The 121,896-nt window shown below is 44.8% G+C and overlaps 1 protein-coding gene across 2 annotated transcripts; it reads left to right on the top strand.

Annotated features, from left to right (window-relative positions):
* Positions 1–2,454: 2,454 nt before the first annotated feature.
* On the top strand, positions 2,455–75,999 carry CDK15 (cyclin dependent kinase 15). Of its 2 annotated transcripts, none has more exons than XM_036422097.2 (14): positions 2,455–2,625; positions 3,656–3,805; positions 4,037–4,137; positions 9,517–9,596; positions 18,896–18,990; positions 20,213–20,275; positions 28,078–28,201; positions 30,206–30,326; positions 34,400–34,493; positions 40,798–40,861; positions 56,547–56,595; positions 60,774–60,913; positions 70,561–70,701; positions 73,110–75,999. In XM_036422097.2, exons 1-13 carry the CDS (start codon positions 2,497–2,499, stop codon positions 70,668–70,670), a joined length of 1,320 nt encoding a protein of 439 aa, XP_036277990.1. In that variant the 5' UTR covers positions 2,455–2,496; the 3' UTR covers positions 70,671–70,701; positions 73,110–75,999. The 2 variants fall into 2 exon arrangements, with proteins under 2 accessions (XP_036277990.1, XP_045431403.1); XM_045575447.1 differs by having other exon boundaries at positions 2,493–2,625; positions 3,656–3,761.
* Positions 76,000–121,896: the final 45,897 nt, after the last annotated feature.

The raw sequence follows: 121,896 nt of genomic DNA, 5'->3' as shown, positions 1-121,896 counted from the left end.
TTAGTATCAAAACAGAGCATTTTAAACCTTTAAGAAAATCAAGAGAGATGAAAATCAAAATGACAATGAAGTACCATCTCACACCTATCAGAATGGTATCATCAACAAATTAACAAACAAGTGTTGGTGAGGATGCGGATAAAAAGGAACCCTCTTGCACTGCTGGTGGGAATGCAGACTGGTGCAGCCACTGGGGAGAACAGTATGGAGTTTCCTCAGAAAACTGAAAATGGAACTCCCTTTTGACCCAATAATCCCACTCCTAGGAATATATCCTAAGAAACTAGAAACACTAATCAAAAATGATATATGCACCCCTATGTTCATAGCAGCACAATTCACCATAGCTAAGATTTGGAAACAGCCTAGGTGTCTGTCAGCAGGTGATTGGATCAGAAAACTGTGGTATATCTACACAATGGAATACTATGCTGCCATAAAAAGAAGGAATTCTTATCATTTGCAGCAACCTGGATGGAATTGGAGAACATCACACTGAGTGAAATAAACCAGTCAATGAAAGAAAAACACCACATGATCTCACTCATTTATGGGTAATAAAGAACATTATAAACTGATGAACAAAAAGATAGATACAGAGACAGTAAAGCAACAGACTGTCAAATTACAGCAGGAAGGTTAGGGAGATATGGGGGAGATAAGAGATCAACTGAAGGACTTGTATGCATGCATATAAGCATAACTAATGGACTCAAAAGTCTGGGGGGTGAGGGCATATATGGGATGGGGAGGCAATGGTAAGATACATACACATATAATATTATACCTTAATAAAAAATGAAGGGGGAAAAAAACAAGCTATGCTATTTCAGCAACTTGTGACTTAGGTGAATTCATATACTAACCATTTAAAAATTAGAAAAGTTATGAGGGTGATAATGAAAAACTGTCTCAAACCTTGTCTAGGATATAACTTTTGTATGATAGCATTGACAATCTCCTTTTAGAAAGAGATCACCCATTTCTGACAAAATATAACCTAATTGTGATAAATTCTAAAGGAATTATGAAATATTCTGAGAAATTAGCTTTTCTCATTCTGGGCTGTCAATCAAGTTAAATCATCTTTAACCAAATACTATTTTATCTTTTTTTTTTTTTGTATTAATCTAAGTAGTCGCCTAAAAACAAAACAACAAAACAAAAAACTACATGTCTCTAATTTTACTGACTCCTTGAATTGGCCTGTTCTAGATATGTTCTCTTTTGGCAATATTAAAATAAAATTTTAATACATTATCATAATAAATTATCTGAAAGATTTTTTTAAACCATTGTGTGGCTCATATGTCCAATATACATAAATATTGTTGTGATAACAGACAAACCTCATTTTTCCCCTTTAATGATGATGATTGTGTGTGTGTGTCCTACATTCTGTCTCACTCAGGTTAGTACATTATAGTGGCAATAACCCACCTTAGGAGTCTGTGAAAGTAAAACGTTCTGTTCAAAGGCTACAAGCTAGCTTAAGCTAGATCCTTGATGTGGCATGCTGTTAATATAGTAAACATTAATTACATGGATGTGAAAGGAAGGCGGGGGAGAGGGAAGGACAAAGGAAAAGAAGATATTTTATGCAAACTCCTCTCTCTCTCTCTGCCAGTGGGCAGTGGTGTCTGTATCATATTATATCTGTGTCATAAGAACAACACTGGAGCCCTAACCAGTTTGGCTCAGTGGATAGAGCAGCGGCCTGCGGACTGAAGGGTCTCAGGTTCAATTCCAGTCAAGGGCATGTACCTTGGTTGCGGGCACATCCCCAATAGGGGGTGTGCAGGAAGCGGCTGATCGATTATTCTCTCTCATCGATGTTTCTAACTCTCTGTCCTTCTCCCTTCCACTCTGTAAAAAATCAATAAAATATATTTAAAAAAAAAAAAAAAGAACAACACAGGGACTCAGATAGTTTTTGAATGAATGAGTGAATGAATGACTACCCGTCTCGGGTACACTATTGCTTAAAGGTGAAGCGATGGAGTCAGTATCCGCACCTTTCCCCCGTGTTATGATTCTGTGGCTGCCTTGACTTTGAAGAACTGGCTAGGTTGCAGATCCGTTTTAAAGTCTGGAAAGCAAAATGCTCTCAGAGAAAAGGCAGGGAGAAACACACCTCTCCACGCGTCCACTTCCGTAATTCCTATCATGATTATTCACATGGACAAGCGCCGCGGATGCATCAAGACTCTGTGCACCCTCAGAGCTCACCTGGGGCTGCAGTCTGAACGTAAGGGAGCCCAGTGGCATCGCACCCAATCGCAGCCGGCCTGCTTCCCGGGGTGCACAGGGTTCCAATGGGTGCGCTCTCCCGCCAACCAGGAGGGGAAACTGCTGAAGTCATGAGGCCGCCCCAGCGGAGCCCGCATGCGAGTCATGTGAAAGCTCGGGCGGCGCGGCTGACCTCCGGCAGGAAGGCAGGGGCCGGGGACGGAGAGGCCGGGGCTCGGGGCGCGCCGGCTCCGGAGCCTGGAGACGATGGGCCAGGAGCTGTGCGCCAAGACGCTGCGGCCCGGCTGCGGCTGCCATCGCTGCGGGGAGGGGGGCGACGCGCGCGGCTGTCAGAGGAGAGCGCCCGCCAGCACCGGCGCCGAGGCTGCCATCCAGGTACTGGTCCCCACGCCGCAGCATCTCCCTGTGCCATCAGCAGGAGAGGCTGGCTCCCTTCTCTGGCGGGCAGGCAGGGTCTGCTGGCTCTGCGGTAGGTCTCAACCAATAAAAAGACGTTGCTGTTAAAGTCACAGGGGGATTTATGGCCACTGTTATCAAGTCTGGAGTTGTGCTTTGTAAACCAAAAGGGAAAAAAATATTTCCTAGGCTTTGGGCTGCCTGGAACTCCGTGGACCTTGAGGCGGAGAAAGGGGGTGTTATTCTCTTGAAACCTCTCCAGTTCCCAAGTGCAGGGCTAGGGCTGCCCCTGTGAAAAGCACGCTGCGGTGTTGCTATGCTGTGGGTTTCCATGTTCTGGAATCAGCTCGTGGTGATGAGCAATGCATACTAGAAAATTATCCCCCTGCAGGGATAACTGAAGGGCACATGGGGGGTGGGGGGTGGAGAGAGATGGAAGAGTGAGTTAAACAGAGATAAATTCCATCAAAGAAATTTAGGTCAGCCTAAGTTTTCAAAGATATTTTTAGGTGAAGAAAAAAATGTAGTGTTTCAACATAGACTGATGAACTTGAACAGACCCAGAGACAAGGAGGCATGGATCAGACTGTGGGACCTCAGAGGGTGGGTAAGGGAGGGTGTGGATAAAGGGGAGAAATCAACCAAAGGAATTGTGTGCATACATATGAGCCTAACCAGTGGTCAAGGACAACAGGGGGTGGGGGCATGTGTGGGAGGGGTGTGGGATGAGAATGGGGGGAAGAGGACAAATATGTGATACCTTAATCAATAAAGAAAATTTTTTAAAAAATGTAGTGTTTTAACAATGGATATCATTAAAAAAAATTTTTGTGTGTGTGTTTTCAAGTGATCTGACCTTCAGGAAAAGTGCCTTATGAGGGTACTGAAGCCTAGAAAATATTTGCAACGTGAAAATCAGGCAAAAAGGAAAATGAAAGAATTGTTGATGCCAGCCACTAGGTCTCAACTTTGCATACATTTTACTCCTGCACATTCATTTCTCCTCTAGCTAACGGACCTAAAGGAAGCATCATGTTCCGTGACTTCATTTCGCCCCCGGGGACGTCAGGCTGCCCATGCCCGGAAGCTCAAGAGTAAAAGGCCACGGAGTAACAGTGAGTCTTTTCAGGAAGAGGATCTGAGGCAGGGCTTTCAGTGGGTGAGTGAGCAGCTGATGCTGATCAAGAGGATTTCATGTGTGCTTGTCCAGGGAGGCTGGCCCCACTTCCAGGGCAATTACTGAGCTGACCTTCCAAGTACATTCTAGAAAATTCCTCTGGGGGGGAAAAGTCAACACTAAAAAAACAAAAGTGCTCTTTCTTTCTTTCTTTTTTTTTCTTTTTCTTTTTTCTTTCTTTCCCACCTCTCATCCCTACCTGTTCCCTTTAAGCCGACGAAGAGCCTCCTCCCTTTTGGGGCAGCCTCATCCTACTTGAACTTGGAGAAGCTGGGTGAAGGTTCCTATGCTACGGTTTACAAGGGGATTAGCAGGTGGGTGACTCATAGCTGGAGAGACTTTAGAGATGAGGGTCCTTCCCGCTGGTTTGACATTGTAAAGCCAGGTGACCCGTAGCAGAAGTTCAGGATCCGTGCAAGATACCATTGGCCAACAGGGAGAGACATGATGACTTAAGCAACCTTGCAAGAAAAGCAAATTTCTCCTGCCCCAATTAAGATCAGCCCACTAAAATGTTTTATCAGCGTTTCTTCTCTTGTATTCAATTCAAAGTAGACTTCCTCTACGACTGACCCAAAGAAGCTCAGTTGGTAAGATGTCTCTGAAGTGCTTTTCATATCCCCCCTAAAACACAGTGGAAGTTTGCAATGGCGGCCTTGGGTGTGCGCCTTCATTCTTCCACTTTGCCCTCAGAGAAGAAACTGAAGTACATTTCTACAAAGCATGGTACATGCAAAAAATGATTAATCCTGTGTTTTCTACACTTGTAAAATAAACAAAATGGCTGAAGAATAAAAATACTGCTAATCCAGATGCCAAGTGCCCATTTGGCTAACAATAAACTTTGTCAAACATATATGAAAGATCTGTGAACTCCACTGCTTTTTAGTAAAAAAAAAAAAAAAAAAAAGTTGGAGGTCTGATTTTTTTTTATGTCACTTTGATGTTAAAAAATAAAATGGTTCAACCAAGGTATGTGCCCTTGATCAGAATCGAAACGGGACACTTCAGTCTAACGGCTGACACTCTATGCTGAGCCAAACTGATAAGGGAGATGTCCAATATTTTAAGAGACAGAAAGCAAGTTAAAGATCAATATGTGCTCTGTGATCTAATTTAGAAAAAAAGCACTCAAATGTACTTACTATACATATATAAATTTGTATGTGCATAGTGGAGTCTGGAAAAATACACAAGATATTCTTAGAAGTAGATACTTCTAGTGGTTGATACTGGGATGGGGAAGAAAGATCACCAAAACTTTCCGCTTTACTCCTCAGCATGAAGGCATTCATTATATATGTAATTTAAGAGCAACTGTTAAAGTACCATAGAGATCGAAGCCAAAAAGGCATGTGATAACAATTCAACATCAACTACTAGTTTTTAAAACTCTAAGCGAAAAAGGAATGGGATGATACTTCCTCACTATTCTATCTAATAAGGAGGGGATATACAAATTAACTGCCTCACAAAGATGGCAGCACCTAAAGCCAGTAAGGAGAAAATATGCGAATTGACTGTCACACTCTCAAAGATGGCAACACCCACAGCCACAAGATGGTGGCCTGGGCGCCTGCCTCCAGAGTTCTCCAGTCCCTTCAGCCCCCCAGCCACCTAGGGCTGCCCGAGGCTCAGGTAACCAGGGCCAGCCGAGGCTTGCGCTGCCAGCAGTGGCAGCAGCAGAGGTGTGATGGAGGTATCGCCTTCCCCTGATTGCCGGGTTGCCTCCTGCCCCTGAGGGCTCCTGGACTGTGAGAAGGGGCAGGCCAGGCTGAGGGACCACCCCCTTCAGTGCGTGAATTTTCATTCACCAGGCCTCTAGTGTTATAGAATATTTTACATCAATAGCCCACACGCTTTTTGTTGTTGCTGTTGCTAATTACTAGAGAGACAGCACCATCAAGTTAGAGATAGGCAAGAATGCCATTATCTTTTATAGTTAAATAAAATTAATGTTCTAGCCAACCCAATGAGGAAAAGATGAGTGAATATAACTTTTTTGGGTTATAGAATTGTCTACCTAAAAACCCAAGAAACTATCAAAATCAGTATGATAAACAGTAAGATCAGTTAAGAAATAAAAATATCCTTATCAAAAGTTGTCTTTATGTATTAACAATAACCATTTAAGAGAAAATATAGTGGTAGAAGTTACTCTTACAGTAGCAGTAACAAAAATCATTAGCTTCAACAAGTAGGCAGGGTTTATATAAAGATTTATTAAGGGACAGTAAACACTTTAAGAGCCATAGGGCATTTATTTTTTCCCCATACAGGCACTCATTCAGTCTAATATTTTTTAAGCACCCACTGTGTGCCAAACACTACTGTAGCCACTAAGGGTTCCTCTAAGAAGGAGACAAAAACCCCTGCTCATATGGATTATACTTTCTAGTGGGGGGTGAGATAGGCAATTATTATTATTTTTAATAAATATATTTTATTGATTTTTTACAGAGAGGAAGGGAGAAGGATAGAGAGTTAGAAACATTGATGAGAGAAACATTGATCAGCTGCCTCCTGCACTCCTCTCACTGGAAATGTGCCCGCAACCAAGGTTCATACCCTTGACCAGAATTGAACCTGGGACATTTCAGTCCACAGGCTGACTCTCAGCCAAACCAGTTTCAGCTAAGATAGGCAATTATTAAACTTAGTAAAATGCTGAGTTTGTCAGAGAGTGAAAAGTGCTTTGAAAAAGGATAAAACAGGGAAGAGGGGTAACGGGTGGATTACTATTTTAAATACAGTGATTGGAGGAGGCCACACTGAGTAGGGAACACTTGAACAGACTCTGACACAGGGAGGTGTGAGCTGTGCACATTGTTAGTGGAAGAGCTTCAGGCAGAGGAACAGCTGGTGAGAAATCCCTGAGGCAGGAGCAGGCCTGGTGCTGGGAGGGTAGAGTGGAAACAGATGAAGGCAGGGAGAAGATGCAGTTGCAGTAGGACAGGTGTATAGGGTCTTGTAGATCATCCCAGGGACTGTTGTAAGGATATTTGGATTAGGACATCTAATAGTGTGAAGATGTTAATAATTCTCTAAGTTAGAGACTTACTGCATTGTAAGTGTGTTCAAAACCTACAATAATTAAAATAGTGTAGCACAAGTATAAGAAAAGACAGATCAAACAAGTATGAGTTTTAAAAGTCCAGAATACTCACAAATCCAAGTATTAGTAAGACCTCATATATAATCATGGTGGCAATTCAAATCAGCAAGGAAAAGAAGGTGGTCCAATAAATGAGCTGGGACAATTGTTAGCAACTTGGAAATACAAATTCCCAGTGGGTTAAAGAGTTAAATAATAATAATAATAATAATAATAATAATAATAAATAAATAAATAAAAATCCAGGAACTAGAAGACTAGATAAGAGAATTCTGTGTGTACATAACACTTAAGGGAAGGTTCAGAACTTGTAAGGGAAGTTTGGCAGTGTCCATGGTACCCCATCTGTCCAAGTATGTTCTACAAAGCCCCAATTATGAGATACCTTAATAAAGGTTTTATTGAAAGAGTTACTTTGGTAAAATTGACACTGGGAACCCTGGAACAAACTAAAATACTACCTTCATTGTAGGTGCACTCCACATCTTTAAAATGTTCATGTATACCAGTACTATTTAAGAAAGGCTGAGAAAAATTTTAAAGTATAAAGGATTTTCTAAGCATATTTGACCAAAAAACTTTTTTGGAGGGGTGGAGAGAATTTCACAGAGCTATGTTCTGAATAAAACATTTTGTAGTGCCCCATGCCAAAGCAAACTGTGACCTTGAACCATAGCCTGACCTCTGCTAATAGGCCCAGGCACTGAAGCAGTTACATGGTTCGGAGGTGGGGGAGCATTTTAGAAAGTGTTGAACATCATAAAGTTTTTAAAGTTAAACCTTTCAAAGACATGATAAGGCAAACAAAAGAAATTGTTGAAGAGTATATGCAAAATAGTTTAGTAAAAAGGTGGGCAAATAAGGCAAATCATAAAAGAACAGAAAAGACCAAAACATATATGAAAATTCAGTTTCACAAAAAAATAGAAATTAAAATGAGATAATCCTTTTTATCTGTAAACTAGAGGCCCAGTGCACAAAATTTGTGTATGGGTAGGGTCCGTAGCAACTGCTGGCTACTGACCAGGGCCTTGCTTCATTCTATGCTGCCCCCTGGTGGTCAGCACACATCATAGCGATCGATTGAACTCTGGGTCAGTTGAATTCCCCAGGGGACACTTTGCATATTAGGCTTTTATATATATAGATAGGCCAAAAAGATTAAGACAAAAGCATGCTTCTAAAAACAAACCCTACAAATGTGTAGCTATCCTACCCTCAAGGAGGTGGAGCACAGCTCCTCACTCCTTAAGTGTGAGACATTCCTCCCTAAATATAGTGTTGTTGGGTGTGGGTGGGAGATAACTACAGGGAAGAAATCTGACAAACGTTATCTCAGGCAGGTGATTAAAGCCAACATCAAAAACCATAATTATGATGATATGTGCCCTTACTATGGTGTGATGAAAACAGTACTCTACCTCCTCAAAACTCCTAACCCCAGTGTTATAATCATAAGAAAACTTCCAATAGAGAGGTACCCTACAAAATTCTTCACTAAAGTGCCAAGGTGCTCAAAAACAAGGAAAGTCTGGAAAATTGTCACAGCCAAGAGGAGCCTAAAGAGACACAACAACTACATGTAATCTGGTATTCTGGATGGGATCCTGGAGCAGAAAAAGGACATTAGGCAAGAACTAAAGAAATCCTGGTAATCATATTGTAATATATAAATGCATCAAATCAATACATTGTACACCTTTAACTTGCACAACATATGCCAATTATATCTCAATTTAGAAGAAGACTAAGATAAAAACTTGATTGCTTTAATAAATTTATACATCTACTGATCGACTTCAAAGAAATAAAAAGAAGTAATAGCTACTGTAAAAAAAACATTTTGAAATAAGATGAAAAAGTCATAAATGCTATAAAAAGAAAAGGTAATATATACCAGCAAATGAATGTTTAAGACTAAAGGTCATCTGTACTCTACCACTTTGGTGCACGTGTGCATTTTGTCTTCCATGTGCACACAGTTTGCAGTTGACTCTCGAACAACACGGGTCCGCTTACACACAGATTTTTTTTTCAACAAATACCGTAAATGTATTTTCTTCTCCTTAGGATTTCCTTAGTAATATTTGCTTTGCTTTTCTCTAGCTTACTTTATTGTAAGAATGCAATATACAACTCATAAAACATACAAAATATGTGTTAGTTGATTGTTTATGTACAAGCAAGGAGATTGTTAGGAGGTTAGTACAATAACTCCGATGAAAAATAAGAATGGCTGAAATAAGTATGCAAAGGATGATAAGGATGGCTGAGATAAGTGCACAAAGGAAAATAAAAGGAACAATAGACATCAAAATATTATGAGGAAGGATCTGATTGGGGATGAGGGCATTCTCTGATTTCTGCATTCACCAAATTATTTTTAGAATGAACATGGATCACTTTGGTAAAGAGAAGAAATGTTTTTGTATACATATACATGTTATATGACATTTAAGACTTTTTATTTCGAAAATTTGTGGATTCGTATGCTAGAATATATTTGGAAGGAAAACTTAATTATAATAAATTGTAATGAGCCATCTTAATGTGCACCCCCCCCCACCCATTCTTCCAGAATAAACAAACAACTAGTGGCTTTAAAAGTCATCAGCATGAATGAAGAGGAAGGAGTCCCATTTACAGCCATCCGAGAAGGTAAGAAGAGTGAAATGGACCTAACCAATATGTTTTAATTCGTTAATTTGAGGAGGAGAGGGATGAGAGGGAATGCACTGAGTCTATCTATTCAATATCTAGTTTTGATATTTCTAGAAGTAATATTATAGTTGTAATTTTGTTCTTCAGACCAGTTTTTCAAGTATATTTACACTATCATTTTGCTTCTCATTTTTGAGGAAATTAAGACTCAAAAGTATTGTATTAGTTGACCAAGACTATAAACTCAATGAGTATTTACTTACAGTATCTTCTTATGTGTTTGGTCCCATATTAAGTGTTAAGGTTATATTTGATAACTTCAGAAAAAAATCCATATAAAAGATAAAATTAATAACATAATTACATAAATTCTTAGTAAACAGTTTACATCAAAATAATAAGTGATTTAGATAGCATTTGAAAAACTCTTTGGGAAGGTATGTATGTTTAGTGTTGTGCCTGTATTGTCTCTGTACCCTGGGGAGTGGGTGAGGATGGACTTGGGTTTGAATCTTAGATCTACCAATTAGTATTGTGACTGTGGGTAGATTACCTATTTAAGACTTGGTTTATTGAAGAAAGAGGATAATAATATCACCTATTTCTTTGAGTTGTTATGAGAATAAGCATTTAGAGCACTAATTACAGGGTCCATTTTCAGAATTCAACAAATGCTGGCCATTATCATTCCATTCTTGTTTTATTTCCCTCAGTGATGACTTGTTCATCACCAAAAAACCACTATAGTGAATATAAATCTTTAAAATTTCATTTATTAACCTTTTACAGGAGCCATTTGAAATAAAATGAGAATGGGACTGCTATCCATTTCATCGAAAACCCAGAGAAATGGCTCTTCCCTGGCCTCACTCTCCCCTCGTTGAACTGCTTCCTTCTCCCTTCCCTTCTGTACGTGCACATCCTGCGTGCACCACCGCCGGGGGTGGTGATGGATGAGAAGAAAAAGCCCAATCTTTGCTCAATATCATTTTCAGATGTAACAGAGCAGATGGTTCCAGTTACAACCAGTGTTATAATGGAGGTTAAAAAAAACACACAACACACACTGAGATGAGAACCAGTTAGCATCCGTGTGGCTAATGGAGTCGGTAGATTTTGAAAGGAGCTTGAAAGGACGGGTTATGCAAACAGGCGTGGGGGAAAAAAGCAATTCAGAAAATGAGTTTATAACCGAATTTGATGCCACTTTCAAAGGTCTTTCAGAGCCCCTGGGAAATGTGTTCCTCTGAATGCAACTGGAAGGGCCAAATGGCTGTCAGGTTATCCGGGGATTCTGCCTGGAAGGATCAGGTGCATTCTGGACGAAAGCATGGCTTTAATATAATGGAAACTGCATTTACAAGTGCACTGATTGGTGGCCCCCATTAAAGAGTGATCAGATTTAGGAAGAGATGGATGTAGGTCAAGGAGAATTTCTGCATGTAACACAAGTCCCCAGGTCACCAGCAGAGGGAGGGAGGGAGGGACTGTTGGCCCAGGTTCACCCCATCCACCATGCGCTTGTCTGTTGCTTCAGACTTGTCTCACTCCAAGACTTTGCCCGCAGCCAAGCTTTTAAGGGTGATATCTGACAAATCTTTTCCCCAGGGTTGCCACCCGAGGCTTCTCGACATGGTTTGGGAAAGCTGGACCACTATTGCTCTGTAGGCGAAGCGTTCCTTTTATTGCATATTTACCAGGAGTTGGCTCCCCATCGCAGGTGCTTGCAGTTACACGTAGGCTCCCACGGTGGACTCTGTAGGCTCGCTTTATGGACTTACCTGACTGAATGCGTCACGTTACAATATTAAAAACCACACAAGGATTTGCGACACACGGCAGGTCGCCAGGCATCTAATTTCCAACGACGAGTGTTTCCTTTCCCAGCGGCGCAGGAGCCGCGGGCCCTGGTTAGAGCCGCCCTCTCCCCTCACGGAGAGAGAGGGCCTCCCTGGAAAACATTGGCACCGTCCCACTTTCCCTGTAAGAACTTGAAGGCTGCGAGGCCAGGGAGACGGGAGGTTAAATGGGAAGGGCTGGAAGGCAAAATAGGAACAGCTGGAATCCATTAGTTAAAATCCAGGGTCACCAGCTAAAAAGGCAACCGAAAGCCACGTGCAGAAAAACGGAACGAGTAATGCAGACTTCTTTAAAAAGCCTTGAAGAAGGAATTGCTTTTCCTGACCAGTTTGGCTGCACTGATGCTATAGCAGCCAAAGATTTATTGAGTATGATTTTACAGTATGTATGGTCTCTATATAAGCGGAATACCTGTGGCAGTTTAATAATCTGGCCATTCGGAATAGGTATTTGATCTTAACATGTAATATTGAAATTAGCAAAAGTATGAACAGCACTCAGGGAAGCGTATTTTAATTCCCAGGCCAGATAATTTTCCCATATTACCTCTTTTGATTCTCTGAACAGCCTTTGAAGATCACCATTCTTCTTCTTCTAATGTATAGCTGTAATTCAAACCAAATCTCTCTCATTCAAACATGTGTACCCGGTCTATGCACTCATGCTACAGTCTTATTGAGCACCTGCGATGGCCAGGTATTTTGCTGGCCACCGGATGCACAGCAGTGCACACAATGGACACAGTCTCTACCCTCATTCCTTTGCTAACTGAAAGGATTAGCTAACTTCCAGCAACTCAGAAGATCTTTCATAAGTGGCTCTAGAGTTATATTTTAAATGTCTATTTTTACCACTAGGAGTAGGCTGATATTTGAAGTTTTTATCTAAGAATATGTTCCCTGGTTTTATTAAACTGTGCACCAATATTTTGATAATGTGTATTATTTTAAATATCTTCCTAAAAAATTAGAACTTTTTGGTTTAAAGCCAGGACTTTCCCCCTGTTAGCAACATTTTTAAGGAAGCAGTCATATAACTAACCTTTTTTGATGTCTGAGCATATGTCATAATTCCCCTCTCCCCAACACACACACACACACACACACACTCACACACACACACATACTCACACACATACATTGTACTTTTTAAAAACCCTTACACCAACTCTAGTAGGTAAAGTGTGCTGTTTTTGTTGTAGAGATGAAGGAAAACGAACGCTAGAGAGGTTAGGTAAGTTGACTGAGGTCCCAGAACTAGGAATCAGAATTGTTACATAGTAGATAAAATTTATTGTATTGTGATAAATGTAGGACTTCTTAACTAGAGCATTTCTCTTTAGCAACAGTAACAGTAAAAATCTGTTTTTTATGATACATTTTGTATAAATCTTAAGCAAAATTCAGAAGAAACATTTAAAAATGTATATGTATATCTCATACTTGTCATTTTTTATTCTATCATGAACTCTACAGCACCAGTAACTGCAGTGCTTAAATTAGAAACAGTCTTAGCTAAGAATCTTTTAAGATCATTCTCTAGTTAAAAAAAATAAAAATAAAAATAAAATTACCAAGTAATTATTCCCAGTTCATATATGAGAAAAATGAGCCAAAACTAGACTAAGGTTCCCCGAAGGTCATACAGTAAGGTACAGAATACCGATTAGAACCGCTGATTCATTGATTACCACAGATAGGTTGGGCAGGTCAGGTTGACAAGAAGTTCTTCATTAAGTGCAATCAAACCGCATCGCGGACACAGCCTACTCACATGTGCATAGTTACATTTTTATAAAACAAAATGTTGCCAGAATGATGCTATGTGATCTCATTACAGTTCCAAAGAAATCAGATGATAACTACTTACTTAGCATTTGTTTTAATATTTACCTTGATGATTTATTTTCTTGGAATGCATAATTTGACTCACTGACTGGATCTGTGACACCTAGGCCAGAGGAAATACAACATCAGGAAATACAAACTCCTTTTAATTCAATACCCAGTGGGGGTTGGGGAAGGAATTGGCTCCATTATTGACTCTTACCTAAACTCATTTCAACTGACAGGTCTTCATTAATTCACAAGGCCTTATGAGCACCACGTGCCTGCCTGTGCTGAGGGCTGGAGATGCAAAGATAGGGACAGGAACAGGACATTCCTTGATGAGCTCACAGCCTAGAAAGGGATATTGGCTACCATATGTAACTGTGCCCTAGGACTTTGAGAGTAAGCCTTGTCCTTCCTGGTAATCATCTTTCCTTTAGATGATAAACTAAAGCAGAATAGCCCTAGCTGGTTTGGCTCAGTGGATAGAGTGTCGGCCTGAAGACTGAAATGTCCTGAATTCAATTCTGGTCAAGGGCACATGCCTGAATTGTGGGCTCAATCCCCATTAGGGAGCATTCAGGAGCCGATCAATGGTTCTTATCGTTGATGTTTCTCTCTCTCCCTCTCTCTTCCTCTCTGAGGTCAATAGAAATATGTTTTTAAAAAAATTAAACTAAAGCAGAACAGAGTAGAGGAACCTCAAAATTTCATGACTCATTGCACCTGCAAAGCATCAATTTTCAAAAAACTTGACTGAACCACAAACCCCAATGAAATGAACAAAACCAAGAAATTAAATATTTCATATAATTGCAAGATAAAAATAAATTTTTCCTAAATTATTAGATATCATACATATATGAGAATCCAATTAAATTCCTTGTAATGTTAAACCAATCAGTCATCCTAAACACCTTGAAGGATATTAAAAATAAAGAAAAATACTTTGCATTTTAAAAACATGCTTAATAACTTTCAGTTGTAGGTTATTTTTCTTGATTTTGGGGGTTATACTTTTTTTTTCAGGTTTTCTCTTTGGCTTTTCTGGGTGTTCTCATGATCATACCAAGTTAATATATGCAGAATTCTTACAACAATGCCTGGCATGTGGTAAATGCTCAATGAGTGTTAGCTATCATCATCATCATCATCATCATCATCATTATAAAAGTATTTTGGAAGCCCTCAAAGAAATTCCATCATGATCCCATTTGTCTGGAGCTTTAAAGACTCCCCGAATTATCTTTGTGTCTTTTCTTTGAAGAGAAACAAAAATTAGTAGACTCAGAATACGTGAATTATAAAAACAGTAATTTTACAGGAATCAGGATGCTCTGGTTTTAAGACCTCTCCTTTCCCAGTTGGCATTGCATCCCTTGGCTGCTTCACATGTAGAAGGCACCACATCCTGCTCTGAAGGTTATGAGGCAGCCTTGAAATTAGAAGGAAGGTCTTCCCTTTCTTGGTTTGAGACCCACATGTCTGAGGCTGTAGGCATTTTAGATTCCTCCAGTGGATGGACTAAACAATATCCATGAGATAAATACTTTAACCATCATCTACTCTTTCATGTAAATTCCCTATTACTAATCATTAAAAGTCACAGTTTCCCTGTAAGTATTTCAGTGTTCTTGGGTGTTAAAAAAAAAAAAAAAAAAAAAAAAAAAAAAAAAAAAAAAAAAAAAAGCAGTAGTAGACATAGCCATAACCCAACAGTCATAATCTAACGAGGAAGACAAGTAAAAGAAACAAGAAATAAAAGTACCATCAGCCAAAACACCCTATACCAACCAATTATAGGTATAGAAATGATATTAGGCAATTAGTGGCCACTGACTCAATAGTAAGTATTTATTGAATGCTTATAATATAGCAGATGTTGTTCTAGACCAGTGGTCGGCAAACTCATTAGTCAACAGAGCCAAATATCAACAGTACAACGATTGAAATTTCTCTTGAGAGCCACATTTTTTTAAACTTAAACTTCTTCTAATGCCATTTCTTCAAAATAGGCTCTCCCAGGCCGTGGTATTTTGTGGAAGAGCCACACTCCAGGGGCCAAGAGCCGCATGTGGCTCGCAGGCCCCAGTTTGCCAACCATGGTTCTAGACACTGAAGACATAGCAATAAGCAAAAGACAAAAGTGCCTGCTCTTAATGGAGTTTATATTCCTACGGGTGGAAACAGACAATAAGCAGGTATATAATATGCCAGTATAACAAGTGCTACCATATGCCAGGGGTGATCAGTTCTGTGAAGAAGGAGAAAGCAGGGCACAGGGATGGAGATCACTGGGGTGGGGGTGTCAGGGAAGCCTAGACTCTGAGCAGAGGCCTGAAGAAAGTGAGGAGGAGGCATGCAGTGAACTGAGACAAAAGGATGCAGGCAGAGACAGGGTGACTGTGAAGACCCAGGAGGAAATGTGTTGGAAATGTCCAAGGTTGGAATAGGCAGGAGGCCAATATGACGAGAGCAGAGACAGGGAGTGTGAGTTGATGAGAGCAGGAATGAAATAAAGATTTATAGTCACTGATATTCGCAGGGCGCCTCATCCTAAGTGAACATCAGACTTGGAGCTTTTTAGCAAATGATCGTTTGGAGCCATTACAATTAACCAAACACGCCATCATAATTTTAAAAATTAGCATCAGGAATTTTAGTAACATCATATTTAAGTGAGACTAAATTTTGTATTAAAAATAAATTTAAATATATTTATAATATTCTTAGTAATTCCAGCTTTACCATATCCATTTAAAATCGAATTTGGGTGCGTGTTTTGTAATGGGGGGGGGGGGGGTGGCGCATAGAGAGAGAAAAGGAACATAATTTGCAAATAAAAATACACATAAAATACCAGCAGCATGTTTAACTGATGGTTAGAAGTCATCGCAAGTGTAGAAGGTGTTGGAAACTCTAGCAGAAACAAATATAAACAACATTTTAAAAAAATTTAAATGATAATTGGATGCAATAAATACCATATTATATTCGTTTCAGGGATGCTACATCGTGATTAGACATTTACATAACTGATAAAACGATCACCCCAATAAGTTCAGCCTCCATATCTGACACCCCTACGTAGTGAAGCACAGCATTACTGACTACATTCTGTTTACCGTACTGTGCACTCCCATGGCTGCTTCCATAACTGGCAGCTTGCACGCTTTAATCCCTTCTCCTTTTCCCCCAGCCCCCCTCCCCACATCTGGCAACCATCAAAACGTCCCCTGTATCTGTGAGCTGGCATACACAAAACTTTAATTCATTAATCTGGGAGTGGGGATTCGGTGGGGCTGGAGGTGGAAGGGAGGGCCGAGTACCTGTTGGCTGGGATATTCATTCTAATTTGCAGCCGTGTGGCGACTGACAGTTGCCAGGGATCTGCGCCCGGCATCTGATGCCACCCTCCTGTCAGTCCCATGCAGTCAGCCTGGGGAAGACGCTATCTCTTTCTCGCAGGGAGTGGGCTGAGACTTGGGTGGAGCTACCACCCCGAGCCCCCTTGGGTAGGAAGTGGCAGGGCCAGGATTCATAGGAGGGCTCCACAGTCAGCTCTGCGTTAAGACACTCAATAAATATACTTGATAGATGAAGTGCTTGGTCTCGGCTGAGCGTTGTACCGGGTGGTGTGGCGGGATCTGAAAGAGAAAGCCGCTCCCGTTATTCTATAGCCTCCAGCCTGGGTCTAGGGATATGAAGCAGGTGCCTGTGAAACGGTGCACGCACACAGCCATGGGCGTGTAAGAGTGAAGTAATACCTTTCGCTCAGAAAAGGAGTCAGGGGGCGAACAGAAAAGTGATACTGTTCGTCATCAGAGCAAAGCAGGGTTAACGGACAGAGGAGGAGGGCTCCTTGGGTGGTAAAGAGGCTGCCAGCTCACACTAAGGTGAGTGAAGAAGGAAATTTGCTGGCTTGGAGATCTGGAAACTACACACTAGCAAGGAGCCGGTGATGTCACCAGGAATCCAGGCCTGGCCATCCCCAACTCTGCTTTTCTTGGTCTCAGTTTCATCCCCAGGTATGGGTGAGCGGCCGGAGCAGCTCCTGGTCGAATCCTACAAGCTCAGCTCTGGCAGTGGAGAAGAGAGTGCTGCCATCCTGAGGACACAGGCAGAGGGGGGCTCTGTGCCTGTCTCTGAACCAATCCCCGTGGCACGGGGCGCTGTGCTCTGATGGGACGGGCCTGGGGCACAAGCCCAGGCTTGGGTAGGGGTGGGTCAGTCCCCCCAGCATAGCAGGAGCTGAGCAGGGAAGGGGTTGCTTCCCCGGAGGAAAGTGGAGGGGCCCCGCTGGAAGGGGGGATGACAGCCAGGAGGCCAAACGACAGAGTTTCATTCCAATGGGAACAGGTCGCTGAAGGGAGTAAGGTGGCTCCAAAATGGGAAGGGAGCATTTGGGCTTGTTGTCCATCTCACCGAGTTCCGGAAGAAAGCTGGTGGCCCGGATTCATGATACACAGGCATCCCCTGCAGAATGTGGCTTTGAGGTTTTATTTGCGTTTTACTTTTTCCTTCCGTTTCTTCATATGGGGACACTCAGCTGAGGCCCCTCCCCTTTTTGTGCCTTTTCTGCTCTCTTCCCTTCTGTTTCGTCTCTGAAACCCCCCAAAGACACAGCTTTTAAACCCCACTGCCAGAGGAAGGGGGATGGGAGCGGGCTGGGAGAGGTTAATAACGGGGAAAGGAGGACCTATGCAATACTTTCAACAATAAAGATTTAAATAAGTAAATAAATAACCTCCCAGCCAGGCACTCACTGGCCTTTTGTGGTGACTTCCCCACTAAGGTGCCCTTACTGACCAAACAACAACCTGCAACCTGTCATTGGAGCTGCAAGAGACAGTCCTCAGGCCGCCCCCTGCCCTCAGCACCCCCCCATCCCCCTCAACATCCCCCCACCCCCGCCACACACACACACACACACACACACACACACACACACACACACACATACACACACACACACTCCCTCTAGGCTCCCAAGTTTGGCTCTGTCCCCTTTTCAAGTTTGCATTTTCTCCTTCCACAGAGTTTGCACTTCTCCCCTTAAGAAGTCCCCTCCACTGTTTATTCTGGTTTAACCATTTTTCATCCCAGGCTCTTATCCCTGCCTTCTCCCAGTCCCACCCACCAGCTCTGCTGAGCCCTGGGGGGATGTTGAAGTTTAGAAAATGGTCACGGGTTGCCAAGTCCTGCTCTAGAAGGCAGGGCACTCCGTTTCCTGCTCCCCCAATGGCCTTATCTCTCAGGCCTCCATTCCTGTGATTCTGAAGCACAGATGATAAGATCCCCAGAGGACAGCATTTGCAAAGTGCTCTGAGTGCTTTGATGAAATTGATTGGGTAAATGGAAACATATTTCTTTTCAAACTGCTCTGGCCTGTTAAGAAAGTAAGGTATGCAAGTGCAATGACTCACCATTTAACAAATAACGAAGGTACTTTGTCATTTTAAATATTATTTCATAAGAGATATTTCCAGCAATAAAAAACCAGAACTGCTTGCTTTGAAATGTTTAAAAAATAAATACTGCTTGAAATCAATAAAGCAGTGCTTTCGAGATTGTTCTTTGAATTAACGTTTTGTTGAATTTTTCTAGCTTCTCTTTTGAAGGGTCTGAAACATGCCAATATTGTGCTCCTGCACGACATAATCCACACCAAAGAGACACTCACATTCGTCTTCGAATACATGGTGAGTTGCCCCAGCATTTTACAAAGCATGAGGGGAAAGCCTGGTGCTTGTATGATGAATCTGTTAATATTTTATGGCGTGATAAAATTTTCATTACAATGTGGAAAGTGCCATGGAAATTTTTCATTATTACGATTAACAGAGCCTATTGTTCTTATGCTCATTCTTGAATCTTGTTTCTTTGCCCTTCATATTTGCTGTCTCTTTCCCCTCACCAGCAGTAATTAATAAGAATTTTGAGTTTGCCTTCTAAATAAAACATCTACACTTTCAAAAATCTATTTTTAAACACCATCTGAGCAGAGCCCAACATTTTTCATTGACAACGAAGATATAAACCACAAGGTTTTAAAACATTGTATACTAGAGGCCTGGTGCACGGATTTGTGCACCAATGGCATTCCTCAGCCAGCCTGCAGGATGGGGCAGAAACCGTCTCTCTGGCATCCTCTAAGGTAGGGGTGTCGAACTCAATCAGAGAAGGGGCCAAAATCTAAAATCCAGCCTAAATCGCGGGCCGAATGGTTTACTGAACAGTCATAAACTGTCATTGTGATGGAAACGCAGAGGAGTGCAATGATGACAGCGAGGTGCGAGCCACATTGCAAGGCCTGGCGGGACGGATTTGGCCCTCGGGCCTTGTGTTTGACACATGTGCTCTAAGGAGTCTGAGATTATGAGAGGGCTCAGGCCAGGCTGAGAGACCCCACTGGTACACCTGCAGGGCTCAGGAGAGACACGAAAGGTTGGCCAGCTGGCAGGGACTGTGTGAGTGCACCAGGGTGTTGTCTGGCCCCCCTCACTCAGCCCCAATCGGCCAGACCCCAGCAGCAAACTAACCTACAGGTCAGAGCATCTGCCCCCTGGGGGTCAGTGCATGTCATAGTGAGTGGTTGAGAGGCCTTAGCATATCATTAGCATATTATGCTTTGATTGGTTGAACGAACAACCAGATGACCGACACTTAGCATATTAGGCTTTTATTATATAGGATAAATTCACTGTAGTATTTCTGAGAGGGAAAACTGTTAAAATATTAGCAGAAAGAAATCACACTGGGTTTAACCTTAGCAATGGGGCCTCAGAAAACCTGGCCGGGCACCTTCTGCACCTTATTCTCAAACATCTGAACTTCGTACGACCTCTGACAGTCAAATGTATGGTCTGCTTCAGGGCACTGTGTACACATCACTAACAACAGTCTCTCCACCATTTCCTGCAGCACACGGACCTGGCTCAGTACATGTCTCAGCACCCTGGCGGGCTGCACCCTCACAACGTCAGGGTGAGTGCTTTGAGGGGCAGGCCTCTCTGGCTGGCCCATCACAGGAGGATTTTGAAACAGGCTGACAGTGCAAAGCAAAGTCCCAGGACACAAAATAAGAAGATGGCCATCACTGATATTCTAGAGTAGGGGTGTCGAACTCAATCAGAGAAGGGGCCAAAATCTAAAATCAGCCTAAATCGCGGGCCGAATGGTTTACTGAATAGTCATAAACTGTCATTGTGATGGAAACGCAGCGGAGTGCAGTGATGACAGCACGGTGCTGGCCACATTGCAAGGCCTGGCGGGACGGATTTGGCCCGCGGGCCTTGTGTTTGACACATGTGTTCTAGAGAAAAGTTAAAAAAAAAGGAGGGGGGGGGGAAAGAAAGTTGTCCTTTAAGATATGGAGCAATGTTTAATGGTTTTCTGGGCAGCCTAACCTTGTCAGTCTATCAGGCAAATGTGTGCCTAGAAGCATAAGCCAGTTGAAAGAATTACACTGAAAAAAACCAACAACAAAAACAAGTGAAGGTAGGCCATCTTTTATAAAATAAATACCTCTTTCATGGCAGGCTACTGTGCTCTGTGATAATATTTGTTTTGTGTTTATAGTTCTCCACTGGAATTAGCAAACAAGCCACCTATGCTGGATCCCGATCAGTTACCCTTTTGCCTGTTCTATCAAGTCCTGTTATCTGTGGAGCTAGCTTCCATTTTCCTCCCAGTAATTACAATAGAAATAATAATGAGCTCTTAATAGGTATAATTCTACATGTGTTATAAGTTGTATTTCATACTTTTCATTCTCTAAAGTTTTATTGGCATTAATTAACTTAGACACATGAAATTTGCATATGTACTCATTCATTTAGCTAATACTTTATGTATTAATTTATTCATTCAATAAATTAATTAATTTTTTGAGGTCTTAGTACATATATTAAGTTCTGAGGTTTTACTAATGAATAAGTTGTATTTCTTACTTTCAGTGTGCTTAAAGCCCAGAAAGTTAATGTGGACTTAAATGGGCAGTGAGAAGCAAAGTGATAAGGCTATGGCTGTGTTAAAAGGAATATTATAAGACTCCTAATAAGGGGCTTAATCTCCTCTTAGAGGCAAGGGGGGAAAGGCTGTGGAGAGAGGGGTTGAGGGGAATGAAGAAATCTTAATAGCTGTTGGAGAATGGGGTAGAGAACTAACTAGGGAAACCAAGAAAGTCTAATAGTGTATTAAATATTCGAGAATAAAAATCATTAAGTTATCTGCATGTTCATGGGATTTTTTTTTTTTAAATGGCAGTACTGCCATAGTCAATATTGCTCAGTGGATGGAACGTTGGCCTTGAGGACTGAAGGGTCCAGATTTTGACTCCGGTCAAGGACATATATGTCGGTTGCAGGCTGGATCCCTAGTCCTGGTCAGAGGCACATGTGGGAGGCAACCAATGGATGTGTCTCTCTCACATCAATGTTTCTCTCTCTCTTTCTCTCCCCCTTCCTTCTACTCTAAAAGTCAATGAAAAAATATCCTCGAGTGAGGATAAATAAACAAACAAATAAATAAATGGCAGTGCTTAGCCATTTGAACAAAGGAACAGAGAAAGTAGACAGTTTATTGACTCAGAGTTGGGGTTTTGCCAGATAAGTGAGAGGGAAAGACAGTTTGGCAAGAGAATGTTGAAAGGTTAAGCTGGTGGTCAGAGGCTTCTAAACAGAGGGAAGATAGGCAGGGTGCTGAAAGCTAGGTAGAAAGCAGAGAGTCAAGAAACTAGACTAGAGGTGTTGATTAAATAGAAAAATGGGTGCAGGAAAAATAACCGTGAGAAAGATTTTCAGGCTTATGTGACTCACATATAAGACACAGTGCTAACAGCTTAAAAGGAAAAAAGACATAGAAGACAGATTCCTGCCCTCAAGACACTTAATCCAAAAACAAGATAAAAGCAATATACACCAATACTATTTACATGGCATTTGTGAATAATGCCAAGTAAGAAATAAGACATAGTATTGTAGATGTGTAAAGAAGTAAAATAAATTTTCTCATTTTAAGAGGTCTCATTTAAGGCAGAACTCGAAACATACGTTCATTTTAAGAGGCTGAAATAGGGGCAGATGTTACAGAAAGGAGAAATGTTGTTCACCGAAGGTACAGAGCAGGGAAGGAGAGGATGTATTCAAGGAAGAGGGCCCCAGAATCATGGACTGTTAGGGCGAGGGGGCTGACAGTGGTTTTCAGTTTTTGGGGTCTGACCCATTAATGGGATATGAAATCAATGTGGTGATTAGCAACCAACATTTTTTTAAAAAATGAAATGAAATGGGTAAGAGGACAATAGAAAATGTCTTGTGCAACTTTTGTTCCAGTTGAAACTGTACTTATATCTGGATATGGATGTAAATACTGGGTACATATAGGTTTCTTACTGTGGCTGCAGTACAAAGAATGCTTTAAAAACACTGGGCTGATCTAACTTCCTCGTTTTGCAAAATTGGAATGGAAGATTTGAGAAGACAAACATTTGGCCTGAAGTTATAGAACCAGCCCCTGCCATAACTAAATATGATTCTTGGTTAGGATGCTTTTCTACTACTGCCATATTGCACCTCTGGTCCTGCTGGCCTGACATATAGACTGTATTCATGAAGCAGGGTACATAAGTCTGGGGAGATTGATTGGGTAGGTGGCCGAGTGCCTCACTTCCTAAGATGTGGACTCTATTCCTTAGGCATTAGAGTCATTAAATGGGGTTGGGTTGAGAGAGCATGACATGATCAGAAGGAAATTTATGTAACTGTGGTCTGTGGGATGGATTAAAGAGTGGAGACTGGAGTCAGTTAGGAGTTTATTGATGTGGTCTAGCCCAGTGCTTCTCAAACTTCAGTGAACCGATGAAGGACTTGGGGCTCTGATCCAGGCTACGGTGAGCCCGAGCTTCTGTTTCTAACATGACCCGGGAGATGTGGATGCTGCTGGTGAAGGAACAAACTTTGCATATCAAGAATCTAGGTAAGCAGTGATAAAGGCCTAAATTATGGCAGTGGAGGTGAGAATGGAAAGCAATGTGACAAATGGAAATAATGAAGAGTTCATCCAGGTCATGAAGAGGGAGAGGGTGGGGCCAGACATGAGTGATTTTGAGTTTGATTGACCAGGAGAATTATAGCTCTGTTAATAGAAAAAGGAGGAGTTGGTTTGGAGAAGAGGAGGAGCTCCTAATTGAGGTGAGGTCCCTGAAGGGAAATGAGAGCAGGCAGCTGAAGAGGACATCGGTGCCCAGGAAGGACATATGAGCTGGAGATGTACACTTGAGGGTAATCTGCACAAGGAGTTTGTAGGTGTAGACAAAAGAGTGGATAACCAAAGGGCAAAGCCACAAAGGGAAAAGGACGGCAACAGAACTTTCTCCTTTCGGGGATAGGAAGGGGAACTGGACAGCAAGGGACAAAGGGAAGCAACTTTTAGGAACACAGAGGATCCAGAAAAATATGTTTCTGTGGAAGCCCAGGGAAGAGACAATTCCAAGGAGGTTCTGGTTGAGATTGTCACAAATACCAAAAATACAGATGACAATTGTACTGGATTCCAAGGACTTTGTAACTTTGTGAGGGATATATTACAGGATTGGGAGGCAGAAAGGAAGAAGTTAGTCCAAGCAAAGCAGGTGGGAGTAGGACTAAGTTCCCCATAGAAGAATCAGCAGTGAAAAAACTGGGATGCCAGAGAAGACATGGTATATTCCAAGAACTAATGATAATTCTTAAGGCTTGAGGTTTGAAATTCACAGGGCGGGGAATAGTTTACGATGAGATGTGAGAGGTAAATGGGAGCCAGAGCTATGTCATGTTATTCCATATAAGGAGTCATTAAATGATTTTAAACAAGGAAGTGATAAATTCAGATTTTTTGTTTGTATTTATTTATTTATTTATTTTTGTAAAGCTTACTCTGATGACACTGTGGTGAATAGTTTGGGAAAAGAAAATACATTTTTGGGAAATGTTATAGTCCCCTGAACTCATTCCCTTTTTGTTTTTTTTCTACTTACACCCCATCCTCCCATTTCCTCTAATCATTCCCTAAATGCTGGTGTCTGTTGTCCCAGCCTTGACAGTGAGGTTAATCAAGACAACAGTGGTGCAGGTGCAGATAAAGATTTTGAAATCTTCAGAATACAGTTGTTAATTGAGGCAGTTAGTAGGTAAGATGACTAAGGGAGAGTATGTGGAGTGATAAGAGAAGGTCCAAGATGGAGCCCTAAGGAATTTGAATATATTAGAGATCAGTAGAGGAAGTGGATAGAACTTGAAAAAAGAGCAGTCAGAGAAGTAGGAGAAAAATTATAAGATTGTGTTACCAAGGAAAAGCTTCAGGAAGCTCAACAATTTTAAATGCTGCAAAGAGAAGGAATGAGACGTTTCCATTGGATTTCCATAGCAAAAGGCATTGGTGATTGTGATAAAACAACAACACATCATGAATGACATAATCAAAATAGATGCATATGATGGCAAGACCTATGGCAAATGTTATCATGGAGTGAGGGGCTGAAGCTGACTGGAGAAGCAGGCCATTTCGTTGAGGAGGTCAGCTTGCCATGCTCACACGGACACTGATGTCCAGGAAGCAACAGCTGTGATCCAGGAACCCAAGTCTTGAGAGAATGATGGAGGATGGTGGGTGTGTGGATGACGGTGACAAGAGGAGTAGAGGAAGATGTAGCTGGATGGCAAGAAAGTCTAAGCAATGGAAGGTTTTACTTAAGGGTATAGAAGTGATGGTTTTGAAGTGGGATTGAGGGGTCAGGAAGCAGCTGACCCCACCTCACTGCGATCAATGTGTGAGTGAGCTGTAGAAAAGCTAGCATCCGCTTAAGAATGCTATAAAGGAGCAGTGAGCTCAGGGTCCCATTGCAGGAAAGAAGCCGGAAGAAAATCCATCAGAGTTGAGTTGTAAAGAGTTTTTAATCCAAGATTGAGGAGTGAAGAGTGAGCGGTGAAAGGTTTGGGAGAGGAAGGGACCATAGATTAAATGAAGGGAAGCACAGAGCAATCTAAAGGTGAGCTTATGGGAGGAAAAAAGAGTAGTCAGAGAGCTGTTTTGAGTAGTGACCACAGAAGACATGATGGGAGTTGCCTGGGATTTAACAAAACGCAGGGATCCCTGATGAGTGGAGCACTCGGGCTTCCCTGCAGGACTTGGCTGACGGATCTGATTGTGTTTTGAGGGATTCCAGCCCAGATGGCAGTAGCCCAAAGGGATTACATTTTGTTCCCAAGAGCCTCATGGTGCTGGAAACAGAGCTAACCCCTGGGTACAGGAAGCCTCTCTGGAAAGAGTCACCCACGACCTGGCTTGATGTTGACTGAAAAAAGCACCATCTGATGGGGTCATATTATCAGTGAAGCTTCAGCAGGAGTGGGAAGAATCCAGGCTGTAAAGGATGGAGGAGCCAGTGGGTGGTGAGCTGCGTCAGCACACACTGCAGTTTCGAGAAGTGTGGCTGTGGGACACCCTACCTTACCCCTGGGAGCTTTGCTGTTGACACATGCCTGCAGACAGAGCCAAGGAGTAAAGAGACTGAGAGCAAGAAGGTGGGAGGCAGGAGTGACTAATTAGTGAGAATGGTCTCTCCTGGGGACATGAAAGGCATTTCAGCCAGGGCCCTCCGAGCAGCTCTGCGGCTGACTCAGCCGGCCCACTCCCTCTCCCTGTCATGTTTTGATTTTCTGTCTTTTCTTCGGCTTCTCCGGATGGTGGCCTGGAGTCAGGCACGTCTGAATTTGAGCTGCGGCCCTGACTCTTTCTAGACATATTTTCAAAGTTTCCCATTTTTTCTTATCTGTGAATGGAGGACAAGCATACCTTCCTCACGGGGGTGTTTTGGGGATTGATTGATAGGTTATTGAAAAGGTGACAGGCACTCAATAAACAGTATTTTCCCTTTCTTCCTTCTTCTGTCTCTCCCTCACCGATCTCCATCTTTCTGTCTCCTGTCCCTCACCTGGCTCCATCTCTCCCTTTCCTATACTGTCCCATTGAAAAACATAGACTGTGGCAACATAGCTTTCAGCTGGGATTTCAGTTGGATTTTTTATATTGCCTTCTCCATAAACATTATGACCAATTGGAAGGTTTAAATGATGGTATAAGAATTTTGTGTTTCGGTAGCTTAGTGGTTTGATGAGTGGAAAAACAAATAGTGTGTGTATATGAAGCACTAAGAAGATAAAGCTTTGAGGAAGATTCATAGGACCAGTGAACTTTTGAAGTAGGAGCTTCAAGAAGTATATATATATAATTGATTTCAGAGAGGAAAAGAGGGGGAGAGAGAGAGAGAGATAGAAATATCAACAATGAGAGGGAATTATTGATCCATTGATCGGCTGCCTCCTGCACACCCCACACTGGGGACCAAGTCCGAAACCTGGACACGTGCCCTCGACCGGAATTGAGCCTGGGACCCTTCAGTCTACAGGCCAACTATCCTCTGAGCCAAACTGGCTAGGGATCAAGATATTGTTAACATTCTTAAATGATTTATGAAACTGATGTTTCATAAATAGGGATCTGCATCGAGCCTACAAGGCCACAGAGTGCTGTGGTAGGTAATCACCGCCCCCCTGTCCCCCCCCCCCCCCCCCCCCACCTCCGACTCCTACTTCCATCAGACCAGGCTGCTCATGAACTTGGCTCCAGTGTCTCCAAGTCATTGTGAGATCGGTACAGGTCCTAGCATCTCTGCAGTTCCTAGTCTCCAAGGTGTGATGGGAAAAGAGGGTTTATCCACACAGTTGTGTCTGCTATTGTGCCCGCGTCCACAGGAAATCTGGGCTGGTCCTCTCTTCTCTAGGCTGTCAGAACGTGCTTGCAGTTGGCATGGGCCTTTGTAAACGCTAATGTTGGTATTTGAATTCACAATTGCCAGTGGTGCTGGAAAAATAGCAAAAGACACTTGGAAAATGAAGCATTCTTTTCCCCCTTAAACTTCTAGAATGGTGGGGATCTAAAAAGGTCTGGTTACTGTGCCTTATAACCATGTGCAACATCTAAAATTTGGAGCCCTGAATGTCTTTTTTCTGTTGTTTTCTTTTCCCTCTTCTTTCTTCTCTCTGCTATTTATTTCTCAGTCTCTTCTGATATATATATGTATATATATATATATATTTTTTTTTTTGAGGGGGTGTCTAATTTCTTTTGGTCTCTCTCTTCCCTCTTAATCTCTACTGTATATTTCCCTTATTTTCAACGTTCAACCTAAGATTTTAAAAATAGGTTTAGAAAGATAACGGTCCCTTTCTTCCCTTTTACTGTCTAAGGATACACTTCCCAGGCTGGTCTCCTTGTGCGGTGTTTCAAAAAGGCTTTCCTATCAGAGAGCTTGGGAAGCGCACACAGTTGTAAACCTTAGAATATCATTCCCAGGTCAACTTTGATCTTACATGCCAAGTTCTTTGGGTGGGGGGAAAATTAAATCTCTCCAATCTAAATCAATAACCAGCGTTCCAAGAGAAACTTCAAAGTTTCGCTCTACATTTTTAAGGACGGGTAATTCCGTCAATACCAAAGAAACGAGAAGCCAGGAAAAGCCAGAATCCCTTTGTTTAGGACATGGTCTACTTACTTGGTTTTCCTGGTTGTTTTCCCCTCCTCTGAATATAAAGTCTTCTCTTTTCTTTCTTTTCTTTCTTTTTTTTTTTTTTTTTTTATCTCTCAAGAGACACTTTTACTATATTCTACGGATGACTGTTTTTGATTTAGAGGAGAAATCCACACGTAGTGGCTCCAATCTGTTTAGATAAGGTGTTCATTCCTTCCAGCTTTTCATGTTCCAACTTCTGCGGGGCCTGGCGTACATCCACCACCAACACGTCCTTCACAGGGACCTGAAACCTCAGAACATTCTCATCAGTCACCTGGGAGAGCTCAAACTGGCTGACTTCGGTAAGCTGCCGCTCGAGCCTCTTTCTGGGCTTCGAACAATGACGCTTTTGTGAACACACACGTTTAAAGCATTGACGAGTCCCGGCCTTTGAAAAGCGGAGGCCCGGGGAGAGCGATGCTTTGCGAGGGTATCACACTACCATGCAGGAAGTGCGGGGCAAGACACGGAGAGACTGGCAGCTCTAGGACCATATCCAGCTCCAGTCTGGTCAGATCCTAAAACCTGGGCACCCCTGCTAGCCTACTGCCTTTTTCGATACAGAGACATCTGTAGAGTGAACTGTACTTGGTAGGTTTCCCTAAATCTAGGTGGAGATACAAATTCTATCAGAGTAGATTGAGGATATCCCAGGACCGTGATTGGCAAACTGTGGCTTGGGAGCCACATGTGGCTCTTTGGCCCCTTGAGTGTGACTCTTCCACAAAAACCACAGCCTGGGCGAGTCTATTTTGAAGAAGTGGCATTAGAAGAAGTTTAAGTTTTAAAAAATTTGGCTCTCAAGAGAAATTTCAATCGTTGTCCTGTGGATATTCGGCTCTGTTGCCTAATGAGTTTGCCGACCACTGTCCCAGGATGACAGGATCAAGCCCCAGATGTCAGACAGACTCTTCCTGCAATGAAGGCTCTTTGTATATACATAGGTGAGGCTTTTATTTCCACCGAAGTGATGCCGATTCCTCCTGAGTATTACTGTATCTTTCCATTTTACCACTTAGCACAGTTTATAATCACACACACACACACACACACACACACACACACACTCATTTGTGTGACAATTTTGACTCCTCCACTAGACTATGGGCATTATGATGGCAGCCTGGTCCGTTTCTGCTTAATGCTGTATCCCCAGTGCCTGGCACCATGGTAGGTGCTCAGCAAACATTAGTTGGCCAGCTGGTCCCATGTGAGCTGAGGAGCCACTCTTCCCTATTTGGCAGATGTCAGATAGTTGTACTGTCGCTGCAGCACTTCATTCTGAGATGGCAGCTTTCATCCGGGCAATGTAAACATTTAACCGGCATTCATTTATCCATGCCCTACCACAGTGACTCATCTATTGACTATTCTTCCGGCTGTAGATCATGCGGATCTCTGAGATCAATGGCTGGCCAACAAAGCGCTCTCATTGTACAGAGGAGCACTTGAAAATGACTCATCTAAGCTCCTACCAAACTAACCAGTTTGGATTAGCAATCCCTCCCTTTATCTAAGTGGGGATTCCTGGACTGCAGACATGGAGGACGGCTGTATGGGTTATGAATTGAGACCCAGAATTATAGAGGAGGACACATGTAGGAGCTTACTTACTCTCACATAACCATCTGAGCTGAGCAGTCAGAACGTGTAAGGTGGCACCCCAGTGCATGGTGCACCCTCCTTCTGTCTGTGGCCCCATTGTCCCCAGGGTGTTGCCCCCCCTTCCCCCAGGTGCATATTTCAAGACGATGCCGCCTCCTTCTTATTACAGCCGGGAGGAGGGAGATCTGGAAGTTCACACATCACTTCTGTTCATATTGTGCAGGAAAGATTTAGTCACTCATTACACTTAGCTGCCAGGAAGGCGACATCCAGCTGCAAAGTCAGCCAAACTGTGAGAAATGGACTTGATGAAGAAGTGCACAAGGATTAAGATAGTTGGGTAGTTTTATTCAAAGCACCCAGAGTGTGTGTATTACTTTTTTTTAAATTTCTTTATTGATTAAGGTGTTACACATGTGTCCTTATTCCCCCATTACTTCTCCCCTCCCCCTACTCATGCCCTCATTACCCCCTACCCCTGTTGTCTGTGTCCACCGGTTAGGCTTATATGCATGCACACAAGTCCTTTGGTTGATCTCGCCCCCTTACCCCCACCCTCCCCTACCTTCCCTCGGAGGTTTGATGTGTTACTTTTTAAATATTGTTTACTCAGCCAGCTGTCCCCTCTTGGTAGAACGTGTCACCGTGGCTCTCCAGGAGACCATGGGACAATGAGTGCTGTGCTTCTCCCCTTTGGCCAGGTCTTGCTCGGGCCAAGTCCATTCCCAGCCAGACATACTCTTCAGAAGTTGTGACCCTCTGGTACCGCCCTCCTGATGCCTTGCTGGGAGCCACTGAATATTCCTCGGAACTGGACATATGGTAAGAGCTAGAGCCCCCGAAATAGGAGCCACCCTACTCTTGAGGGTTACTTTATCATCTGTAGTACATTTTTAATAATAATTCTAAAGACAATCACATTTGTCTACAGAAACGTAAAGTGCTTTCAAATACCTATCCCATTTGATTTTTCCAATCATTCTACAAGTTTTTACAGTTAAAGAAACTGAGACTCAGATCGGTCTTGCCCAAGGCGGCTGAATCCTCTGTTCTTTCTAACATGCCTCACCTCCTAGCTCTTCTCTTCAATCCTTTGCCTTTTCTCCTTGTCCTCAGAGAAACACACATGCACTCCCAACACACACACACACACACACACACACACACACACACACACACACTCGTCTGTACATGCATGCTCACATGTCCAAAATGCTGGTGGCAAAAGCATAATGACCAAGAATCAAGAGACCTGATTTTTATGTCAGTTCTACTTCTAACAAGTTTCTCTGGATTATGTTATCTTGAAAAGGCCATGTATCCTCTTTATGTCAGTGTTTCTCTATTTTTGAAATGAGGGTAACAAACTCTCCCCTTAAGGGCTTAAATGGGATTGTGGTTCAGGTGTAAGAACAAGATAGATGGTGTCAAGTAGAATGCATTGTTGGGGAGGCTCTTGGGTTAAAGGGATGTGGTGATGAGTGTGGGCTCTTAGGCACTCCTCCTTCCTGGGGCAGTGGTGTTACGTTATCTAAGCCTTATTCCTGAAATATCTCAGGCATTTGGAGGCCACAGTTAGATGTGTGGTGACTGCAGTCACAGCCACCTCCTCAAAGGTAGAAAAGGCTTCTTTCAAGACCTTAGAAGGTCATATATAAACAGTAGGCCCTGTTTTTTTTAAAAAAATCAATAATTGATTAAAAGCATTAAACAGTATCCTAAAAGAATAAACCAAGCTTTAGATTTCCCAAAGAATTGAGAAAGGTTGCAGAAATTTCCCCCAGTGTATCTGGAGCATTGACTTTCTAATCCCTGGTGCCAGCACACACAGAGGAGGGTTCGCGCAGGGGGTGGAGACCATTGGATGGTATTCACCAGCTCAGTTTCTGAGTTGGCTTACCTCATAGTTGACCATTGCTAGCAACCAGGATGATTTTAAACCATTTGACAGTATTCCATTACTTCGATTCTTCTTCACTTACTGTTTAAATTATACCTTTTTATATCTGTTGCTTTAAAGATAAGAAGGAAAAAAGAATGAATATTTAAGACCAAGCTAATGAGAAGCTTTAAAATGACAATAGTTCTAAAAATTTGCCTCAAGATACTACTGACCAGATTCTTTGTTAATCCTCACCTGAAGATACTTTTTCCATTGATTTTTTTTAAGAGAGAGTGGAAGGAGGGGAAGAGACAGAGAGAGTACATGCCCTAGACCAGAATCGAATCTTCAATCCACAGGGCAATGCTCTATCCACTGAGCCAAACCAGCTAGAGCTAAGCAGATTCTTAAGTTACATTTGTCTGGTCAAAGATGTTTTAACACATATCAGGATGTCTCGTATACGTGAAAAATCATTACAAAGTAAAAGTGTGGCCATTATATCCAAAATGACCTTTTAAAAATTAGGGATAAAAACAATCTGTGTTTGAGGGGGGAGAAATCTGCTTGCAAACCTCAGTCTGATAGCTTTTATTTATATATGCACAAAAGTCTAAGAATAAGCCAGTTGATTATTTAAAATGCAAACCAAATATTAGCTCATGAAGACAGTTTATATTTCTTTAGAAGTAATAAAATACAGTTAAACTTAAAATTTAAAAAAAATATATATATATATTCTGTCTCTAAACCAGACACAGGATAAAAGTTATTTTTAAACTTGTTTATCAAGAAATCATCCGCCTAGGCTGGCATGGCTCAGTTAGGTAGAGCGTGATTCTGCGCACACAGGGTTCGATTCCCCGACAGGTTTGACCCCAAACAGGATGTGCTCATGAAGCAACTGATTGCTGTTTTTCTCTCACACTGATGTTTCTCAGTTTCTCTCTCAAATCAATAAAAATATCCTTGGATGAGGATTAAAAAAGAAAAAGAAATCTGCTTTCTCTTACCCAAATTAAAGTAAATTAAATAGCATGTGTCTACATTCAGATGGAAAAAGTAAAAATTTATCTTATGGGATAAGTACACATGAATAATATTAAAGACCATATTTAATATGAACCTTTAATAATATGATGATTTGTAATAAAATGTTTTACTTACATATCCTTTATCATGCCAGACCAAAAAATGTCAAGCTGGTTCAAGGAGTTTGCAGAAAGTATGTGTTATGTTGAAAGGGATTTGGAGTCAAAGTATTGGACCATGGGGATAATCTCTGTAATCTGTCAACTGAACAGATTTTTAAAAACATATATTTTATTGATTTTTTTACAGAGAGGAAGGGAGAGGAATAGAGAGCTAGAAATATCAATGAAAGACATCAACCAGCTGCCTCCTGCACACCCCCTACTAGGGATGTGCCTGCAACCAATGTACATGCCCTTGACCACAATCGAACCTGGGACCTTTCAGTCCGCAGAACGACTCTCTATCCACTGAGCCAAACCGGTTTCGGCAACCGAACCATTTTTATCATTCCCCAAGACTATAAGCATAAAAGTGTGCATTATTAGCAAAATAAATCATACCTCTTACTCTCTCTCAACCATGACTCTCTCGTTTGACAGCATAGGGAAGGGAAAAGGAGAGCTTCCTTTCCCCCATTTCATCTGTTTTCACATGCACACTCTTGCTGTATCTCAAATCAGCATGCAGCTCACAACCAGCAGCATCTCACCACGGCCATCAGCCCGGATGCATTGTAGTAGCCATTGCACGTGTGTGAACATCAAACGTGCCAGCATCAGGACCTGTAGCATGGGTGTCAGTGGCTTGGAAGAGCTCCCCGTACCCACTCCTCTCCCTCCCCCAGGAACCAAGCGGTTGTAGAAGGGGAGTGAATCGGACATGGTTAGCAACATTCTTTAAGCAGGAGTCAGGAGTAGGCTGTGTAACTGCAAGGTCAGCTTGGGAGCCCAGCACCAGTGACGCTTAGCTCTCTGACGGATTATTTTAAGACATGCTGTGTCATCAAACTCCTGATGTAAAGGACGATACCATGGATAAACATAGACATCAAAGAGTCTGAGTCAAATGCTGAATGTGGAAAAAAGTTTCAGGGACACCTAAACCAATGTCTTTCACTTGATGCTCCAGTTTTTGCATGTACGAGTATGACAGGTGATAAAACATAATCTGTCTAAGTGTATAACAACTCTTTCAATAAGTATAAAGGCAACATTCTGAGCATGTCATAGTTTAACTCAGATGCACACTCTTGTGGTTCAAGTATAAGAACAAGATAGAGTCCTACCTGGTTTGGCTCAGTGGATAGAGCGTTGGCCTACGGATCGAAAGGTCTCAGGTTTGATTCCAGTCAAGGACATGTACCTTGGTTGCGGGCACATCCCCAGTAGGGGGTGTGCAGGAGGCAGCTGATCGATGTTTCTATCTCTCTCCCTTCCTCATATATATATATATATATATATATATATATATATATATATATATATTTTTTTTTTTTTTTTTAAAGAATAAGATAGATAAAAAAAAAAAACAAAAAACACAGGGCCTACTGTTTATATATATTTGAGAGAGAAACAGAGCAGGTGTTTTGTTTCTTAATGGCACATACAATAGTGGTGCCTCTTCCAATGATAGTATCTTAGGTTCATGGAAGAGAGTGTTCAGTTGGGAGAGTTAGAAATTTCCCCTCCTCTCATAAGATGGACAGTTAATGAGCTTGAATGAGCCAGAATGTTTACTCTCTATGCTGTGTTGCTAAATGCTGGTTGCATTCCATTTTAACAAAAAGCTGTAGGCTGTTCTTATTTTCAGTTGACAAAGGGACTTTTATTTTTTTTATTTTTGCCCAGGATTTTATAACAGCATGTGGCCTCTATTGGCCTGTCCCCAAAATATTTCCTGGGAGGAGAAATGCTGGCAGTTCAGTTTTGCAGGTCTGGTTTCCTTGAAACTGTCCATTGACTCTTATTTCTTTTGCTAGGGGTGCCGGCTGCATCTTTATTGAAATGTTCCAGGGTCGGCCTTTGTTTCCTGGGGTTACCAGCATCTTTGAACAGCTGGAGAAGATCTGGGAGGTAAGAGAAGAATGTCTCTTAGGAAGAAGAAATATCTGCGTTTCAAACTTTAAATCAGATTTGCCTTTGAGGCGAATGACGCAGTCCATCTGCTTTGAGATAGGAAACTCCGTATTAAGCTCAGGTTAAGGTCATTTGTGTTTCTCGGACTGACTCGCGGTGTTTGCAGCAGTACAAGCACTTTGAGAATGAGGGGCCAGGAAGCCCCTGCTGTCCTGTAACATCCCATGAATCCACCTGCGCCCTATATTATAGCCTCGGTCTCTCGGAGCGATTCCTGCCATTCCTAGGAAAGCACATCTCTGCCTGGCCGCCCCCAGCTCCAATTTTACTCTATGTTTGGCCCTGGGTCTTTATCAACTGATGGCAAGACACTGAATTGTTAGAGAACTCCAATGGAAACAAAGGCTTAGCATGTTTGTGTGAGAGAAATACAGTATTTACCATGCTCCTCCAAAACCAAATTCCGAAGATGTTCAAGTGCTTTTGCGTGGTTTCATTTCTTTTATTCTTAAGTTTATCTTTAAGTATGATTTACATTCCATATTATTTTGTATTAGTTTCAGGTGTACAGCAGAGCGGTTAGACTATCACATACTTTATGAAGTGATCCTCCTGGTATTTCCGGTACCCACCCAGCACCATACATATTAATAGTTATTGCAATATTATTGACTACATTCCCTGTGCTGTAGTTCACATCTCCATAACTATCTTGTAGCTACCAATTTGTACTTCTTACTTCCTCGCCTTTGTCACCCACTTCCCCTAAACTCCTCCCCTCTGGCAACTATCAGTCTGTTTTCTGTGTCTCTGAGTCTGTTTCGATTTTGTTTGCTCCTTTAGTTTGGTCTTTAGACGCCACATGCAAGTGAAATCATATGGTATTTGTGTTTCTCTGACTAACGTATGTCACTTAGCATAATACCCTCTACGTTTATCCATGCTGTCCTAAGTGTAAGATGTTATTTTTTTTATAGCCAAGTTCTATTTCATTGCATATCCACTCTCTATTGATAGGCATTTGGGCTGCTTCCATATATATTTTAAAAATTTATCTTTATTGTTGAAAGTATTATAGATGTCCCTTTCCCCCCTCCCCCATTGACCCCTCCACCCCTCCCTCTCAGGACTTCATCACACTATTGTCTGTGTCTGTGGATAATGCATATATACTTATAATCTCTCCTCGACCACCATCCATCCCTGCCTTCTCTCTGAGATTCTGTTACATTCTTCTATGTCTCTGCATCTATTTTGCTTCCACATCTTGGCTATTGTAAATAACACTGCAATAAACATAAGGGTACATGTATTCTTTCAAATTAGTGTTTTGAGTTTCTTTGGATATGTAACCAGAAGTGGAATCCCTGAGTCATAAGGCAGTTCCATTTTTAATTTTTTTAAGAACCTTCATGCTGTTTGTCATAGTGGCTGCACCAATCTGCAATCCCACCAGCAGTGCATGAGGGTTCCCTTTCTCCACATCCTTGCCAAAAGTTGTTTGTTGATTTATTGATGAAACCCATTTTGATAGGTGTGAGATGATATCGCATTGTGTGTTTTTAAAATATATTTTTATTGATTTCTGAGAGGAAGGGAGAGGGAGAGAGAAAGAAACATCAACGATTAGAGAGAATCATTGATTGGATGCCTCCTGCACGCCCCCTACTGGGTTCCACAACCCTAGCATTTGCTCTGACCAGGAATCAAATCACAACCACCTGGTTCATAGGTCAATACTCAACCACTGAGCCACACCGACCATACTAGAATTTATCTTTAATACACACATTAAGATGAAAAATCTTTAGAGAACATTGGGGAAAGGAGGAAAAAATTAGTTGCCAGTGTCTGGAAAGTTATTGGCTCACCTCTGTGAAGAAATGCTATACAAATCAGTCTAGTGCTGGAAATTCATGACCCAGAAGACATTGTCTTCTGGCTAAAATAAAATGTGCTTTGAGACATTAAGACATTTTATAGAGATTAATTACTGCCATTAAAATTTTCTTTTGGATATATGGGGGCTATTATGGAGCAACATAGGAAATATTGATTTTTTTTTTCCTCCAAACTCCTCTGCAAGATAGATAAATGCTATTTCTCTTCAAGCAGCATCACTGGGTGCCAAAACATCATCTAAGCTGGAGGCAGCTTAACGTAATAATAGCTTAAAAGCCGTAAGACCAGGGTTTGAATTCTAGCGACTTGTTAGCTAAACAAATGTGGGCAAGCTGTGTAGTTCCTCTGAGCTTAAGTTTGCTCATTTGTTAAATGGGGCTAGGGGGTCATGACTTCCTAACCTTCTGTCAGAATTCCATAAGGTCAAATGCATAGCAAGCTTCCTGCACCAAAAGTGCTCAATAAATATCTGCTGCCTTTCTCTGTCAGATCAATTATTATTATAGAGAGATTTCAATCACCTACGTGCTGAAAAGCATCTCCTGACATACAGCCTCATTGTTCTTCCGTGTGGTCTTACTTCTTGTCCACACAGAGGAAGTACTTAGATATCACAGAACAGAAAGAATGGGCTAGACATTTCCCAGGACCCGATGGCTCTCTAGTGATTGGTTCAAGTTTCCAGGACTGGCCTCGCTGACTGACACTGGCCATCTGAAGATGTGTTTGGTAATTCAGCAAGTGAAAGAATTTGCACTTGAACCTGGACATAAAGTACCAAAACAAACATGTCTTAACAGCAAAAACAAACATGTCCTAACAAATCAGTCTAATAGTTCCTGCCCAGAAAGCCATGTTCATGTCTACCATGTCTTTATCACATTGCAATCAACTGATGGGGACTTTATTTTGACACTTATGACAACTCATTGCAAATTTGAAATAAGTGACCATATTAGAAATACCACTGGCCTGCAGTCAGAAGACGTGAGTTCTGAACCCGGCTCTAACTTCAAGTTATGAGGGAGAGTAATTCACATCACCAACCTCCCTGGGTTTCCAGAGTCATACATGTTACAGAGGCTCCTCAACCTATGACAGGTTACCTCCCCATAAACCCTTCATAAGCTGAAAATGTCATAAATCAAACCATAGTGAGTTCGGGATTACTTGTATTTGATTGTCTGATTTCATGAAGTTGTGACTTCTTTGAACAAAAAGAATATTGTAGCTCCCATCATTTAAAAAATCATAATATTCTTCTCTGTTTATCTGATTCTACTACCTACCCAGGTAGTTTTTATTGAGTTTGTCAACTTGCATAGCTCATTGTTGACTTTTGATCTGAACTGACCAAGAATATAGCTCCATATTGCCTCACCATACTTTATGAGCAGCAGACCAGATTCATTATTTCATTATGTCTCATTCCTACCTGGTCCCGTCGAAGGAGGACAATGGTTTTGTTATCATAGCTTGTAGCTCCACACTCTGCAGACAAAGTGGGAAAGTCACCAGCTTCAACAGTTTCTGCTACTATATCTTAGGCAGGTTAAACATTACAAATAGTTCCTAAATTTATGTTTTATTAAACATGGTCTACCCAAATGAGAATAGGTAATCTATTTCCAGTCTACAAAAATGGATGTAGAAGTGGTTTCTTTGAAAGCAACATGGCCATTCTAAATCTCCCTGTCTCTAAACATAACCTTCCTCTACATTTATCCTGAGGTCTTACTCTTAGAATAAAGACATCACAAGAAGTCCTGAATTTTTCTTTCACCATCTTTCTGAAGTGTGTGTGTGTGTGTGTGTGTGTGTGTGTGTGTGTGTGTTCACATCTGAATAGCTGTCACATGCTTTCTGGGATCTAATTCTTTCAATAAGCAGTTTTAGCAAATAATCCCAGCTGTGGTTCTAAAATCAGAATAAAACAAACTATGCAGACCTTGAATCCATTAATCAAAATGCCTTCAGTTTCCATTCCAACAAAGGCAGAAAACAGCCCTGCAGCCCACTGTTTTCAAATATAGCACTCACTGGCTGCCTTTTTAGGAGCCTTAAGGGAGGGTATAAATCAACAATTTTTGGTTTTCAGTTTCCCAGACAGAAGTGGAGATTTAGTCATTTTCTCAAGTGAAAACAAATTCAATAACTTTCAAATAGAAACTCAGCATCAAATTTCCAAATAAAGGATATTGAATTTTGTTTAAACATTTAAAATCTCAAGCTTACAGCTTTTAGCATAATATTTAAACATTATTGGTATCCATTTTGGTGATTTAATTAAACAGAATACAAAAATAACCATTCTGGTAACGTTTGCCTTAGAAAAATATGGATGTGGTCATTGTTATTTATTTCTCTTCGTTATCTTTGCTTTCTTTTCATTGTACTTTGCCTGTTAACAGAAGACGTATGGCTCTCTGTGAATCACACCCACTGGTTTACATGCACACCTGTGCAAATACATATGATGGTAGGTTAAAAATGAGGAAGTAGCTTTCCATCCTCCTGCCCACTCCTACAAAAGTAGAAGTAGTCCAGTTGGTTTTTCACAATGGATTCAGGATCCTTGGTGTTCCTTGGGCTCAGGTGGTAGATAGGAGAAGCCTGCAATCCTCTCAGTAGCTTTTCAGCTTGTTTAGGGAATAGATCAAAGAAAGAAGGTTTTGCTATGTGGCGTGATTTTTTATTCTATGAGGGAGAATAGCACTTTGGTGTCTTTTGTTCGAGGACAAGCTTAACAGGCACCACAAAATGTGCTTTCCAGCCGGAGTCCTGGTCAGCAAGCCGGTGAGTAGTAAGGTTCTGGATTCCTTACTGATGATCATCAGCCACTTGTTGGGCAGTTGACTTCCTACTGTCTCTATCCAGCATTTTACATAAATGGGTTCTCTAGCCTCATTCTATAAGAACTGCTTCTAAGAAGAATTATATTGTAATGGTGTAATGCAAACTATTAGTATTTTACTAAGGTTTTATAAAAACACTGTTATTCTAGCTCCTAGATATAACTAACACTGGGTTTTTATTACTATCTTTTTTTTTTTTTTAATGATAAGGTGATAACTATAAAGAAACTCGGAAACATCACCATTCCAAATCTGAAATGTTTTAACATTGTATTCCAAAGGACTTTTATTTTCCTGTTAACTCAAAACTAGAGCCTTAATTTGGTAAGCCAAAGTACAAAGGAGGTGCTCTTCAGTGATGTTGTTACTATTACTATCCACCAATTAAAATCCAAATACCAGACTCCAAGCTGTTGGGCCACAGAAAACTCAAGCAAATGAGATGAATTTGGTAGAAAGGACTGGAGTTGGTCTGGGGATCATTTTTAGCCAACATTTCATAGCCTAAAGGTCGGTAATCTGAACCCTTTTAATTTGAGCGTATTGTGGAACAGCTGAACACCAGGCGGGGGCATAGTGTAGGCTGTCAAAGCTTCCTGTTGGAAAAAAAAAAAAAAAAAAAAAAAAAAATATATATATATATATATATATATATATATATATATATATATATATATATAATGTAAGGCAAAGGGACATCCCTCCTGCTTCTTTATCTCCCAGCTCCCAACATAGCATACTAAGTATGTTGGTCATGCAATAGATATTTAATGATGAGGATATGACTAAGCCAGGCTGTATGATCTGCCTCAGAACAAGTGAGTTAGTGGAGACACAAGCTCAGGACCTGTCTTAGGATTCTTCAGAGAAACAAAGCCAATGGGATATCTAGAGATCTATAAGAGGAGATCTATTATTGGAATTGGCTCATGCAGCCATGGAGGCTGAAATATGCCATTTACAAACTGGAAACCCAGAAAAGCAAGTGGGTCTGCTATAATTTAGTCTGAAGTCAAGGGCCTGAGAACTGCGGGGGCTGCTGGTGATAAACCTGAATCTGAAGACCCGAGAGCCAGGGACACTGATGTCTGAGGGCAGGAGAAATCGGACACCCCAGCTCAAGAAGAGAGAGAACATTCCCTTCCTCCACCTTTTTGTTCCTCTTGGAGCCCTCGGTGGGTTGGATGATGCTTCCCATGTGGGTGAGGATAGGTCTCTACTCATTCCACTGATTCAAATGCTAATCTCTTCCTGAAACATCTCACAGACACACTTAGAAAAAATGTTTTACCAGCTATCTGGGCTTCCCTGGCCCCAATCAAGTTCATCCATAAAATTAACCATTACAGGACCACAGGAATATACTAGTTTTGCCCATACAACTACAAATAGGGAAACACAAAAGTTTCTTTCTTGGATACATCAGCTGGTGTAATGTGACATACATCTAATTCTTGCCTGATCTGTCCTTCATGTTGTCATACTTGCTCCATCCGCCTCACGTCTTCCCTAACTTTTCTCTGTCTTTTTTTGGCTTTGTGTAGGTGTTGGGAGTCCCTACAGAGGACACCTGGCCTGGAGTTTCCAAACTACCTAACTACAATCCAGGTAACATTTGAATTGAGCTTTGGAATGCTCTGAGAAGTAGCAGGGTGAGAGACTTAGCTACGCAGTGTGTTCTATTGTTGTTAACTCAACTGGGGAGATAGGTCTAGACAAATGTTTAGGTTCTTGAATTCCCTGACTAATCCTTTTATGAGGAGCACACTGAAATAGTAGTTAAGGTTAGATTAGTTTTCAAGCTCTGGAAACCACAAGCAGCAAACTGAATAAGCATCTGAGATGACTATTACTGTGGATTCCCCATCCGTTTCCAAACACACAAGTGCCCAAGGAAACAACTAAAAAGATAGTGTCGCTTTTGAGCCCAGGACTGCCATGGACTTATATGCTTCTACGACACAAGGGAAGTAGAAACTCATTGGGCTCATTAAGCCTTGGGCAGGACAGCTGTGTGTCTAGATTGTACAAGAGTTCACCACTTGGTCATGTTATGTCGTGTTGTTGGTCCTCCAAGACTGGCTCCTAGAATGGCTATGGAAGTATTAGAAGTGTGGTCCACAGGGGAAGTCTGAGGAATAGTCCCAATGCCATGGCAGAGGGGACAGATTAACCAGGTGTCACATCCAAGATGTTGAGACAGAAGGGCCGAGACACGCAGTGAGCTATAAGATGGTGGGATGTATCCAATGCTGAAGAAGCAAGAATAGCCACACGAGAGCTGGACTCCTGCTGCCAGGACTGGGGAAGAGGGAGTTATGCACAGATAAGGACAAGGTTAGGGTGAATGTGGCCCAAGTCACATTTTCTAGTCTTCATATTCTTACAGTGTCCCCTTACTAAAAATGGATTCCCCCCCCCCCCCCCAAACTGTTGTCACTGTTAACATTGGTATGAGCTTATCCTGCAAGGGCTTCATGAGAGCAAGAAGCGGGAGAGGCATGAAAAAGGTGGTTAAAGAGAAAAACAATGGACAATGGAGGCTAGGGATGGTTTTCTTTCTTTCTGCAGCATCTAATATTTTTGCTCAAACAGCTATCCACAGGATCAGAGATCTTGAATTAACTAGAATTATGGAAACCTTACAGCAAGCTAAAAGCAAACTATAAAGTCATCTCCGCTTTATGTGAATGGTCGTATGCATTGCTAAATGGCTGTAGGGCCACTCACACATACTAGTAGGTTACCATTTCTACTATTTTGCTAGCTTGGCTCCTGAGAAAAAGGCTGCTGTCTGGCCACAAGGCTTTGCCTTTGGTCTGAGATAGAGAGGGAAAAAAAAGAACAGTCTCCTTGCAGAGACCAGGACCCAGGCTGCAATAGTCCCCTCTCCCGTTGCCATGGTTTCTAAGAGAGTCTGGCTTTCGTCTTTTCTGACCCTGCCCATACCTCTCTTCACCCAGCCTATACTCTCTCCTCCAGGTGAAAATGGGACTCCCACCCCCACCCTCGGTTTTCTACAATGGAAGCAAGCGGACGTTTAGGGCCACAGACGGGTTGTAGAAAACAATTTGGACAATGTTGACACAAAACTGCCACGCTGAGCATGTGATGTTTCCCCAAACTTCAAACATTTGGGTTTCAGGTTGGTTCAGGCAATAAATAGTTTCTCAGCACAGAAGGCCTTGTTGAGAACAACAATGATAGGAAGCTGGCCAAATGCTCCCCTGCCAGATTCTGGATTACATAAGGTAGCCAGGGTTCCACTAAAACAGTGAGACATATGTTACATCTTTCATTTTTGCTGTCGTTTCCAAGATATGTGCAATTTTTTTTTTTCTGGAGAGAAATCTCCAGATAACAGCATCAATCGGGTTCATACTTTGCATTGTTTTTTTGTTTTTTTTTCTAGAAAAAATGAGTCCAACAATTTTAAGCACCTGCTATCTGCTGTGCTGTGTGCTGGGTCGGTTCTTGGCTGTTTAAGAGCCTGGGTTCGTATTTACTCGTCCACATCCTTTCACCCACTCTCCTTCTGAGGGGCAGGGTGCTCCTGTGTGAGCCCTGTGTCCATGGGCTTGGGCAGGGCGTGCCTGTGGGCAGAGCTTGTGGGAGGACGAGAGTTATAGCCTTCGCCACAGCCAAGATGTAAACCCGTATCTGTACATCTTAACAGTCCAGCTTCCCTTGGGTCTGGGACCATTACCATGGATGACACCATCATAAGGACTATGTTTTAAAAGGGTCGTCCACCTCTGTGAATCGAGAAATCTCTCTGAGCCCACTTCCCTAGCAACCCCACCCCCTCTGAGCTGCTACTGCTGCTTCATGCCCTTGTACTCCAGCGACTGGGGGGCCCGAAGAGGGGATGGGAGCCAGAAAAACGTCACTGAGCAGAACTGTGGGCACCATTCTGGATGAGCTTTCCATTATCTTCCCTTCTGTTCTAACTTGTAGTAAGGACCCCAAACTTTGAACTCAGCTGGCACCGCAATTCTGAGGGAGCCAAAGAGCTCAGAACTTGTCGAATCCTCCAGGTTCCATCTGCGCCCACTCTGCCGCTTCCCGGCCGTGTCTGGACTGTGTCTAGGAAGACAACACAGTCCCTCTGTGTGTAGGTTAACACAACCCACCCGCTGGAAGGATCTGTCTGAGCAGTTACCTGTCTTCTAGGAACACTGGCGAGCAGGGTTGTAGTTATTCTAGCCCTCAAGTCAGACTGTTGTGCCTGATTAAATCAGGGCAATGGAAGAGGTGTGTGACTAGAGACTGGTCCTTTGCTCCCTTCCTTCCTTTCTTCCTTCCTTCCTTCCTTCCTTCATTCTTTTCTTCCTTTCTTCCTTCCTTCCTTCCTTCCTTCCTTCCTTCCTTCCTTCCTTCCTTCCTTCCTTCCCTCCCTCCCTCCCTCTCTCCCACCCCCATTTTAAGCAAGCTGGCTGAGAACTCTGTGTCCTCTACTTCAAAGGGCCAGTTGTCTTATTTTGATGTGGGCAGATTAAGAAGTAGCCTTTGAAAAGTAGGCTTTCTTTCTTTTCTTTTCCTTTTTGTTTAATCTTTTCTCCTGGGATAGCTTTCAGAGCAATATATCCAAGTGTCAGTGAGGGGGGTTCTGACGAGCGCGGATTCCCAGGCTCTCAGCAGGATCGTTCTCTAACAGAAATATAAAAGTGAAATATTAAAAACCCTGGAACGTGAACTCCATCTGCAGAGTAGCCAGTGTCTCGCCTGCTCACACCCTGGGAAAAAAAGCTCTCCTTGAAAAAAGAGGGAGGAGAAAAAAAAGTGCTTTGAGTAAGAGGTTTACAGGTTTAGTAGAGCATAGTAACATCCCCTCAAAGAAGTGGGTGTTGCTCTGTGACCCCCCAAAATGCTCCTCCTTTGACCCAGCCGCCAGAACACTCACCCTCCCTTGGCAACACACCCCCTTTTCACATGCTAACTGAGTCGCCTGTGATTGGCTGAACAATGAGCTGGTCACACTCGCTAAAGGCCTGCCATCCTTCACACAATTAGCCAAGACACATTAATCAAACTGGCGGGAGCCAGGGCTGTGCTGGCCTCCCGCGGTGGAGGAAGGGGGCAGTTTTGTGATCCTTAATAAGAGTCCGCAGGAAGCAATGATAAAGGACAGCACGCTAGAGGGGATTCTCTCAGAAAGCCTAAAAAGGGGAAAACCCCAACTGATGCCGTAACTGTGAGGCGCTGGGTCTGTGGCACAGAAGACCCCAGGAGCTTAGAGCAAACTGGATATCGGTCTTGGCTAAAATCTGCTAATGCAAGACAGCAGTGTGAAGGCAAGGGGTGGGCCCCTGTGGACATTTCTACAAAGTTCCCTTACCCCTGGCCCCAAGAAAAAACAACCCAGGAGGCCCTTCCCTTTTGAGCCTCAAGTGCTTTGGGCCCAACTGGAACCAATAGGAGTAAAGCATATATAAAAAGTAGAGAACTGTTTAGAATCAATTAAGAGACGTATCAGCTGACAAGGTGTTGGTTCTAAACGAAGTATTTAGAGGCCATTAAAAATAGTGAATTTTGAGATTAAAAAATAAGTTAACATTTGTGCTTTTTTATTTAAAAAAAAAATCCTTACCTGAGGATATGTTTATTGATGGGGAAAAGAGAGAGAGAGAGAAAGAGAGAGAGAGAGAGAGAGAGAGAGAGAGAGAGAGAGAGAGAAGAGGGAAGAGAAACAATGACTCCAGTATGTGCTCCGACTGGAATCCAACCTGTAACCTCCAGTATGACACTACAACCAGCTAAGCCATACCAGCCAGGGCCACGTTTGTGTGTTTCACCTTCCGGCTTTTCTTTTCCCAATTTCCTCTGCATAGATTTTCCAATGGCAATCTAGAGCTTATAAGATCGTACCTTAAAGACGAGTTCACCGCGGAATTGTGTAAGGCTTTTAAAAGACTCAACTAAATATTTAGACATTTCTCAGCTAACGTAAACAGAGGCCTCACTGCCCTGGAGGTTGCCAGTCGCCATCTCATTAGATGCAGAGATCCCGTGATAAAGAGAAACGTTTTTCCTGCCACATGATTGCAGCCCCATTGTGGTTTTTAATGTGTCATTGATTGTTTCATCCAACTTCTTTTGCTCCCCTCAAAGGGTCTGCCGTGGCTCTGTTTGCTTCCTTAAACACAGTTTCTGAAAGCACTCACGCTGTGTGAGCTCAAATCCTAGCATTAATGTACTGCTGGGTTCATTTCACCACACTCAAAAGCGCCGAGTTTAAATCCCTCTCAATTCCATTTGGGGCACCAGAAGACTTTATCCTTCTTCACTAATGGTTCCAAGTTTACATCTAGATCCTGGGGTCAAGGACAGGAGAGGATTTAGAAATAACAGTGCATGACATTAGGCGATACATTTGCCAAATTGGCAATTAGTTCCTGATGTGCGTGCAAAGCGTCTCATTCCTGTCTCTTTGATGCTCTGTTCCCATTAAGAAGGGGATGGAGTCCGCAGAGGCCTTCAGACTTTTAAAGGAATATCTGCTGAAAATCATGCCTGATTTGTGGCATGAGCTCAGCTGCGGGGAAGCATCCGGGATTACCCCGGTCCTTCCCGCCCGGGGAAAGCTTCTCCACTCGAGGAACTCAGTGGAAATCAAAAGGCAGGAAAGCGGTACTAAAAGCCTTAACGGGACCCGGACTCCCATGGCCTAGGGATACAGGCAGATGGAGCTTCCTCATGACTAGTCCTTTTCAGTACGCCTGCTTTTTCAACCTTTGGCCACCAGGTGGAAGTAAGAAATAACAGGGACAGGAATAACAGGCACGCTGACACCAGGCAACATTATAATGGAGCTCTCTGGCCTTTCTCTCGGAATGTTTTCTTTTGACCTGAAATCCAGTGTGAGAGCTTTGCTTCGTCGGTCACCACGGTGGGACAAAGGATGAAAATCTAACATGACCCTTGTCTCTGTGGGGATGATAAAGAGCTACCATACTTTGGGCTCAAAGGGTTCTGAGCAAGTCTTTGTGTGTCTGTTGTGACTGGCATCGGCTCAGCCACTCGACCTGTTAGCCAAGGGAGTTACGGAGATATTCTGTGGACTGGACTAGGGGGAAGGCACTGGTGAGGGAGGTTTTAACTAGGAGCATCAACTCTCCCATGGACGGGCAAGTCCAAGCTTCACCTTATTCTCTCTGGAGGAAGTTACATATTTCCCAGTTCCCTAATCTGCAAAATGGGACCAATCCTATCATTGGAAAAGTGTTCCCTGTGTGCCAAGCACAGGGCAAACCTGACTGCTGGTTCTTCCTCATTCCTGCCAGGGCCCAGGCGGGTGGGAGTACCACAAAGCCAAGGCTTTCTTCCAGGTCCCCACAGATGCATTTCCGAATTGGCGGGGCGTCACTCCACAGCCAAATCTTGTTCTCCTTCCATTCATCACGTTGTATCCCTGAGTCCCATTTTGCAGGGCCGTTCTGAGAAGTAAGTGAAATTATTCATCTGCATCTGCCATGGGACCTAATTTTTCTTTTTTCTTTCCTTTTTTTTTTTTTTTTAAAGATATAATTGATATATAACATCGCAGTTGTTTTCGGTGTATAACATAATGACTTGATTTATGTATACAGTGTGACATGGTCGCCATACATGGTGCCTTTTAGTAGGTGCTCAACAAATGTCTGCGGTCGTTCTGTTTTCCACGCCGTGTGGAGGTGCATCGAGCTGTGACTTGGTGGCAGATGTGTGAGAGCTGATGCTATGCCTCCCCCCCCCCCTCTCTCTCTCTTGATGTTTCGCTCCCTTGTGTTATGGCTTCCTTCTAGATGTCAGGCACACCTTCTGGCTCCAGAACTGAGTTTCATTTCATTTTCGCTTGCTTGAAGCTAAACATTGTTTGAATTTGCACACCCTAAGAGTTTCCAAACTCCGGCCTAAGTCAGTTTTGAGCGCTTGTTGAAGCTGACTCTGTTGGTGAAGGCTCCGTTCTGCTTCTCTCTCCCCACTCCCTGCCCCGAGCTTTGGTGAGATATCTGTCCACTCAATGGCCTCAGGCCTCCTCCCTGGGAGGGCCCTTATTATCTACATGCTATGTAATGGGTATCAGTAAGGGTGACTAAATCACAGATTAGTGTCACCATTATTGTTTTCACCCAAAGCATGGCATAGTGAAAAGAGTGCTGACATTTTCTATAGAACAAACCTGACCCATTTTAGTGTTTCCAATATTTTACACATGCCCCCTAACTGGCACATAAAATTACTAATTATATGTTAAACTAGAGGCCTGGTGCATGAATTTGTGCACAGGTGGGGCCCCTGGGCCTGATAAGCAATCGGGGCAGATTAGGGCTATCTTGCCCAGTCCCAATTGGGGCTGATGGGGATCGGCTGGCTGGGGAGGGACTGCAGGAGGCTCCAGGGTATGTCCAGCCCTCTTGCTCAGTCCCGATTAGCTGGACCCCAGAAACAAGCTAACCTACTGGAGTATCTGCCCACGCCCCCCCCCCCCCCCCCCCCCCGCCGGAGGTCAGTGCACATCATAGTGACCAATTGGTAGGACACTTAACATATTATATTACGCTTTTATTATATAGGATGAAATCAATTACTAGAAGTTAGAGAACCTGGGTTTTAGTTCCCATTGTACTCTCTAGGACTCTAAACGTCCTGTTCTGGCCCAATCAGTATGGCTCAGTGGTTGAGCATTGACCTATGAATCAGGAGGCCACAGTTCAATTCCAGTCAGTGCACATGCTTGGATTGCAGTCTTGATCCCCAAAAGTGGGTATGCAGGAGGCAGCCAATCAATGATTCTCTCTTGTTGATGTTTTTATCTCTCTCTCTCTCCCTCTCTCTCTCTCTCTCTCTCCCCCTCCTCCCTTCTTCTCTGAAATAGATAAAAACATAAATAAATAAAAGACCTGTTCTGCCTGCTTTTCCAAGAAAGCATATGTAACTTATCATTCACCTTGGATAATAATAACCACTGTTATTAAGCACTGACTATGAGTTAGGCACTTTACATACACTGTTCTACCTTGATTTACAACAGCCCTATTAGATGGGGACAGTGTTCTCATCCCAAGTGTAGAGAGGAGAGAGCTGAGGCTTAGGGAGGTATGTGTGTTGCCTAGAGTCACCTGACTGGGAAGGGGGTGACCTAGAACATCCACATCTGCTGGATTCCAAGGCAGTGCTTTGCCACATTGCCTTCCAGCCATCGAAGGGCAGATATAATGATTTGGTAACAAAACAATGAACCATACTGGGGACCAGCTAAGAACACCTTCCCAAGTCCATTTCTAAATGATTATGTCCTTCCATCCAGACTTGATTTTGGAATCTGTGAACTTGCGACATGCTTCTGGAATGTACTGTGAAGTGGAGTCCCTACCCTGAGACTCCAGCAGCCACCCCCACCCTCACCCCCACCCCTTGCTCCAGCTAACGAAGCCACAGGCGCTCTCCAAGCTGTGAACACTGATTGGGCTCATTACCGTTGCACTCTGAGCACTGCCCAAAGCTCCTGGGGAGTTACTATTAACATCTTTATTAACCCGTCCCCCCAACCAGCCAGTGAAATTCATTTAAATACACAGCCCACTTTGATCTTCATTAATAGTTTCTTCCAGTTTCTACATTTATTTTTAGTTTTCTCATCTTTAATTTATTTGGTGGCAATTATTAGTTTTTATTGAGGGGGACTAGATGATCTCAAAGTAGTTAAGATTAGAAAAAAATTGCAAATGAGTGAAAGCAAGTGAAAAAAAATATTTTTTCAAGTTAAATCCTGCTATGTTCCTTCCTAGTTTAAGAAAAGGAGCCTTAAGTTTTTTAATATCATGGAACTAGCTCAAGCAAGAGGCTCCTTCCCCACCTTCCTGTCCAGCACCTGTGTCCCTGATCTCTGTAAGACACAGCAGGATGCACACCTGGGCTTTCTTCAGTTACTTTTTTTGCATTTTAAGGATAAGGTTTAGTAAATTTATTTCGTTTTAATTTTTTATCAAAGCATCAATTTTTTATCCATTCAACGAATATCTTTGAATGGTAGGTGTTTGGACTGGGAGATTAAAAAAATAAATAAGACATTGATACCTGCCTTCAAGGCATACAGTCTGGAGGGGGAAACATAAACAAGACAATGTGGAAAGTATTAATATAGCCACATTCCCTGGGAACCTGCAGGAAGCCGAGGGGAAAGGCCCCTGGGTTTGTCTGGGGAATTCAGGGACTTTGAGAGAAAGGCATGAGCTGGGTCTCAAAGACAACAAAGTGGGCTTTTCCCAGGTGAACAAGGGGAAAGGGCATTCCAGACAAAGGACCTTGACACAGAGGACTAAGAAAGCAGGTACATGTGGTAATGTGCCAAGCAGGCAAATTGCTCAGGGAAGCCAGAACGTAGGTTTTGTGGTGGGGCATTGCTGGAGATTGACCTGGAAGGGTGAATGGGGACTAGATGGGGAAGTGCTTTATAATCACCCTAAGGATTTGGGCTTGACTAGTAAACAAAGAGAGCCATTGGATGATTGTTCGAAGGCACAGGATAAAGCAGGGTTTAAATTTTAGAAGAACTTGCTTGAAGACTATATGTAGAAACCATTAGCCGGAAGCAATGTGGCAATGCTCTAGTCTAGCTTCTCAAAGACAAGTAGAAAGTCTCAACTCGAGCCATGGCAATGGCTAAGGAACACAGGGGACAAACCTGCAGAGCATCTGGGAGGCAGAGTGAAGGGGAAGTTGTAGCTGATTAGCTTTGAATTGTGAAGTGAAAACACGTCTGCAGAGGGCAAGAGGATGAGAGCTCTATTCACTGTCACGGGAAATAAAGGGAGGAGACATAGATTTGTGAAGAAGGTAATGGATAGAAGGTTTGGATATTTTGAGTTTAAGATATCTGTGAAGCTACCAAATGGAGATATCCAGAAAGCAATTAGAAATACAAGCCTGTGACTACAAGAGTCCCATCTAGAAATACAAAATGGAAGTCATCTGCTTAAAGTGGCAATTATTAGTTTTTATTGAGGGGGACTAGATCTTAAAGTAAGATTGGGAAAAATTTGCCCCAGATGTGAATTCATTTGCCCAAGGGAGAGTGTGTAGAGAAAGAAGACTATGATGGAACCCTGGGCAACCAGTCCTGAGGATCAGCCCGAGGGGGAAAGGGTCTTTGGAAGCTGAGAAGGAATAGTCAGAAGGGCTGGGGAAGACCAGGAGAGGATGATGATGATGATGATGGTAATGTACCTCAGAAATTGTATGACCATAAGTTTGTTGGGGGGCGGGGGGAGAGGCCACGTATCATTTCTGAGTATCCTCAGTCCTGAGCATGGTGCCTCCCTGTGGTAGCCCTTAAACATTTTTGAGACTACAGGGGCATGTTGTCAAATGATGCACTATTAAGTACCAAAAACACCAAATGTCATGGTCAAGCTATAGCTCAAACATCATTTGTAAAGATGAAGAGACATCAAACATAGTACTGCCCTGGGGAAAGATGAGAATCCCCTGGCAATGCCCATCCCCTCCATCTACCCACAAGGAGCAAAGCCTGGCCTCCCTGTCCTATACCGAGACCATTACCTTAGGCAGGCGTCCTCAAACTTTTTAAAGTGGGGGCCAGATCACGGTCCCTCAGAGAGCTGGAGGGCCGGACTATATGAACTACTAATTCCTACTGTAACACCTCGGCTGCGCTCACTGCCCAAAAAACCTGGCGGGCCAGATCAGACTCCTCTGCGGGCCGCATGTGGCCCGCGGGCCGTAGTTTGAAGACACCTGCCTTAGGGGTAGGCTTCAGAGGATGGGATATTTTCTTAGCATCTTCAGAAAGATTTGATTCAGAGTTAGAAAAATGAAACACCAGAAACATGAATTGGAGTGCCAGGCTCAAAAGCCAAGGGGCACCCTCCTTGAGAGCACTGGCGTTGGCGTCCTGATACCCAAATAAGAATTTAAAGACTGGTAATGCAGAGTGGCAGAAGAGTCTAATTTAGAGTCCTTGAGCCAAAAAACCAAGAAGCTTCCAAGCCAGGTCACTGAGGAAGAGGGAAGCAAGCAGCTGGGAGGGGGAATGTGAGCCTTGGGGGTGGTGCGAGCAGAGACAGGAGAAGAGTTACATAGTTCTGTGGTGCAGTTTTAAAGTTACTGCTTGAGAGATAGCGAAATAAGGCTAACAACATTATCAACCACTTAAAAATATGGTATCTCAAGAATGCATTGTATTCGGGAAACACCAGAGGTGTAGTTCCGTGGACAGCTGTAAGATAACCGTAGGGTGATAGTGGCAAGACTATAGTAACTAGAAAATGTTTTACCTGGAGGTAAGACTCAAAATGATCCTGGTGATACTTTATCAATCAACCAACAAACCTCTGTTGACTAAGGTCACTGTTCTTGAAAAGAGCTTTTGTAAAACTTTATGGGGGGTGCGGGGGGAATCATTATCTGACTATGATAGCAACAATTCCGCCATCATTTTAATTTTACTCTATTTAGTTGGGAAACTTAAAGTTCAGCTTTTTAAGTTTCCTTTTGCAGCTAACTTTGCTTTTCCTACCTCGAATGCCCATTGAACTCCAATGAGAACTCTTAAAAAGAGAACTGCAGAAGGAGGAAATGTAGAAAAATCTGCTCTGATGATTTACTATCATCTTTGGTAGGAGAAGGGAAATACACTGCCTAGAGACCTATGATTTTTAGAGGCAACTGAAGCCAGAGTAAGAAGACTGTTCTTGGAATGGTGGTGTGTACAATGCCTATCTGTTTGTAGATCATTCTCTCATTGATCACTTGCAGCTTAACTACTGGGGAGGGGAGGGAATCAATAAGAGAGAAGCAAGGTCATTCAACATTAGGTCACTGCATAAGAATGAGAAGAAGGAAGGCTAGGAACCAGCACTGGGCTTTGGCTCAGCTTCATTACAGCAACCTGGCCTACTCTGGACACATGGATCCCTCCATCTTAGCTGATGAAGCTACAAAATAGATGTGGGAAGAGGGTCAGGAACCACCTATGCAAGACATGGAACCTCAAGTTCAATGTTATTGCATTGCCTCCCAATGCAGCTCTTACAGATCATCCTTTCAGGGGGAAATTTATGGAAACTGACTTTTGCCTTATCAGGCTTCCTTTTTCCCACCCTTGAAAAACGTATTTTATGTGTCAGACACTATGTTCTGCAATTTTTATATCCACTGCTTAAGTGAATTTTCCCAAGAAGCTCAGAGAAGTGTGTGGGAGTCGCTGGTGAATGGTCAGCCCTGGCCTCCTTGCCAGACCGGCCTCCTTGGCCTCACTTAGTGCCACACTGGAAACATCTGGAGCCCATTAAAGACAATAACAACAACACAACAATGGGCCGAGGCTGGGCCCGCCCGGGCTTGGGGAATCAGACTCTGGGGTGTGGAGCCAGGGCTTCAAAACTCTCCTAAAGGATGGATGCCGACAGGCAGCTTGGCCTGAGAACCACTTGGTGAGCCCGTGCTAGCTCTCCAAAACAAGTAAAAGCAAGGAGAAAAAAGGAACATGCATAAAGACTAACATTTACTGAGCCTCTACGACACATCCAGTGTGTAATCTTATCTAATTCTCCCATCTGACGCGGAACATTATCCCCATTTTACAGATTTGAAAACTTTGGAGTTACTTAACCACAGAGACTAAGAAATTTACCCCCAATTACCAAGTTTATAGATGGCAGAAAGGTGATTTTAGTCCGAGCTGTGTTCATGGTACTATACCACATCGCTAAGAAACATGCCTCCGGCCCACACGGAGGACTCAAGAGAAATCAAATCAGGCTTATAAGAATTTAAGCTTGGAGCACAGTAAAATTTTAGTAGAGTGCAATTGCAAGGTATAGAGGGTTTCTAGGGAGAACAACAAGGTGGAAACACCTGAGAGGAGAGAGGAAAGCGAGGTGCATCAGACAAAAGAAAGAGCAGGGGCAAAGCATGAGGAATCACTTACATTACATTCTCACAGCAACCCTGTGCAGTAGGAACTGTCCTTACCCCAGATGGGAAAGCCGAGGCCCAGAGAAGTTAAGCAACACCCACAGGTTATACAGCTGGTAAGGGGCACAGTGTGGACTCCAAACCCAGGTCCAGGGTACTAACCACACACAGTTCACTCGCCATCACTTTTCAAAGGAAGAGTGGGAAGAAGAGCAGCAAACAGGATTTATTTTGTTTGATGCTCTGAGGTAGGCACTTTACATTCATTATCTCAACGAATCAACGCATTCTGGGAATCACTTTGTGCTTGTGGAAGACTATGACCTACAACTCGAGTCCAGGAAGCAGGCTGGCCACGATGCAAGTACCTCAAGGTCTCAGTGAAACGGAAGCAGCAGTTTCATACCCTAGGTTCAGTCAGTGTTCAAACCCTCATTCAGTTTATCCCAAACCCATGTTCCTCAAGAACAACACCAAAGTTGGAAGTCGTATTAAAATACAAAGGGTCAAAAACACGGCACGTAGGGCTCTGGGTATGGAAAAAACAGACCGTGGGAGAGGATTGAAACGGATTTCATTACGAAGGAGGAAATATTTTAATTTTGTTTGGTCAGGGAAGGACTGCAAATAGCCAGCAGAAAGTGATTTGGAAATAAACATTCGAAACAAATGCCAGATATTCTTATCTTCGCTGGTTATTTGAATTTAGGCACAATCATCCGACCGGAGAGTAAATAACGTGTAGGTGCAAGGGCTTCCCTTAGAGCCTACCTGGGGCTGTAAAACGCCAGCAGAGTGGTCACATTTGATTGCATCTGACCTTGAAAACTTGACTTCAGCTGAAACCGGTTTGGCTCAGTGGATAGAGCATTGGCCTGCGGACTGAAAGGTCCCAGGTTCGATTCCGGTCAGGGGCAAGTACCTTGGTTGCGGGCACATCCCCAGTAGGGGGCGTGCAAGAGGCAACTGATCGATGATACTCTCTCATCAATGTTTCTAACTCTCTGTCCCTCTCTCTTCCTCTCGGTAAAAAACCAATAAAATATATTTTTTTTAAAAGAAAAGAAAACTTGCCGAGACCGGTTTGGCTCAATGGATAAAGCGTCGGCTTGGGGACTGAAGGGTCCCGGGTTCGATTCCGGTCAAGGGCATGTACCTTGGTTGCGGGCATATCCCCAGTGGGGGGTGTGCAAGAGGCAGCTGATCGATGACTCTCTCATCGATGTTTCTAACTCTCTGTCTCTCTCTCTTCCTCTCTGTACAAAATCAATAAAATATATATTAAAAAAAAGAAAAAAAAAGAAAAGAAAAGAAAACTTGACTTCAGTTGCTTTCTTTAACTACTCCTTTACCTCTACAATGTTTAGCAAGATACATTTCTTTTTAAAAAGAAAATATTTTTATTGATTTCAGAGCGAAGGGAGAGGGAGAGATAAAAACATTGGTGATGAGAGAGAATCATTGATTGGCTGCCTCCTGCTTGATCCCCAGGGATTGAGCCTGCAACCTGGGCATGTGCCCTTGACCGGAATCAAACTTGGGACCCTTCTTCAGTCTGCAGACTGACGCTCTAGCCACTGAGCCAAACCTGATAGGGCTATACATTTCATTTTTAATTGAAATTACATTTGAAGCCCAACTGGCGTGGCTCAGTAGTTGAGTTTCGACTTATGAACCAAGAAGTCACAGTTTGATTCCCTATCAGGGCACGTGCCTGGGGTTGCAGGCTCAATCCCCAACAGCCGATCATTGATGTTTCTCTCTCTCCCTCTCCCTTCCTGAAGTCAATAAAAACATATTTTTTTTTAAAGTAATTACTTTTGAAGTTTCAAAAAAATATGTGATTTTTATTAAAATAATAAACTTAAGAAAGTTAACATAGAAGGGAAGCCTGTGTGTAACCATCATCACTGGTGAGCAGTCTCCCAGGTTATTTGCTGTGCACATGCCAGCAGATTTGTCAGCATTAGCAAAATCGGTCCAGTTCTTTGTTGGGTAAACAGTCTTGGTGTTTTCCATTCCGGCGGGAGCTGGAAGAAGAGATCTTTTAAAAATAATTACATTTCCGGCCCAAGAAAAGTACAAGGCGAACACATCATTTTAAATGGGAGTTGAAATACTCTTTTCTCACTGGAGTGGGAAACAGAGATTTGATAGGAGCATCGGCTCATATCCCCTACAGCTCCTTTCACGGCCCTTCCATAGAGGAAGCATTCAATGAGCATTTCCGGGAGGAATTTCCCTTTTATGGTGGATTGGTTTGGGGCTAAATAGTGTCAATACCAAGAATAATTGGAACACATGTAGACACACATAAATGTTATAAAGAATGCTCCAAAGAAGATTACACGTTTTATGGTCACCCATTTTGGATCATTCAAGCCAGGATCCACTTCCGTTTTTCCTGCAAGTAATATAGAAAATTAGCCCCGTTACTTTTGATCTCTTTTGAGACTTTGCCCCGTCATCATCGGTCACATGACTTTTCAGGGGAGCAAACTTTGTTCTCTCAGATGAACGATAAGCTCTGAGAGGGTGGCCGATTCCTTTGTGCTCTCCGCACACAGTAAATGCTAAATCAGTGTTTGTTGGCTTTACAAACTATAATCAGTTTGCTAGGGCTGCCATAACAAAATCCCACAAACCGGATGGCGTACACCCCAGGAATGTGTTACCTCACAGTTCTGGAGGCAGAGCTGAGAGTAAGGTGTGGGCAGGATGGGTTCCTCCTGCGGGCACTGAGGGAGGGTCTGCTGCAGGCCTCTCCTGCAGATGCCTGGCTTCTCCGTGTGTCTCTTCAGATTGCCTTCCCTTGTACATGTCTGTCTCTGTCCCCCTTTTTAAAAACTGTGTTTATTGATTTTTAGAGCAAGAGGAAGGGAGAGGGATAGAAACAACAATGAGAGAGGAACATCATAGGTAGGCTGCCTCTTGCACGCCCCCTACTGGGGATGGAGCCCGCAAATCGGGCAGGTGTCCTGATTGGAATGGAACCGGTGACTTCTTGGTTCCTGGGTCGATGTTCAACCCATGAGCCACACTGGCCAGGCTCCAATCACATTGGATTAAGGCCCGCCCTAATGATTTCATCTTAATTAATTATATCTGTAACAATCCTATTTCCATATAAGGTAAAATCCCGAGGTGCCTGGGGTTAGGACTTCAACATATGGATTTGGGGGGAGTGGGAAACAGAGATTTGATAGTGACACAGAATCATAAAATATCCATAGTGAGAACATCCTTTACTTTGTCTACCTGAACCTGGATTCCCTCTTCCTCCAAGCCAAGGAGAACATTCCGGGTTTTAATATTTTTGGAAGCAGGAGTTTAGGGTCATTTTCTTTGTAACGTGCCTGTGTGTGCCTTTCAGAATGGTTCCCACTGCTGAAACCTCAGAGCCTGCAGAACGTCTGGAACAGGTGAGCACCACCTTGGGAAGCAGGGTTTGAAGGAGCCTTTTCCCAACCTCAATCCACCGAGCACCTCGATCTGGGGACCCACACCCCAAGAAGAGGCCTCGGGGAGAGCCGGCCAGACACCTGGGAGCCTGCTGGTTTTTCTCTATGAACCATTTTACTTTCACTGCATCTGGCCATTAAAATTGTTCTGGGCCCCTCCACCACGCCCGAGGCCCTGAGAACAGGGAGCGTTGGCCTGCAAGAAAACCTAGCGGGTTTATTATTCCCCGACACAGAGAAACCAAATAACATCATTGAGCGGCTATTGGAGGGGGGGCAGCTTGATTCATGGGGGTCATGCTTTCCCAGGCCCTCTCCACCCAGTCTCGGCGCAGACCGGGGCCGACTTTTATTACCAGCTTTCAACAAATCCCTAGTTTCTTTTGCAAAGTAAAACAGATAATAGCGGCATTCCCGGAATAGTTAGCTAACTAAGCCGCGCCAGGCAACCTCCGGGCTAAGAAGAACCCAGTGTTTTCGGACAATGACCAATTACAATAACCAGTATTATTTGATCTGAGAGTAATTAGCCGAGGCTCTGTTCTTTTTGCTTCAGTGAAGAGGCAAAAAGGGCAGTGAGGGAAACATCAGAGACAGGGGAACGGGCTCAAATGTCAAAGAAAAACACACTCTCGCAGGTGGGGAGGGGTGAAGGGGGGGTGGGCGAGATCCCAACTGAACATTCCACGTCGCTCTTCCCTGAAAATGTGGCTGCGTTGAACCCAACCAAATTCCGTTTGATTTCCCCAGACACAGTACAGTCAGTGTTCATATGCTTCAGAAATCCTCCATGTGGCGTGCCTACCAGAGTGCAGAGAGTAGAGAAGGTTGGGAGGTAGAGCCATGAATGAGCCAAGGATCTCTTATTGGGAGCCACCACCCCGCCCCTGCACTACCCCCCCCCTCCAAACCCCCTCACACACACACAAGGATGTCCGCACACCCCACACTTATTTTCTTTTTTTTACATGATTTTTAAAAAAATATTTTATTGATTTTTTTACAGAGAAGTAGAGAGAGGGATAGAGAGTTAGAAAAATTGATGAGAGAGAACCAGCAGCCTCTTGCACACCCCCTACTGGGAATGTGCCCACAACCAAGGTACATGCCCTTGACAGGAATCGAACCCGGGACCCTTCAGTCCGCAGGCCGATGCTCTATCCACTGAGCCAACGCGGTTTCAGCCCCCACACTTATTTTTAAAAGCACCGTACCACCTGAAAGTCCCTGTTGTTTTGAAGGCAGGCTCCAGGGAGCTGCTGTTTATCATTTCTTTCAAAATGTGTGGACGTTCTCTGGCCAGTGGACAGGCCCCCATTCCTATCTAGAGATAGGTAATTGAACACTGCCCTGGGCTTCCACAGGGCAGACCCACAGGGGACTGGCTCACAGGAGGAGGAGCCTTCACTGGTACACTTTGCCCTGGTCGCCGCCCCTGCCAGCCAAGAGGCAGAAGGAGTGGGTGGTGGCCGTCATAGTTTGGAGGCCGTGAGACTGAGGCCAATCCTGACACCACCAGAGGCCCTGGTACAACCTCATGGGAAGGGTGCGGGGCAGGTTGGCTGGTTGAGGAGGAAAGTCCTAACACAGAAGTCCTCATGTCATCATCCATCAGGACCTACTCTCCTGTCTTTAAATTTTCTGGTCAGGGTGGCTGGTTCTTCCTGTGTGTCCCTGCCATCCCCTGAGCTCCATCAGCTTGTCCTGGCTTCCCCCAGCCATCAGCATAAACAGCCTAAATCAGTGGTCGGCAAACTGCGGCTCGCGAGCCACAGACGGCTCTTTGGCCCCTTGAGTGTGGCTCTTCCACAAAATACCATGGCCTGGGCAAGTCTATTTTGAAGAAGTGGCATTAGAAGAAGTTTTAAGTTTAAAAAATTTGGCTCTCAAAATAAATTTCAATCGTTGTGCTGTTGATATGTGTCTCTGTTGACTAGTGAGTCTGCCAACCACTGGGCTAGATAAAACAGCGTGCACTCCATGCTGACACCAGTCCACCACAGTCCTGCAGCCTTCCTCTGCTTGTAACAATCTAACCGGTGGGACTGTGCCAAGCGAACAAAGCACTGATCGGGGTGGGGGGTGGAGGTGGGTGAGGATAGATGCATGGCTCCCTCCTCACTATGACCACCTAGGAATTCACAGTGTGGGTTCAGGCCCCAAGTTTGGCACTCATCCTTCCACTCTATAGCAAGGGTGAACCTAAAACAGTTTCCGCACAAGGTTTTCCCTGAATCTCCTTCTGGAGAGAGATCAGGCCCAGTGATGCGTACCAGCTTTCCCACTCCAACCCCATTGCATCAGTCCTGAAAACCCAATCCTGGACAGGGCGCCCGTACCCACTAGCTACCGGGCAGGCCTCTGCCCCAGGTACCCTTGTCTCCTAACTGGCTTGGAAATTTGCAAGGACCAAGGATTTGCAAGTGTTTTCTTTAAGTCTCAAAGCCATTACTCTTGAGTGTGAAGGTCAAGTTACCTGTTTGTAGAAATAGTTTCATGTCATGGGAATGAGACACCTGAAAGTGTATCATGTAAATCTTATGCAAAAATTAGGCAAATTAGGATTCTGGGCCAGGACTCCCAGCAGCCCTGCATCCTGGAAGGGTGTCTGCTCTCTGTGCTTCAGGCTGGTACGTCGAGTTGACGTTAAATAAGCCCCTCTTGTGTTGGCTTGGTTGGCAATTTGCATGGCCACGCAATTTAGTTCTGAATGTCACACACCAGCCCTGTGGTTCAGTGCCTCCCGGGACCTGCTTTTGTGGCTTTCCACTTGCAAACCCTTCAGTGGGCTCTGGAAGATGGGTGTACTTCAATGACTGGCACTTGATTAGCAAAGACTCTCAAACATTACAAGTAAGTGGGAAGCATAAAGACCCACAGGCCTGGAGGATTTGATTTTTTACAGAGAGGAAGGAGAGGGATAGAGAGCTAGAAACATCAATGAGAGAGAAACATCCATCAGCTGCCTCCTGCACACCCCCTACTGGGGATGTGCCTGCAACCAAGGTACATGCCCTTGACTGGAATTGAACCTGGGACCTTTTAATCCAAAGGCCAGCACACTATCCACTGAGCCAAATCAGCTAGGGGGTCTTTCCCCATGCTTTGTCCAGGCCACTCAACAGGCCTTTCTCCCCTTAAACTCACTCCTCTCCCTCAACCCTAGGATCTATCCGTATGAGTACCACAGATCTCTGCCTCCATCGCCTCCCTGAGTTCCTCAGCTCTCAGCTCAAATGCCGCTTCCTCAGGGAAGCCTTCCCTGACCAGCTTCTCCCACTCTCAGTGAGGTATCGGGGCCTTCCCCTTCATAGTTGTACTCATGCGTTTGTATGATAATTTCTCTGGTGTCTGACTCCTCTGCTAGACTAAGGGGCAGACTCTTGCCTGTATCTCTCAGAGCCAAGCACCTACAGCACATAGTAGCTGCTCAACTAATGGATTAACTTCTCTCCAGATTCACAATTCAGCATCAGGCCCAGTTCAGGATCTGTCCTTAGTGTAATTTGGGTACTTACTTATGTCTCTTCCTAGGCTCCAGCTCAGGGAAAACCAAGAAGCATCTTACCTCAGAACCCTGAGAGCTGAGCTTCAGAAACACTGTACCTAAGGGTGTTTTCCATCCGAGCTTTAGCCTCCAAAATTGCCTCTCTCCCTCCTCCCCTGGCAGGAGTCTGTGCTTGCTGCCCAGGGCGCATATTTCCAATCGGGCTGTGCGGCCTGCTGTGTCTCTCAAAGAAGAGTCCTTAATTACATATTTCTGCTTCTATAATTATAATTCTGGGTCTTTTACGTATACACTGGAGGCCCATGCCCATCCCAGACCCCAGGGTGCCTCCTGGTGACCGTATGTTTGGTCGTTATATCGTTAGGGCCACTGGGTGTTTATACTATAGATGGTGCTGGAGACACTGGCGGGGAAGGTGGGGGAATGATAGAACACAGATTTCCCTTCCTCTTAGTAACAGGACAGGTGAGAGTTTCCGTGTGGGCGTGATTTTTCCGCGTGCCACCAACTTGCCTAACCCCAGGAAAATTCTGTTTGACACACCCTGTTCTCTGCTGCTCTCCTCTCCCCGTTTATTTCTTTGGAAGGGAGCTCTCCGGAGAACCTCACATTCTCTCTCCCGCTTTTCCAGGTTGGGCAGAATTCCGGAAGCCGAAGACCTGGCCTCGCAAATGCTCAAAGGCTTCCCGAGAGACCGCGTCTCTGCGCAGGAGGCCCTGGTCCATAATTATTTCAGCTCCCTGCCGTCTCAGCTGCACCAGCTTCCCGATGGTGAGTGTGCGTGTGTGCGTGCGTGCGTGCGTGCGTGTGTGTGTGTGTATACACACATGCCTGTCTCCGTGCGAAGTACTTCCTCTGAGCCCTGGAGAATCACAGACTTCGCAGCCAGAAGTGAGCTCGGAGATCAATTAGCCCTGGAGAAGCAAGATGGGACCCATCTCGCCTGAGTGTTGCATGAGATTCTCTCAAGCTCAAAGGCAAGGGAGGGCGGAGGTGACACAGACCTCCCTGTAACGATCCAAACATTTCCCCGCACACACTCACTCCGCGGCGCGGGGCGAGATGAAAGTGGCCTTGGAGTGGCTGGCTTTCGCTGGCATCTGCCGGGAGCAGCAGAACCGGCGTTGCTAACAACGCCGCGGCTCTCCACGGAGAGTAAGATGAGAGGTGACACGGATATGTCAGCGAGGAGAGCTGAGCGGGTCCTGATGGGTAACCTGATGCTGCCAAGGGAAGTACCGGGGTGAGGCTCCCCGGGAGGGGGGCGTCCGCCCAGGCCGGAGGCCCGCGGGGAAACACACGTTCCCCTGAAATCAGCTCAGCGGCCTGGGCCTGAAGTCATCCTCCAAATCTGCCATCTGCGGAGGGATCCTGTGGCCGGAGCTCCTCGTGTTTCTCCGCTGTGGCCAGGAAGGGCTGCACCGAGGATGTGGGCAGGGTGGTCACGCCCCCGGCTGTTTGGGGGGGAACTAGCCTTCGGTGAAAACACCCATCATTCAACTCTAAGCAGTTTTTAGGAGTTCTACGCTGGAGAGAAGCTAAGAAGGGGGTTCTGGGGGCTCAGCCTGGGGAGGAGGTACCGGGATGGGGTGAGGAGCTTCTGACCAAGGTCCTTAGACATCTGGTCTGGCCAGAGCCTCCAGGGTTGCAAACGCAGCCCCAAGGCATCCTGGACTCTATCCTGCCGCAGCCCAGCGCTCTCGTTTGGGATTTCTCAAGGTGGTTTCTTATTTAAGTGAGTCACTGAGGACCTCCAAAAATAACCGTCACCACGAGCTGGGGTTAATGTGCCTTACTTGACCCTGTGAGAAGAGTCCGTCGTCGGTGGTTATTAAGTTGCCATTAAGTGTTAGGAACATAGTAAGTGCTATAAAAACCGAGTGTGTGTGTGGGGGGGGAAGTTGGGTGGGGGGGAGGCAGGCTGTCCTTGGCCTCCAGGATCCTAGAGTGGGAGGGAGAGAGGGTGAGCAGGAGGAAGCAGGGCACCCCCTCGCACATATTAGCACAAATCATATCTAAGCAGCCCCAGCCGGCGTAATCAGCTGCAGATGTTCGGGGAATGTGTGTGCGCTCCAGGCAAGTCTTGGGAGGAACTAGAATAGCTCCAGTGAGATGGATGAGACTGGAGGTGGGCCTGGAGTGGAATGCGAAAGGAGGGAAGGGACCAGGTCTGGCCTGTGGCTGAGTCAAACGCACTCCTGGCGACCTGGAAGTCTCACTGGTACCCTCCTGGCCCCTCCCCTCCTCCCCCCACTACATCCCCATCCCCTCCCCTCTCCCCGCTCTGAGCCCCTCTGTCTCTCCTTCTTAGCTTTCTCCTCTGGGCCTGAGGACTTCTAGCTACCACGTCAGGCAAGCCTACACGCTTGGGTGTCCACACACACACACACACACACACGCACGCACGCACGCACACACACACTCCCCTCTCGCCACTTGAAAAAACTTCTCCCAGTGGTCCTCCTCCAGGATCTGTGATGCTACACACACAGAGCAGCTGGGATCTTCCCCGTTTGCTGGGCGCAGCTTCTGCCCGATGAAGGGTCATTAGGAAGGAGCAGCACCGTCCTCGCGGATGTGTTGTGAGGAACGTGGGTTTTGATTGCCCTGGCCGGCTGAAGCAAAGCCACCACCGGCAGAGGGGCTCCTAGTGGGGAGGGGCGGGGGCGGGGGCGGGGGTGGGAGGGAGTGTTTTCACGCTTGCGGGTGTAACCGAGAAGCCAATCTGTATTCCTTCGCTGTTCGCCCAGCCACAGGGCCCAAATCTGCTCTGACACTTTTAGAGAAATGAAAAGATGGGATCTTGCAGGAGGCGGCCGTGCTGGGGGGAGACGGGGAGCGCGCGCAGCAGGGGGGAAGTTGACTTTTCTTTATACATACAGGGGTTTTTCCATGCCGAGTTTAAATTATGCCTGATAAAAGGAGCCTCGTGGATGTTTCAGTTCTTTCAAATTCTCCTGGCTTCCTCCCAATTAAATGAGGTTTGTCAAAGCCACAGGGCCCTGCTGCTGCTGCCTAGGCCGACAAGCACTTCCTGCAGCGACATCTCAAATCCCCGAGGGAGAGGATGAAAGGGCCAGCGCCGAGCGACGGGAGGGGGGCGGGAGGGGCGCTGTGTGCGTGTATGTGTGTACGTGTGCACGCGGGAGGGCTGCAGAAGCAGGTGTAGAGACAGACCGACACGGGGGACTTGGGACACGGAGACCGGGAAAGCGAACCGACCAGGAAGATCGGAAGGAAGAGAGAGAAGTCCTGGGGCGAGGGTGTGCCCCTGGACCACAGTGGGCCTCACCCAGGGCGCAGCCCCTGAGGGATGCTCTCCCTCGGCCTGCAGCGCCAGCCTGCTTTTTCATTGCCCATCGCCGGGAGCCTTTATTAAGAGTCTCACCTAGGCGGCGTGGCTCAGAGGTTGAGCGTCGACCTACTGAACCAGGAGGTCACCATTCGATTCCCAGCCAGGGCACATGCCCAGGGTGTGGGCTCCATCCCCAGTGCAGGAGGCAGCCGATCAATGCTTCTTTCTCATCACTGATGTTTTTCTCTCTCTCCCTCTCCTTTTCTCTCTGAAGTCAACAAAAATAAATTCTTAAAAAATGTATAAAGAACAGTCTCCTTTTCGGATAGGGAGCACCCGCCAGTGATCTTAGTTCCCAACTTGTAGGGACGCAGACTTGGTATTCCCGTCCCTGGTGGGGGGCCCCCTGGCATGAGAATTGTGCGAAGGAAAGACATGCTCTTGGGAGTGGTTTGTCAAGAGAGTTTCCTGGCCATTACTCTGCCAGCACTGCTGCTCTCTGGTGACAGTTCGGAGAGGAGAGTGATTTGGGGGCTTCTATGTCTATCCCTTTATTATTCCGGGCGCAGGACAGCAAAGGCGTCGCTTTAACATCTGTGGTTTCCCCTTTGATCTGGGAGACGCCGGCTCCCACGGTCTGCCCTCCGCATGAAACCTGCGGCTGGGAGGTAGGTGAAGAGAGGCAGGACCGCCTGAAGGCCAGAGGGAGACCTAGAAACCCTCCCTCTGTAGGGGTGTCGAACTCAATCAGAGAAGGAGCCAAAATCTAAAATCCAGCCTAAATCGCGGGCCGAATGGTTTACTGAACAGTCATAAACTGTCATTGTGATGGAAACGCAGCGGAGTGCAGTGATGACAGCGCGGTGCGGGCCACATTGCAAGGCCTGGCGGGACGGATTTGGCCCGCGGGCCTTGTGTTTGACACATGTGCTCTAGTGCAAGCACAGCCCCACCCCTCCAGGTCCAGGTCACAGAGCCTGGGACGTGCTAGGTAGCACGGGGGCTGTGGCAGGGAGCGATGGCCAGAGGAAGGCAGGGGGCTGCTTGCCACAAAACACCAGGGATTCCGGGATCCATTCCCTTTTGGGGAGCACTCCGAGGTGGAGAAGCGTGACCGTCAGAAGGGCAAGCATGTGGGAACTTCTGCCCAGCGCCGACGCTTCCCCCTAGTGACTCTCGAACACCTGAAGAAACATTTGTCAGAGGAGAAATTATGGGAGTCTCTCCAAACACACCCACAACGCACTGATGGCTTTTGCAGATGGCGAGGCAGACGCCCTCTCCCTCTGACCACGCTGCGATCCTCCGGGCCCAGCCAGCAGAGCAGGGCGTCAGCTGGGGCAGCCGGGACCTAAAATTAGGTCCTTGGCAACTCCCCGGTCTTAGCTGCAGTTTCAGCTTCTTCATTTAATTCCCTTTGCCCTCGGCTTGAACTTGGGCTCTGGGAAAGGAACACTCTAATGGTTTTGGGGTGGGGAGAGCAGAAAACCATTAAGCTGCCCCATCCAGCAACGGGCTCCGCACTGCTCCTGCCAGGAGTGCTCCAAACCTGACCCTCTGAGGGTTAAGACTGAATTTGGAAACATGCCATGTTGAATCACAGACACTGATGCACAAAAGTATTTTCTTTTTTTTCATCCAGGGCAGTAAATGCCTCGTGATTTAGGAGTCTGGTCCTTAAGCCCTGGTCCTTGATCGCCAGGACATCAAAGGCTGTCTCTCTCTGTGTGGATTGGACCCATTTTGCTTTCCAAATCCCAGGCAGGAGTCTCTACTATTCTTTCCTGGGCTAACTCCCCCTTCTCCTTTAAGCAGGTTTCAGTATCTTGGCGGTGGGGGGTGGGGGGGGGGGTAGGGGGGGTAGGGGAGTGTGGCTAGGCACGCTAAAATTTAAAAACTTTGCAATTGTTTTACAAGTAATTTTGCAAAAACAGTTTACCAGAGTCCTTATTGTCACACTTTCATTCTTGTAGGGAATAGGATAAGGTATGGCACACCTCAGCCCTTCATCACACCGCACTATAGCTAAGCTCTGGTCAGATTCAGCAGGCTTACTCATATTGCTCATGAAAACCTGAGTAATTTCTTTGTTTTTCTCCAATAAGCAAACTTCGGGCCTCCTTTTAATACTATTTCTTTAATATGTTTGAAGATCCCTTGCTATCACTTTCCAAACTTACTTCTCTAGGCTGACTTTCTTTGACCTTCCTCTCTGCCCACCTCCCTCCCAAATATAAGTTCTGTTTCTCACACTCTTTCATCATTTTGTTTCATTATTCTATTCTGAACCTCTTCTAATTATTTTGTTTATCTCTGAGATTATGAACCGAACATAGACTCAGTTTCCTAACGTAGTGGAAGAATCATGTTCCAGTTCATTCATTGGAGATTTATGGGTGTGATGTTGAGGGATACAAAAATGAATTAGTCATGGTCCCTGTCCTCAAGGAGCTTGCAATCCTTAAGGAAATGAGACAACTACCTAAATAGCTGCAGATCAAGTGTGAAGTGCTGTGGGTGTTCAAAGGAAGTGAAATTAATTCCAGCTGTGGGGACTAAGGATGAATTTGTGAGTGGGCCGTGAAAGATGATGGGGTCTGGATGGCTGGGGAGGAAGACTATCCAGGGAGAAGAATGTCATCCTCCTCTTAATACCATCCAACATTATTCTGCAGGTGTATTTTTTTTAATAACAGTAGCCCAATTCTGTCTTATGTTTCATCCAGATTATTTATATATATACATACATATATATATATATATATATATATATATATATATATATATTTTAGAATAATATGCAAATTAACCATCACTCTGCTACATAAGCTACGCCCACCAGCCAATCAGAATGAGTATGCAAATTAACACAACAAAGATGTCGGTTAATTTGCATATGCAGAGGGAGGGAGGAGTGAAGACTGAAGACAGCATAGAAAGAAGAGGGAGGGAAAGTGGAAAGCAAGGCGGCTGTGGCTGCTGGAGAGAAAGCACTGGCAGCACAGGCAGGGCAGAGCAGGGTGGGGCGCAATTTATGTTTAACAGAGACCCCTGACCTTTTGTCTTAGTTTCTCTTCTTCTTCCTTTTTTAATACACAATCACCTTGGGTTTTTCAATTTCTTAACCAATGGTGGTTTATTTTTTTGTTTCACTATAACTCATTCAATTTTATAAGAAAATATCAGGAGTCCAATGGAAAATTGGGCAAAGGTATAAAATAGCAATTTCTGCAAAGGGAAAGAATATATCAGCACATTGAATGAATAAACAGTGCTACTGGTAATTAAATAAATACATATAAATGTTAAATTAGTTTATTTTTTCTCTTTAACCTAATGACTCCTAGTGTTTGTGAGATTATAGTAAAAGAATTCTCTGCTGATGTTGGTGTCAACAGGGAAATCTTTGCAAAGCATTATGGCATACATATTAGGAGTTATAAAAAATGGTCACAACCCTATACTTTGGTTCCTGGAAATTATACAAAAAATAAAAAAATAAATTAAAAAAAACACACAATTGAACAGGAAACAAAGCCCTCTGTGCATAAAAATGTTCCTTTCAGTATTGTCTATGATTTTGAAAAATTACAAAATGAAAATGAAAGACACCATCTAACTATTCAACACTAGAGAACCAGTTGAACAAACACTGACGTACTGACTCAGCACACAGTACCACATTACCATTTCAAATCATTCACAGGAGTATGTGGTAACGTGGAGATGTTTATGCTATGACAGTAGGATACAAATTACGTAGTGTGATGCACCTGTGAAACGAATATGCATATCGACAACATGGAAAGATGGGATATAAAAATAAAAATACTATTCCAATTTAGGAGGATTGTGTATAATTTTTTTCCCTCTTTGGTAAAGTTTTCTTTAATGTTGATGTTATATTGTCTCTATTGTCAAAAGAATGAAGTGTGGCAAATGGTGCAGGGAGTCTAAGCTCTGAATTGAGAAGTAATGGACCTGAGATTTCTCCTTTTCCTCCCAATGTAAGATGCATTATTGACCTTCATAAACCTCAATTTCTCTGTACAATTTTCTGCACAATTAATACTCGTTTCTTTTATCCCGGATTGGCAGAATGTTTATTTTATAAAGCTTTTAACTCACTGAATGTAAGGGTCCATATAAATTTGCTCCTGGGAGAATGAGAGGTGGGGGGAGAGGAAAAGATAAGTGGGCACTAATTAGTTATGTAAGGTAAGATCATCTGCTTTCATCGGAAATGCGTAGGTGCTGTGCCCCTACTCAGAGGTCTAAGTGCACTCCTTGCTAGTTAGCAGCTTCCATTAAAGTCCCTTATGATCCTTTGGGCTTTACCGATGTGAGGCCATATGCATACACATGAGCTAAAATGACCGCTGCTCACACGGCTGTGTGCACTTGGAATAATTCAGTGCACTAAGCAACTTGGCTGATGGACTGATGATGGGTGAGAGTAGTGCAAAAACCACATGACACGAGAAATCACAGGACATTTAGAAACGATGATCTTATTTCCAAGCTTTCGTTTTGACTTGTGCTCTCTCTCTCTTAGCCATTACAGACAAGTAGAAGAGATTTGATTACCCGGTTTCCTTGAAAGGTTATTTAGCTCCTCAATCCCATTAAGTCGCTTTCTGCACTCCAGTGCCCTGCGCCTTCCCTGTTCTGAGCCAGGAAGAGTAAATGGAGACAGCAGGATCAGATTTCTAAAGGAAGGAAAGTTAAAGCACAGTTGGAAAGGGGTGACAGGAGCTTAGGAACTCAATTAGACTGAAAGACAACTATCTCATTATCCCGTTCCGAAATGATCTGAATGCAGCAAACTCTAAAAGTTTTAAATAAACTTGTCCTACTGACTGTCTAGATGACTGCAAATTCTTCTCAAAAAGTATTTAAACACCCACTTTCGTATTTATTTATTCTAAGTGCGAGCGGCTGCGATAATTATGCTGTCAGATTCGGTAAGCTAATGAGGAGTCAGCCAGTGGAAGGCTTTGCGTTTGTGAGATTGCTGCAGGATAGCTGCTCAGATGCTACTTTCCTTCTTTCTTTTTCTCTTTTATTTTTTTTTTCATTCCTCCCCCCACCCCCCCATGAATTGGGAAGGAGAGTGGGGCAGTCCGTGGCCAAATTGGAATCCTTTTGATTAACTGATTGCTTTCCCAGGACTGTTCTGTCAGATCTCTCTCTCTCTCTCTCTCTCTCTCTCTCTCTCTCTCTCTCTCTCTCTCTCTCTCTCTCCTATTTTCCCCCTCACTCCCTTTCTCTCCCCCCTCTCCCTCTTCCCTCTCTCCTTGCTTTTGAGGAGCTGCTGCTCTTGATGGGGACCTTCATGTCACTCTCCCCAAGGCCAGGGAACACTCCCCCCCAGGGAAGTTCCCAAGATGTTTGGACTTGAGTTGATTGGAGAGTCATCCATAGTTTCTGCGCTGTTTATTTTAGCTGCGTGACTGTTTATGCTATGGCATGAGCTAAAAGGGAAGTTGAATATGAAATTGCATATTAAAATGTACCTCTGAAAATGTATCAGGCCTATCAACCAAACTTGATGTCTCCCCTTTCAACCCTGGAAAATATATGACTCCAAGCCTAAGGGATCAGGCCACAGATCACTCACAGCCTAAGTCTGTGGTCTGCAAACTGCAGCTCGCGAGCCACATGCGGCTCTTTGGCCCCTTGAGTGTGGCTCTTCCACAAAATACTGCAGCCTGGATGAGTCTATTTTGAAGAAGTGGCATTAGAAGAAGTTTAAGTTTAAAAAATTTGGCTCTCAAAAAAAATTTCAATCGTTGTACTGTTAATATTTGGCTCTGTGGACTAATAGAGTTTGCTGACCACTGGCCTAAGTGTAGGTCGAGCCAGGCAGAGCCCACTCTGCAGGTTTAGTTCCTCCCTTCAGGTGTGAGCAGTTCTCAGCAAACAATATTATTCGGGTGTTTTAGGCTCTCGGCACGTCAGATCTGGAAGCTTCTCTTTCTGTAAACTGGGCGACACTTACAGCCATACAGGTTTGTGCCGGTGGTGAGCCTGGCAAAGCCATGCCCGTGGGGAAAGATGTCCTGAGGAGGTGTTGGGGGTGTGCTTTGTGACAGTGTGGCTGCTGCCTCTTGCAATCTATGCTGATGCTTGTGACAACGGCTATCATTGTTAATAGTACATAGTGTATCAGACGTAGAACAATCTGCCAGGACATTGTATTATCCCCATTTTGCAGATGAGCCCCTTACCATGTTACCCTCAGGAGGTCTCGGCCCATGACATCAGCATGGGAAGCACCAGGCACAACACACTTAGCAGACACAGGTATTATATCCACACTGACTGCCTGCACTCTGCCTACCCAGATACATGAGTCAGATGACAAATGTAATATATGTTTTTCAAAGGCAGTTTTAATTTACAAAAGCTGCATTTGGAGTCTATTTAACTAGATTGCCTACGGTATCTATATAACAGGGTCTGAAACTTTCCAAAACATACCTAGCCTAGCATGGTGCCCGTTGCCTATCGTCGTCACTGGGGCAAATGTTCAGACTCCTGGGCTTGATAGCTAACTTCCTTCACCTCCTGGTTCTATTTTTCCATCTTCCAGTTCGCCTTGCTCTAACCATGCACAATTACAGACAGTTCTCTCCAACGCTTTCCTTCCTTCATGCCTTTCCTCGGCTGATCCCTCCCTAGAAGCTCTTGGCTATTGACAGCGTCATCCTTCACGGCTCCAAGGGCCTTGCCCGTGCGTTCCCAGGCTCCTTGGTAGACTGGGGGGAAAGGGGGAGCTGTCCTGGCTCTTTGTTTGCACCTCACTTTTGGCCCTTGTTTGTTAGTGTGTGTGTGTGTCTCCCTGTTCTATTCCTACATTTACCACCTTCCACACCAGGCCTTACCCGAGTGTTCATTTGGTAAACACGCACTGAAGTGGATTGAGCAGGAGCTGCTTGACAGGTGTTAGAATCCAGGAAGTCAGTTATCCATGAGTCAGGGTGATTTATTGATGGGTAAGTCTGGCTCACGTTTTGACATTCTCTTCAGGTGACAAATATAACAAAGACATAAAAAGTGCACCGTGAAATCCCAGGAAATAACACGTTGGTGCTTTTCTCCTTTTTTCCCCCCCACACAGAGGAGTCTTTGTTTACAGTTTCAGGAGTGAGGCTGAAGCCGGAAATGTATGACCTTCTGGCTTCCTACCGGAAAGGCCCCCGCACGGCCCACTTCAGCAAATGCTGGTGAAAGGAAAGGCGGCAGCGCCCAGGTCCTCCAGGTGAGTGGTCCCAGCAGAGAGGTTCCCGGTGGGCAGCACTGAGAAGCGATCACCGCCCGGAGGGGTGGCCCTGGCTCCCGGCCCCTGCGCACCTCTGTCTGTGCCTGGTGCTTCATTCCCACTCTAGGGACTGGCGGCCCCACCTCCTCCAGCTGTGAAAGAGGGCGATGTGGGGCACCACCTGTCTCTCCCACTCCCGGAGGAGCAGCAAGGCCCCCAAGACAAAGCCGAAAGGTCACGGGGAGGCCTTCAGCTGACACGTGTGGAATAAAGGGTTACAGCTGTCAACCTGCATTCCCTTAACTACAGCGTTTCCTCTGTCGGCCAATAGGACACAACCAAAGGTCAGGGTGACCAACCATCCCTATTCGCTTCAGCCTGAGGGGTTTCTTGGGACTGTGGGACATCCGGTGCTAACACTGGCCCAGTTCCAGGGGAGCCAGGAAGGATGTTGGTCGCTGTGGCAGTGCAAGTGACCACCTAACCTGCCTCCAAATGCCAGAGAAGACCTGGTGCAGAGCCTGGCCCTGACCAGGACAGGGTTTAGAGGCCTATGAGAACCAAGTCATCCGTACCACAGGCTTCTTAGACTACACCTTCTGCTCGGTTGTTGCAGGGAGTCCTTTTATTCAGGGTGAGCTCAAAAGGACCTGATGGACCGGCAGGAGCCATCCACAGATGTCCCAGACACCGCTGCTCTTAAGAGACCCCTCTACTGTGGTAGCCCTGCCTTCCACAGTAATCTTGAAGAGGAAGAGATGCTGTTTCTCTTCCTGTAAAGGATTCCCTTAAAGGTAGTGCTGCTGTAGGTGCAGGGAGACAACCCCCAAAGCTACCATAGTACAGGCATCCCTAGATGCTACAGGAGCAGTTTTTGCACCAGGTCTTCCATGGAGGGCAGATGGAAAAGTAATCTAAACAGAGGGCTCAAGGCGGGACCCACCCATGCATAGAGCCAGCCAGCCATCCTTTAGAGTCACCTGACTCTGGCTATATCTCAAGCCACAAACCTTAGACTGTGATTGGCCACCCATTTGGCAACCACTCTTGGCTATGTTTCCAAACAGAACTTTGAATGGTCACCACTGGCATACTCCCCCACACCCCAACTTTGTTCACACAGCAGGATTCAGCTCTTGGTCACTTTGTCTCAGCTCTCTCTTTGGCTGTTGAGATTTAAAGATATGATGTACGCACCTAGGAGTCTCCCCTCTGGATCTTATAGGAATCTTAGAAATTTGGGAAGATCAGGGATGCTTAGAATTATAGCTATTCCTCAGAGCATTTTATGAAATACCTAAGTTTGTATCTTGACAGTATATAATTGGAATTACAACAGGCAATACAATAATGTGACATTTCCCCAGCACAATGTTTCATAGAGCAGAGATTATACTGTGTAATTACGCCATTTAAGACCCACTAGTTATGATGCTAGAATTACTTTAGCTACATTCTATACAGCGAGGGATTTGTGCTTCATAGAATTATCAACAGCAGGGATGGAGATGGTTTCAGATGGGGGTGCCACAGTAAGCATTTTTATCACTTGTATTGTTGTTATTTGGTTTTATTTAGAAACTGCCTCTCTGACCAATTGTGGCTTTTCAGGAAGAACTGTTACCTGTAGATGTGAATTGGTCGCAGTGGAAAATCGGTTAAATGCAGGGTGGCAAACCTGATGCCTACGCCAACAATTGCAGGAGAGCGGGGCCTCTGTGGGAGTGATCTCACCATGTTCCTGGGCCCCTGCTCCTAATGCAAGGAGATAAAAACCCATCGGAGAAGAACCACAGAAGGGAAAAGCTAAAGCAATTAAGCTGCTTAATAAATGGCTTGGTATCAGCAAAATCTGGAAGTTAAAGAGACTGAAGTGGTAATCAGCGGACACTTGGGGCCTGAAAGTCTTTTCCACTAAATTGAATTTATGTTAAAATATTCACTTTTCAAGAGATTCAACATGTAAATTGGGGTATTAAGACTTATAACTGCCAGCAGTGAATCAATAGTAAGGCCCTTAAAAGACCCTCAAAATGTCAGTTTCAGGTCAAAATGCATATGGTGTCTGCAGTGGAGACATAGAGGGCACTGAGTTTGCTGGGCCTATACCACGTGCCAGGCACTTTACACATCTTAGTTCAAAGCTTGGTGTGTTTTGAACAGTGGAGTGTAAAGTGGCGCAACTGTAGTCTGTAGATCCAAAGATAGATTTTGATTATTTTAAAAATTTACCTAGTTCTTTATTTCCCAGGGTAAACTGCTGCCTCTGTTACAATTTATTATCACCTTTACTATCAATAGATGTAATCCTATCGATAACTTTGCAATAATCTTTAACAGGTTTTTCTTACTCAATCTGTCCGATGTCATTATTATTTTTACTTTGTTTATTCTTCATTTACTTCCAGGGCTACATTACTGCTGTTTCTGTTTTAATTTGCTTCAGCTTCCTGAGAAGTTTCTAATTTAACTCCACACTGGACCGGGATGTTAAATATCACCTGTGACCTGAAATATTTTAAATGTATTACGTCCACGGTACATCATACTTGAAGAAAAAGCAGTGGGTGGCTACTGCTATTGTCATTTGTGTAGAATTTCACAGTGTTTGGCTCAAACATTAGACATACTGAAACAGTCTGAGAAGAGGACTTGTGAATCATTCTATCCCTTTCGTTATCTGATAGAGAGATCCCGGGGCAGGAAGGACAACTGGACAGACGGGAGACTGACAATGGAAAGAATTCGGAGTCTGGCTTGTGCTTAAGGAAACCTGTCACTCCTGTGTTCACTGACAATTCCTCCCAACAAAAGGACTTCTGTGGCATGGAGAGGAGCCGTCTAAAGTTTAAAACAGCCTCCAGAGAAGATGGTTTCTTGGATAAAGTTGTCAACCAAAGGACTTGCTTAAGACTCTTTGTTATGATTTCCTAGGGCATTCCTTCCCTCCCTTCCTGCACTAACAAAACACATTACCGCCCCACCCAGCCAGATTTTAGGAATTTGGATGGAGCTGCTGCTTAGAATTAAATTTCAGTTTATCTCCTTCTATTGAATCCTAATTGTCTGTGATGATTGCAAAAGTGATGAGGAACCTAAGCCCTGATTTGATGGTAGAGATACTGGGTAGACAGGAGCAAAGAGTTCCAAAGACGTAATTCAAGTGCTGTTGCACCACCAGACATGCATGCATATGTGCACACACGTGAGCCTGAAATGAAATGGGAGATTTGTTTCGGCTAACACATGTATCATCTTCTACAATGACTCCTTCCAAAAGAAGCCAGGACAACTCAAATTACTTTGTCAAAGGATCATCTACTCAGGAAATGTGGTAGCCTAGAAACCAGAGACCTTCATGGATCCTTCAGAAGAACAAGGAGGAACTAATTAAAAGAGAATTAAAAAATAGTACCTATCCATCCAAAATCTGAGATGGAAGAAGGGAAATGGGATACAAACAGTCCAATGAAATCTACCTTAGTGAGTACTTGGTTTTGGTAAGGCATGTGACCAAGCCTGTCCAGATATACCTGAAATACAAAACTGTGTGGGCTGGGTGATGGGGCAGATATGTGAATTAAAAAAACAGTGGTTATTCAACCTAGAGAAAGGCATATAGTGGTGTGTTACAAGGTTCAGTCTTGAGTCCCATTCCTGACAAATATTTTTACTAATCACTTGAGTAAAAACCAGAGAAGGCACACAATTTAGTCAAACAATGCACTGAAGTAAACTGAAGTTCAGAGAAGTTAACTCCTCCAAGTACACCAGAGTTAAGGTACAAAACTATGGAGACAGTGAGAGGATCAATCGTTGTCAGGGGTTAGGAGGGAGGAGATGATGAAAAGACAGAGCACAGAGGGTTCTTAGGGCAGTGAAACTATGTATGATACTGTACTGGCAGAGGCATGTCACTATAAATTTGTCCAAATCCATAGAATGTACAGCCCCAAGAGTGAATCCTAAGGCAAACTATACCAGTAGACTTTGATCGGTAATGATGTGTCAATGTAGGTCCATCAGCTATAACGAATGTACCACTCTGTTGGGGATATTAATAATGGGAAATGCCATGCCTGGTGTGGGCTGGTGTGTATGGGAATTCTCTGTAACTTCTGCTGAATACTTCTCTGAGCCTAACGTTGCTCTAAAAAAAAAATAAAGTCTTAAAAACAAACAACATGTAAACAACTAATTTGCAATAAGTCAATACAACATTTATTCCAATCAAATTTCATATGATTGAACTTCTTACACTTAAGGCTGAAAATGTCAACAAGTTAAGTAAGGCTGTGACTTAGTGGAAATTGGTACAATATGAATTAATAGTATGTCTGACTGTCCACAAAAGATAATGCTATACTCTTAAGTGATATAAATAAAGGAATATGATGGTGTCACATGGAGATGGGATGGAGTTTAGTCCTCTGATGAGATCACATCAAAATGATGAAGTTTAACTCTATCCATCACACTTTGAAAGAAACACTACATAGAAGTATATATTTCTTGCGCATTTATTAGTTTATAGATCCAATTCTGTTTGATCTTCATAGACTAAGGGGTGACTGTAGCTATTCTCCACTTCACAGAGAAGAACACAGAATCAAATTTAAATAACTAAGATTTGATACTCTGTCCCCGAAGTCTGTGCTTTTTTCACCCCTAACCCCAACTCTGCCATGTGCTTCAAGAAGGGCTACTATGATAGGAGAATAGAGGGCATGGGGACCAAGGCACAAGGAAGAATAGCTCCAGAGAGAAGACCCAGGGGACAAAGAATGTCCATCCAGAGGGTTGAGGGTTCTCACAGAGCAAAGTGGTTGGCCCTCTGCTGAGTGGCTACGGAGCCAGGACAAATACATAGAAAGCTCAGAGATACTGCTGTTTACACAGCAGGAAGAGTTCTCCAACATTTTCACCTGCCACCAGTGGAATGAGGGCCACACTCCGGTGGGCTTCCACTGCATCCAGGAGATATGGAAAGCTGAAGGAGGGATCCTCATATTGGAGATTAGGTTAGCTGATCTTTAAGGCCCCCTCTAATTCCAACATTGTCTAACAATGGCTTCTGAACAGCTGTTGACAGACTCTACTTAGAATTATAGTGAGATCCTATTGTTGTAAGAATGAGTAGATTTGTTTTATTGTTAAAAAGGGATTTAAAAAATAGAAATCGTCAAAATTATCCTCTTTTAATTATAATGGAAGATAAATTATGCTTATGCTTCCTTCTTTAATTCATAAATTCACTTCTTTAAAAGCTTAATAAAATTTATAAATAAAACACCAAAATGCCATTCCACTCTTTCCTCCTTGATTTTGTGAAAGGAGCACGCCACGTGTTTGTGCATATGTTCTTCCTCCCACGTTTTTATTGATTCTTTTGTACGACATGCACCTGACTTTTTAAAACGTAATTTAATTTTGTTCAATGTGAAGTGGGAGTGATCTTAGTGATGCTTCCTTATTCACTCATGAGTGCTACTCACCTAATATTTGTCTGCAAAGCTCCATAACTGGATGGCACTTCCGGGCCCTCTGTGGGTGGGTAGGGCTATCTTAGTGCTGGCCAGTGAATTGAAAATGGAGGTGATATGTGTCACTTCCAAGCCCAGCATTCATTTGATTGCCAGTGCAAGACCCTCTAGACCATTCTTCTTTCCCCCTGTTACAATGACCAGGTGGCCCCAGAATGGAGAGACGTGGAAGAGTCCCCTGATGACATATGATGGATATGTGGCAGGGAAAGAGGAATAAAGCTTTATTGCTTTAAGCCACTAATATTTTGGGGGTTGTTACTGCAATATAATCTAGCCTATCGTGACTAGCAGCACCAGGGCAAGTAAAAACATAAACCTGCACTGTCCAACATGATAGCTACCAGCTACATGTAAATTCATATTTACATTTAATTAAGTTCAACATTCAGTTCCTCAGTCCCACTAACCACATCTCAAGGGCTCAATAACCACATGTGGCTACAGGCTACCTTAATGCCCGATGCAGATTCACGTTCTCGTCGTTGAAGAACGTGCTGTTGAACAGTGCTGACCAGAGCTTGAGATTTTTATGAGTTGGTAATGATATCTTCTAACATGTCTTGATATTTTCAGTGTACCTCTAATATCACCTTGGTGTTATTCACCAAAAGTTTCACTTTTTTTTTTTTTTTTTTTTAATGAAATCTCTGGTTACCTTCTGGAAGAAAATACATCACTCAGAGGGTTCCACTTCTTAGAACCGAAGTCTTTTCCTGAAGGATACATAGACACAGAGGATTAACACCTTTTTGTTACCTTTGAGACCTTTCGTAAATGAATTCCCAGAGTAGTTTTATTTTAGTCCTTTCTGTCTGAAGCTGTTCACATTCTCTACTCCTCACACTTCTCTCTCCCTAAGTAGGTTAACATCTCCTGGTGTAAGATCTGAGGTGTTCAGTAATGAATTCATTCAAGTTTATTAACATGCTCATAAAATTGTGTTTCTATCTTAAGAGCTAACATTGGATACTACAATAAAATCTTGTGGATTTTAGCCCAAAATTGAACCAAAATATAAAGTAAATCAACCCATCTATTGATTAATTCATTCAAAACACATCTAAGCACTAGAAATACAAAAATCAATAGTTCCTCCAGATGGAAATAAATACAAGACCAATGACAACATGTCAGTGTGGCCTATCACAGAAGAGATGACAGTTAAGTCTTATCTTGAACTGAGAGTTTTCCAGGCAGGCAGCCAAGGGGATGAGAAGAAATCGAGAGAAATACAGAAGGCACGGGATATATTGAGCTGTGAGGAACTGAAGACCCGAATTCAATGGCTTCATGCATGGGGATATTATTCCACACAAGAAGTCCAGTTGGTTCCAGGATGGAACAATTTGAGGGTCAGCATCATTGACAATACAAGTTCTTTCTGTCTTTTTTTTTTCCCCTCTTCCTCGTCAGCATCCTTTGGCCTTAATTCTCAGGACGGTCGTTGTCATGGTCACAAGATGCTGTCACAGTTGCAGACATCATACGCAGGTATGACAGTGTCCATTTGAAGAAGAGTTATCTCTTTCCATGTGCTTCTTTTTCAAAGCCCCCTTCTCTTCACCTCCTTCTGTTCAGACTGGCACACTCCACTCCTAAACTGCTAGCTAGGGGGACAATAAAAAACCAAGTTAAAGATTAAAGGAGTTAGCCCTGGCTAATGTGGCTCAATTGGTTAGAGTGTTACCCTGTACACCAAAAGGTGGCAGGTTCGGTTCCGGCTCAGGGAACATACCTAGGTTTCAGGTCCTGGTCAGGGCACATGTGGAAGGCAACTGATCAATATTTCTCTTTCACACTGATGTTTCTCTTCTTCTCTCTCTAAAAATCAACAAGCATATCCTCTAAGGAGGAGTAAAAAAATAATAAGACAAAGGATCAGCACAGTGAGCCTCACCTCGCTCTTGCAGGCACTTTTATAACAAAGTGTACTTGGGTTTTATTAATCTCTTGCTCTACTAAACATTCAAAAATGAAAGATAGTCCTTTGAAATATAGATATTTTTCTCTCTAGACTAATTTTAATTCCTGCAAGCTTGTATGAAACATAACAACAGCATTGTTGTTGGTTTTGCGTGTGTATGTCTTCTCTGAATTTTTTTTTTTTTGTCTTTTAGTTTATAGGTGTTTTTTCACTTGTTATGTTTAAATAATGTTTGAGGAAAGATCTAGAGGATTTGAGCCAGACTACACAAAACACCAAGCTAATAGCACTAACTACAGAGCCCACTACAATGACCACAACAGACCACACATCTTTCAAAAAGACAATTCCCCAAAAGTGTGGCTAAGGAAGGCAGATAAAAGACTGAAGTTGGGTCATGTGACAGGTGTCAGTAGAGGACCGATACTGGGGCTGGAGATAAAAGCCCGCTTCTTCTGGTCACGTGACACAGCTTCATTACTCTCCCAGCAGGGGGTTGGAGAGTCTGGGTGCCATTTTTACTTATTTATTTATTTGTGTTTTTCCCCCTTATTCTGTGATAATGAGAAAATGTTTAAACTCCTATCTGTGTGTTTAAACATTTCTCCCTGCTGACAGCAGCAGGGTACCCCTTGATCAGCTGTCAGATTGGATAGTGCAATTTTTCTGGAAAGTAAACAGCATGTTAGCTGGTTGGAAATAATTTTCTGTTTATTGGTAGCTGTTAGCCTAGGAGTGATGGAGCCCTGTGACAGCACTTGTCAAGTGAGGAATAAGAAACAAGATTGGAAATAGCTTTAAGACATAGCTCTGACAATAAAGCCTTACTGTGTTTTTTTTTTTTTTTTTTTTTATAGAAATGTACTCTAAAAAAAGTTAAATTAAAATGGGCAAGAAAACTTTTCCAGTGTTGCCAGCCCCTGGAGATCCTTCTGGCAAAACTGACACAGAATCAAAGGCACATTCATAGGGTGCCGGAGTTGGAAGTCACAAAATTTATCCCCCTCTTGCTCACCCCTGGGAAAACAGAGCCATGGCCAAGTGCCTTGAACTTGGCTCACAAATAAGAGGCAAACATAATAACTATCAATATAGACAAAGAAGCCATGGCTGGGTAGCTCAGTTGGTTACAGCATCATTTTGATATGCCAAGGTTGTGGGTTCTATCCCTGGTCAGGGCACATACAAGAATAAACCAATGAATGCATAAATAAGTGGAACAACAAATCAGTGTTTTTCTTTCCCTCTCTCTCCCTAAAGTCAACAACAATAAAAAACCAAAAACTTTTAACTAAAGAAGCATACATACACACACACACACACACACACACACACACACAAAGAAATAGAGGTCATATTTACTCTTCCAATTTAAATGTGAAGATAACTGGAAAAACCTGGTGGAGGCAGTATAACATTTGACCTATGTGTAGTTAGCAACGGAGTTTAATGGGTCATTAAATCAATCCCTCAGTCACCGGCATTTATTAAGTGAATGAATGCAATGAATAGTTTTTGGGTTAGAACGAGGGCTTGCTGCTTGGGGAGCATAGAGAGATCACACATTCTCCCATCTTACCAAACAGAGAATCACAATCTCGGCAGCTGGAAGCTATCTTAGAGATCACCCTTGAAGCTCCTTACTTACAGGTGAGCAAATGGAGATAACCAACCAGGAAAGCCTTTGTAGTGTCAATATTTAATAACAGACTCCTGGGTCACAAACTGCTGCTGACCAAGTAGGAATACCAGTCCATGTTGATAAAAGTTAGCCGAAACTGAGAGATTGAGAAGAATTTTAGATGGGGGGAGGGGGAGGGAAGGAATCACTGGCGGCACCTTGGAGTGTTACCAATTCCAGATTACATAATTCCTCTCTTGGAAAATAAAACACCTTTACCCACTACGCATTTAAATTCACGTTACTGCATCTTTTCAAAGGGCAGGTAGAAGGCACAATTTGGATCATTTAACAGGTATCATCAAGCCACGACAAAAATGGATAAAAGCATTTAGCAGATACAATCCCTTCAATAAGCCTCTTTTAAAAATGAATCACCTCAGTAGATCTGTCCCATAGATGTGAGTCCCTCCCAAGGGTCTGAAAGCAGTTTGAGCTGCAGTGACTGGACTTAGATGTCAGGAAGGGACCTGGCTGGTTTGGCTCAGTTGGTTGAGCATCATCCCATGCACTAAAAGGTCACAGGTTCAATTCCAGTTGAGTGCACATACCAAGGTTGTGGGTTTGATCCTTGGTCACAGATGTGCAGGAGGAAAATCCAGGAGGCTCTTTGTGCTAAACTGGCCAGGTGCCCCGATCTCCAGGAAGCATATCAATGCAGGACCCTTCTTGGCAGGCATCCACACCTTCCCCTAACCTTGTGGGCAAGCCTAAAAATGAAATGTAGGCCTTGTACCCTGTTTCTCCGAAAATAAGACAGTGTCTTATATTAATTTTTTCTCCCAAAGTTGCACTAGGACTTATTTTCAGAGGATGTCTTATTTTCGGGGAAACACGGTATTAGTCTTCTAAAGCTGCCATCACAAAATACCACAGACCTGGTGGCTTAAACCACAGAAATGTATTTCCTCCCAGCTCTGGAGGCTGGAAGTCAAGATCTAGGTGTCGCAGGGTTGGCTTCTTTGGCGGCCTCTCCTTGGCTTGCAGATGGCACTTTCTCACTGTGTCCTCCCATGGTCATCCCTAGGTCTGTGTCTTTAATGTCCTCCTCTGATGAGGACACTGGTCATACCGGATTAGGGTCTACCTATATGAATTCATTTTACCGTAATTACCTCTTTAAAGGCCCTATCTCCAAATACAGCCACATTCTGAGGTATTGGGCGTTAGGACTTGAACATCAGAATTTGGGGGAGAACACAATTCAGCCCATAGTAGGCCTCTTAGCTGCAAAACTGGCTGCTTACTCCTCTCATGCAGATGAAAGATAACGAACGAACGAATGAATGATCTATAACAGCAGGCACCAACCTTTTAGACCTCATGGACCACTAGTGGTCTATAGACCACGGATTGGCGCCCGCTGATCTAGACCAGCTAGACACTAAACTGCAAGCAGTGTTAGGTTTTTCCTCTGGCCAGTCAGTGTTTTTCTTAAAATAAATAAATAAATAAATAAATAAATAAATAAATAAATAAATAAAACTATATATATATATATATATATATATATATATATATATATATATATTTTTTTTTTTTTTAAGAAACCAAACTCTGATGGGGAAAATTATAATATCATTACATTTACATAATATTATCTCATTATGTACATATTTGAAATATATATATTTCAGAGAGGAAGGGAGAGAGAGAAAAACATCAATAATGAGAATTATTGATCGGCTGCCTCCTGCACCCTCCCCTCCACACTGGGGTCAAGCCCACATCCTGGGCCTGTGCTCTGACTGGGTATGGAACCGTGACCTCCTAGTTCATAGGTTGATGCTCAACCACTGAGCCACACTGGGTGGGCAGGGTTTTCTTAAGGTCACTATGTGAGAAGCCACTATTGGAGAGGGTGGGGAGGAGGGGGAGTCCCAGGCAGGAGTAGGGGTCAAACAGGCAGCCCTAGTTCCAGATAACAAGCTGCTCTCCAGGAACACGTGTTAGGAAAAGTGCTTGATCAGAGAGTCAACTTGTGGGCTGAGTAGGAACACTAAGAGGTTTTGTCTGTCACCTCCTCCACCCCCACTGGAATTCAGCCATAATCTGATGGAAACACTTTGCCCACTTTCGGGAGAATTTTCCACTATCAGGAAGGCTGTTTTCATACTTAGGCTATCACCAAAGGCTTTCAGAGCCGTGATAGGCTCTCTCCTGGAGGCATGTACATGTCAAGGGCAGGAGGATGGGGGGTCAAAAGCCACGCTGCAGAATGTTCTATAATATTAATCGAGGTTTTCATTCACGGTGAAGTACAGCCCCCGTTTTCCAAGCACCGACTCTGTGCACGCCGCCGCCCCACAGCACCTCTTTGTCAGACCCACGTGACAATTGAGAAAACAGTAGAGCCACAGGACAAATCATCCAGATCTAGCCCAACTAAAGGTTGGTGACCGCTGTTCTAGATCATTCATTCATTCATTTACTCATTCCTTATCTTTCATCTGCGTGAGAGGAGTAAGCAGCCAGTCTTACAGCTAAGAGGCCTACTATGGGCTGAATTGTGTTCTCCCCCCAATTCATATGTTAGTTCCAAAGTCCATGCTCGGCCCCCTACTCATGCTGTGCTCAGGTCACGTGAAGGGGATCAACCAGCCTTCACAGGCGGCCATGTTAGAAGGGTTAAACGTGGCAATTTAGAAATCGGAACTCTAGCTCCACAGCTTCGTAGCTGGGTACTTTGGGGCAAGTTCTTTCACCTCATTGGGCCTCACTGTCCTCATCGGTAAAAATGGGCCTAATACTAGCACCCGCCTCTGAGGAGAGGGTCTGACCCCCCAAGGATGTTCCATAAATGATCGTTATTAATATTATCATATCATCCCGAATTGAATCACTGTTATGAATTTGCTTCCACCTGGGGCTGCCTAGGTGTGCATGTGTCTGTGTGTACACAAATGTTGGTGGAGAGAAAAAACAGTAGCCACCATTTATTGAGCACCTACTAGGGGCCAAGCAGTAGATAGGTGCTTTATAGGCATGACCTTACGTTTTACATAAATGACTTAATTCCTTGTAGCCACCCTCAGAGGTAGGTAATATTATAATCCTCTTCAGATGAAGAAAATGCAGCTCAGAGAGGGTTCAGTGACTCACTTAAGGTCTCACACCTAACAAACGATGGAGCTGAACTTAAGTTTCAGCCCTGACTCAGAGCTGGCGCTTTGAACTACTAAAACACAGTGTCTCTCTGAAGTAATGAACTTTAAAAAGTTCCCAAAGTTGCTACCTTCAACGGTGTGATCTTTTCAAGAAATCGCTTTGAAAGGTGCCAACTTCTCCCATCAATGCTGCCATTGTTCTGACTCCCTGGCCCTCAGAACCATCCCCAGCCCTCAGGAGAAGACTAGTCTCATTCAATTATCAATATATCAGCCTTGTCTTTTAACCTAAGGCAGCATTACTGCCCTCGATCATCCACCTTAGTCCCCAGACTTTGATCTAAATGTATTTTGCCTGTTGTTAAAAACCAAGTCTACCTTTAAAGAATAAATATTGGCCCCGTCAAGATACTCCAAAGAATGCACTTAAGTGTCTAAAAAAAAATAGCAACCCAGAGTGTTGTTAACAGTACCTTTGGAATAAGCGGCTCGTCTTCCAAGCAGGCGGCTTTGAAGGGGAGACTCATGTGGGATGCATAAGCTCTGGTATGTTTATTTAAAACATACCTTCGATTTCCTCATATACACTCACAAGTAACTTGTCTGGAGGCTCCAGACACTCCACTCAGCTAAGTCAAGGGAAAGTGATCAGGTCACCGAGCCCTTTTCAACTGTGTCTTGTCCAGACTTTTAAACATTTATTACGTGGATTATAAACATACGCGAATGTGTTCTTTGAGGAAAGGGACACACACCCCTCCCTTGCCCCAGCACTTAAACAGAGACACCCCTACACACACGCCTTGAACCGGCTCTCTGTTCTGCAAGGCTGAGCCCTAAACCAGAGAGTCCTGGGCTCTGAAAAGACAAATGAGAGCATTGGGTACAGCTGTTTTGATAGGAAGTCAGCACATTCTCTCTTTCATGGAGCTATCCTGAACTTAAACACCTCCCAATTGCTAGAAACCTGGTGTTGCCTCTGATCCCGGCTAGTGCCGGGTAACTTTTTAAAAAAACACGTTTTTATTGATTTTTTTTTTTTTTAAGAGAGAGAGGAAAGGAGGAGAGAGAAGTAGAAACATCAATGATGAGAGAAACATCATCAATGGGCTCCTTTCTGCATGCCCCCACTGGGGATCGAGCCCGCAAACGTGGGCATGTGCCCTGACCAGGAACTGAACCAGCGACCTCTTGGTTCCTGGGTCAAAACTCAACCAGTGAGCTATGCAGGCCGGGCGCCAGATAACTTTTGATAAAATTTCTCCATTTGGTTTTTACATGGCCTGCCATTTGATAATCAGTGTAGCCTCGGGCATGTGGGACCATCCTTCCACAGCCTTTCTCAATCTCCAGCACGTGGTGAGCCAGGGTGGCTAACTCAGCCCAATACTGCCGGGGTATGTCCTCAGAGTGACTTATATTCCATCTCATACTGATATGACAGATAAGAAGAACTATTCTGGTTTGATGTTCTTATATAGCAGACACTGCTAACCCGTCCTATCCGGGTTTAGCCATTGCATCAGCCCCTCCTGAACCCGCTCCTTTCCAAGTTCCTCGAAGCACGGCCCTCCCGCTTTTTGCAGTAGTCTAACTTTGATTGTGTCAAGCTCTAGCCCCTTTGAGTTTTGCCTCCACTGCTGCTCAGTTCCTGCCGAAGCTCCCCCTCCACCATCCTGTGCTTCCCAGATGTTCGCAATCCTAAAATAACCCAGATGACAAAATGTATACACATTGTAATTGTCCAAGTCTGTCCATCTTCACTTACTCTGGTCTGGTTCCCATTTGTCTTATCAGTTAAATAGTAAAACTTTGATTAGAATGGTAGGCAGAATAATGGCTCCTCAACAGTGTTCACATCCTAAGCCAGGAAACCATGAATATGTTATATGACACAACTGAGAAGAATTAAAGTTGCAGATGGAATTAATGTTGCAGATGGAATCAATGTTGTAATCAACTGACCCTGAAACGGAGTTTTTCCTGGATTATCCAGGTAGAGCTAATGCTTTGGCAAGGTCCCTCAAAGCGTAAGCCAGGAGGTCAGAGATATGCAATGCAAAACTGGACCCACTATTGCTGGCTGTGAAGATGGAGGAGGGCCCTGGCCAGTTTGGCTCAGTGGATAGAGTGTTGGCCAGTGGACAGAAGGGTCTCGGGTTCAATTCTGTCAAGGGCACGTACCTAAGTTGCAAGCTCCTTGCCGGCCCTGGTCAGGGCTCTTAAAGGAGGCAACCAGTCTACGTGTTTCTCTCACATTGTCTTTTTTTTTTTCCTGTCTTTCTCTTTTCAACTCTCTGAAAAGTCAATGGAAAAATATTCTGGAATGAAAATTAAAAAAAAAAAAATAGAAAAGTGGAGGTTGAAGGCCATAAACTGAGGAGTGGGGGCAGCTTTTAGAAGCTAGAAAGGGAAAGGAAGGATATGGGCTCTCCCCGTGGCCTCCAAAATGGAAGGCAGTCCTGGGAGCCTGGGTTTTAGCCTAGTGAGACCTATGTCAGACATAGGAACAATAGAATTTAAGATAATACATTGGTGTTGCCTCAAGCCACTGGATTTCTGATTCTGTGATCTGTTACAGCAGCCAGAGGAAACTAAGCAACTAGGACCTAAATAACCAGAAAATGCAACTCATTGACATTTTTTCCACTTTTGAGAGAAGTATCCAAATCTCAATAAAAACTTAAATAAACAATTTACTTTTTAAAAGATATGGTTTTTTTTTATTGATTTTAGTGAGAGAGAAACACCAACTGGCTGCCTCCTACCTACCGCCTACTGGGGATCAAGCCCAAAACCCAGGCATGTGCCCCAATGGGGAATCCAACCAGCAGCCTGTCAGTGCCTGAGATGATACTCAACCAACTGAGCCACACTGGCCAGGGCTCAGCAATTTACTTTTAAGGGAGATTTTATTTTGAGTCTCAGTCTCTTGAAACAGACTCTGATGGGTAAAGTTGCAGGGGGAGGGGTGGAGAGGGGCGCAGGGTTATTGGGAAGAGCTTGGGGTACACACGCCAGTAAGAGGTGAGGGGCTGGTCAACGTCCTGTATCTGAGGCCTCAGCTGATTCTACAGGCAACTCGGGAGCTGGGACAGCCCCTCAACATTGCCCCAAATTGAGACAACCGGGCTGAACTTTTGTATCCACAGCATCCATTCTGGAGAGGCATAACCTTGGCCAGGGCAGTTCCTGGTGACTGAGAGCAATGCTCAGCTAGGAACACACGGTGAATCAGCAGCAGCTGATACTCCCATCTCCTGGGACCAGGTGGGATGGCCAGGAGGAGGGAGCTGGGCAGGCAGGATAGCATCCCCACACTGCAAGCCACATTTCTGGGGCGTGTCCTCAGCATATCTATATTCTATCTTATATTGATACAACAGGTAAGAACTGTCTTGGTTTGGTGTTTTTTCTATAGCAGACACTGCTATGCTTACGGACGCTACATTCTCCATCCCGGATCCTAGCAGAGTAGGATTTTACCGATGTGGGCACTAAGGCTCAGAGGCCCAGGCTGCTGAAGCAGCGCGTCCCAGGCCACCCAGCTCGTGGAGTGGCAGAGTGGGGTTTTGACATCAAAGCCATCTGAGCCGGCCCACTTAATCCCGTCCACCACCAAGCGCACAGGGAACAGAGCGAGTCCTCGGGGAGCGAATTAACGTCCACAAACATCCATCTGACGTTGCCCCATTCCTGGCCCCCAGAGAAAGATAAGATTCTATTCGGCAAACTCCACTTCCTAAATAGGAAAAGGGGCCCGAGCCCAGCTGATAAGCTTATTAAACAAGGGTCGACATGAAAAAGAACTTCTGGTGGCCCAAAGGGGTGAGCAGATCAAGGCTTGTACTACACGCTGTAAATCAAAGTTGATTACATTTCTGCTCCACACAGCACACGGCTAATTGAGTCACAAGCTGTACGTAGGCCTGGGCGTCCCCTTTCCGAATGGAAGCTCCTGGGGGAGAAGCATCAAGATGGTCCACCTTTCGCGTCGGGCCCCGGGCACCACGTCAATGCAGGACGGCACATAATAAATACCCTTTGCTAATTTTCTTCCCTCCCCATCGGGCCCAGACCTGTGAGGCAGTCTCACTCACTGTAACGCTCTCCCTGCTGGTGGGTTTGGCAAATACGATGCTTGAGAAGGGCTGTGAGAGTCTCCTCTTTCATGAGGGCCCTGGTGTCCCTTGATGGATGCTGTAAAGCCGAGGACCAGCTGGGGTGTGCGTTAGCCGTGAGGGCCCATTAGCAGTGTCTGGTTCTGTGAAAACCGACATCATATCCTGGAAAGGAGAAGGTGGTCGCCCGAGTGCAAAAGCGAAAGCGTTTATTATAAATAACAGGAGGTGACCCCGGAGTAAACACAGCTGTGCCCTCCGTGTCTTGTCAGGGGCGCTCCCCCCGGATTAAAGAAGCCGTGCTTTATGGGGCCATGCCTTCGGCACGCACGCACAGGAGGCTGCCTTGCCCCCTGACCTCACTCACTGCGTGCAAGGTCTCAGGCCCTGGAATTGTAGGGAGCAGAGACGCTTCACTAAACTCGTCTTTTGCGGGTTCCAATATTTCCCCATGGGGATGAGGATTGGTTCCCATTTGTTCTTAAATGATTTGCACAGCGTTTCTGGCTCTGCAAGAGTGCGGCTGCCCTTCCCATTTCTTGCTGACGCTCCCCATGCAGCCCCTGGCACTGCCCCTGCCACTGGGGCCGGTGGGATGAGCAGGAGACTCTCTGGGAAGGGGGAGGCCTGGCTCTGCCCTCGATGGGCTGTGGGCTTGGGGCTGTTCCTTGAGCTCGCTGGGCCTGTGTTTCTCATCCTTATGCTGCCTGGCACTGTGCTGACTTAGATCAGTGGTCCCCAGACTGGAGGCAGAGTGGGAAGGGAATAGGGATACAGAGTAAGATTCATTAAGCTGCTGGGGGAAATTAGAATATCATTACATTTACATAATATTATCTCATTATGTACATATTAATAAATACAAATAGTTGTTAAATATATAAATGTAAATGCACACAAGGGTTAGAACTACAATATATTACATATGTATATGTGTGTTTGTATATCAAGTCTAGTAATACTTAATGTCGTTTTTTAACATTCGTTTAAAATCTTGCGTGGCGTTGACTTGTATTGACATAACCTTCAAACACGTGGTATCTACAGAACATGTGAAGTGCAATTAACAAGTTTTGCTTGAAAAAGTTTGTGTTTGGTTTGGTTTTTGTTGCAAAACTAGGGCTAAGAAGATGGCGGATGAAGAGCATATTCGGCACTGCATGCTTTACGAGTTCCAATTAGGAAGAAAAGCAAGTGAGGCTGCAAAAAACATCTGTAGTGCTCTTGGTCAAGATGCAGTTAGCGCCAGAAAATGCCAGCGTTGGTTTGAGAAATTTTTCGAGGGAAATTTTTCGTTAGATGACAAGAGTGGTCGAGGCCGTGTGTCCAATTTTGATCAAGAAGCTCTTCAAGCTCTTTTGGTGCAAAATCCTCAAATTACCCAACAAGAGCTTGCGACAACTTTAAATTGTTCACAAAAAACAATTTCCAATCAATTGCGTGCACTTGACAAAGTCCAAAAGTTTGGAAAATGGGTTCCTCATGAGTTGACCGACAACAACCGTAATCAAAGAGTCACAATTTGCAGTTCGCTCCTCTCTCGTCAAAACCGTTTGCCGTTTTTAGAGCAAATTGTTACCGGAGATGAAGAATGGGTGCTGTATGTTAATTTGAAAAGGCGGCCTCAATGGTTGGACAAAAATGAGGCTCCGCAGCCCACGCCAAAACCTGACTTGCATGCGAAAAAAGTGATGTTGTGTGTTTGGTGGAATTTTAAAGGAATTCTTCATTATGAACTTTTACCATCTAATCAAACCATTACAAGTGCAGTGTATAGTGCCCAGCTGGAAAGGTTAGCCCAAGCTTTAAGAGAAAAAGAACCTGCGCTGATTAATCGGAAGGGCGTAATTCTTCACCACGATAACGCACAACTGCATACTGCAAGAATCACTGCTGAAAAACTGCGCCAGTTGGAATGGGAAGTTCTCCCTCAACCTGCATATTCTCCTGATATTGCCCCTTCTGATTACCATTTGTTTCGTTCTTTGCAAAACTTTCTTCTTGGAAAAAAATTTAATAATGAAGAATGCCTCAAAAATGCATTGACCGAATTTTTTGCATCAAAATCACAAGAATTTTACAACAGAGGGATTAAAATGCTTCCTGAGCGTTGGGCACAAGTAGTAGAAAACAACGGCAACTAAATTGTTGATTAAATATCGATACATAAAACCCTTACGTGATTTAGTATGTTTACAATGAGCACAGAGTATATACATAATTTATTTTTTTAAAAACTACTTTTATTGACTTCAGAGAGGAAGGGAGAGGAAGAGAAAGATAGAAACACCAATGATGAGAGAGAATCATGGATCAGCTGCCTCCTGCACGCCCCCCAAGGGGGACTGAGCCCACAACCTAGGCATGAACCCTGACTGAGAATCTAACCGTGACCTCCCAGTTCATAGGTTGACACTCAACCACTGAGCCACACCGGCTGGGTTGTATACACATGATTTATAACTGCAGGTGTATTGGAGTGAGCTGTCAGGGCCACCACACGGCACAGGCGCAGCTGCAGGCTTACGCTGCCATCGGTGGTGGTGACCGGTGGCCATGTGGTGGTTTTCTCACAAGGTTTCCGTCACTTGTCCAACCTCTTCCTTCCTTTGGTCAGAATTAGACCCAGAGAAACTGTCCTTTTCATTCTTTCCTCTGTTTCCTACTGACTGAAATGATCAGGAATTTTCCTCCACGATGAAGAGGGTTATCCTGAGTCAGAGGGGAGAGACATCCCTAATTAGGCGGGTGGTGTGCCTGTATTCCACACAACCATCGGATTTTTGTAGGAAAGGCTGTCGTTGGAATGAAACCAAACTCTTGAAGGTTCTGTTTGCACATGAACTTGGTTGCCTCTCCTCCATTCCAAAAGAAAAGAAAACAAACATATAACCTTCTAAAGTAATGCAGTTTTACTATCACACTCTCAGGGCCCCCAAGTGTTCATTCATTCACTTATGTGTCAGGTGTGTCGCTAGGCCCTGGAATTAGTCAATCTCATGACATCACCCCTCCCCTGAGGTGCTCACAGAGGCGTGAGGCAGATGGAAAGGCAACAAAGCACGTGTGAAGTGATGGGGTTTATACAGAGTTTGGGGCAGGAGTAACCTGCCTGGGGATCCAGAGACGGCTTCCAGAGGCTTTGGCTGCCCAGAGAGTGGGTTGGATTTTGCCAGATAAGGAAGAGCTGAGTGGATATAGCAAAGCATTAAGGACGGAGTGAACCTTATCTGTGAAGGCATGGAGGTGTGAAATTGCACAGGAGACTAGATAACCATTCCGAATGACTAGAGAATAGAAGGTGTTAGGGGAAGTAACCAAAGATGATCTAGTAAGTTAAGTAGGGGGCAGCTTGTCATGAGTTGCATTTGTTCTGACATTATCTTATAGTCAGAGGAGGGGAATTGAAGGAGACAGGCATGATTGTGCAGTGGGTACCCCACTGAGAACTGAATATATAGTTTTCCCATTTTTGCATCATTAAATTAAAGGCATTGGGGATGGACTGGGACACACTAGACAAACCTTAGAAAATCAGACTAGTGCTATTGAATGTAAACTGTAATTGAAAAAATAATCAGATCAATATTTAGTTGTGTTAATTATCAAAAGGTCATAAGATGCTTTGTAGGATGTTATTCTATTGTCACTATCAGGGCACATACACATACACACATACACACACACACACACACACACACAACACTGCCTTTAACTTGCACATTGATTTCTCAAAACTGAAATCTATTCATTTTATTAATATTTTTAATATAATAGCTTTGCGTTTTAATAGCTTTATTGAAATAAAATTCACAAAAAATATAATTCACTACCATATAATTCACTCATTCAAAGTGTACTATTTAGTGGCTTTTGGTATATTCACAGAATTGCACAATTTTAGGACATTTTCATCACCCAAAAAAAGAAACCTCATAGCCCTTAGCCATCACCCCACAGTCCCAGAAAACCACGAATCTACTTTCTGTCTGTATAGATTGGTTATTCTGGAAATTTCATGTAAATGAAATTACAAAATTTGTGGTCTTTTGTAACTGGCTATCTTCACTTAGTATCATGTTTTCAAGATTCATCCCTGTATGTGTCAGTATTTCATTCCTTTTTATGGCTGAATAATATTCCACTGGATGGATGTAGCACATTTGATTTATTTACTCCATCAGTCAATGGACACTGTGGTTGTGTCTACTTTGTTGCTACTATGAACCATGCTACTAGGAACTTTCATGTGGTTTTTATGTGGATACTAGAGGCCCAGTGCACTAATTCGTGCATGGTTGGAGTCCAGCTGGCCCACCCCGATTGGGACCAGTAGGGCTGGGCCTGCCAGGAGGAAGGGCTGCAGGCAGTTGGCCAGCTGGCCCCACCCTCTGGTCAAACTCCTGGTCAAACTCCCAGTCAAGGGGACAATTTACATATTAGCCTTTTATTATATAGGATATGTTTTTATTTCTCTTGGGTGTGTACCTAGGAATAAATTGCTGGGTCATATGGTATCTCTGTGTTTAACATTTTGAAGAACTGCCAGACTGTTTTCCAAAGCAGTGGCTCCATTTCGCGTTCCCACCAGCAGCGTATGAGAGGAACCTATTCATTTGCATGCCAAGATCTCATTAACTCCTATAGGAATTCCCCTCCGGTTCCAGGACTGGCTCTCGGCCCCGAATCCCGAGGGAAGAAGTGGGAAGTGTTTGCCGTGGCCGCCTGTGCATTCGGCCCTGCTTGGAACTTGTTTGAAGAGCATCGAGGCTACCCCCTTCGTCTCAGCAGCCTCCGCCTCTGGGACGGTTGGAATGGAATGCTTATTTCTCCGAGTCCTAGGAAGTGTTTTAAGGAAGGAAATTCTTTGTGATCCTTGGAATGGACTAGCACAATTTCATGGAGTCTGTGGTGGTGGTTGCCACAACAAAACAAATAGCTGTAATACCTAAAATTACTGAATGTTAGTCTTGGAAGGGTCGGAAGGAGACCATCGAGCCCAGGCGTGGCGGAGGAGCCGCGGCTCCCAGGCGGTCTGATCCACCATGGGTGTGTGGGCTTGGAGAGCTGGTCCAGGCTCAGGGAAAGGGCTGGGACTGATCGGCAATGTCTGCCCTGGTGGCAGGAGAGCATTAACGTGGTCCATAAGCTACCGTGTGTTTTCCCTGATGGAGACCAGCCATAGTACAGCCAAGGTCACAGAGCTGGTTAATGACCAAGTTGGAACAAGAGTCAGTTCAATGTGTTTTCCTCTCCCATTCTGCCTGACCCCAGTTCTGAAAAGTGCTTCCTAAAGGAACTTGTTTTGCCCGGCCGGTGCAGCTCAGTGGTTGAGCGTCAACCTATGAACCAGCAGATCACAGTTCGATTCCTGGTCAAGGGCACATGCCCAGCTTGTGGGCTCAATCCCTAGTGTGGGGCGTGCAGGAGGCAGCCGATCAATTCTCTCTCATCATTGATATCTCTCTCTCTCTCTCTCTCTCTCTCTCTCTCTCTCTCTCTCTCTCTCTCTCTCCTTTCCTCTCTGAAATCAATAAAAATATCTTTTAAAACAAAATAAAATAAAGGGACCTGTTTAGGGACAGAACTAGAGTTACCAAGACAGCAGGTCAGTTGCTACCCTGATATATTCATACAATCCTCATCTGTGGGAATTGCTCCATCAGGGTAACTAGTTAATGATTATAAAGGCTTGCTAAATGCTAACTAATAAAGAGGGGCCATTCCCACCTCCCGAACCCCCATATCTCCAGCGCTCATGTGGAACGCCCTTTGAAGTCTACAGACTTGATGCATTTGTACACAGGGAGTGTTAAGGGGGTGGGCTTGGGCCAAAGAAAAGAAGTTAAGCTCCTTCTGATTTGAAAGGGCAGGACTGTATGTGTGAACAAAGAGAAAAGAAACTCCATCTTCAAACCCCGTTTTCCTAGAAACAGCAAGGACCAAGGTCATTCTTGGAGAGAAAATATTATTTTTCTATAGGGGAGAAATGAATATTGACTAGAAAAGAGAACCATTTAGGTTCTCTTAAATCTACCTGAATGGCATTAGAATATAAAATATGCCTGAATTTCTCACTTTCCACTTTATTAATTAAAATGACATAGAACTCAAAGACCTTTTGTCATAAATTCCTTTCCCTTCTTTTTAAATGTTAGTGTATACAAATAGAAATAATACAAAAATGCTCTCCCGTTTCCTTCTGCTTCTCTGCCTCCTTTTCCTTTTCCTTCCCATCCTCACTGAGCAGCTGGCCCGAGTTGTGCCAGGATTAGAGTGAGGGAGCCACAGTCCCTGTGCCTCGGGGCACACGGTCCAGTAGGAGCAGCGCTTGCTCCCTACCCAGGGGACAGCCACAGACTGCACCAGCGCCTGAGGAGGAGCCGTGGTACGGGGAGGGAAGGTCAGGGGACTTCCAGCAAAAGGAAAAGTTGGGGAGACTCTGGAAGACAAGTAGGTGTTCGATGGGCGGAGAAGCAGGAGGAAGGCCTTCCAAGGCCAGGTGCAGTGTCTGAGGGCCCCCAGGACTGCAAACAGTTGAAGCTGCTGAAGCAGAAGGTGAATGTGGAGGAAGGACATTAGAGGAACAGCACGGGTGACGCTGGGCGGAGGGACCTCTTTCCAGGCTCCTGGAGTAAACCTGGATCTAGACCGATCCATGGAGAAGGCTCCTGGTATTTCATTGAACTGTAGAAACTAGGCCAGCAATGTAGGCAGGGTGTGTGTGTGTGTGTGTGTGTGTGTGTGTGTGTGTGTGTGTGTGTGTAAAAAGAGCATTTTATTTATCCATTCATTCTTTGGTGGCCATTTGAGTTTTCACTGTGGGACTATTTTGAATGGTGCTGCTGTGACCCTTTATGCACAAGTCTTCATGTGTCCCTATGTTTTCCTTCCTTTAAGATATAGGAATGAAATGGCTGGGTCATGTGGTAATTCTGACATTTTGAGAAACTGCCAAACTATCTTCTCATACAGCTTAAAATCTGAATTAAAAGGCAACTTTAAACCTTCAAAGGATATGCCTTCCCTCTAACAGTTGTACACAACAATCGGTGCTCCTCTAGGGTTATGTGTTTATTGTATAAAAAGGACATCTCTATCTCCGCATCCAGGGCTGCAGCATCCGGGGACTCAGGGGGCCAAGCCTAACGGGATCTCATCTTCCTGGGGGATCCAGGTTTGGTGCCTCAGACTCTCATGGAAGGACAGTTTCCTTGCTGCCTAGCCTAAAATCTTTTCTTGGTTTTGTAGAGGCCTTTTACACCCTCCTTCCCTCTCTACATTGACCAATGTCTATGGGATCAATGAGGTTGAAGGCAAAGCCCTTGAGTGATGAGGCTTCTGAATTCCCATGGCAATACTGGGAGGGAAACACCAAGTGAGACCCATCGCAACCAGAAGATCTGGGCAACATTTCTTTGACTGGTTCGGTCCTTGTCGCCCACACTGGGGAGGGTGATGGGGTGAAGACAGCGTGGTTGAGCCGGCAGTAAGCCTGAGTGGGGAATGGCCTGGGTGGCAGGGAAGATGGCTCATCATCGCCTATGCACCAGGCACCAGGTCTAGCTCCTCAGTTACCCGCCATCTTTACAGAGGAAGAAGCCAAGAGCCCGGAGATGGGAAACCAAGAGCTCAGGCGCCCTGCAGCAGTAGACAGCAAAGCAGAGCTGAACCAGGGGTGGGTCTGAGTAGAACCCGGCACCAACCCTGTGCTTGGAGCCTAGAGGCTGGAGCAGGAGCGAGGGCCTGGCTCCGCTGGCCCGGCAGTCTTCAGTGGCTCTCAAGCCCCAGCACCTGGCCCGGCCCTGCAGAGCGGCTGTCACTGCTATTTTGGAGGCAATCATATATTTTTAATGACCTGCAAAGTCTCCCTGTGAGAAGGGAGGGAGGGGTGAAATTACAGCCAAGCAATTTGCATTGCGAATCAAGTTATCCTCCCTCCTGCTCTCCAAGAATATGCAGAAGTAAATGCTTCCTAATGAACCCTGGGGGCTGAGGCTTTGATATGAATTCTGCTGGAGGGGTAGAGAGTTCGAGCCAGACTGAGACCCAGCGGGAAGTGGAGCAGGAGGGCCAGGGCCGGCCCCTTCGAAGGAGGGGAAAGGAAATTGGATTCTCTTGCTAGCCGTTGGTGTCTTTCTATCTCTTAGAACCACAGATAGAGATCCTCCCCTCTTCAGACAGGGGGTGGGTGGGGATTCGATTTAGCCCTATTTAACCAGCCGGCTCCTCACCCCTCCCCAGCTCCCCGACCTGGCTTCACCAACCCTCAAGCTCCTCTCAAATGTCCTGGGGCTCCAAAGCCTTTGCCTTTTCCAGAACTAAAGAAGGCCTATTAAAGACAGATGATAGATATAGATAGATAGAGAGATAGATAGATAGATGATAGATAGATAGATAGATAGATAATAGAGACGTTAGGTAGACAACCTTTCTATCTAAAGATCTAAAGTCAAATAGCCTTTTGTTCTAGCTGCCACCAGGACACCACCCTCCCCCTTCCCCCACCGCCTCCAGAGTCTGTTCAGCACCGGGAGGTGTGTGTCTGTGTCGGCGAGTCGGTGCTTGCTGGAATGAGCCGTGTGGGGGCTGGCCTGGCTGAGTGGTGTGGGTCTGAGGGCATGTGGATGTGGTATTTGTGTGGGCTGGAGAGTGTGTGGTAATGATGGTCTGTGTGGACTTGTGAAACAGGAGGTGGGGAGGCCGGCTCAGCTCCCTCGGGGACCGCGGGCATGGGCACAGGCCCAACCCGGACAAAGGGGAGCCGCTGCGGATCCGGAGCTCCGTGAGGGCCGCCTCTCTGCTGCCTCCTCGCCCTCATCTTCCCCCAGAACTGCAAACCCGTCCTACTGATCACAATGTCTCCTCTTCCCCTGCCAACCCCCCCCCCCCTTCCCAGAGGGGCCTGGGAGCCCAGCAGAGCCCCCGGAGGAAATGAGGCCTTGCCCCCTGAGGCAGGGCCTCTCCATGGCTAAGCAAGTGGGCGAATCCATCAGACAGCCTGCTTTCAAAGCCCAGATCCACCGATCAGAAAGAGCAGAACAGGTTCTCCCATCTCCCTATGTCCTCTGCAGATAGGGGGAATAGAGGGCCAATCCCGGTGTGTTGTGGTAAACACCAATGTGCTAACGAATAGGACTTATTATTGGGGTGGGCAGGCTGGTAACTGCAGCCACTATTGACAATGCGGTTTAAGCTTGTTAAGAGTTCTGAGAACAGCAGGCGGAGGCCTGTGGGTTGGAGCCATGTGTGAGGGACAGATCACTTCACCAGGGATATAAGGAAGGTCTCCGCTTGCCAGGATGCCCTCAGGGTTTCCCTGTTGGCCACCGCACAGGGAACCTAAGTCTGGGGAATGTGTCTACATCAACATACCCGTGGGAAAATAAAAGAGGAGGAAGACGGTTATAGATTAAAAAGAAACGTAAGACTCATATTCATCAAATGCCACTGGGAGCATTGATTAGGTCCTGACATCAATGAATCAAATATTTTAAAAAATTATGGGACAAGTAAGAAAACGTGAATACTGAGTGAATTTTAGATAATATTAAGGTACTGTTAATATTTTTTAATGCAATCATGGCAATATGGTTAACAGACTTTACCTTTTAGAAAATAAATATACAGAAATATTCATCGGTGAAATGATAAAATGTTTTGTATTGAACTTACAATTATGTAGCTGGTGGGGGCAGTTCGGGAAGCAGGGAGACAGAGAAAACAAGGGGATGGCTCAAGGGTTCCGTTAAATTATTTTAAAAATCTTGTGCGTTTGAACATTTTGAAAATGAAACAGAAGGAAAAGAAGCTCCTCCTGTTGCTGCCACATGGAGGGTGGCTCCTGCCCTCCCACAGGGCCACCAGGACAAGACGACGCAGGCAGGCCCTCGGACCCACGGGGACCGCGGGGCTGAGCAGAGCTTTCGGAGCCCCATAAATCAACAGGCACAGCTGAAGCCGTTTAGTCGAGGCTTTTTAACAAGAAAAATCTGGTTTCGGTGGGTCATCTTATGGGGGGGAGGGAGCAGAGGATGGCAGAGAGCAGGGCCGCCCTGACGATGAGAAGGTTTATGACTAGTGCCAAGCTCTCCCTCAAGCAAGGGCTGGGTTGCGTTACCTCCATTGCCTCCTTGAACCTCTCTCAGGAGGTGAACCCAAGGGGGTAGCAGCAGGACTGGGGAAAGGTTCTGGAGAAAGTGCCAGGAAGAGGGCCCGTGGGGTTACCTAGCTCACTGTAGGTGTGGTAGGCCTTCAAGAGGGCGCTGGAGATCACTCCTGGGACTTAGCATAGACATGACCCAGGGCAGAAAAGTCAAGGGGAAAACAGCCAACGTCACAAGAAGGTTCCAGCAGAGTAATGGGAGTTAAAGAGGGAAGGAGGGCCACCTGGAGAGGGGGGCTGGGAGGGGAATCTTCATGGAGAAGCACCCAGGAGAGACCCTGAGAAGCAGCCCAACAAAGGGGCTGACAGTTGTGGTTCAATTGCCCTGAGAAGTGATTGTTTGATGACAGGAGCTTTGGAGGGTCACCTGCTTTAGCTCGCTCAGCCCAAGGGCTCTGAAGATGCCTGCAGCTGAGCTCAGGGCTTAGGTAATGACCAGTCAAGGCAAGGGGCCCTGGAGGAGTGATGAATCAGCTTTTTCTCTTTTCTTAATTTGCCAGTGATCCAGGGCTGGTGCAGGAGGCAGCGGAGGAGCACTGAATTTGGAGTAAAAGAAAAAAAAAAACAAGTTCTAGTTCCAGCCTTGCCATTTCCTAGTGGTAAAACTTTGGGCAGTCATCCCTTGGACTCTCTCAGCCTTGGTTTCCCTATTGGCTAATGGGATGAACAGTACCTGTGTCACAGGGTTGCTGTAAAGGGTATTCGTGCAATAAAAAGTGCATAGGATTTAGGATTGCCCTAGCAGGGTAGCTCAGTTGGGTAGAGTCATGATCGGCAAACTGCGGCTCGCAAGCCACATGCAGCTCTTTGGCTCCTTGAGTGCAGCTCTTCCACAAAATACCATGGCCTGGGTGAGTCTGTCTTGAAGCAGTGGAGTTAGAACAAGTTTAAGTTTAAAAAGTTTGGCTCTCAAAATAAATTTCAATTGCTGTACTGTTGATATTTGGCTCTGTTGACTAATGACTTTGCTGACCACTGGGTTAGAGCATCATCCTGACATGCCAAGGTTGTGGCTTCTATCCCCAGTCAGGGCACATACAAGAAGCAACCAATGAATGCACAAATAAGTGGAACAAATCGATGTTTCCCTCCTCCTCCTCCTCCTCCTTGTCTCCCACCTCATCCTCCTCTCTAAAAAAGACAAAAAAGTCAAGATTTCTTTTAAAGCACATAGGATTTGGAGACAAGCACAGCCTTTACCAACACTGAGCCTTGTGCCTTCACGCCAGTCAGTGCCTCTGAGCCTCTACTTTCTCATCTGAAAAATGGGAGAGGAGTGCCAGCTCAACATGAAGACATCAAGGAAAAATGTAAGCGATTGTCGTAGTGCCGTGCCTGGCACATGGCAAGCACTCAATAGTGTTAGCAATGAGCATTAACAGTTAGTGACAGTATGAGAATCCCAAGGAGGTTAAATGGAGGAAGGCACAGAGAGAGCACCCTGGGGGACAGAAGGAAGCTCGGGTCATCTGGGCACTTGCTTTGTTTTCATCTTCCCGCATGGGGCGCTGGGGCTGCTGGTTGGAAGGCAGGCGCCCTCCTCTTCTGACACGCAGCAGACTGGGCCGATCTATTAGGTCAGTAGAGACTGTGGACGGGGGGAAATATACAGAAACCACAGCCTGGCATGAGCCAAAGTTTAAGAGAAGGGACCGGGAGCTTAAAAAGTGGGAAAATAAAGGCAGAATATCGTTGTTTTTCATTTATTTTGATCCTCACCCGAGGATACGTGCTTTTAAATTGATTTTAGAAAGAGGAAAAGAGGGAAAACGCCGACGGGACAGATAAGCATGGATGGGAGAGAATATGGATGGGTTGGCACTCCAGGGATCAAACCTGAAACCTGGGTATGTGCCCTGACCAGGAACTGAACCTGTGACCTTTGAGTGTGTGGGACAATGCTCCAATCAACCGAACCACCTGGCCAGGGCTTGTTGCTTGCTTTTGATTTTGAGTTTAACTGGGCAGTTTCAGAAAAATCTTTAGCATAAATCCTGATTTTTAGCCAAACATCTTACCACTGAAATTTTTTAAAAAAGAGCCCATTTTGCATTATTAATACTCATGGGTGTATAAGGATCTTTAAATAAGGGCGTGCAGACAGTCATCCTTCCCCGAGCCTGTACCTTGTGGTTACTGAAGAGACGGTTATGGCACTTCCTTTGCTAAATTAAACTTCGTCCGCTTCACCCACATTTGTTCTGGCTCCGGCGGCCTGGTAACACCCTGGCCTGCCCCGGGCCAGGTCTCCCTGGCTGCTCCCCAGCCCTCCCGCAGAGCAGGAGGGCACCCAGCTGGATCCAGGGATGTTTTCCTTCCCGTCTGCCCCGCTGGTCCCCTGATGGGAGACGCCCCAGGTGTGAAAATGCACACCTACCAAGCTGGCCTTCTGGCGTGGGAGCCCTCAAGAGGAAACCAGCAGCCCCTCCACTTCCTGAGGATGAAGGATTAAGTGATAGAGACAAATCGCACCCTCATTCCTCTTCCCAAGTCACACACGCCCAGGCCAGGGGCGGAGAGCGAAGGAGCAAGTGCCATCAAATCAAGGCTGGACGGAGACCCCCGGGCTTTAAAAATAAGTGTTTGGACTTCCAGGTACTTGTTTGTCTCCTTGGGGCTCCCTCTCCACACACACACACACACACACACACACACACACACACACACTCACACACACACACACACACACACACATACTCTCACCCCAAACCTTCTCAGCAGGGAAGAGAGTGGGTGGACCCAGACCCAGGGCATAGAAAGGGTTAATTCCCTCATTGGTGGGCGGCTGCACCCCGTCTCCTGTGCTTGCTGCTGTGTCCCTGTTGCTTTTCTTCTCTCTCTCTCTCTCTCTCTCTCTCTCTCTCTCTCTCTCTCTCTCTCTCTTTCTCTTTCTCTCTCTCTCTCTCTGGCTGATTTACAACTTTTTGAATTTGAAGGGGCTCCTGTCACAGCGGCTCTGCCGCTGCCAGCTGGGCACCAGGCAGGGAACATGCTCCCCGTGGACATGGGGCAGCCCAGGCCAAGAGGCCCAAGGGCCCAGAGAGCTTTTCACATGGAGATGAGCTGCCGCTTGGCTCCTTCTGGGACGAATCACCACAGCTGCTGAGATACTTCTACTTCCGCCACCACCACCATTGTCCCCATGGGGAACGGGCGCTTTGGGGGAACAGCGGACACAGATGGCCACTTCTCACCTGGCCACTCCCAGCCCTCCCAGTGAGCATCGGCAGAACCCCTGTCTGACCGCTGTCTCTGTTGGTGGGGTTGGAGCAGTGCTGGGATCTGCCTGTCTTCTGTGTAAAACAGGGCTCCCTTGTTGAAAGCTTTGGGATGCAGAATCTGAAGAAAAAAAGAAAAAAAAAAGAAAAAAAAAAGGCTGATGGAGGAGTGAGCACAAAGAGCACAGAGTCACCCACCTGAGTCCGAGTCTTAACTTCACCTCTCACAGCTGTATGACCTTGGGCCATTGCTTGTCCCCTCTGAGCTCATTTCCTCATCGATGCATAAATACCGATGATATCAAGGTTGTTAGGAGGGCTCCAAGTGGTACCATTATAATAACCTGGTTACTATTTAGCAGAAAAGGAGGAAAGGGAAGACTAGATAGTCCAGGCATGCCACTTATACAGCTCTGCCAGGAAGCTGCAATTAACACTCTCCAAGTCTGTCCCCACTGATGGACTATACAAAGGCATGCCCAGGAAGACTAAGTGACATGGGACGATGCTTACCTGTCCATCACACCTGGAAGTGAGTCAGTGGCCAAAATAGGTGTGGCCACTGCAAGGGGTGAAACCTGAATATTTAAATTTCTAGACAAAGGAATCTCCCTCTATCTTGTACCAGCGTGGACTCCTGGCCCTTTCGTGGCAGGGGGCACACTCCCCGGCATTCATCCACATGGCCCACGTCCAAGTGGGCTCTACACAATGGACTTCCATTAGCCCGATGCTGAACTTGACCCGGCTGCAATTTGGAAAGGAAGCTCTGGCTCTACTGGAACCCCAGCTGCACCTCTTTCAGGACTGGGTTAAGGGTCATGGGACCTTGCAGCCCGAGAAACATAATTTCAGGCCAACAAAAGCCATTCATCCTCCCAGAAAAGTCTTAGAAACTTCTTTTTCTGAAGACATTACAAGAGCCGCCCCGTGCCCACTAGTGTCGGGGAAATTGGATGCCCTACGTTCCCTGGCAACAAACGTAAAGTACACAGGTGGTTAGCTCAGTGCTGGGCTCAGTACTGGAGGCTATTGCAGTTACGTTGATCTTCATGTCTGACGCTCTTCACAGACACCCCTGTCCCAGCTCCATACACACATCAGGCCAGACACACTTAGTGTCCCTAACCAACATAGGATTTACTCTTCTCTCCGCACTGGTCCTGGATCCTGGAAACCACTTGGAGATCATAGAAATGAGAACAACCAACATCTGCATTTCCCTTACTGCTTTTTAAAGCACTAACACCCACCTCCTACTATTTAATTCTCGGAACTGCCTTGGTTTTTTGTTTGTTTGGTTTTTGGGTGTTTTCTTTTTATCAGAAGTGAAAACCCAGTCTCAAGGAGGATACATGGGGTACCCAAGGTCACATCACTCACAAGTGACAGATCTGGGACTGAAGTTCAGTGTTCTTTCTTTCACTCCAAACTCCCTGTTACCCAGCATCCTTCTTATGCAAGAGGCAAGCACCATAATTCAATTGAAACAACACTAATCACCCACCCGCAGGGAATTAAGGTACCTGTGACAGTACAGAAACTGCTGTCAATGGGTTTACCTCTCCCAGGCTAAATATGTATATTTGGATGGAAGTCTTCTGTTGGTTAGACCTTGACCCAAAGGCTTACTGTAATAGGGACTTTCAGAGCTTGTGTGGTGATTTACATGGACCCCCGTGGGTGACTGCCTTTTCCTTCTCTGTATAAGATTTGTCACACTCATTGAGGCTGTGACCACATGAAATAAAGAGGAAACATCACACAATTATAAAGTTGTCAGCAATCTTTAACTCAGTAGGAAATAGCTCCATGATTGGGCCACTTATATCCTAGAGTCTAGGACCTAGACTAAATCCCATCTTCTCACTCAGCTAGATTCAGCCATGGGGCACTGGCCAGTTTATAACCAGGAAGGAGTGGTGAGCTTTTCAATGACATCCTCATCTCCTTTGAGGTAGGCACCATTTTCCTTTACATAGGTAAGGATGCAGAGAGCTTTAGAAGGCTTTAACTAAGATGCCCAAGATGCCAGAGCAGCAGGAGTGTCCAGAGCAGCCTCATCCTTTCAGAACGGTGCCCCTTCTAGTCTTCCTGCAGAACCTGCCCTTTCTGGGTTTTTATGAGAAACCACAAGCTTTTCCTCCCACAAGGCTAGGCACTGGCCAACCCTTGACTCCACAGATGGAACAGTGAATCACGAAGCCTGGAGGAACACACAGAGACTGCCCTGTCCACCGCCACATTTCATTCGGGTGTGGACCCTGGAACTCCACTGTGATGTGGGTTTGGAAAGGGCACAGAGACAACGCCTTCCCAAAATGGAAGCGATGAGAAGTAAGTCCAGCTGTCTTTGTAGCTAGAGGGGAGATCAGGGGGTTGACCTTGTCATACTTTCTAAGGATATGAAGGGTTAACTCTGTCATTTTCCCTAGGGCAAGGCAAGGACTTGTGGGAGTAAGTCATAGTAGGAAGATTCAGGGTAGACATTAGATAGAACTTTCTGGACCAGCTCGGCATGGCTCAGTGGTTGAGTACCAACCTACGAACCAGGAGGTCATGATCCAATTCCTGATCAGGGTACATGCCAGGGTTGCAGGCTCCATCCCAAAGTGTGGGGCATGCAGGAGGCAGCCAATCAATGATTCTCTCTCATCATTGATGTTTCTCTCTCCCTCTCTCCCTTCCTCTCTGAAACCAATAAAAATATATTTAAAAGGGGGGGGGGGAGAAAAGAAAAGAAAGAACTTTCTAAGCATGAAGGCCATGAGAAGTTGAAGCAGATTCATATGAGAAAAGAGAGGAAGCTACATCTTAGGAGAACTATAGGAATAGGTTAGTGCCAAATAGAATAGGATGCCCATCATGGAGATGAAAAGATGGAAGTCTGGGATTACTAGGTTTCCCTCTGAGCCTCATGGCTAAACACTCCTAGGATACCTCGCATAAACAGAAAGTGTAACTACACTTACTTTTAATTGAATAATCATGGCTTCCAAATTGGGATGATTTCAACAATGCTTCATCTTGTATTTCTATTTTGGCTCTCTAGAGGAAATTTGACGTTTCCTGGTAATTTATAATTTTAACCACAGATTTCCTGAGGCGGTAAGTTTATATGGGAAAATAGTTCACTCTGAATCTTAAAATTTTTGTCTATGGTATAATTTGCCATCACACTAAGCACACATGTCATTATCTCATAAGCTCATAATTGCTGACTCCTCTAACCCTGACATCTCCAGAACAGGTAGTTTTCCTTGAAAGAACATACCATTGCAATACCAGTACAAAACTCAGGTGCCCCCAAATGACAGGTAAAGAAGTTTTATTAAGTAGAAATGACAGCCAGGAGATGGAGAAGTAAAGGATGCTCTGGATCCTGAACTCGATGCTTTCTCCTCCTTGGATTGAAAGGTCGCATCCTTCCTACATGCTGTGGTCATGTGCTCGGCAGCCTGTCTGGGAGGTGATGAGTTTACACAGATCCAGACACACTCTTGTCCTCTTTTCCTGGTGTTTATGAAATGGCTCCCAGAGGAGCAGTGGAGTCTGGGAGACGAAATCACCTGCCTGCTGTGCTAAACCTGCGACCGTATTTTATCCTGAGCTAGCCAGACAGCAGGAATAATATAGAAATGGATCAAACTGTCCCTCGAGTCTGTATTACAGAACAGAGCAGTGATTCCCAACCTTTCCCACATCGCGGGACATGGAGACAACAACACAATATGGCGGTAACACTAACAATACTCCCGGGTAAATAGTTGAGGTTGCTTGCAACCAACGAGGTGACTCCAGCCTCTTCAAGCCTTGCCTTGATGCCCAATGGCTGAAAGGCCACTGTTTAGTGTCACCTATTGGGAAGCTCCAGAGTGGAGCAAAATGGCGAAGGCAGAGTGGCACCAGGTGGGAGAGGGCTCTGAAATTAGACGGCTTGGATTGAGTCCGGGCTCAGTCCCTTACTATGACATTGGTTCCGTTTGCTTGCTTCAGTTTTCTCGAAGATGTGATGGGGCTAATAATAGTACCTACTTCCTGGGCTAGTCTCAGGATGAAATTAGTTAACTCATGCAAAGTGCTTAGAAGAGTGCCTGGCACAGCAGGCCCCGGATAAATGGCACCTGCTGCCGTTACTGCTGTATTAGCTCCACAGTCCAGGGCCCGATTCCCTGGACGGTACGCATAAGCAGTACCGTGCTCCCAAGAGGTAGCAATAATAGAGAAGAGAGAATTGACTTGGGAGCAGGAAATTCACATCCCACTAGCAGAAACCCACTAGCAGTTTCTTTCTTTTTTAAACCAATCCTGTAAGGGGGAACCTGACCCTCAAGGCCATGATTGAATGAGGGGGGGAGGAGTTGGGAGTGACCAGGAGCAGGGCGGGCAGTGGATTGTTTTTAAAAATAGTCAGTAATGCAGACATCTCACTCAGGCGTCCTCCCCAATTAGTCTGAATTAGTAAAGCATGTTTATTTCTGCTCAAAGGAGGACATAGGATAAATACACACAGATTTCTATTCATCCGTGAGCAGCACAATAAAAATACCATCCCCCCACATCTGGGATTATTCTTTCCTAGCTCTATTTTACTTAGGGTGGTTCCAACATGTACATCTTTCTTGTTGTTAAAAATGAATAGCTTAGCCCAAATAGTCACTCAGGAAAACAGCCAGAGCAACATCTCAATTTGATCCCGATCCTGACAAGTGCTGTCTCCCACCTTCAGGGTGTGAAGAGAATTTTCTCTCCCTTTCTCCCCGCCACCCTCCTCCAGAGAGGATGGCCCTCCGAAGCCATTCCGCACAGCTTCTGGAAGCCAGCCTACTGCTCTGGCACCGTCCTAATGAATGTTCCTATGGAGGAGAGCTGGGCAGAGCTGTGTGGCCTGGAGGATTTGGCAGGACAAAGCCCCACAAGCTGGCCTGTGGTTTCACTGATACACACGCCCTTCCTCCATGAAGCCCAGAGCAGGCCTGTGTGAGAAAGACCTTCCTGGTAGGGCACCTACCACAGGCTCAGAACTCTGCCGGCCCCATCCAGTGAACAGAAGGATGTTTTTGAAGCCTTGCACAGAGTCCCAACCTGCTTCTCAGCCTGGAGAAAAGCCAGATTCAACAAGTGGGCATCCTTGGAGACTTCTTGTGGGGCTGGGGGAGGGGGGAGAGGAGCCAGGGCCAGTAGTGGTGGCACTTACGGACCTGGGGGGGATGGGGGGGGGAGACAGATGAACGCGGCCAGGATGGTCATTGCCTGCCGCTTTTGACAAATGACAGCGGTTAGCACAGTGCGTTCACCAGCAAAGAAAGCACTAGCAAGGCAGCCCCGGAGCCCTCTGAGAGGTACATTTTCTCTCCCCCGTGGCAGGGCCATTGCCAAGGCCGCCCCGGGTGTGGCAGCACCAACCAGGCTTCTCCAGCGCTGGGTCCCTGTGGTGGGCTGAGTAAAGGACCCCAAAGCGACCCAGGCCCCAGTACCTAGAACCTGTGAATGTTACTTTTTATGGCAAAAGGGAAAAAGGGAGTCGGCAAATGTGATTAAAATAAGGAACTTAGGTGGGGGGCTATGCTAGATGATCTGGGTGGGCTCTAAGGGTGATCAGAAGTGTCCTCATAAGAGGAAGGTAGAGGGAAATGGGACTACAGAAAGGGGGAAGGAGATGTGAGGACTGGAGCAGAGAAGGGAGTGAGGCTCTTTGACCAGGAGGAAGGAGCCTCAGGCCAAGGAATAAGGAGGCCAGGCCACTGCGAGTGAAAAGGCAAGGAATCAGACTCTCCTTCAGAGCCCCAGGAGGAACCAGCCCTGCCAACTCCTTGACTTTAGCCAGTCTGCTGGCCTCCAGTGAGCACTGTGCGTGTACACACTTGTGTTGTTCTAAGCCACTAAGTCTGTGGTCATCTGTGTCTGCAGCAATCGGAGACTGACAAAATCCCCCAGGATAGAGACGTCCAGCTGCAAGGCCTCCCTTTAGGGCAAAAAGACTCCCTTTAGGGCAAAAAGACTCCCTAAAAGACTGAAGAGGAGCGTTGGTGCACATCTGGGCAGGTGTTTCCACAGCCTGAGTACTGTGCATCTTGGCCAACACTGGGAGCGCTCAGGGCAGGAAGGGTGGGGGAAATTGATATCTACTGCTGTGGGCTTCACTGTTCATGTATTATCTTACTTAACTTTCACAACGCCTTGTAAGGTAGATGTTAGCACCCCATTTTCTGATGAAGACACGGAGCTCAGAGACTTCAGGTCATTTGCCCAAGGTCACACAGTTGGTCTGCAGCATTTCCCCAGGGACATGCAATTGTGGCTTCTCCCTTCCCCTGTCCTGGTATCCCTTCCTTAGGGATCCTCAAAGTGACAGATGGAGTGAGACACTTTATATGGCTACCATTCCAAGAAGTTCGTTCATTCATTCATTCATTCATTCAATAAACACTTAGCCAGCGCCTCCCAAGTGTTAGGTCCTGCCCTGTGAGAAAAGAAGCAACCTTCTGCCTCAGGTCACTTACAAGCCAGGAACAGACTTTTTATACAACAAGTGATGTTGGCGCTTCCCTCTAAAAAGTCCTCCACCTCTCAGGCAAGGACAACTGGCACAGAGGACCATGCACGGTCTACAATGAGAATGCTTTTACTCTACCAAGCAGGAGCTAAAGCTTGGCCTTGTTGGTGACTTGTCTGAGCAGAGGGAAGAGGAACTGGGACTCTTCATACAAGAGACACGCCACTGGTTTGCAGTGAGAAAGTTTTCCTGGAGATGTGCATACGTTTGTATTGGGTCCCAACACGCCCTGCACAGCTACAGTGAGTGTTGATTAGTGCTCAGCCAGTGTAGGGGTCCAAGCTATGGCCTGAAACAGTTCTGCTAAACTTGACTCAGAGTTTAGCCTGGACTTACTGGTACAGCATCAGGCTCTATGACAGGCAAGAATAGGACTTAATGCTTACACCCACATCAGCTGCTCTGTCCCTGGGTATAACACACAGGCACCATGGAGTTTCCACTGGGTATCTCTCTCTTTATGTTCCCTCCCAGCAACGATGTTGACTTTCTTCCCATTTGGCCCTTTGTTGTTGGTTGTTCCACATAGGATGCTTTCAGCCCACAAATAGAAAATCCAATCCCAACTCAATAATCAAGGTATTTTATTGGCTCAAATAATCAAGGTATTTTATCTGTTCCATTTACCTGAAAAGTCTAGAAGGAGGGCTGCCTTCTAGGGAGGCTTGTTCTCAAGCCTCAAACAATGCAAGTGGGCCTTTGTTTCTCTCTCCATTTCTCAGCTTCACTTCCTTATCAGGCTCTCCCCACATGAGGTTCTCTTCTCAGGACCCCCAGGATGGCTGGCAATACCCCAGACTGAGTCTTGTTGGCCTTGATGGGAAGAATAGGATGATATTCCCAACTGGCAGAGAAAAGTGTGATGGTTCAGAGCTGACCACATACTCCCTGCCTAGCGCCGGGGATGGAATCACCTAGGAGCACACAGCTGAGAAGCAGGAGGAAGAGTGATTTCCCACAGGAAATTAGGGATGTTATTAAGAAGGGGAAGGAGAAAATGGAGAGGTGTTGGGGGGCCAACCAAAATATGTCTATGAAATGTCTACCAAACTGACAGGTGGTTGTTATTGTTGTTGTTGTTGTTGTTGTTGTTATTCTGGTCTTAAATGAACAAATTTCTACCCTTCTTAATACTTCCTCAGGGTGAATATTCTTGCAAGGGCTTTCTTAATTGGGCACTTAGAATATCACATACTCCTTAACACTCCGGTGAGCAGATTTCTTCTTCATTAAGGCTCCCAGGCTTTCAGATGCCAGCTCTTCCCTCTGTTCTTGTCTGTGCTTCCCCTCAAAGAAGCAAGGCTGAAACATTGCCCTTGATTAATCACAGGCCAATTATCTAGTTTGTGGATTATCGGGACTCCTCCTTTCTCTTCCCACATCCTTCCTGTCATATAGCCATCCCCCTGCTCATTAACAAGCCTGCCTGAAAAGATAGGGTAAAAAAAAAAAAAAAAAGAAAGAAAAGAAAAAAGGAAATAGAACTTCAAATCAGCCAGTTTAGCTCCTAACCATCCCTGGCAAAATTTTTTGAGGAGGAAGTTGAAAAGAAATGAGGGCATGAGATTATCTTGAATTTCCACGATGCATGATAATTTTTTTACTCCTTCCCCCATACCCGTTGTACCTCTACCCCCATCCTCCTCAGAGATACTGAAAACAAGGCATATTCCTTAGTCACCCAGGAATTTAAAGTGGCTTCGTTCTTGCTCTCTCGTTTCCCAGATATCTCAATAATTTTTTAATAATTTTTCTTAAATCAAGACAATTATTTTTGAGACCTGTTGAAAGATTAATGGCTCACCCTGCTAAGAACTCAGACTCCCCATATCTCAGGTTCCTAAGGAATCAAATACTAGCAAGCCCCAGAGCCCTTGCTGAGTCAAGTAAACAGAGTGAAGGGGGTTGGGAGCACGTGGGGGTGCCTCCCAGTGAGCCAGGGTGTTCCCATCACCTTCACCAAGCAACTGCCCGCTATTTCCACCCACCATCTACCTCTCACTGACTCCTCCTAACTCTGGACAGCATCTGGTGATGAGCACTTCGGGTTTTGGTCTCCTTAGCAGAATTCAAACAAAATGAAAAAGGATATCTCTTTTTATTTTTCAAGAAACATTTCCCCCCCAACATCTAAAACAAGCCATTTCCAATGGGATTTATCTTTCTCCTGGCATACTTAGTGGAACAGAGATTTCCAATTTGGCTATTAGATAAGAGCAGTAATTAGAAAGATCCAGCTCCTTTATTTCTCATAGTTCTAGAGACTGGAAAGTCCAAGGTCAAGGCACCAGCAGATTTGGTGTCTGGTGAGCCCACTTCCTGGTTCATAGATGGCTGTCTGTCTGTCTGTTCACTGTGACCTCATGGTGGAAGGGGCAGTCTCTTTTACAAGGACACTAATCCCATCACAAGGGCTCCACCCCCGTAGCTCAATGACCACCCTCGTGGCCTAATCCCCTCCCCACCTCCTGGGGATCAGGTTTCAACATGTACATTTTCTTGAGACACACATTTGGTCTATAGTAGGGCTGGCCTTTCCTTTCACTGGCAATGCAGCCTGGCTTATGTGACCTGATCTTCATGGGCAGAGAGTTAAGTCACACACTGACAGCTCCCTCGAGCAGTGTGCAGAAGGGTCATAAGCAGCCCACACCTCAGCCATGACAGTGGTGACTGTTATGGCAGCTAAAGCATTGCTGGACTCAGAAACAGAAAAAAAAAATGAGCCCCTGATCCACCTCTGCACCAACGCTGTGGCCAACTGATGCCAGCAGCAACTTCTCCGAGCGTCAGCTTCCTCATCCGTAAATGTGCACCTCAACCACCCTCACAGGGTACCGAGAATCAAATGCACAAATGTGCACAGAAATTTGGGTAATGGTAGCGACAATCGTGATGCCCGGGTACATGCCCTCTGTGTAGTGGTCACAGCAGTGAGCAAATAAGCTTGGGAGGAGGGCATAGCCCACACTGGAGCTCTCATGGAAGCCTTTCTCCCCGTATGAGGGTAACTGGCCCTCAAAAATCCAGGGAAAACTCTGCTCAAACTTGGTTGGCTTGACAGCTGCCTTCCTTCCCCTCTGAGAGACATGCCATCTCCCCAATGCCCATCACTTCTAGTCTCCTCGGCCAGCTGAAAGCTGACAATATCTGCTTTTGGGTGTATGATTTCACTGGCTTCTCTGATGTCCTAATCGCCCTAATGATCGTCAGCAGGCACTGTGCTAAGCAATCGACATATACAACATTATGTAGTCCTTATTCTAGGTGACAATATGCTAGTGGTTGCTGTTGTCCCGTTGTTCCACGGGGAAATCTGAGGCCCAGAAATAATTAGTGACTGTCACTTTCCCAAGTGACAGTCACTAATTATGAAAAAGAGACAGTCACTCTGTCTCTTTTTCATAAGAGACAGAGTCAGGCTGCAAAACTACCAGGGCCTGCCTGGGTGTGTTCATTCTCTAACCATTGCACTCACTGCCTCCTCATTCCTTTTGCCCAGGCTGAAGGGATGGGCCACAGCAGGCTCGAGAGAGAGAAGGCAGGCCTGCCTTTGTGGGGCCATAAAGGAGATTAGCACGTGCTTCCTGGACTCTGGTGCCTCCTCCCTGGGATGGCTGGTCTCTGAGCCCCATGTAGGACCTCTGGATGAGAACCTAACTCCCCTGCCCCCACCCAGCAGGCTCACCAATAGACAGAAGCCCAGGAAGGGAACAGAACCTCGCATCGCCAGGTCTCAGGAACCTGAGGATTAATTGCCCTGCCAGCAGCTTGTTAGAGGCTGTGTTGGCAGATGAGGGGAGCAGCAATAGAATCGGCCAATTAAGCAGCCAATGGTGCTGAACTAAACGTGACCTCAAACTTAATTGTGGATGTTGTTTCTCAGCAGTTTCTCACCAGTCTGGGTTTGGGAGAAAGAATGGGATGGTGAAGGGGAGGGCGAGTGGCCAGAGGAGGGTCCTGTTGTAGGGGACACATCTGCTCAGGAATCCCGTTTCTTTCTCTCTTGACGGGCCAGCAGCATCAAGGATTCAGTGATTTCCAGCATAGGACCATTGGGGAGGGGCGGCCGGTCTCTCTGCTGTAGCCCGGGAGCGGAAGGCAGGTGACAACGGACCAGGCCTTGTCAGTTGAGTGAAACATTTCCCAATAGGCTGGAGACCTAGACCCAGAGCCACACTCCTAACAGGTGTGGGGACAGTGCAGGTGGCAGGAGCCTGCAGGTAGGAGAGCTCACGCACAACTTGAAAACTCTTCTTTCATCTCCACTGTGCCACCAGCTTCGTGATTCCCTCCAACCTTCTAAGTGAAATACTGGAGTACCAGCACCTGGAGAACACTGGGGCTGTGGCTCATATCAGAGGGAGACAATGTCTCCACACTAGCCTGGCTGCTTCCCCAGTGGCAGCCATGGAGGTCCACTGTGTGGCTCTGAGGGAACAATTTAACATTCAGCCCCAAGAAGTGCAGTGGGCTGACAGCCCCTCCTGCCCCCCAACCCCCGTAAGAGCCGTCAGGCCCCACCTCAGCTCTGAGGGCAGCTCCCAGGCAGTGGAGAGGGCCTGGCTGTCTCTGCCTCTATTGGGTGGCCTGGCTCCAGAGCTCTCATTGGGTTGCCTGAGACTGTCAAGTCAACACTGTGTTCACAGGCTTTCCCCTACCCAATTCTGCTGCCTCTCCCTTGGATCTTGCATAGGCCTGACCCCTGTATCAGTCTGTCAAGGCTCTCATAGCACAACATCACTGACTGGGGGGGGAGGGGAGATTATATAATTACTTTTAGGTCTGTAAACTAGAAGTCCAAGATCAAGGGGCCATTGGGGTTGGTTTCTGATAAGAGCCCTTTTTCTGACTTGTAGATGGCCACCTCTTTGCTTTGTGCTCATGTGGCCTTTCCTCTTTGCACCTAGAGATTCTCTCTTCCTATAAGAACACTAGTCCTGTGGGATCCCAATTAACCTTAATTACCTCCTTCAAGTCCCTGTCTTCAGATACAGTTACAGTCAGGGCAGGAATACAATTCTGTCTTAGCATCTGCTTCCCAGAAGACTCAAACCAACTCAGCCTCCTACCTAGGGGCATGCCCCCCACACAAAGGGCTATCCTTTTCTCCCCGTTTCTTTCTAGCCCTATTCTGATTCCCCAACCGATGTGCCCTCCCTGCTTGCTCCTGTCCCAGTCCCGCAGGACAGGCAATGTGTGGCCTCGGGCCCTGCCAACCAGTGCCTATGGTGTCTTCTCCCAGATCTCAGACTCCCAGAAAAGCAAATAGGATCCCCAAACAAAGGGGGAAATGTCACAGGCTGGAGAAAGAGTCTCCTGACATAGTGCCAGCACATTGATTGAGTGCCTCCATGGTGAATAAGGTGCCAAAGATGAGAGGTGTGGAGCCTGCCTTGGGAGCAGTCAGTCAGTTGGAGATGGTGTTAGGTGACAGGGAAACCTGGAGAATCTGAAGCATCAGAGTACAACCACGAACAAGGGAATCCAGAGGGAGAGGACCTCAGCTAAAGGTTGTTCTAGCAGTGAAAGCAAGAATGATATGGGCCTGACTTGGCCAGAGGTGTGGCCTTGGTAAAGAGGGATAGGATTGGAGATGATTGCAGAGGGGATCAAGAAGGACCCGGGACAAGAGAAGATATCAGGGCCATGAGTCTGAATGGTCTGCAAAATGACCTTAGAATGGGGCTGAGCAAAAGAGGCAGAGTATGGGTAGAGATACACTGAGGCTGAGCTGAAAGCCGTTGGATATGGAGTCTCGGAGAACGATAAATTAAAGATACAATTTGGAAGTTATTCCTACCACCAACTCCACACCTCTGATGCAGTTGCTGGAAAAAAAGAGCAAAAGTAAAAAGAGAAGAGAACCCAAGACCAAAGCTTGGGATAGCCTCGCTTTACCGGACCAATTGAGATGACACCAAAACATGGTGGTGCAGAAGTTCTGGCAAGAATTCCAAGTAGAAGGAGATGGTCAACAATGTCAGTGCTGGACATCACAAAGGATAACTGCCAAGCAGCGCCCAGAGGGGGTGGGGGTGGAGTTGGCCTTAGAGACAATAGTTACCAGCGAGCTGCAGGCAGAGGACAGTCCTGCTGGGTTGAGGCATGAGCTAAAGGCAGGGAAGTGAGGTGGAGGGCTTCTGACTGCTCTCTGAGCACATCTGTTGAAGGACAAAAGGAGAAAAGGCAATCTTAATTTATGCAAGAATAAAGCCCAGAGTTGTTAATCTAAGAATGCAACATTTTAAAATATTTTTAATAAGTTTTTATTGTTCATATTATTACAAATGTTCCTTTCCCCCTCCCCCCCACCATTGCTCTCCTCCACCAGGTTCCCACCCCGCCCTCTGCCCTTTCCCCACTCCCCATTGTCCTCATCCATAGGTGCACAGTTTATGTTCAGTCTCTTCCCACGCCCCCCTCTCCCCTTTTCCCCAAAAATCGTCAGTTCACTCCCCTTCCATACCTCTGATTCTATTATATTCAACAGTTACTATTGTTCATCAGATTTTTTTTTTAATTTCCTTGGTTTTTACATTCACTTGTTGATAGTTACGTATTTGTTGTTCATAATTTTTATCTTTGTTTACCTTCTCTTCTGAAAGAACCCCCTTCAGCAATTCATATAATTCTGGTTTGGTGGTAATGAACTCCTTTAGCTTTTTTTTATTAGTGAAGCTCTTTATCTGGCCTTCGATTCTGAGTGATAGCTTTGCTGGATAGATTATCTTTGGCTGTAGGTTCTTACTATTCATCACCTTGAATATTTCTTGCCATTCCCTTCTGGCCTGCATGGTTTCTGTTGAGAAGTCAGCTGACAATCGTATAGGTGCTCCTTTATAGGTAACTACCTTCTTTGCTCTTGCTTCTTTTAATATTCTCTCTTTGTCTTTTGCTCTTGGAATCTTAATTATGATTTGTCTTGGTGTGGTCCTCTTTGGATTCCTTTTGTTTGGAGTTCTGTGCACTTCCTGGACTTGTAAGTCTAATTCTTTCACCAGGTGGGGGAAGTTTTCTGTCACTATTTCTTTCAGTATGTTTTCGATATCTTGCTCTCTCTCATCTTCTGGGACCCCCATAATTCTGATGTTGGTTCGCTTGAAGTTGTCCCAGAGGTTTCTTACATTATCTTCAATTTTCTGGATTCTCTTGCCTTCTAGCTTCTGTGGAGGAGTGTCTTCTGGCTCTTTATGTTCCAAATCTTTGACTTGATTCTTGCGATCTTCCAGTCTGTTTTTAGGACTCTGTAAAATATTTTTTATTTCAGACAATGTGTTCTTTATTTCTTGTTGATCCCTTATCATTTCTTGATGACTCCTTATTAATTCTAGTTGATCTCTTTTCATATCCTCATAGGTCTTATCCATCTTTTCTAGGAAATTCTTGAAAAACCTTATAAGCGTAGATTTGAACTCTATATCCAGACGTTTTTTGTCCTCCATTTCTTTCGTTTGTGATCTATTTTGTTGTCTCATTTCGCAGTTACAGATGGGACGGGGTTTCAGGGTGGAGCCTGCAGCTTTGGTTTCCGTCAGCCCCGCCTTATGCGGGTCCTTCAGTGCTCGCTGCCAGCGCCTCTGAGAGAAAGGTGCCCTCGATTTTCGCCTGCTGCCAATGAGCCCGGTATTGGGGTTCAGTTCAGTTGGAAGTGGGATTGGAGGTGGCGTTCAGAGCAGTCTGAAGCCCCAGTCTCCTTCCCGTCAGGGCAATCCCGCGGCACAGCCGACCAACCGTCCCTTCTCTGTGCGCAGTGTGCACCTCCGGGACCTCCTTTTGCCGCTCCCCCAGGGTTCCGCCTTACAGCCCAGCTCTCTATGGCTGAGCCTGAGTCCCCGGGGTCTGGCCTAGAACTGGGGTTCAGAACAGTCGGGGGCCCAGCACAGTCGAAGTTTTATCTCCTTTCCGCTAGGGAACGCCCGCCAGGCACTCGGCCTCCCTCCTCTCCGGCTCCATCGTCTCCGCGCCGCATCTCCGTACCTTGGGCTTTTCCAGCTCCTCCACGCCTCCTTCCTGTAGAATTTCCAGTCAGTCAACCTTCCTGTAGTTCTGGGCAATGTCCGTTTTATATTTTAGTTGTATTTTATTGAAATTGTTGTGTGCTGCTGCGGCTAGGTGTTCACCTGGGCGCAGCCATCTTGGATCCTCAACATTTTAAAATATTTTTATTTGAAAATAATTTCACATGTAAAGAAAAGTTGCAAGAACATAAATTAGACATATAATCTATATATTGGGTCGGCAACTAAGTAACTGCGGATTTTTTAAAGAAAATCAAAGACAATTTTTTCATGGAACTAAATAACTTTATTCTGTAATGTATTGCCCATTTTGATCAATGACCTTTTGCCATCTTTCAGGCAGCGTAATAATCCCACGTTCAAAAAACTTCTGGTTTTTATTAGCAAAAAACTGAATCAGGTACGATTTGACATCATCATCATTATTGAAATTTTTACCATTCAAGGAGTTTTGTAAAGATCGAAACAAAAAGTAATCAGATGGTGCAAGGTCAGGACTATATGGTGGATGTGGCAAAACATCCCAACCAAGCTCCATTAATTTTTGCCGAGTGACCAAAGATGTGTGTGGCCTTGCATTGTCATGATGGAATACAACACCTTTTCGATTTGTCAATTCGGGCCGCTTTTCTTAAACTGCATTGTTTAATTTCATTAGTTGTTCAATGTAGACATCAGAATTGATCGTTCAGTTGGGTGGTAAGAGTTCAAAGTAGACAATTCCTTTGTAATCCCACCAAACTGATAACAAAACCTTCTTTTGATGAATATCAGCTTTTGATGTTGTTTGAGTTGGTTCACCTGGCCTGCTCCACGATCTTTTCCGCTTGATATTGTTGTAAACAACCCATTTTTCATCGCCAGTTATCAGTCGTTTTAAAAATGGATCATTTTCATTACGTTTCTTTAGCAAATCGCAGCTGCTAATGCGTTGCGTTAACTGTGATTCTTTCAGTTCGTGAGGAACCCATGTATCGAGTTTTTGAACATAGCCAAGTTGTTTTAAGTGATTTTCAATGCATGTATGTGATACATGAAGCTTCTCTGCAATCTCACGTGTTGTACTGTGACAGTCCAAATTGATTATTGCTTTGATTAGGGCGTCATCAACTTCAACTGGACGACCAGAGCGTTTTTCATCTTTGAGTGAAAAATCACCAGAACGAAATTTGGCAAACCAATTTTGACACTGCCGTTCTTTTAAGGCTTCGTCACCATAAACAGCACATAACTTTTTATGAGCTTGCGATGCGTTTTTCCCTTTGCGGAAATAAAAAAGCAAAATATGATGAAAATGTTCCTTTTGATTTTCTATTTTTCAACGAACGCCAAACGAAAACTACAAAATAGATCAAAAAACTTTTTTTACTGATTAACAGCTGAATAGCCAACTATCAAATAACAAAATGTGTTTTACATTTGTACTACGTCTACAAACCTAAAAATTCAACTGAAGCCATATGTGTGTGAAACCAGCAATTACTTAGTTGCCGACCCAATAATAAATGCCTAAGCGACCATTATGACAGAACGACCAGAACAACCAGTTGCTATGATGTGCACTGACCACCGGGGGGTGGGGGGGCAGGTGTTGGCGGGAGCCTGTCTCACCTCTGCAGCAGTGCTACTGAGCAGCGAGCTGGCGAGTGGTAGGAGCGAGAGGGCATTGATACACTCCTCTTTTCAATGGACCCCATAATGTCCCTTAGAGCGTTCTCCTCTCTTCCCAGGCCTGCCTGCCTGTATTCTCAGCAGCTGTAGCCCCTGGGTTCAGAGGATGGTCTCCTCCATTAGCAGCCACTTAAGCCGTGATTCAGTTGCCAATGGCCCCTAGAGAAGGATATAAATCCTAACAAAAAGCAGACAGAACTGCGTAGAGGTAAATTAGGCTGACCTCCCCGGCTGCTGAGCTCCTGCCTGCGTACTAGAAGAATTCCTTTTCATTTCCCTTCTCTGTTTTACAAAATAAAAAAACACACCACGTGTCAGTCTTCTGAGGCTCAGCAGCATAAATGGTGCTGTGTTCTTTTTGGGCAAAGGATGCTTTTCTGAGCCTGCGTTAGCACATCCACGTCAATGGAAATGCATCCTGCATGAAACCAGCCACCTCGTGGACTTGAGCAGTGAGCATCCTTCTGCAGCCTTTCCTGGATGATGGTGTTCCCCACAGACTACGCGCCCGTGAGGGATGCGTGCCTTGTTCCCCCTCCCAAGGCTGTTTACTTACTGCATTGGCTCTTTTAAACTCCGAGACAGGTTACACCTGGTACTTTGGGGTGTTTCTGACCTGACTACTGTTAGTAGGCTTCTTTGGAAATGTGTCCTCCTTAATACTTGTCTTTGTGGATCTCAGTTCTTCCTTTCAACTGATGCAAACTATATGTCCCACTGAATTTCCTATTTGGGGGTTGGCTGCCAGAAATCCCAGAGCCAAATTTAGGACTCAATTACAATAAATATATTAGCATAGCTTTTTCTTATATTTGTGTCTTCATTTACCATATATACTTATATATTTAATTTTTCATATATATAATACATATATGTATATGTATATGAAAAGTTAAATATAAGACCCATCCATGTGTGGGTCTATATGTATAACTATCTTACCTTCATATGGTTTTACTGTACATGAGTCTTTAATATTAAACATATTAAAATCATTTTGAGCCGAAACTGGTTTGGCTCAATGGATAGAGCGTCAGCTTGGGGACTGAAGGGTCCCGGGTTCGATTCCGGTCAAGGGCATGTACCTTGGTTGCAGGCATATCCCCAGTAGGGGGTGTGCAAGAGGCAGCTGATCGATGACTCTCTCTCATCGATGTTTCTAACTCTCTATTTCTCTCCCTTCCTCTCTGTACAAAATCAATAAAATATATATTTAAAAATAAAAATAAAAATAAAAATAAAATCATTTTGAGAAGCAAACAGAGTATGCCTCAAAAATACGTAGATCCTCCCAGGACACTTGTCTCATTCTAGCCACTTCTTCTAACCCTTCCACATATAAAAGCAAGCCCAAAATATTTCTCTCATGCCTATTAGCTACCTCTCCTGGTCCCAACTATAAATGGCCTTGCCACAGGCAATTTGGCCTGAGGCAGTGAGCTCACAGTTAAAATAGAAACTTCTCTCCTTGGATTACATCCTGAGTCCTAGTGTTTATTTAATTTCTTCTGGGAAATTCGAGTCTGATGCTGACAAAAGCCAAAGGGAATGCGGCCGAGGGGCGCCAACTTCCAAGCTGATTTCTGTGAGAGAGAAGGGGGAGAGCCTGACCTTCTCTGGGGAGGCCAGTTCCTCCCCCCTCCCCCCCCCTGGCCAGGGCAGTAAGGGTCAGAGGGCAGTTTCCCACAGGTGACCCTTCTTGTAACAATGTAGAATTCTAGCAGGTTATCGGCTCGGGGGCCTAAAGAGAAGGGCCAAAAGCCTAGGGCAGGCAGGTCTGTAAGATCCTTCAAGGCATTTTCTCTGTGACACAGAAAACACTTTCTCTGGTGGTTTGGCTTTTGAACCAAGTCTATACTGGCTTGCTGCATGTTTCTAAGAAGAACCAGAGAAGGAGTTAATTGGTTTGTTTTTAATATATTTTAATTGATTTTAGAGAAAAAGGGAGAGGGAGAGAAAAATAGAATCATCGATGATGAATGGGAATCATTGATTGGCTGCCTCCTGCATGCCCCTACTGGGGATCAAGCTTATAACCTGGGGATGTGTCCCGATTGGGAATCGAACTTTGACCTCCTGGTTCTGAGGTCAATGCTCAACCACTGAGCCACTTTGGCTGGGCAAAACCAGAGAAGTTTAAAAATAGATATGTAAATGGGGTCATTTTGCCCTGTCTCCTAGAAAATAATGATAATAGACAACACTTGTACAAACCTTCCAAGAGCCAGATATTTATTGTTCTAGGACTTAGCACGCGAACACACACACACACATACAAACACACACCATCCATGAAGGCATAATATCAAGATTTGCATTTTATAGAGGAGAAAAATGAGGCTCAGGGAGGGTAAATAACTTGCCCAAGGTTACACTTATGAGGTGACAGAGATGATTCTACGACAGAAGTCCTGCTTCTGCTATACCCCTCCAGTGGCCAGCGCACATCGATCAGATGGCTCTGTCCCACATAAGCCAGAGGCCACAGACCCCTGAGTCCCAACGAGTGTAAAATATTGGTTCCCAGCCCCTGAGAATTCCAGAGAATATTTGTTCGCTAGGACTATGTCAACCTATTTTTTTATCCTTTGGCCAGAAATGGCGTAAAGTGTGCCGATTTAGAGACCACTAACAGTCCCTTTTGAAGAATTTCAGAGACACCACTGTTGAACATTCTAGAAGGAGGTGAGAATTTTGATCATGCATTCATTCAAAACACATTTATTAGGCACCTGCTGCATGCCATGTACTTTGCTGGGTTCTGGAGAGATGGTAACTCAGCCTCAGTGACCCCTGCCCTCAGGACGTGATGCTGTGGGGCAGAGAGAGAGAAATGCTTCACAGGAGAAGGGGAAGACTGAGGTGGGGGAGGGGTCCCTTCCTGCCATTAACCTGCTGTGGGCCTCAGTTTCTCAGCTGTAAAGTGAGGGGTGGCTCTGGACAATTCCTGAAGAGTGCTTCTAGCTCCGAAACTGGATTCTAATGGCCGTCGCTGTTAATATTTTTAATTAATATTCGCAAACCTCTTCATTCCAGCTGTTGAGATAGGCTGTCACGTACATCTCTGATTTTTCAAGCAGGTGTTGGGACACAATGCAGTGAACAGTTAAGGAGGTAATTTTATTCAAGTTATTGCTACAAGAGGAACATTCATTAATGAAAAATACATCAAAGCAGAGGAAGGGACCTGAGGTATAGAGGCAGGTAGACCAGGCAATCAGTCTTACGGGCGTCACATGAAAGGATTGTCAGGGTCAATCCCACGGCAGGGGGGTTAGTCCTTTGCAGTTACCCTTTTCCAGAACCCAGAGGATTCTGAGCAGTTTCCCAGGATCGTGGAGCTGAGGAAAGTTCAGTATTGTCACAAGGACCACATACGTAACATGTGTGGTATACACATGTATAACCAAGGAGTTCCGAAAACCACAAAATAAACATGGGAAAACATTCCCAATATTTTCATAGTATCAATATTTGCAATATGGAATTTATGGGGGCAGAATTATTATTTTATATAAAACAAACACCTAAACAAAAGAGGAAAATATGGTTTTAAAGGTAAAACCTTAAAGAGATTTCATCCTTGAAACAGTGCCACCCTCACCCCCTCAGTCATTTGGGTTCCTCTGTAGAAAAGTCTGAGAAGCACTGGCCATTCATTTTCTTACTGAATACTCACAACTCTTTTATGAAACATACGTGTGTTTTTTTAACCAAAGCTTCCTGGAAATCATGTTAGCTTTCAAGTCATGTTTTGTTTCTTCACGTGCCTCCATAACTACCTTTTTTTCTTACCTCACAGTGTTTTTAGTGAGAAACTTTTTATCTTGGAATATTACAGAAGCATTGCAAGGATAGTGCAGAGTTTCTGGGTACCGTTTACCTGAATGTATACCCAGTTTCTAATAATGGTAATATCTTACATAACATTGGTGATAGCTAATAAAACTAGCATTGGCCATTACTATAAACTAAAATACAGGGTGGGTTTCCATGCCGCCAGTCCTCCCTTTTCCTAGCCACCATTCCTCATGGAACTTAATATAAATGCCTTTTGATTCACCGAGAGAACCTTTCACGAGGCCTACTCAGTGCCAGACATCACCCCAAGTCTTGGGAAGTTGATGGAACCCGCACTCCTGGCTTTGTGAGCATGAGGAGTCCTCATTGCCCAGCCTGTATGTTTAGATCTGAAACCACTTGCCAACAAGTGTGCCAGCTCTGGTGCACACCCCCGGACCCCATCACACAGAGGGCCTTGGCACTGGCATGGATGAGTTGCTCAGCCCCTGGCCCCAACTCTGGGCAGAAACCCTGCACCCACATGTGACCTCCATTAGTCTGCCCCTCTGGAGCCCAGTGATGAAAGGTTAGCACCTTTGAAATCAGATAAAGGGCATCAAGCCACAGCTGTGTTTGTTTTATAAATTAAAGGATGGAATCATTAAAATGATTGTTTTCCTGAAAATAAAGAGATTAAACAAGCTTCAGTTCTCCCCTGCTGTCTCCCTCCTCTTTTCCCAATTTGTCTCCAAAGGACTCCAACCTCATGCTAGAGAGCAAAGAATTATCTCTGTTTCGATCTCAGGGACTGGGCAGGCTCCATAACAATTATAATTCTTATCTGAACCCCCTGGAGGCAAGGGGGCCACTGAAGCTGAATTCTTTTCAGTATTAGCTGCCATTCAAATGGATCCTGGAGAATAATTGAGCCTGTTCCTGTAACAGTGGGGGACCCTCAAGGTGACTGTCAAACTTCCCTGTTTACTCCTTTTTCTCTAACCCTCTTCTGGGAAAGGATGGTGCATGTCAAGAATTTAAGATTTTAACACAGAAAAGGGTAAAATAAGCACATGAAAAGTGCTTAGAAAACCTCCTGGCATTCAGTAAGGACTCACTAAATGTGCATTTTTTTACTGCACTTAAGATACCCATGAGAGACATTTGTACTGAATTTGGAAGATAATGGAATTTTTAGGTTTTTTTTAGGAGGATGACGTGGTCAGACCAAAATGGTGATCCTCAAGGAACTTACAAACTAGTAAGGTCTTAAGCAACACACACACATCAAAATATAAAGTAGTCAATGCAGTAAGTATTCATATGTATGCAAAGTCTCGTTAGTTGCATGATGTCATTTTATGCTCATATCAAGCCTATTCTGAGGCCATTATTTTACCCACAA

The sequence above is a fragment of the Pipistrellus kuhlii genome, unplaced genomic scaffold (assembly GCF_014108245.1).
Source record: "Pipistrellus kuhlii isolate mPipKuh1 unplaced genomic scaffold, mPipKuh1.p scaffold_m20_p_7, whole genome shotgun sequence".
Classification (NCBI taxonomy): Eukaryota; Metazoa; Chordata; class Mammalia; order Chiroptera; family Vespertilionidae; genus Pipistrellus; species Pipistrellus kuhlii.
The sequence above is the reverse complement of the archived record's forward strand: the minus strand, read 5'-3'. Positions and strand labels throughout refer to the sequence as shown.

Excerpts from the sequence above, each read along its gene's own strand:
- CDK15 (XM_036422097.2), top strand. The coding sequence starts at position 2,497 with ATGGGCCAGGAGCTGTGCGCCAAGACGCTGCGGCCCGGCTGCGGCTGC. Across the intron at positions 4,138-9,516 it reads GTTTACAAGGGGATTAGCAG|AATAAACAAACAACTAGTGG; the intron begins GTGGGTGACTCA and ends CCATTCTTCCAG. Across the intron at positions 9,597-18,895 it reads ATTTACAGCCATCCGAGAAG|CTTCTCTTTTGAAGGGTCTG; the intron begins GTAAGAAGAGTG and ends GAATTTTTCTAG.